Source organism: Ovis canadensis, chromosome Y (assembly GCF_042477335.2).
Source record: "Ovis canadensis isolate MfBH-ARS-UI-01 breed Bighorn chromosome Y, ARS-UI_OviCan_v2, whole genome shotgun sequence".
Lineage (NCBI taxonomy): Eukaryota > Metazoa > Chordata > Mammalia > Artiodactyla > Bovidae > Ovis > Ovis canadensis.
In genome coordinates this window covers 11,809,095-11,953,273 of record NC_091271.1, presented here as the reverse complement: position 1 = coordinate 11,953,273, position 144,179 = coordinate 11,809,095, and the positions used below count along the sequence as shown (strand labels likewise).

At 42.9% G+C, this 144,179-nt stretch overlaps 5 pseudogenes; 4 read left to right on the top strand and 1 right to left on the bottom strand.

Annotated features, from left to right (window-relative positions):
- Positions 1–34,250: 34,250 nt before the first annotated feature.
- On the top strand, positions 34,251–36,472 carry LOC138431304 (testis-specific Y-encoded protein 1-like; annotated as a pseudogene).
- A 6,074-nt stretch (positions 36,473–42,546) lies between these two features.
- LOC138929838 (heat shock transcription factor, Y-linked-like) lies at positions 42,547–48,256 on the bottom strand (annotated as a pseudogene).
- A 14,116-nt stretch (positions 48,257–62,372) lies between these two features.
- On the top strand, positions 62,373–95,002 carry LOC138431303 (eukaryotic translation initiation factor 1A, X-chromosomal-like; annotated as a pseudogene).
- Positions 95,003–109,675: 14,673 nt separating this feature from the next.
- Positions 109,676–111,899, top strand: LOC138431301 (testis-specific Y-encoded protein 1-like; annotated as a pseudogene).
- A 2,174-nt stretch (positions 111,900–114,073) lies between these two features.
- LOC138431300 (testis-specific Y-encoded protein 1-like) lies at positions 114,074–117,354 on the top strand (annotated as a pseudogene).
- The last annotated feature ends 26,825 nt before the right edge of the window (positions 117,355–144,179 follow it).

The window sequence follows — 144,179 nt, the reverse complement described above, 5'->3', positions numbered from 1 at the left end:
ATACCAGGCCTTTCTGTCCATCACCAACTCTCAGAGTTCACTCAGACATATGTCCATTGAGTCAGTGATGCCATCCAGCCATCTCATCCTCTGTCGTCCCCTTCTTCTCCTGTTCCCAATCCCTCCCAGCATCAGGGTTTTTTCCAATAAGTCAACTCTTCGCATGAGGTGGCAAAGTACTACAGTTTCAGCTGTAGCACCATTCTTTCCAAAGAATTGCCTGGGCTGATTTCCTTCAGAATGAACTGGTTGGATCTCCCTGCAGTCCAATGGACTCTCAAGAGTCTTCTCCAACACCACAGTTCAAAAGCATCAATCCTTCAGGGATCTGCCTTCTTCACAGTCCAACTCTTACATCCATACATGACCACAGGAAAAACAACAGCTTTGACTAGACGGACCTTAGTCGTCTCTGCTTTTGAAAATACTCTCTAGGTTGATCATAACTTTTCTTCCAAAGAGTAAGTGTCTTTTAATTTCATGGCTGCAATCACCATCTGCAGTGATTTTGCAGCCCAAGAAAATAAAGTCTGACACTGTTTCCACCGTTATTCACTGTTTAATATGGACACCTTAAGCAGCCTGGGCAACACCTGGAGCTTGTGAGAAACTCAGACTCTCAGGCCCCACCCACAGCTGTTGGATGAGAATGTGTTTTTGCACAAGACACATCAGCAATTCCTTAGATTCACTGATGGTTAAGAAGCACAGCCCAGGAGATTTGAAAGTGTGGCCCAAATGGAGATGTTTGCATCCAGATCTCTGAGCTTTGCTTATACCCTAACTTCCTTCAATACGAAGGACATCCAGAAGCCCCAAAAGAGGGTGTGGAGCTCTTAGAATCTCTGAAGGGTGGTGGGGAGGATGAAGCTCCCAGCTCAATCTACAACATCTGATTGGTTTATTGAATTGCCAATAACCTGCTCCTCCCAAGGCAGGTGCTCAGTGTATCACATGAAGAAATAAGTGAATTCCCTACTCTCAACCCTTAGGGTCTCCTGAAGGAGTAGATTCTTTAGTATTTTAAGCATATTTATTGTTGCTTGGGCTCCCATTGTGCCTCATCTGGTAAAGAATCTGCCTGCAATGTGGGAGACCTGGGTTTGACCCCTGGATTGGGATGATCCCCTGAAGATGGGAAAGGCTACCCACACCAGTATTCTAGCCTGGAGGATTCCATGGACTGCATATAGTCCACAAGGTCACAAACGGTTGGATACAACTGAGCACCTCTCACATTCACTATTGCGATTTAGTTGCTAAGTTGTGTCTGAGTCTTTTGTGACCCCTTAAACTGTAGCCTGTGAGGCTCCTCTGTCCATGGGATTTCTCAGGCAAGAATACTGGAGTGGTTGCCATTTCTTCCTCCAGGAGAGCTTTCCCACCCAGAGGCTGAACCCAGGTCCCCTGCATTAACAGGTGGATTCTTTACTGCTGTGCCACCAGAGATCAATCTTTCCCAAAGTATTGGATGACTTTACACCCTGGGATTCACTTCACTTCAGAATAAAGTGAAGGAGACTTTGAATTTTCAGGTTCGCAGGCCCTCTCCTAGGGCAATTTGTTTCTTGGGTGTGATATGCAGCCCTGGAATCTCTATGTTTAATAATGCCCCAAGTGATTCTGAGATTTGAGCAATCTTTAGAAGCATATGAAAGTTGAAAGTGTTAGTCATCCAGTTGTGTTTGACTCTTTGCAAACCCATGGATAGTACCTCACCAGGCTCCTCTGTTCATGGAATTCTCCAGGCAAGCATAATTGGAGTGGATAGCCATTTCCTTCTCCAGGAGATCTTCCTGACACAGGGATTAAACCCCGGTCTCCTGTACTTAGGCAGATTTTTTACACTCTGAGCCATCAGGGGAGCCTAGAAGCATAAATAGGTAGTCAAAATGTTCCTTCCTTTTCCCTAAGTTTTGAAAACATTTTAAAATTGACATCCAAAATGTTTTCGTTGTAAGTGCAAACACTGCAAAGGATGTACCTTTTGGCATACAATGAAAATAAACCCTTTAAGTAAATCAAACTAGGAATTCCCTGGCACACCAGTAGTTAGTGCTCAATGCTTTCAGCCTGGTGACCTGGGTTCAGTCCCTAGTCAGGAAACTAAGCTCCTGCAGGAAGTCTCATGGTGTGTCCATAAATAAATAAAACTGTTAATATCATGCTTTCAAACATATCCAGAAGAATGTAAAGAGCATAGACTTTTAAAAAATATTCAGTTTTATTCACTTATTTGGTGCTTTGGGTTTTAGTCATGGCATGCAGGATCCTTTGTCCACTCTACTGCCCTCTGGCATGTGGGGTCTTACCCACCATGTATTAAACCCACATTCCCTGCATTGGAAGGCAGATTCTCAACCACTGGACCGCCAGGAAGTCCTTAGCCTTGGGCTCTGATACTCGCCAACATTGGAGAAGGACATGGCAACCCACTCCAGCAATTTTCCCTGGAGAATTCAATGGGTAGAGGAGCCTGGCTGGCTACAGTCCATGGGGTCACAAAAAGTTAGACACAGCTGAGCAACTAGGCACAGCACTGACCATCAAGCTTCTTAAAAGAGCATGAAATGAGCTCTTTTCTAATGGTCAGTTTTTATTTTATTTTTCCATTTTATTGAGATGTAATAGACATATATTCTGTAAATTTAAGATGAACACATTTTGATTTGATAAGAACGATATTTTTTATGTTATATCTGGTTACAGCACTTTAGATCACATTCATTTCTGAACATCATTTTTATTCTAATTTAGTGACTCTGTTACCTTATAATGAATGGAAATACACATATTTCTTTTCTGAAACCCTCTCTGAAACCCACGAATCTGTGTGCACAGGTCTGTAAAGGCAGTGGGAGGGAAAGCTTGAGATATAATCTAGGTGCTGCAAAGGAGGACAGAGAACAGGGGGAGTAAGGGAGGAAGGGAGAAGGAGGAGGGTGAGGGTGTGACCTGACACCCCTGACATGGTTTTAAGAAAGTGTGAGTCCCTGCCTAGGAAAAGCTCCTGGGGTTCAGCATGAAGATCCACAGTGAGAACCCTGGGAATCCAGCGGGTGCTGAGTCTTCAAGTGCAAATCACTTGGGAGTAAGCTTGCTTCCTGCACTCCTCACCCTGCCTCCCCCACACCCACTTACCCCCTTGCCCTTGAACGAGGACAGGGGTTCGCTCTTTGCAACTGGAGAATTTCCTGGCATTGGAAGAGAGCCCTTGAGTGTTCAGATTCCTGACATTAGCCCATGCCCTGTTGGAATAGCTGTGTGGACCATCTTCCCCTGCCCGCAAGCTATTGAACCCCAAATAACTAATGATGCAGATAAACTGGAGAAAAGGTGCTGGCCTCTGGATGTCAGAGAGGGAAGTGGGGACTCTCACCACACTGAGACCTGGAAAATAGACCCTGGGAGGGGCCCTGAAGCCCCACCCACATTCTTTCCTCTCTCTAACATTTTGCTAGAAATGTTTCTAGTTGAAAGATCCTATGGGAAAAACTGTTTCAGAAACATGATGGGAGCCTAGTTTGCGACAATCCATAGGGTTGCAAAGAGTCAAGCATGACTGAAGCAACTGAACACACACACATACATATGTATATAAATATATATATTTTATAGTGGTATGAAAAATAATGTTGTGGTACTTCCCTGGTAATCCAGTATTTAAGACTCCTCACTTCCAGGCCAGGGGCATGGCTTCAATCCCTTGCCAGGGACCTGTGATCTCACATGCCCCTGGATGTGGCCAAAAATAAAAGGAATAATGTTGTGTCTTACAGCTGATGTCGTTTTAGGTTTAAAGAAAATTTCTATTTTTCATAAGCAGAATCCAGCCTACTAAATTCATGTCACAAGTCACTAATGTGATGCTAGCTGCATTATATAGGCAAATGGTTTAGACAGGGATTGACAAATTGGCTTGATTCCTGTTTTGTTTTGTTTTGTTCTGTTTGTTTGTTTTTCAACCAGAAAGCTAAGATTCATGTTTATGTTTTAGGTTTTTTTTTTTTTTAACTTTAAAAATACATTTAATATTTTTACATTTTTATTTTTTTAATTTGAGGGGAAACAAAGGAAAGTTTTGTGACATGTGAAAATTATATGATAACTAAATTTCAGTGTCACAAAGTTTTATTGGAACACAGCCATCATCATTTGCCACTGCCTGAGGCTATTTCACCCTGCTAATGGGAGAGACTTCATGGCCCTTAATGCCTGGTTACTCTCTACAGAGAAAGTTCTTCTTTACAGAGAAATTTTGCAGACTCATGGCTGCAGAGAACAAAAGGAAGCATTCCAAATCCCATTACTCACCAGCTCCTGAAGTCCAGTTGACTCAGTGCAGCTAAACACTTCCTACTCTGAGACCAAGTGGAGGGTGAAGCTGGAGTGTCTTTATCTCCACGTCCCAGAAAGATTTCTCTGGGAATACCAGCAGCACTTCCTGTGTCCAATCTCTGTGGAACTCCTACCTGTCTCTCCAAAAGCCTTTTCCCAGTGAGGCTGCATCAGGAGATTCCAAGCCTTTTAAAGCCCATTCTAGTCCAATCCATAGTACCCAAACTAGGCTCCAAACATGTTTCTGAAACAGTTTTTCCCATAGGATCTTTCAAGTAGAAACATTTCTAGCAAAATGTTAGAGAGAGGAAAGAATGTGGGTGGGGCTTCAGGGCCCCTCCCAGGGTCTATTTTCCAGGTCTCAGTGTGGTGAGAGTCCCCACTTCCCTCTCTGACATCCAGAGACCAGCACCTTTTCTCCAGTTTATCTGCATCATTAGTTATTTGGGGTTCAATAGCTGGATGCTGACAATCACCAGGCTCCCCTGTCCATACGATTCTTCAGACAGGAATACTGCAGTGGGTTGCCATGCCCTCCTCCAGGGGGTCTTCCTGACCCAGAGATGGAACCTGCATCTCTTAGGTCTTCTGCATTGGCAGGAGGGACCTTTACCTCTAGGGACATCATTTACACACAACCAAACAAACTATGATATGCTACTGATGAAATGTGGTCTGGTATCAGAAATGGTCAAAAGTAAGCCTTAGAATGTCCCTTAATGTCAATGAAACGTGTTAATGGCATGGAAGTTGTCAATAAATGTATTATATGGAGTGAAGTTTGGTTACAAACCTTTTATTTCAATGAGCACCACCACCCCTGTCTGCATCCAGCTACATACTGGCTGACTTTCTCTCTTGCATGATAGTTTTAATTCATTCAGATTTGGAAGTCATTAAATGTTTGGAGAAATTGCTTCTCAGCCTTTTGGCTAAGATCAAGTGTAAGTACCTGGGGAGGCAGGAATGAGTGGGTCGAGCCTGTGGTACAGATAAATGGTTGTTTAATAACAGTTACTGTTTATTTATGCAGCAGACATGTAGCACTGCCAGACACTACATGTTGTTCTAGAAACCAAAATACAGTAACCCAATAGCTCTGGAGGTGAATATGGCATGTGAGTTGGGGGAGGCTGTGATTTCTGACATCATGGTTGGGAAAGCCTGGCAGAGAAACTGTGGACTGAGGGAGCTCAGGAGTTGGATGGTGGTACTTGAGACAGCGTCCAAGGCAGGAGGAACAGTAGAAGTCACGAGAAGTCCCCGTCCTATCTCCTTGTTACCCTTGGGAGATTGGGTGTGGGAACCCTGCATCTGCAGATACCAAAATCCAGGTGTGTGCAAGTCCATTATACAAAATGGTGCAGTCTTTGCATGTAACTTAAGGGGATGCTCCCACATGCTTTAAATCATCTCCACATTCCCTATAATACCTAACACAATGTTCAGTTCAGTTCAGTCACTCAGTCATGTGCAACTCTGCGACCCCATGAATCGCAGCACGCCAGGCCTCCCTGTCCATCACCATCTCCCAGAGTTCACTCAGACTCATATCCATCGAGTCTGTGATGCCATCCAGCCATCCCATCCTCGGTCGTCCCCTTCTCCTACTGCCCCCAATCCCTCCCAGTATCAGAGTCTTTTCCAGTGAGTCAACTCTTCACATGAGGTGGCCAAAGTACTGGAGTTTCAGGATCAGCATCATTCCCTCCAAAGAAATCCCAGGGTTGTTCTCCTTCAGAATGGACTGGTTGGATCTCCTTGCAGTCCAAGGGACTCTCAAGAGTCTTCTCCAACACCACAGCTCAAAAGCATCAATTCTTCGGTGCTCAACCTTCTTCACAGTCCAACTCTCACATCTATATGTGACCACTGAGAAAACCATAGCTTTGACTAGATGGACCTTAGTTGGCAAAGTAATGTCCCTGGTTTTGAATATGCTGTCTAGGTTGGTCATAACTTTTCTTCCAAGGAGTAGGCATCTTTTAATTTCATGGCTGCAGTCACCATCTGCTGTGATTTTGGAGCCCAAAAAAGTAAAGTCTGACACTGTTTCCACTGTTTCGCCATCTATTTCCCATGAAGTGATGGGACCGGATGCCATGATCTTCGTTTTCTGAATGTTGAGCTTTAAGCCAACTTTTTCACTCTCCTCTTTCACTTTCATCAAGAGGATTTTTAGGTCCTCTTCACTTTCTGCCATAAGGGTGGTGTCGTCTGCATATCTGAGGTTATTGACATTTCTCCTGGCAATCTTGATTCCCACCAGTGTTTCTTCCAGCCCAGCATTTTTCATGATGTACTCTGCATATAAGTTAAATAAGCAGGGTGACAATATACAGCTTTGACACACACCTTTTCCTGTTTGGAACCAGTCTGTTGTTCCTTGTTCAGTTCTAACTGTTGCCGCCTGACCTGCATACAGATTTCTCAAGAGTAAGGTTAGGTGGTCTGGTATTCCCAACTCTTTCAGAATTTTCCACAGTTTATTGTGATCCACACAGTCTAGGCTTTGGCATAGTCAATAAAGCAGAAATAATTGTTTTTTTCTGGAACTCTCTTTCTTTTTCCATGATCCAGTGGTGCTGTGTAAATAGTTTCACAGTGTAAATGTTCTCTCTGTCTCTGTCTCTGTCTGTCTGTCTGTCTGTCTGTTTGTCTGTCTGTCTGACTGTCTGTATGTCTGTCTGTCTCTCTCTCTCTCCCTATCTATCTATCTATCTATCTATCTATCTATCTATCTATCTATCTATCTATACTGGAATGGGTTGCCATTTCCTTCTCGAATGCTGCTGCTGCTGCTGCTTCACTTCAGTCATGTCTGACTCTGTGCAACCCCATAGACGGCCTCCTACCAGGCTCCTCTGTCCCTGGGATTCTCCAGGCAAGAACACTGGAGTTGGTTGCCATTTCGTTCTCCAATGAATGAAAGTGAAAACTGAAAGTGAAGTCACGCAGTCATGTCTGACTCTTAGTGACCTCATGGACTGCAGTCTACCAGACTCCCCTGTCCATGGGATTCTCCAGGCAAGAGTTCTGGAGTGGTGTACCATTGCCTTCTCCGTCCTTCTCCAATGAGGCAGGTTCAAGTTTTGCTATTAGAACTGGCTGGAATTAAAAAAAAAAAAAAAAAAAGATTTTTGATCCATCTATAGAGTATGGTGCCTTCTGGACTCAGAGAGTGGAGGGAGTGAGAGGCACCCCCAAGGGACAGCTGAGGGCTCTTTGAACATTTTCTGTTGGTCAGCATTTCTGAGTGAGATTGTAGATCTATAAGCAAAATGGTGCCTACCAGCTCTCCTGCAGAGTTTAACGAAGCACTGGGGCCACCATGGGGAGACAAGGCAAAAGTGGTGGCTGGAGAAGGAAGTTTAAAACAGTCATGTCACTTAACTGAGTTTGAGATGTTTCCTTATGTCTAAGGGTGTTAATAGTTATCTCAAAGTTTCAGCCAATGATTAAATCAGGTACTAATTTTGTCTTTTGAAAGAAATATAATCATCACCACTTATTGGCATAGAATAAGTTTCAAGACCCCCAGGGGACATCTGTAACCTCACATAGTATCAAACCCTATGCACATAATGGTTCTTCTATACAAACATGCCTGTGATGCAGTTTATTTTATAAAAGCACAGTAAGAGATTGGCAACTGCCTAATAATAACAGGAAAGTGAAAGTGAAGTTGCTCAGTCGTGTCCAACTCTTTATGGCCTCATGGGCTGCAGCTTACTATGCTCCTCTGTCCATGGGGTTTCCCAGGCAAGAATTCTGGTGTAGGTTGCCATTTCCTTCTTCAGGGGATCTTCCTGACTCAGGGATCAAACTCGAGTCTCCCAAATTTTAGGCAGACACTTTACCATCTTAGCCACCAGGGAAGGTGTAATAATAACATAGAACAATTATAACAATATACTTTTATAAAAGTTTTGTGAATGTAGTCTCTATGTAATAATTATTACTGTAATAATTGAGTGATTTTTTTTTCCTCCCTAACTAAGCACTTATTACGCTCTGTGGCCATAACTTTTGCAGATTGAGGTTTGACAGCAATACTAACCCAGATTTATTTTCTCTTCTTCAGGTTTACCACAGATATTAGCAACCTCAGCATACAATTTTTTTTCTCTCTCTCTCTCTCTCTTTTTTTTTTATCAAATTGAGAACTTCAATCTTTTCACTTAATGGTAGCACTTAATGGATTTTCTCTGGCATATCCTCTATGCCAGAGTGATTTGAACTTCAAAGCCAGTCATTTCTAACATTTTGAACAGAGTGACCAGAGACTCATCTACAAGAAGAAAGAAGGGCCATGTGAGTCCAGATCCCTCCTGCACATTGCAACCTGCAAATCTCAGGACCTTAGCAACAAATTCAGCTGCCATTTCACCAGCTTCTCTGTATGTGGAGGAAAAGGCAGTTCTATTATTTCTGGGCCTTCACCTAAACCTGATTATAAAACGAGCTCTCTGGAAGCAGTCCTTCACAGTACAGAATTGCTCTCTCCGTGGCTTCACTGTCTCTCTGGAGCTGTTCTCTCATTAGGAGGCAAGGATGAAAGCCCTCTTAATTCAAAGTGATGTCCCACTTCAGATGTGAAATTTAACAGTGGGAATTCCAAAAGACCCAAACTCGGTGATGGAATCCCAGGGGGACCTCCCTGCATCATGGTCCCTCTAGGTATCTGTCCTACAAAAAACACGATTATGACCTTGGAAGATCCCCAACCTCATCGAGCCATGTTCATGGTGAGGCATCATTTTCACAGAATCATGCCAATGACCAGGCATGCTTCAGTCTTATGAATCCAGAAAGAACATGTAGTTTGTAAGTGCTGGAGAAAATGGACTTTTGGACTCTTGCAAGTCAGAGCAAGACTGTTGACCCCATGATAGGAAATCTGACCATGTTATTTGATGGCTTTTACTATGGCAGCATACAAGAGATGGCAGCCAGAACAGAAGACTCACACAGCCTTTAAATGCCTCAGCTGCTTGAGAGTCTAAAAAATGTCAAGTGTATGACCCACGTTGACAAGGTCAATCCTCAGCAGAATCCAGGGATATCCTTAGGATGGATGATGTCAGCAAATGGAGAAAGATAAAGAAAGAGATAAGGAAAGAATTACATGTGGTGACCAAGCTTCAGTGGGCAAGGCCTATTTAATTCGTTTTCCTCGGGGTTTTTATACCCTGAGTTATACATGCAGCAAGGTGAAAAATGCAGTCAACTCAATATTCCATCAGTAATAACTTTTACGGTTATCAGGTTCCTTCCTGCAAGAGTCTTATTTTTTGTACATTATCTTCTGGCCTGGAGGCCTGTTGATATTTTATGACCTCTTTTTGATAAAGATTGGTCAGGCAGAACAATAATTGTCCCTTAAAGTGTTTCTTCTTAAATTCCTAGTCTGCGTTACCCTTAAAGTACAGAGTTACATTTTTATGGAGCAAAGAGTCAGTGGGTTACAACAAAGAAAGAACTTTTTAACTCAAAGTCTAATGTTGCTAATGCTAAAGCTACTGCTTGGTATTTCTATATCTTAACTATATGCACTCCCAGCAACACAGTGGATAAGGGATGTGAGAACTTGGCAGCAAGTATTGGGTCAACAATGTTGCAAGAGTCTGGATAAACCTGCCAAGTAAGCTAGAATGCTAACAGGGGGTTTGAAACACTCTTTTCATGCCCAGGAGATTTATCAACTAGAGCCCTAAGTTAACTCTTCCCAGAGAAAAGTGGTCGGGGACAGCCCCCTGTTAGTGCTAAAAGAGTCGGTGAAAGACATAAAGTAGTAAGACAGACAGATTCTGGTTTTGGGGTAGATGCTCAAGCAGGTCCACGGGGTCTATCTAGTCCTGAGGCCTTGCTTATCAGGACTCTTCCACATGACCTTGTCATGGATGGGATGGCCCACGGAGTCCCATGACTTTTGCATGATCTTGTCATGGGTGGGATCTCCCATGCTGGCTCCCAGCACCACATGAGGAACCATCTGGAGCTTGAGAGGCAGAAGGCTGACAGATGGGAAATCCACATTACCTGTGAGCACTGCCACCACCAGTTACCCAGCCCCTTCCAGCTGCAGTGTCACATGGAAAGTGTCCATGCTTCCTGGGAGCCCTCCACGGTCTGTAGTATCTGTGAATTGTCCTTCAAAACAGATCAAGTTCTCTTACAGCACATGAAGGACAGTCACAAACTTGGCAAAATGCCCTATGTGTGCCGTGTTTGCAATGACAAATTGTCAACCTTTGGCAATGCAGAGGTGTATTTTAGAACATGGTATGGAAACATGAACAATTTGTTTTGTCTGTTTTGCCTCAAAATTTTCTAGCTGGTGAGATCTTTTGTAAATCACGCTTGGAGGCACTGGAACAGGAGGGTCTTTCCATGTTCCAAGTGCTGGCTACAGTATTTGAACCTGAAGGACAAGACAGAGCACCAAACCAAGAATCATCAGTCATTCAAAAAGCCAGAGCAATTGCAAGGGTTGCCTCCTGAAACAGAGGTCATGCTCCAAAGTTCAGACTCAGTCTATGACTGAGAGAGACACCCTCCATCATTGTGAGGAACACTGACTCCCAAGCACCACCCAGAAAAATTGCAAAGAAAATTGTCTATGAACACAAATATTCCAGATGTATTGCAGCAAGGGATCTGGCTAAAAAAAAAGTTATGTTCTACCCTCCTCCAGAAATTAAAAAAAGCCCTATTGAGGTTCAGCCAGCTGTACATGAAGACCCTGCCTGGCTTTTGTTGTTCAGTTGCTCAGTCGTGTCTGACTCCCTGTGACCCTATGAACTTCAGTATGCCAGGCTTCCCCGTCCATCACCATCTCCTGAAGCTTGCTCAAGCTCATTCCATTGAGTTGCAGATGCCATCCAACCATCCCATCCTCTGTCATGCCTTCTGCTCCTGCCTTCAATATTTCCCAGGATCAGGTTTTTTGTTTGTCTGTTTGTTTGTTGTTTGTTTGTTTGTTTCCCAATTAGTTGACTCTTCCCTTCAGGAGGCCAAAGTATTGGAGGTTCAGCGTCTGTTCTTCCACTGAATATTAAGGGTTGATTTACCTTAGGATTGACTGGTTGGATCTCCTTGCAGCCCAAGGGACTCTCAAGAGTCTTCTCCATTCTCCAGTACCACAGCTCGAAAAGATCAGTTCTTCAGCACTCAGCCTTCTTTATGCTGGAGCTCTTCCATCTGCATCTGACTACTGGAAAAACATAGCTTTGACTTTATGGGCATTTGTTGGCAAAGCAATGTCTCTGTCTTTTAATACACTGTCTAGGTTTGTCACAACTTTTCTTCCAAGAGTGAACATCTTTTAATTTCATGGCATCAGTAACCATCCACAGTTATTTTGGAGCCCAAGAAAATAAAATCTAGTTTTACTGTAAATGAGATTGTACTTGTTTCATCTCGCTACTATCAAGTAGCTTTGAAATCTCCATGTTCCTTCCTGGCCACTCTCTGCTCCTCAAAGGAACCACTTCTCTGACCTCTAGCACCAGGGATTCATTTTTCTTTGTTTCAAATTTTAAATAAATAGGATCACACAATAGACTTTCTGTTCCCCTGGTCTTCGTTTAAATAAGTGAGATGCTTTCGTATCCTTATTTTATGTAGCTGTGGAACATTTATTTTCCTTGCTGGGTAGGATTCCCTTGGATGAATGGGCATAGACTTATATGTGATTTTACTGTGCCTTAAATTTGAGGTTCTTACTTTGGCTTTTTGAATAAGCTGCCTATGAACCTGTGTGTGTCTTTCATAATAATTTCTCCAGGATAGCTATATCTGTATGTCCAAACATGAGATTTTCTGATAATGCACGTGGTAGTGGTTTAGTTGCTAAGTGGTATTTAACTCTTACAAACCCATAGACTCTAGCCCACCAGGTTCCACTGTTCATAGGATTTCCCAGGCAAGAATATGATAATGGGTTAGCATTTCCTTCTCCAGAGGATTCTCCTGATCCAGGATTCAAACCTGGGTCTCCTTCATTGCAGGCAGATGTTACTGACTGAGCCATTCTAATATGCAGGAACAGTCAAATGCTTTTTTCAAACTGATTGAAGCAAAGTGTATTTCCACTAACGGTATGGGCATTTCCATTTCTACCAAACACTTGGCACTGTCAGTCTGTTTCATCTATAACTGAGCAGGACCCTGCAGGGTTTTCCCAGCGACAGACCACTCCCTGCTCACCTCCCACCAATGTACCCTGTCTCTTATTTGTAGAAAAAACTGTAGGTCCCAAACCTTCCATGAGTTTCAAAGAACAAATTTAATTAGCAGTGAAAAACTGCAGAAACAAGAAAAACATCGAGTAAGACGAACAATAATTTATTGTTGGGTAGTCATGTTCACTTTTTGTGATCCCATGGACTGCTGAACACCAGGCTTCTCTGTCCTTCACCATCTCCTGGATCATGCTCAAGCTCAACTCCATTGAGTCCTGATGCCATCCAACCATCTCATTCTCTGTCATCCCCTCCTCCTTCTTTCAAACTTTTCCGGCATTAAGATATATTCTAATGAGTCAGCTCTCCCCATAAAGTGGTCAAAGTATCAGAGCTTCACTTTCAGTATCATTCCTTACAGTGACTATTCAGTGATGATTTCCTGTAGGACTGACTGGCTTGATCTCGCTGCCAGTCCAACAGACACTCAAGAATCTTCACCAACACCACAGCTCAAAAGCATCAATTATTTGGTGCTCAGCCATCTTTATGCTCCAACTATCACATCCACACATGACTAGTGGGAGAACAATAGCCTGGACTACATGGACCTTTGTTGGCAAAGTAATGTCTCTGCTTTTTCATATGCTTTCTAGATTTGTCACAGCTTTTCTTCCAAGGAGCAAGCATCTTTTAATTTTGTGGCTGCAGTCACCATCTGCAGTGATTTTTGAGCTCAAGAAAATAAATTCTGTCACTGTTTCCATTGTTTCTTCATCTATCTTCCACGAAGTGATGAGACCTTTGACTGTGTGAACCACAACAAACTCTGGAAAATTCTTAAAGAGATGGGAATACCAGACCATCTGACCTGCCTCCTGAGAAATCTGTATGCAGGTCAAGAAGCAACAGTTAGAACTGGACACAGAACAAGGGACTGGTTGCAAATAGGGAAAGGAGTACATCAGATTATGTACTGATTACAACAGATTATACACTGAGTACAAAAGATTATATACTGCTGCCCTGCTTATTTAACTTAAATGCAGAGTACATCATGAAAAACACTGGGCTGGATGAAGCACAATCTGGAATCAAGATTGATGGAGAAACAGCAACAACCTCAGATATGCAGATGATGCCACCCTAACGGCAGAAAATGAAGAGCCTCTTGATGGTGGCAAAAGAGGAGAGTGAAAGACTGGCTTAAAACTCAAGCTTCAAAAAATGAAGATCACAACATCTGGTCCCATCACTTTATGACAAAGAAATGTTGAACAATTGAAAATAACGGCAGATTTTATTTTCTTGGACTCCAAAATCACTGTGGATGGTGAATGTAGCCACAAAATTAAAGGAAGCTAGCTCCTTGGAAGAAAAGCTGTGGCAAACATAGACAGCATTAAAAAAAAAAAAAAAAAAAAGCTAAGGCATCACTCTGCTGACCAAAATTCTTATATAAAAGCTATGGTGGTTCAGACAGTCAGGAATTCACTTGCAATGTGGGAGACCTGGGTTCGATCATGGGAAGGACATCCCTGTAGTCCAGTGGAAATACTCGGTGCACCCAGATTAGGGCGTCCAAGTTCATTCCCTGGTTGGGCTATTAGATCCCACATACTGCAACTAAAAATGCCACATGTGACAATTAAAATTCCTGCTCTCACATGCTGCAATGAAGATTGAAGGGTCCTTGTGCTGGAACTAAAAACAAGCACAGCAAGTAAATGAATAAATATTTGAAAGAAAGAAAGAAAAAGATATGAGAATTCCCTGTTGGTTCAGTGGTTAGGACTTGATACTTTCACTGTCAATGGCCAGGGTTCAACACCTGGTTGTGGAACTAAGATCCCACAGGTTCTGTGGCATGACCAAACAAAAACTCAGAAAGATAACTGAGGAGAACAGAACTCCCAAAGTTCGAAAACAAAGCACTATCACTGCAAACAGGCTGAGGATAGAGTAAGGATTGCCAGGAACCCAAAGTGCAAAAGTGGCACATCTGTAATTCACAAGCCTCTTTAATGTTGTGGTTTAGGCTTCTCCTTCTCCTGCTTCTGAACCTAAATAACTTATTGCTCCTAAGAGAAATTGTAATGGGAAAAACATTATTTGAACTGAATGATAGTGAAAATAGCAAATTTTTGAGACAGAGCTAAAGCAGTTTCATTTGTTAATATGCATTACATTTGAAAAGAAGAAAGGTTGGAAAAACAATGACCTAAGTCAGTGCTATTCACAGACATTTCCACAGCAATAGAAAACTTGTTAATGATTGTTACATGTATTTCCTCATAAGGGCGATCAGCTTTTCACATATATAAATGCTTATGTTTCTTTTCTGTGAGATGTTCCGTTTATATCCTTTACCTGAATTTTCAGATGGAGTGTTCATCTGGCAGGGTTTTTTTTGTTTTTTGTTTTGTTGTTGTTGTTGTTGTTGTTGTTGTTGTTGTTTTTGCCTTGCTGTGAGGATTAAGGGATCTTAGATCTTCAACCAGGGATTGACTCTCTGCCCCCTGCAGTGGAAGCACAAATCTCTAACAACTCACTAAGGAATTCTCAATAAAATATATTTTCTACATCCTTGTCTAATATGCCACTTTGCAAATGTTAAAATGTAGCCAGTGTGACTGACGTATTAAATCTTTGTGTGTGTTCAGAGGCTTCAGTCTGTCCAACTCTTTGCGACCCCATCAGTGTAGCGCACCAGGCTCCTCTGAACCCACATCTTTTACATCTCCTGTATTGGCAGGCAGGTACTTTACCACTAGCACCAATTGGGAAACCTATTAAATCTTCACTTTAATTAATTTAAAATTAAAAGATATGACTAGAAGAACCAGATCTTCCTTACAAAGGAGTTTCAATTAACTTGTATACTCAGTAATTTGTGTATCTCTTAGATATGTTCCTCAAGATGAGATTCCATGCCCCTCCCTAAATGTAGGCTGCTTTTAGTGGCTTGTTTCCAAGAACAGAATATGTCAGTAGGAAGGAGACAACTTTATAGCAGAGGAACTAGTGGTAAGTCATATTGATAGTATGAATCCTTGATGGGAAGTGATGAGAAAGATATTTTGCCTTGGAGGCATAGTTCTAAAATTATATAAACCCCAGGGAAATCAGGGGAAACATACCAAACCCATATAGAGAGTCATTCTGCAAAATACCTGTCCCTGAAGGACTCCTGAAAACTGTCAAAAGTCATGAAAAACAAGGAAAGTTTAAGAAACTGCTATAGACAAGAGTAAGCTAAGGGAGGTATCTGTAGCTTTTTTACTATATATTCTCATGCAGTTCAGTATCCTATATGGGAATATGAAACTAGGAAAGAACATTTGTGGAAAAACTGGTAAAATTTGAGAAAACCCTGTAACTTAGTTAAGGGTACCCTACTGAAAGATGCTGGAATAATTATGAAGCATAAATGAAGTCATTTCACATATATACATTTTAGACATTGCAAGTATTTTCTCTACATAACACCCACTTCATTTTGCCTTCACTGAGATGGAAATCTGAAGTACAATATACTTAACTGAATGGAAATCTTCAAATACAAAGGATCAATAATATTTAGACTGTGTCATCTGACTATAATGCAATAATGAGAAATTGACCAAGAAACATCTTTTAAAATGCCATTCACTTGGAAAATGGAAATAATTATAATAACACATAACATATATCTCTATGGAATTTTCATACAAGAATCCTGGAGCAGATTGCCATTATTTTCTCCAGGGGATCCTCCTGACTGGGATCGAACCCCGGCCTCTTGTGTCTCCTGCATTGGCTGGAAAGTGATTTACCAGTTGAGTGACCAGGGAAGCCCATACAATATATAGTCTTGTCTTTAGAAGAGAATATTAGGATATACTTGGACGTGAATGATAATGAACAGTCTATTCGCAAAAATTGTGGGACACAGTTAAAGTTGTACAGAGAAACAATGGAAAGAGTAACAGACTTTATTTTCTTGGGGTCTAAAATGATTGTGGATCATGAATGCAGCCATGCGCTTAAAAGGAATGTGGCCCTTGGAAGAAAAGCTATGACAAACCTAGACAGCATATTAAAAAGCAGAGACATTTCTTTGCTGACAAAGTCCACCTAGTCACAGCTATGGTTTTTCCCACAGTCATGTATGGATGTGACAGCTGGGCCATAAAGAAGGTGGAGTGCCGAAGAATTGATGCTTTTGAACTGTGGTGTTGGAGAACACTCTCGAGAGTCCCTTGGACAGCAAGATCCAACCAGTCAATCCTAAGGGAAATCAACTCTGAATATTCACTGCAAGGACTGATGCTGGATCTGACGATCCAATAGTTTGGCCACCTGATGTGAAAAGCCAACTCATTGGAAAAGACCTTGATGCTGGGAAAGACAGAGGGCAGGAGAAGAAGTGGGCAGTGAAGGAGGAGATGTTTGGATGGTATCACCAACTCAATGGACATAAGTTTGAGCAAACACCAGGAGACACTGAAGGACACGGAAGCTTGGTGTGCTGCATGCAGACCAAGGCATTGCAAAGAGTCCAACATGACTGAGGGACTGAACAACAACAACAAATTAAGGTAAATTTATAGCATCAGATATGAGAGAAATGAGAGCTACAAATAGTTATCTCAAAAAGTTGTAAAGATGAGCAACAGAACTAACTTATAGTGATATGAAGGAATGAAATTAGTAAAAAATGAAAACTGAATATAATGGAGAAGAAAATATTGTAACAAAACCAAAACTTTATTCTCCCATATGACTACTAGGAGACTTCCAACAGAACAGGGCATTTAAAAAAGACTCTGTAATGGACCAAAAAAGAAATATTTTAGGCTTTGTTAATATGATCATTGGTGATTAATTGTTTTCAGCCATAGATAATAACCAAAGAAATTGGCAAGTCCCTGTTCCAAATTTAAGGACTTTGAAAATTGAATTTCACACAATTTTCACGTCAGAAAATAAAATTCTTTTCGGTTTTCCTAAGCCATTAAAAGTGTAAAGTTCTAAAATTTAAAAAAAAAAAAAAAAGGAAGAAGAAGAAAAATAAAGCTCATTCTCAGCTCACAACAGACGGTGCAATAACAGAGGCAGTCTGCCCTGCAGTGATTGAAATGTAATTCCAAGAGGAGGGGTTTCAAGATCCACTGTATGGTCAAGTTCCTTAAGCAAAGAACTTGCTTAAGGGAGGTCACCGCTGAGGGCTGTGAGTGCTGGACACCATCACTGGACTCCCCTGGTAGACTCGGAGGGCTTTCTCAGCCCTGTGCCCTGGCGACTGTGCCATCTGTTTTTTCTTTCTTCGCGTTTGGTGAGCTGAGGAATCTCGACCCTTGAGATTCAGATTCAGCCTGACCAAGCCCACAGAGGGTGTTTTTATGGGGTGTGGGGATGGGGGTGGGGGTTCCATCGCGCTTGCATGCGCCCAGTTCGCCTAGGCCAATCAGATTGCAGGCGCCGACACCTGGCAGCCCATCATCGGAGGCAGCCCAACACCTATAGAGGGAGCTGAGGCGGCTCCCCAGTCCTGAGGAGGACTCATCCCCTCAGGCTCGCCTCCTCAGGCTTAATCCGGGAACTGCCTAGGGCAGGTGAGCTGCAGGCAGTTCTGTCTCCTCCGTCAACGGGGACCGATAAGGACTGGAGTGTGGTTTAGCCAAAGGGGTGCCTGACGTCTAATGGGAGGTTTTCTCAGGTCCCCAATCTCAGGAGGCCTTGCTCGGCAGGGCTGCCGGTGAGGGCCCGAGGGCCCTCAGGAGGGAGCGTGCGGCAGGACCCACAGGCCTCAGGCTCCATTCGCCTTATCCCCTCTCTAGTCTGGGCGGGCTCTGCTCTCCAGCAGCTTTCCTGCCTGGGAGGGGTGGGACAAGCCAGCTTGCGGAAAGGGCCTCTTAGGCCCCTGGCCCCCGACACCACCCCTAGCTCTCCTGTGGAACCTAATGTATTTAAACACACACACACACACACACACACACACACACACACACACACACAAATCTTCACGGCCCAACCTGGTTCTGCACCCAGGCACAGTCACGTGGGCGCAGCAAAAGAAAAAGAAAAAAAAAAATCGATCTAGTGGCCTCTTCACTGCCCTGGTACTTTGGTCGTTTTCCTGTTTCCTCTGCCTCTCCTCGGACTCCAGGGCTGCCCCGTCCCTGGGGGCCCCGAGATTCAGGCCTTCAGTTCAGGAAGTTGGCAGTAGAGGTATTTGTTCTTTTGTTACTGAGAGAAGGGAGGTGGGAGGAAGAAGCTCAGGGAAAAGGAGTTCAATCACTTGCTCTGGTTGAGTGTGAGACGCCTGGTCCGCATCCATAGGGTAGGACCAGGTATGGCCTAGGGGGATAGAATGTTACCGGAACAGGTGGCTCACCCTGACCTTTCCCTCTGCTCGTCCCCAGGATGTGACCGTTTGCTGCCTGGGAGGTCTCAAGTGCTCAGGTTTTCAGTGGGCCCCTGAGGTAAGGTGACAGACATCTTTACAATAAGGGACAAAGGTGTGGCTTTCTTACTTTCCGTTTTTCTCCGTTCATTCGTGGGCCGACACGTTGCTGTTGAGAGAGAGTATTCCTGATTGGGGATTACCTGACCCTAATTGTGGGTGCTGACTTCAGGGCCATCATGGTTTCAGGTTTGCAGCTTTCTGAGTGGCAACCTTAAAAACAGGCAGGGTGGCTTGCTTTCTCCTGCCTTCTTGAAAGAAAAACAGTAAGAACATCATGGGTCTTAAGCTGTGTAGAGCTGACTCCTACCACTTGGTGAGGCTAAAATGGGGCAATGAACATATCCTAAGGTTTTAGCTATGAAAACAAAGCAATGCAGGTGTGGGGGTTTCCTGGTGGCCTGGTGATGAGGATTCTGGGCTTTCTCTGCAGTGGTCTGGATTCAATCTCTGGTCAGGGAACTGGGACCACACAAGCGAAGCAGCATGGCCAAATTAATAAATGAATCAAGTGGTTCATTCAGAGAAAATGTGCTATGATTTAACATGTTTACGTGGGATTACTTGCTCATTTCTGTACCCTTAAGGGCTTTATTTCATTAAGTAAGTAAACTCCACTAGATGCAGGTGAGGCACCATCTGAGTTCATTTCATGCGTGTAAACAAGATCATGGGAAGCTCTATGCCCGGCAACTTGTGCCTACAGCTGTGTTGTGTACTTATCTTGCTGGTACAGCTTTGAACTTCACAGAATGTTTAGTTTTGGTCACAACATGTGGCTTCATAGGATATTAGTTCCCAAACCAGGGATTGAACACAGGATCCTGGCAGTGAGAGGGCTGAGTCCTAACCAAACCACTGGACTGCTAGGCAACTCCTGTTTTTCAGTGCTTTGGTTTGTTTTGTGTGTGTGCGGTATTTTTTTTTTTTTAATTTTTGCTATATTTATAGGAGAACTCTTCTGTGTGTAAGTATGATGTGAATGGTGTTATAACTTGAAATGTTTGTGTTGTACATATGATCTCAAAATGGAATAGTTTGAAAGAACTTAACACTTGTTATCTCTTGGTCTAGGATCTCTCCTGAAGTAGTAGTCAAGCTTTTGTCTGGCTTGGCAACCTTTGAAGACTTAGCTTGTTGAAATAAGCTCTCTCACTTGGCTGTACTCATGAAGCATCAGTTCTTCCTTATGTGGGCCTCTCCAAGTGTTTCTCTTGTGGAGGCTGCTGTCTTTTCTCAGAATGAGTGATTCAGGAAAGCACTTGCACCCATGATAAAGTGCAGAGTCTTTTTTCAGATGTTACGCATCTTCACTTCTGTATTTGCTTAGTCTAACAGGTCAACCCTGTGATAGACTGAGAGAGAACTACACAAAGGTGGGAATATCAGAATATTCGATTCACTTGAAGGCTGGTTACCATACCCATTAATCCACCATGCCAGCTTTTTTTTTCATATGGTCTCAATTCTGTTACTGTGAGCAAATTATTTGGCTTGGGTACTCTTCTTGTGTGCTGCTACTGCTGCTAAGCCGCTTCAGTTGTGTCCGACTCTGCAATCTCATGGACAGAAGCCCACCAGGCTCCCCCTTTTCTGGGATTCTCCAGGTAAGAACACTGGAGTGGGTTGCCATTTCCTTCACCAATGCATGAGAGTGAAAAATGAAATTGAAGTCACTCAGTCATGTCCGACTCTTCGAAACCCCATGGACTGTGGCCTACCAGGCTCCTCCGTCTGTGGGATAGATGTTTTTTTCTGGAACTCTCTTGCTTTTTCCATGATCCAACAGATATCGGCAATTTGATCTCTGGTTCCTCTTCCTTTTCTAAAACCAGCTTGAACATCAGGAAGTTCACGGTTTACATATTGCTGAAGCCTGGCTTGGCGAATTTTGAGCGTTACTTTACAAGTGTGTCAGATGAGTGCAATTGTGTGGTAGTTTGAGCATTCTTTGCCATTTCTTTTCTTTGGAATTGGAATGAAAACTGACCTTTTCCAGTCCTCTGGCCATTGCTGAGTTTTCCAAATTTGCTGGCATATTGACTGGAGCACTTTCACAGCATCATCTTTCAGGATTTGAAATAGCTCTACTGAAATTCCATCACCTCCACTAGCTTTGTTGGCAGTGATGCTTTCTAAGGCCCACTTGATTTCACATTCCAGGATGTCTGGCTCTACGTGAGTGATCACACCATCGTGATTTTCCTTGTCGTGAAGATCCTTTTTGTACAGTTCTTCTGTGTATTCTTACCATCTCTTCTTAATATCGTCTGCTTCTGTTAGGTCCATACAATTTCTGTCCTTTATTGAGCCCATCTTTGCATGAAATATTCCCTTAGTATTTCTAATTTTCTTGAAGAGATCTCTAGTCTTTTCCATTCTGTTTGTTTCCTCTATTTCTTTGCATTGATTACTGAAGAAGGCTTTCTTATCTCTTCTTGCTATTCTTTAGAACTCTGCATTCAGATGCTTATATCTTTCCATTTCTCCTTGACTATTGACTTCTCTTCTTTTGACAGCTATTTGGAAGCCTTCCTCAGACAGGCATTTTGCTTTTTTGCATTTCTTTTCCATGGGAATGGTCTTGATCCTTGTCTCTTGTACAGTGCCATGAACCTCATTCCATAGTTCATCGGGCACTCTATCTATCAGATCTAGGTCCTTAAATCTATTTCTCACTTCCACTGTATAATCATAAGGGATTTGATTGAGGTCATACCTGAATGGTGTAGCAGTTTTCCCTGCTTTGTTAAGTTTCAATATGAATTTGGTAGTAAGGAGTTCATGATCTGAGCCACAGTTAGCTCCCGGTCTTGTTTTTGTTGACTGTATAGAGCTTCTCCATCTTTGGCTGCAAAGAATCTAATCAATCTGATTTCTGTGTTGATCATCTGGTGATCATGTGTAGAGTCTTCTCTTGTGTTGTTGGAAGAGGATGTTTGCTATGACCAGTGCATTTTCTTGGCAAAATTCTATTAGTCTTTGCCTTGCTTCATTCTGCATTCCAAGGCCAATTTGCCTGTTACTCCAGGTGTTTCTTGACTTCCTACTTTTGCATTCCACTCCCCTATAATAAAAAGGACACCATTTTTGGTTGTTAGTTCTACAAGGTCTTGTAGGTCTTCATAAAACCATTCAGCTTTAGCTTCTTCAGCATTACTGGTTGGGGCCTAGACTTGGATTATTGTGATATTGAATGGCTTGCCTTAGAGACAAACAGAGATCATTCTGTCGTGTTTGAGATTGCATCCAAGTACTTCACTTCGGACTTTTGTTGACCATGCTACTCCATTTCTATTCCATTTGCTACTCCATTTCTTCTGAGGGATTCCTGCCCGCAGTAGTAGATATAATGGTCATCTGAGTTAAATTCACCCATTTCAGTCCATTTTAGTTCACTGATTCCTAGAATGTTGACTTTCACTCTTGCCATCTCCTGCTTGACCACTTCCAATTTGCCTGGATTCATGGACCTGACATTCCAGGTTCCTATGCAATATTTCTCTTTACAGCATTGGACCTTGCTTCTATCACCAGTCACATCCATTGCTGGGTATTATTTTTGCTTTGGCTCCATCCCTTCATTCTTTCTAGAGTTATTTCTCCACTGACATCCAGTAGCATATTGGGTACCTACTGACTTGGGGAGTACCTCTTTCAGTATCCTACCATTTTACCTTTTCATACTGTTCATGGGGTTCTCAAGGCAAGAATACTGAAGTGGTTTGCCATTCCCTTCTCTAGAGAACCACATTCTGTCCGACCTCTCCACCATGATCCGCCCGTCTTGGGTTGCACCGCGGGCATGGCTTGGTTTCATTGAGTTTGAAAAGGCTGTGGTCCTAGTGTGATTAAAATGACTAGTTTTCTGTGAGTATGGTTTTAGTGTCTCTGGCCTCTGATGACTTCTTGCAACACCTACCATCTTACTTGGGTTTCTCTTACCCTGGACATGAGGTATCTCTTCATGGCTGTTCCTGCAAAGCACAGACACTGCTCCTTACCTTGGATGAGGGGTAACTCCTCCCACTACCCTTCCTGACTTTCAACGTGGGGTGGCTCCACTACCCTCATTCAAATCAGGCATTGTTACATAGGATCAGAAGATAGGCTGGGCCATTGTACTCCCAACACTGAAACTGCAGAAACCAATATTTTCATTTTTTCAAATAATTTTAATGGTTAGACATTAAATTTACATATTGGGTTAGTTTTTGCCTTACATCAACAAAAGTAGGTCACCAGTACACATGTGTTCCTGCATCCAGAGCCTTCCTCCCACCTCACTCCCCAGACTATTTCTCTTTGTTGTCCCAGAGCACTGGCTTTGGGTGCCCTGCCTCATGCACTGAACTTGCACCAGTCATCTGTCTATGTAGGGTAATGTACATGTTTCAGTGCTATTCACTCAAATCATCCCACCATTGCCCTCTCCACAGTCTGTTCTTTCCATCTCTGTCTCTTTTGCTGCCCTGCATATTGGATCATCATGACCATCTCTCCAAATTTCATACATATGCATTCCTACACAGGATCTGTATTTCTCTTTCTGACTTTACTTCATTCTGTAGAAGAGGCTCCTGTTTCACCCACCTCTCTAGAACTGACTCAAATGCACTCCTGTTCACAGCTGAGTAATAGTCCACCATGTATATATACCACCACTTTCTTACCCATTCACCTGCAGTGGATATCTAGACTGCTTCCATGCCCTATAGTAAATAGTCATGTGCTGGGAGCCAGCACGGGAGATCCCACCCATGACAAGGTCATGTGGAAATGAACTATTAAGCAAGGCTTCAGGACTCGAGGGTCTCCCTAGACCTGCTCGAGCATCTACCCCAAAACCAGAATCTGTCTGTCTTACTATTTTGTGCCTTTCACCCACTCTCCTGACATACAGGGGGCTATCCACAACCACCTTTCTCTGGAGTAAATCAGCTTAGGGTTCTAGCTAATAAGTCTCCTGGACATGAGACGAATATTTCAAATCAAAACCCCACTGTTAGCATTCTAGCTTGCTTGACAAGTTTATCCAGACTCTTGCAGCTACACATATGATTGTTCACAGCCTCCCAACTATGAGAAGCATAGGAAGCCTAAAACATAGAGCCTTTCAAAGAATTAAAAGTTATTAGAGTAGTGCTAGCGTAGGATTTCATTATTGGGCCAAAGCTTGTTGCTGAGTTCCCATGTCTCTTATCCATTGGACACCTGAGAGTGCATTAATTAACATAGTTGTAATGTAAGAAGAACAAGTGTAGCCTTGAAATTAATCACATCAGACCTTTGAGCTAATTCGTTCTTTCTTTCTTGTAACTCACTGCACCTTTCCTCCGTGAGAAATGTAACTTGTTTAATTCTTTCTGAGGCTGACATAGATTAGAAATATAAAGAAAACACATTTCAAGGGAAAATAAGTTTTCTGGTTGAAGAGCCTTTATCTAAAGAGGATCATAAAATGTTCACAGGCCTCCAAGGCCAGATGATAATGTACACAATATTGTTTATCAGAAAGGTATGCAGTAAAAAAATGTTTTTTGATAAAGACAAAACAGATGTAATGTTTAGGCTGACTCTGTATGACTTTGCATCTGACTTTGCATCTTTCATTTCCATCTATGTACTACTTAAGTTATAAAAGTCCCTTTTGAAAGTAAAATAATGGGCCTTGCTCACCGAAGAAGTTTGGTCACCCTGTGTTTTTATTTTATTTTTTTCTCTTTCTTTCTTTCTTTGTCCCTCTCTTTCCCTCTCTTTTTCAGGCTGATTCCTTGGAACACAGAAGCTCCCTCTTGCCTGGCCAAGAATAATAGCCTCTTTCTGTCCTCTATTTTCTTATCTACAACATTCTTTCCTTATCTCTCTCTAAATCATTCACTGTTTCTCCTGAGAGTTTTCCTGGATCCTGCATGTGCTAGACCCCAGCAATCGTAGGATGAATAGTGGCGTACATGTGTCTCTTTCAGTTTTGCTTTCCTTGGGGTGTATGCTTGGGTGATTGCTGGTCATAAGACAGTTCCATTTCCAGGTTTTTGAGAAATCATATGGTTTAATGTGGCTGTACCAGTTTTCATTCCTACCAACAGTTACCTTTTCACTCCTTCTCCAGTGTTTCTTGTTTGAGACTTTGGGTGATGGTCCTTGGGACCAGTGTGAGATGACATCTCATTGTGGTATTGACTGTCATCTCTCTGATAATGAGTGATGTTGAGCATGTGTCCTGTGTTCATTAGCCATCTGTATAAGTTCTCTAGAGAAATGTCTATTCGGTTCTTTTGCCCACTTTTTGGTTGGGTTGTTTATTTTTCTGGTATTGAGTTGCATGAGCTGCTTGTATCTGTGGGAGATTAACTCTGGGACAGTTGTTTGTTTTGTTGTAATTTGCTCCAGTTCTGAAGGCTGTCTTTTCACCTTGCTTATAGTTTCCTTCACTGTGCAGAAGCTTAGAAATTTAAATTGGTCACTTTTGTTTCCTTCTGTGTTTATTTCCATTACTCTGGGAGGTGGGTCACTGAGGAGATCTTGCTGTGATTTCTATCAGAGAGTGTTCTGCCTATGTTTTTCTCTAAGAACATTATAGTTTCTGGTCTCCCACTTAGGTCTTTAATCCATTTTGCATTTGTTTGTGTGTGTGCCAGTAGCAAACACTTCATTCTTTTAATGTGGTTGACCTGTTTCCCCAGACCTGCTTGTTCAAGAGGTTGTCTTTGCTCCGTTGCATATTGATGCCTCCTCTGTCAAAGACAAGAAGGCCATGGGTGTGTGGCTTCATCTCTGGACTCCCTATTTTGTTCCATGGATCTGTATATCTGTCTTTGGCCCAGGACCTTATAATCTTGATGATTAGCTTTGTAGTATAGTATGAAGTCAGGAGGTCTGATTCCTCCATTTCCATTGTTTCTCAAGAGTGATTTCCTCATTGGAGGTCTTTTGTGTTTCCACACAAATTGTGAAATTATTTGTTCTAGTTCAGTGAAAAACACCGTAGGTGTTTTGATAGGGATTCTACAGTTAAATCTGAGAATATCAATGTGAATGAATGTACTGATAGATTGCGTTGAGTTGCACACTCATGGTCACTATATTGAGTCTTCTGATCCAAGAACATGGTACACTTCTTCATCTATTTGTGTGATCTTTGATTCTTTCACCGTGGATTTACAGTTTTCTGTACCAGGTCCTTGCTTTCTTTAAGTGAATATATTCCTAAATATTTGATTCTCTTCCCTGGATGGTGAATGAGATAATTTCCATAAGTTCTCTTTCTTGCTTTTCATTGCTAGTGTATCAGAATGAAAGGGATTCCTGAGTATTAATTTTGTATCCTGCAGCTATACTCAATTCATTGATTAGCTCAAGTAATTTTCTGCTGGCATCCTTATTGTTCGCTGTGTAGAAGGTCATGTAATCTTCTAACAGTATTTTTTTTCTTCCAATCTGTATTCCTTTTATTTATTTTTTCCCTGATTGCTATGTCTAGAACTAACTTAAAAACTAACCCCAATGTGTTTTTCACCTCAGGAAAGCCTATTGATGAAATTACGAAGCACTGAGAAATCTCAATTTTACCAGATTCCCGCAATAAAATCGTGAAAATCTTCAGGAGTTAGAGGTAATTTATTAGGTAGCAGGGAAGCAGAATCTGTTAAGTATTCAGAAATCTATATCATCATCCAATTAGTCTGGACTACTTGTAGTCTTTCCTTTGTTTCAGAAGCTTCTAGAGCCCTAAGAGTAATGCAGGGCTTTCTAACTGAAACCAAGAAACTCAACAAGAGCTTTCCAAACTCTTAACAGTGCACATTAGAAAAATTGTGATACTGTACTCTTAAAAGTTGTGAGCTTTATAGCCAAATTAAAGAATGGCAAAGGCACCTTCAAGATGATTGTGTTGAAGATCCTGCTAAAACAGGTGAGGCCACAGGGCGAGGGAACAGGGGAGGCATGGGAGACCCCTGAATGAAGTGTGGTCTGAGGCAGAGGCAGGCTCCAAAGACACAGCTGAGAAGAATTCCTTAGGGCCACAGCTGTAAGTGTCACAGCCATGACTTTGGGTGTCTCCCTCAGGCCTGCATCTGAGGAGGATCAGCACCTGAGGCCTCTAGGTCAAGAATGACGAGAGACAGTACACCAGAGCAGCCACCAGAGACAGTTATTGTTGTAAATGTGGATGATCCCAGGAAACAGCTGAGAGAGCGGGAGTCCAAGACGCATGCCCGTCAGTCAGAGCCCTTGTAGTTGCCCTCACTAGTGCAATGCAAAGGCACGAGGTGGTCCACAAGCAAAGAGCAGATGGAAGAGGCTGCTATTCTCATCTGCTCTGAGTGCCAGACAAATTCAGACACATGCCTGCCATCTGTTGTGAAGACAGAGACCTAGGGCTTTCTTGCTGAAGACATATATACACACACACACACATGCACACATACACATGCACACCACCCCCTTCCTTGAAGACACAATGTGCCAGAGGGACTGCAAATGCTGACATGATAAGCAGTGACATTACTCTACCCAGCACACACAAGTCAGGAGGAAGATAGTAGCGGTCAGAAACAACCCCTGCTTGGGGGATGCAGACCACCTCAGATGCAGAACACCACAAGGAACCCAGAGCCATGAGTGTGTCTGATGGTATGGCAGGGCCTGAGGACATGAGTGGTGACTGGGCAAGTGGAAGTACCAAGCTTCCTTGGAAATTCCTATTCCAGTGTGCTTCTTCCACTCAAGACTAGGGCTATTGATGATGGCTCCTTGACCTCAAGCAGATTATGAACCACGCTCAAGTTTCTGTCATGATCAGCGACCAAGATAAAGACTTTCTTAACTACAAGATCGACTTGAAGGTCAATGAGGGAGAATGAGGGCACGTGGGTATGGGACTTGGTGGGGAGTTGGGGGGATCATGTAATCTATGTTCATGTGATGGAAAATGTGCAGAGGTTTTGTGGAAACTGTTAATGCCTGCCTGGGAGGCAAGCTGAGGGACCTAGAAGCTTGCACCTTTACCCTCATCCCTGTCCTAGAAGGTGCAGGTGCGGAGCCATCCAAGGTCCAGCTGCAAGGTGATCTTTTCCTTTGGGGACAACTCCTACTTCTGGAACATGGTGATCATTAAGGAGTATTACCTTAACACCACTGGTAAGACATGGCTTCATGGAGGTGTAGGTGTGTAAGTGGATGGATGATCCACCTGCGGAATCCACCCCTGTGTTCCCTGTCTTTCTGCAGGGTATAGGGCACGTTACTCCACTCCACTCCACTGGTTCTAGGACTTTGAATGAGGAGCACCCAGCTGCAGGCTGGACATCAGGAGCCTTAAATTTCTCAACTGGTTGTCAGGCCACAACTGCCCAGAATTGAACAGGATTGCTGAGGTGGAGTTGCTTTGTGAGTGCATGCAGTTGATGACTGATGTTGGAGTTATTGGATGCACACGAGTGTTTGGGCCTGTTCAGCCCTGGGCTGACCTTGCTTATGTTGCCAGCAGATCATTGGTGAAGACATGTGGGACAATCCTGTAACATATTACCCGAGGAAGGAAGGTTCTGCCGTGAGCATTAACTGACAGAGACGCATGTGGGGAGGGTGTGTGGAGGTGGGCCCTGAAGGGACAGCCGTGTCGTGGCCAGGACACTGTCCTTTCCCAAATGGGGATGCTCAGGCTCATGCAAGCTGGCTGCAGAGCCAGACTTTGCATCCTGCATGTAGCACATGACCTGCTGAGACTGGGGACTTTGGAACTCGGTGTTTCCGAGTGAAGCAAGTCTTCCTCAGTGCGATAGTCCTAGGTGATACTACTAGAAACCGGATGAATTAAATATAGTTGTCAGAATCTTCTTTCCATGTGTCAAGCCATTCCCCAGCCTCCTGTTATTCAATGAGTTTAAGAATGCCTGTGCCTTACACTCCCGCCCCTTACCCTGGGAAAGCTTATCATTGAAAGGGCGTCCTGTCCAGTGTCCCAGTGCACCTGTGTGCTGACCTTGGTATCTTCTGTGAATTTACACATCCAACAATTGGCGTCTCTCCACAACCACACATGCTGCGCTGGAAGCTGCTTCAGGCTGCCTTTTGAAAATATGGAAATGCTCAGGGAGGAGGTGGACAGGGAGCTCCAAGGGCAGGACATGGTGCCTACTGACGCCATCTCCAACAGTGCTGGACACGGTGTCTTCAGCTCCTGAAACACCTGTGTTCCCTGTATACGTTTGTGTCTCTGTATCAAGCCTGTAATTGTATACACATGTATGCTTGTGTCACCTTTGTTTATGTGTGTATGTATGTATGTGTGTGTATCTGGTCCAGGGAAAAGGCAGAGAGGAAGGCAACAAGAGAGGAGATGCCAAGCACCCAGAAGAAGGAGACACAAGGAATCACAAGTCTGAGGGTGGCTGCTCACTGTATCTCTGCAGTGACCCTGTCCAGGATGGGAGTGAGGAAAGGATGGCCAGTAATAACACAGGACCTTGGTTCCAGAAATCTGCAATTAGACGAAATACAGAAACACGCTCACCATTTCTACCATGTTGTAGTATGTGTTCGGACCAGGAAGAGCGGGTGCATGGTCTCTGGATTCACCCAGGGCAAATCAGGTGGTGTGGGGATTTAAACCCACCACCTGTGGAGCGCACAGTCTGTGCGGACATGAGCCGGCATGAGGAAATGGTGGATGCGGATACAGAGGACCTGGGATGGTTGAGGAGGCTAAGGTCTTGCTGAGAAGGAAGAGACCTGAAGGAGAAAGAGACACAGATTGCCTGCTGCACTGGAGACTTGTCCCACACACATAAAAAGGAGACCTGGGTAAGTCCTGGACCAGTGCTGCCCAGGATCAGCCCATCAGCCAGCACACTCTAACCATGAGGGTGGCACACACTGATACGATGCCACAGAAAATGCAAGACATGCTAAGGTAGGTTGTCCGTTCAAAACCACAGGCATCCTAAGAGAGACAAGGTGTGAGCGTGGCATGCCTCCAGGTGCTTCCAGTCTCCCTGGTAGTGCAGAAAGGCGAAGAAAGTGCAGGTGTTGGTGTACACATGTGCTCCTTTGCTGGGGTGTGCCTATGAGGGAGGGAACAGTGAGGAAGCAAGGATGGTGGGCTCATTGCATGTCCCAAGGGACCTCAGGAGAGTGGGAGACAGGGAAGCCCCTGGTGGCATTTTGGGGCCTGCTGGTTTTCAGGGTTTAGGGAAAGTCCTGCCAAAGATACCCCATGGCTCACGCTGAAAGCCCTGATGTAAATACCGTCTTTTATCTGGGCCTTGCCCATGGCTTTTGGGGCCTGAGAGGCAAAGGTGTGTGTCTGCACCTGAGAGAGGATTCTAGCAGTCTTGCTGGAGCAGGCTGTCTGATGTTTTCATAGGGGATTTGCACCATTTGAAACTCAGAGGGAAGCTGCGTCCTGGATGACCATCTTCGATATCCCTGTGCCCAACCGAGGACATGGGCTCTGTAGGTAAGCAGGGATGCCTGACTGCAAGGAGTCCTACCTGGGCCTAATGAGACCAACTGAAAGAGAGTATTCGCATTTAGCAAATCAGTGAGTGTGGGTGGAATCAAGCCCTTTTGTTGTTTTTGAGATAGAAAAGCTGCTATCTGCCCAACGGAGGCCTGAGCTATGGACCCAGTAAGGGCAGGTTTCCCAGTCATCATCTGTTTGGGGATTCCATGGGTCAGGGTAGTCATAAACAGAAGGGACTACATGCGGAAATGCCGCCTTATCTTTATGGCCTCAGGTTGCGCACCTTTTATCAGAAGTGGCCCTCTATCTATGTGCACCATCCTCACTACATTGTTATGTAGTTATTTATTTTTAAAGCTTTATAACTTTTTATTGAAATATGCATATAGAAAAATACATAAATCATGAGTGTACAGTTCAATGGATACTCAGAAACTAAACACATCCATGTAATTAGCATCCAAGTCAAGAAACAGAACATCACTGGCAACCCTGAAAACTCTCTTGTGTCTCTCCCAATCACTGCACTCCAAAGATAACTAGGATATCTGACTTTCAACACATAGATTAGTTTTATCTCTTTTGGACCTTTACATGAATGGAATCATACAGTATGCATCTCTGTGTCTAGCTTACAGTAATTAACATTATACTTAATGAGATGTATCTATGTTTTCCATGCAGCAATAGCTTGTTCGTTCTTGGCCTACAGTTCAAAATCTTTCTTAAATCTAAATCTTGGCAAATTCATCTTTAAGAAGTAGATTGGAGATGCCCAGCTGGAGTTTTTATCATGTTCGATTTTCAGTTGACTTTCCATGTTTCAGTGAAGACAGTTTCTGCCTCTTTTTTTGGAGCACTATTTCACAACTCCTGACATGTAGAAAATGTTCCTGAGAGTCTGAATTTTCCTTCCCAAGAATCCTTTTTATATTTTCTAAATACTCTCCCTGGGACCATGATATTTTTACAATGATAGAAGACTATTATTGTTCCCTCTGAGTCATCTTTTTGGCAGTAGTGCCTTTCTTCTTGCTTTTGTAGAACAACATCTAAATGTCTTTCTACCTTCTGCCATCATGTTGAAGTTTAGGGTCCAAACCCATCAGCAAAATTCCAAGGACCATGTCCAGCCAATGGACACACACTGGGTTGTAAACAATCTTCATCTAAGGAAAGAATTTGTTTGTTTGTTTGTTTGTTTTTACTTTTTATATTTTTTATTTATTTTACTTTACAATATTGTATTGGTTTTGCCAAACATAAACACGAATCCTCACAGCACTGGATCACACACAAGCCCATCACAGTCCCTGGGGGCCCTTGGAGGCTCAGGCATCTCTTTGGCCTTTTCCTGCTAAAGAGAGATAGCACTTCGAAGCACAGGTAGACAGGTGCACATAGAAAGCTACACAGATAGAAAGAACAAGGGGCCTCACTCAGAATGTTGTGGGCCCTAAGGGGTGGTAGGCTAGCCAAAGGGACACGAATTTGACCAGGAATGACCTAGATAGGTGCACACCAAGAAAACAGTTCTCCAAGTCAGCTGAGCCCAGATGTCCTTGTTTTCTGGTCCCCTGAAGGATTGCACAGACAATGGATCAGAATAGCCTGACTGGTACTGTGAAGCTGTCCAAGGTGATGGGAGAATGCAGAACGCAGGTGCCTGTCACTCAGCTGTCCAGGGTGAGCGTTTCCAACCTGCCCAATTCTCTGCAGATCGGTCCCTGTCACGAGCAAATGCCAAAATTTTGTAGCCTTAGAGGCTAAATCACAGAGTTAGAAGTGCAACCTGACAAGATCGATGAGCATGTGAAAGAAAATAACCAGGACAAAGAAACTCAGGTGGTTACCGAAACTCATGTTCCTGGAGAAGAAAGCTTGTACTTCTGCATATGTGCAAGTTTCCTGTCAGGGATATTATTGTGTACACACCCACGTGTGTGCATATGTGCGCACAAAATTGCCTGGCAGTACGCTTGTGAATATGAAGTGTCGGAACTGACCTAGCCAGGTGATGGAAGTTGGATAGTGAAAACATGAAAGCCATAGGGAAATGTACATACTCAGGCCATCAGAAGCACTGGAGCCTCGGTACCAATGCCTGTTATCTCACTGAGTGAGCAGTTTCTAAGTGGAATCACAGTGGTGCACCCAGGAAGACTGGCAGAAAGGAGAGGCAGGAAGAAATTGACTGGGGGCCACCAGTGAGAGTGCAGAGGATCCAAGACACAGAACAGGCTGCAATCCCAGACACAGAAGCCACAGTAGGTGACCCCACAGCCCCTTGGACATGCAGCTACAAAGGCCTTTCCATCCTTCTCGAACACTGGGCATTCTTTCCCTGACCTTACCATGAGCATGAGCAACACTTGCCATTTATGTGAGGTTTCAGAAATGGACCAGCACAGCAGCATAGGCAATTGCTACCTGCATAGTCTTCGAGTCTGAAACATCACTCTTTGTACTCTTTGCACAAAGCATATATAGGGGGTCAGGACTACAGGATGAATGGCTTAGATTGCTCCTGTTGCTGCTCCGAGCCCCACAGGATTGGGTAACTGGGCAGGCTGGTACTTGTTCTCAGATGGAGAACAGAACCACTTGAAAGGGCCTCGATAGGGTAAAAGGGCAGACATACATGTCTCCCACTCCAGTGAGTCATGGAACTTAACAGGGAGTTGTCCTTAGTGACTCACTGGCAGGAATTTGAACAGGTTCAGGGAGCTTCCTCATGCCAGCAGAGCATGCCCATTTCTCCCTCTGTGAAAAGTGTGGCCAAGCCACCTCAGGCCTGTGCAGGTTCATTTCTGTCCAGTGAGAGAGGGAGGGTTACCCGACCCCTTCTGCAGTTCAGCAGTGACTGCCTACTGTTGGCTTTCAAGATTAAGAAAGCACTCTCCAATCCTGTGGACAAAAAGAGTCCAATCTCCCGTTGGTCCAACTCACTCAGGAGGAGAAGGGGCTTGCCTTCACTCTAAGGATAAGCTTCTCCTATGAGCGTTGGTGTTCATACAGTGGGAAACGGCAACGGCACCACTTAAAGAGATGGAGACACACAGACACCAGCCCTGGTACACACAAGGAAGGATTGCTCCAAACAGTGCTATGCCAAAGCAGAGACAAAGAGACAAAGTGAGAGCTCTGTACCCTAAAGTCCTGGTGTCCCTGAACAACGGAGATCAACGTGGCAAACGGTGGGGTTTTTCCCTACTCCCCTAGCATCCAGCCAGCAACAGTCTGTCAGTCCCATGGAGAAAAGTATCCAGCCACTTGTCACCCCTGTGTATCCTTTGGATACTCAGGGAGAGCTCCCAGTTATTGAAGGTCCTGTGGGACACAGGAGTGTGCTGTTTGGATTGTGGATCAGGAATCAGTGGTTGGAATCTCCAGATCCAGATCAATGACAGCACCTGAGGTAGCGGCAGATGCAAAACCTGCTAGCTCTCTGGGTCAGAGTCTGGCCACATAGTGGAGCTGGATCCCAGGAACCATGGAAGAGGCCATCTGGTCTAGGGGTGTGTCCCTTGTGTCCTGTCCACCACCCTCTCGGCCATTGATCTAGATTTGGGTCAGCTGCCTGTGCGTGGCTCACAGCCTAGGGCCCCGCCTGTATGGCTGATGTCCCAGGGCCCATTCACCCTGTCCTGGGTTGCCACCATCCGTTTCTGTAGTTCAGGCCACCCCAACACACACATGAGCCATAGCCTCTGAACCATGCTCCACACTCACAACAAAAACCCTAGTGGGCACCACAGGATTACTGCACCCTGGGCCGCCATTGCTCATCACTTGCTGTGATGCTATTATGTCCTGTCCCTTAGCATCTTACCCAGGCTGGGGTAATGGCCAGAGCCAAGAGGAGCATGAGAGGCAGTCAGAGGAATGCAGGAGCATCCTGGGTCCTCAGACCTTCTTAGTTGTGAGCCTGGGTGTTCAAGGGCATGGGGCCCCATGGCTTGTCCTGGTGATGCTGTGCATGGCAGGGACGTTGCAGCCACCAGTGGTCACACCAGGTGAAGATGCCACCCTCTTCAAAGTGGAGGCAGGAAAGGATGGTGAGGCCCAGGTGGACAGAGTCGTGGCGGGGATCAGACGGGGTTTCCAGCTGCTTGCAGAGGACATCATTGAGGATGTGGAGGTTGTGCCGGATGAGTAACAGCAACAGGGGTCCTTCCTGGAGCTGGAGGAGAAGATGGTGGAGGAGCAGTGCCAGGAAAGGCATGGAGGCCCCAGTGAGCTTCCAGCACTAGATGTGATGCAGGCACTGGTGACCCGCAAGGGGAACTGAGCTCAGAACCTGAGAAAAACTGCAGGGCCTAACTTTGGTTCATGTGGAAGAACCATGAGAGGAGGAAGCAGACTTGGCTCAGAATAGTGCCATCATCCAGGGCATCCCTTGCTTCTGGGACAACGTGGTATCCTTTCTGCTACTCCTTGTGGTCTGCTGCTCAGGAGAAGGGGGAGGTGCAGAGGCAGGAGCAGGAGGAGGGGTGGAGGCAAGGGGGCAGGATGGTGGACCCTGAAGGAAGTGTGGAACTGGGCAATTGGCAGGCTCCAAAGGCACAGCTGAGTAGAGTCCGGGCAGGGCTGCACCTGTAAGTGTCGCAGCCATGACTTTGCATGTCTACTTCAGGCCTGCATCTGAGGAGGAATAGCCTCTAAGTCAGAAATGACCAGAGACAGTACACCAGAGAAGCCTTAGCTGACAGTTATTGTTGTAAAGGTGAATGATTCCGAAAATAACTGAGATCCGGGAGTCACACACACACACAGACACACATACACAAACCCACACAACATATGTACACATACACCAGCCAACACCAATCCCTTTGCTTTCAGACACAGTTTGTTACAACGACTGTAAGTCCTACCATGTAAGCAGTGACATGCCACTACCCAGCATACACAGGTCTGGGAAATAATAACTATTAGAAACAGCCCCTGCTTGGGGAATGAAGATGACCTCAGATGCAGAACACCACCAGGAACACAGAGCTGTGAGCTTGTCTGATGGTATGGCAGTGCCTGAGCTCATCAGTAGTGGCTGGGTAAGCAGACGTGCCCAGCATCTTTGAAGATGCCTGTTCCCGTGTCCTTCTTCCACCCCAGACTAGGACTGATGTTCCTGGCTCTTCATGGCCCAGCATGTGGCATAAATGGCTCCTTGACCTCAAGCAGATTATGAACCACCCTCAAGTTTCTGTCATGATCAGCGACCAAGATAAAAGACTTTCTCAGCTACATGATTGACTTGAATGTCAGTGAGGGAGACTGAGAACAGGTGGGTATGGGACTTGGTGGGGTGTGCGAGGATCATGTTATCCATGTTCCTACACAGTGAGAGTTTGGAGAGGCTTCGGGGAAGCTGTTAATGCCTGCCTGGGAGGCAAGCTGAGGACCCTAGAAGCTTGCACCTTTTCCCTCCTCCCTATCCTAGCAGGTACAGGTGCGAGCCATCCATGGTCATGCAGCAAGCTGATCTTTTCCTTTCAGGACCACCCCTATTTCTTGAAAAGAGTGATCATTAAGGAGTATTACCTTGACATCACTGGTAAAACGTGAGTCCGGGAATGATGACTGTGGGTGTGCAGGAATGTGGATGATCCACCTATGGGATCCACACCCATCTCCCCTCTCTTCCTGCAGCGTATAGGGTACATCATTCCACTGCAGTCCGTTGGTTCTGGAACTTTGAACAGGGAGCACCAGCTGCAGGCTGGACACCAGGAGCCTTCACTTTCTCAACTGGTTGTCAGGCCACAACTGCCCAGAATCAAACAGGATTGCTGAGGTGGCATTGTTTCGGTCCTGCATACAGTTGATGATTGTTGTTGGAGTTCTTGGCTGCTTATGTGAGGGTTCGGATGCTGGTCAGCCCAGAGCTGAGCGTGCTCAGCAGCAAAGTGTTGCCAGCAGATTATCAGCAAAGATGAGTGGGATAATCCCCTGAAGGACTACCCCAGGAGTGAAGATTCTTCCATGACAGAAACACGTGTGGTGAAGGGGTCTGGAGGTGGGCCATGAAGGGAGAACCTTGTACAAGCCGGGACATTCTCCTTTCCCAAATGGGGATGTTCAGTCTCATGCAAGCTGGCTGCGGAGTGTGAATTTGGGCCATGCGTGTAGCAAGTGGCCTGCTGAGACTGGGGCTTGGTGATTCAGTGTGTCCGTGAGTGAAGCAAGTCCCCTCAAATCAGTTGTGGTTGCATAGTGAGAGTCCTAGGTGTTACTATTGGGGCAAGGTGAATTAAGTTTCTTTGTCAGAATCATCCTTCCATGGGTCCTGCCATCCCCTGGCCTCCTGTTCCTCACTGAGTTTGAGATTGCCTGGGCCTTACACTCCCGCCCCTTACCCTGGGAAGGCCTATCATTGCAAGGGTGTCCTCTCTGGGGTCCCAGGGCACCTGTGTGCTGACTTTGGGATCTTCTGTGAATTTCCACATCCACCACTCGGTGGCTCAGCACCACCACACATACTGCATTGGAAGAGGCTTCAGGCTACCTTGGGAAAATATGGAAGAGCTCGGGGAGGAGGTGGACAGGAAGCCACAAGGACAGGACATGGTGCCTACTGACTCCATTTCCGACATTGCAGCGACCAACCACCCTTAGGCTGGGGATGCCTCGTGCTTCCTCTTATGGTTGCCCAGCACCCGCTCTCCTGTTGCCTTCATATCTACATCTTCCTTGGGCCAGACATATGCACACACACACACACACACACACACACCCGACACAAACACATATGTGTATACAAACACACACTCAGCATGGGGACACAAACACAAACAGGAACACAGGCTCCTGAAACACCTTTGTTTCCTGTTTGGGTTTGTGTCCCCATGCTGAGCATGTGTGTATATACACATATATGCTTGTGTCGGACGTGTTTGTGTGTGTGTGTGTGTGTGTGCGGCCTAGGGCAGATGCAGAGATGAAGACCAAATACAAAAACACGCTCACCATTTCTACCTTGCTATTGTGTTTGTTTGGATGGGGAAGAGGGGTTACATGCTCTGAGGGTTCACCTAGGACAAATCAGATGGGGTAGTTCTTTGAAACCACTGGCTGTAGAGCCTTCAGTCTGTGGGCACATGGGCTGTTCTGTGGAAATGTGGACGTGGCTATAGAAGGACTGTGGTGGTGAGGAGGCTAAGGTCCTGCAGAGAAGGGCAGACCCAAAGGAGAATGAGGCACAGATTGTCTGCTGCACTGGAGTCTTGTTCCACACATGTGAGGAGAACCAGGAACATCCTGGGCCTGTGCTGCCCAGGATCAGCCCTTCAGCCAGCACACTCTTTCCATGAGGGTGGCACACACTCACATTATGTGACGCACAACACAAGATGAGCTAAGATAGGCTGTCCGTGAAAAACCACAGGCATCCTTGGAGAGACAGGGTGTGAATGTGGCATGCTTCCAGGTACTTCCAGCCTCCCTGGCAGTGCAGGAAGGCAAAGAAAGTGCAGGGGTGTGTGTCTATATGTGGCGCTTGCCAGGATGTGTCTATGAGAGAGGGAACAGGGAGGAAGCAAGAATGGTGGGCTTATTGTATGTCCCAAGGGACCTCTGGAGAGTGGGAGACAGGGAAGCCCCTGGGGTCAATTTGAAGCCTGCTGGTTTTCAGGGTCAGGGTCTAGGCAATAGCAGTCCTGCCCAAGATAACCAACCCATGGCTTGTGCTGAAAGTCCTGACGTGAATTCATTCTTTCTTCTAGGGTCATGCCCCTGGCTGTGGGTCTAGATGGGCAAAGGATCATGGCTGCACCTGAGGGAGGATTCTGGCAGTCTTGCTGGAGCAGATTCTCTGATTTTGTCATAGGGGATCTGCCCCAGGTGACACTCAGATGGACCCTGCCTTCCCAGTGACTGTCTTAGATGTCTTTGGGCCCAACCAAGGACAGGCTTCATTGGCACTTCAGCTGTGTGGGCAAGCAGGTATAGCTGATTGTATGAAGACCTACCTGGCCCCAATGACAGCAACTGAAAAGGAGTCTTGGCATTTAGTAAATCAGTGAGGCATGGGTGGTTCAAACACTCTTTGTGCTGTCACAGAGTTAGAAGTGCAACCTGACATGATTGTGAATAAGTGGAAAAAAAAAAAAGCCAGGACAAAGAAAGTCAGGTGCTTACCAAAAGTCATGTTCCTGGAGAAGAAAGCTTGTGCTTCTGCATATGTGCAAGTTTTCTCTCAGGGACGTTAGTGTGTTCACACATGTGCATGCAGATGTGCCTGACAGTACGTTTATGAGTATGAGCTGTCAGAACTGACCTAACCAGGTGATGGAAGTTGAATAGCAAACACACAAAAGCCATAGGAAAAGGTACGTAAACTCTAGCTAGCAGAAGCACTAAAGCCAGGGTACTTACTGATCCCCGTTATCTCACTGAGTGAGCAAGTTTTGAGTGGAATCACAGTGGTACAGCAAGGATGCCTGGCAGAAAAGAGAGGCCGGAAGAAAGTGCCTGGTGGTGACCAGTGAGAGTGCAGAAGATCTGAGACACAGAACAGGCTGCAATCTCAGACACAGAAGCCATGGTGGGTGACCCCACAGCCCCTTGAACACCCGGATACAAGGGCCTTTCCACACTTCCCAAGTGCCAGGCATACTTTCCCTGACCTTACCATGAGTATGACCAACCCTTGCCTTTTTTGTGTGGTTTCAGTGATGGACCAGAACTGCAGCATAAGCACCAGCTACCTGCAGTCTTCCAGTTAGAGTCATCACTCTTTGTACTCTTTGCAGAACACATATATTGGGTATCAGGACTATAGGACGGATGGCTTATCTTGATCCTCTTGCTGCTCCCAGCCCCACAGGCTTGGGTGACTGGGCAGGCTTGAATGTGTTCTCACGTGGAGAACAGAACCACTTTGAAAGTGCCTTGATAGGGTAAATTGGCAGCCGTGCATGTTTCTGGCACCAGTGTGTCATGGAACTTAATAGGGAGCTGTCCTTACCATCTCCGTGGCAGGTATTCAAATAATGTTCAGGGAGTTCCCTCGGGCCCCAGGGCATGCCCCATTTCTCCATCTGTGCAAAGTGTGGCCAAGCTACCTGAGGACTTTGCAGCATTCATGTCTGTCCAGCGAGGGAGGGAGGGTTGCACCACACCTTCTGCCATTCATCAGTGACTGCCCACTGTTGACTTTCAAGTTTGAAAAAGCACTCTCCGAATGTATGGACTAACAAAGTCTGATCTCCCATGGGTGCAACTCACTAAGGAGGAGCAGGGCTTGCCTTCTCATATAAACTTCTCTAATGAGCATCGGTTTCCAGAGAGTGGCAGACAGCAAGAGCACCACTTAGAGAGAAGGAGACAAAGAGACACCAGCCCTTGGTACACACCTAGAAGGATTGCCCAAAACAGTGCTATGCCAGAAGCAGAGATGAAGAGACACAGAGCCAGCTCTGTACCCTAAGGCTCTGGTGTCCCTGAACAGTGGAGATCAACTGTAGCCAACAGTGGGGTTTTTCCCTTCTCCCCTAGCATCCGGACAACAACAGGTTCTCTGTCCCATGGAGAAAAGTATCCAGCCACGTGGAGCCCCTGTTTATCCTTTGGATACTCAGGGAGATTTCTCAGTTATTAGAGGTCCAGAGGGACACAGGAGTGTGCTGTTCAGACTGTGAAGCAGGAACCCATCGTTGGAATTTCCAGAGTCTGGTCAATGACAGTGCCTGGGGTATCAGCAGATGCAAAACCCATTACCTCCCTGGAGCAGTATATGCCATGTGGTTGTGCTGCAGTCCAGGAACGGTGGTAGATGCCCTATGTTTGAGGGGCGTGTCCATAAGGGGGCCGCCCACCACGTTCTCGGCCATTGGACTAGATTTGGTCCAGCAGCCTTTGCGTGGCTCACAGCCTAGGGATCCGCCTATTTGGCTGATTTTCCCAGGGCCCGTTCACTCTGTCCAGTGCTATCTGCCACCTCTTTCTTCAGTCTCAGGCCACCGGACACACACCAGCCCCCGCTTCCCTACCATCCCCCTCACTCCCCGCCCTCAAAGAGCTAGTGGGTCCCACAGGATTACCAAAGTCTGAGCCGCATTTGCACACCACTTGTTGTGCTATTATGTCCCATCCCTTCACATCTTCCCCAGCCTGGGGTGACGACCAGGGCCAAGAGAAGTGTGAAAGTCAGTCAGAGGGATGCAGGAGCATCCTGGGACCCCAGACCTTCCTAGTTGTGAGCCCCGATTTCAGGGCACTGGGGTTGGTAGCCTGCCATCCTGAGGCTTTTTGAGGCTGGGACCTTGCAGCCACAAGTTTCCATGCCAGGAAAAGGAGCCACGCTATGCAGGATGGAGGCGGTGGATGACGGTGAGCCCCTGGTGGATGGAGACATGGTGGGGATTGGGTGGTTGTTCCAGCTGCTTGCGGAAGACGTCATGGAGGAGGTGGAGGTTGTGGCAGATGAGGAGCAGCAGTAGGGGTTCTCCCAGGAGCTGAGAAGATGGTGGAGGAGCAGGGCCAGAAAAGGCCCGGGAGCACTACTGAGCTTCCAGGGCAAGATGCGCTGCAGGCACTGGCTCCCCTGCTGGTGGAACTGAGCTCTGAGCATAAGAAGAACTGCAGGGCCTACTTCCAGTTCATGTGCAAGAACCATCAGAGGAGGAAGCCTGACTTGGCTTGGAGGATCGCCATCACCTAGGGCATCCCTTGCTTCTGGGCCATACCTGTATCCTTTATGCTGCTCTTTGAAGTCTGCTGCTCAGGTAGAGGAGGAGGCACAGGAACCATTTCCCTCCTCGCTATCCTGACAGGTGCTGTTGCGGGGCTATCCATGGTCCCACTGCAAGTTGATATTTTCCTTTCAGGACCCCCCTACTTCTTGAACACAGTGACCACTAAGTAGATTTACCTTGACATCACTTGTAAAACGTGGTTCCTGGGGTGATGAGTGTGGGTGTGCAAGGTTGTGGATTGTCCACCTGTGGGATCCACACCCATCTCCCCTGTCTCTCTGTAGGGTATAGGGCACATTGTTCCACTCCTGTCCACTGGTTCTAGAAATTTGAACGGGGACCATCCAGCCGCAGCATGGACACCAGGAGCCTTAACTTTCTCAGCTGGTTGTCAGGTCACAACTGCTCAGAATCAAACAGGATTGCTGAGGTGTGGTTGCTTTGGGCCTGAACACAGTTAGCAATTCACTTTGGGATTCTTGTCTGCTGGCTCACCTTGCTTGTATTGCCAGCAGATTGTCAGAGAAGATGTGAGGGATGATCCCCTGAATTAGTACCCTGAGCAGGAAGATTCTTCCATGAGAGTAACTGACAGAAACATAGGTGGAGATGAGGTCTGAAGGTGGGCCCTGAAGGGACAGTCGTGTGATACTACAGGGACACTGTCGTTTCCCAAATGGGGATGCTCAGACTCATGCAAGCTGGCTGTGGAGCCTGAATTTGGGTCGTGCATGTAACAGGTGACCTCCTGAGACTGTCTATTTGGGGACCTGGTGTGTCTGTGACTGAAGCAAGTCTCCATCAAATCAGCTGTGGTGACAGCACCAGAATCCAGGTGATACTACTAGAGGCAGTGTGTATTAAGTATCTTTGTCAGAATTATCCTTTGTGGGTCCGTCCATACCCTGGCCTCCTGCTGCTCACTGAGTTTGAGATTTCCTGGGAACTTCACTCGCCTCCCCTTACCCTGGGAAGGCCTATCATTTAAAAGGTGTCCTCTCCAGGGTCCCAGTGCACCTCTGTGCAGACATGGGATCTTCTGTGAATTTCCGCATTCACCACTCAGTGTCTCACACCCACCAAACATGCTGCACTGGAAGCGGCTTCAGGCTGCCTTGGGAAAATATGGAAGTGTTTGTAGAGAAGGTGAACAGGGAGCCCCAAGGGCAGGACACGGTGCCTACTGTCGCCATCTCCAACATTGCTGGCCTCGGTCGTCTTCACCTCCTGAAACACCTATGTTCATTGTTTGCATTTGTGTTGCAGTGCTGAGCATGCGTGTGTGGAAGCTTATTTATGTTGGCTGTGTGTGTGTGTGTGTGTGTGTGTGTGTGTGTGCGTCTGGCCCAGGGCAGAGGCAGAGATGAAGGCGGCAGGAGAGGAGGTGCTGAGCAAACAGAAGAGGAGTCATGAGGCGACCAGGCGGAAGGTGGTTTGTTGCTGTATCTCTGCATTGACCCTGCCCAGGATGGGAACGAGGAAAGGGTGGCCAGTGATAACTCCAGACTGTGGCTCCAGATATCTGCAATTGGACCAGATACAAAACATGCTCATTAGTTCTACCATGTTGTTGTGTGTGTTTGGATCAGGAAGAGGGTTTCATGGTCTAAAGATTCACACAGGGCAAATCACGTGGGGTGGGGCTTTGAAACCACTGCCTCAGTGTGTGGGGCCATGGGCTGGCCTGTGGAAATTATGGACGTGGCTATGGTAAGACCTGGGATGGTGAGGCTAAGGTCCTTCCAAGATGGGCAGAGAGCTGAAGGAGATAGAGTCACAGATTGCCTGCTGCACTGGAGATTGTTCCACACACATGTGAAAAGGAGAACTGGGAAGGTCCTGGGCCAGTGCTGCCCTGGATCAGCTCAGCAGCCAGCACACGCCCTCCCTGAGGGTGGCACACACTGGCACGATATGACACAGAACATGAGATGTGCTAAAGTATGCTGTATCTGCCAAACCACAGGCATCCTAGGAGAGACATGGTCTGTAAGTGCCTCCAGGCACTTCCAGCCTGCCTCCCTGGCAGTGCCCAAAGGTGAGGAAAGTGCAAGTGGGTTTCCCTGTGTGACCCTATGCCAGGATATGCCTGTGAGGGAGGGAACAGAGAAAAGACAAGGGCGGTGGGTAAACTGCATGTCCTAAGGGACCTCAGGGGAGTGGAGACAGAGAAGCCCCTAGGGCAGTTCAGGGCCTGCTGGTTTTCAGGTTCCAGACTCTAGGCAGTAGCGGTCCTGCCAAAGATACCCCATGTTCCATGCTGAAAGTTCTGACTTGAATTCCTCCTTTTCTTTGGGGTCTTGCCCCTCGCTTTGGGGGCCTGAGGGGCAAAGGTGCACGTCTGCACCTGAAGGAGGATTCTGGTAGTCTTGCTCGAGCAGAATCTCTGATTGTGTTGTAGGGGATCTGCACCCAGGTGACACTCAGAGGGATGCTGCCTTCCAGGTGACCATCTTGGATGTCCCTGGGCCCAACCGGGCATTGGCTTCCTTGGCAAGGGTGCTATGTTGGGAAGCAGGGATGCATGACTGTAGGGAGTCCTACCTGGGCCTAATGAGAGCAACTGAAAGAGAGCCTTGGCATTTAGCAAATCACTGAGGCATGGGTGGTTCAAGCCCTCTTGGTCCATTTGAGATAGTAATGCTGCTTTCTGTCCAACGGAGGCATTAGCTCTGGGCCCAGAACCTGCAGGTTTCCCAGGGCATCATCTGTTGGGGGACTCCATGTGCATGGGTAGTGTTAAACAGAAAGGAAGACGTGTAGGGATGCCACCTTATGTTTATGGTCTCCAGTTCCATTCTTTGTATCGGAAGAGACCCTGTATCCATGTGCACCTTCTTCACAACCTTGGATCAGACCCAGGCCTGTCACAGTCTCTGGGGGCTTTTGGAGGCTCACACGTTTCTGGCCTTTTCCTGCTACATGGAGGTAGGACATGGGGGCACAGGTAGATGGTGCGCACAGAAAGCTACACAGATAGGAACAACAGGGGGCCTCATTCAGAATGCTGTGGTCTGTAAGGGGTGGTAGACTAGAAAGAGGGGCACAACGTTGACACTGATTGACCTAGATAGGTGCACACAGAGAAGGCAGTTCTTCAAGTCAGCTGAGCTCAGAGGTCCTTGTTTTCTGGTCCCCTGAAGGAATGCACAGGCAATGGGTCAGGCCAACGTGACTGGTACTGTGAAGCTGTCCAAGGTGATGGGAGAATGCAGAAGGCAGGCACGTGTTATACAGCTGTTCATGGCAAGAACTTCCAACCCTGCCCACTGCTCTGCAGACCAGTCCCTCTCAATAGCAAATGCCAAGGTTTTGTAACCGCTGAAGATAAGGCACAGAGTTAGAAGTGTAACATGACATGATTGATGAGCAAGTGAAAAAACAAGGACAAACAAATGGTGCTTACCAAAATTCATGTTCCTGAAAAAGAAAGCTTGTACTTTTGCATATGGACAAGTTTCCTCTCAGGGACATTACTGTGTACACGCGCATGTTAGCACATGTCCGTGTAGAAATTTGAGTGCTTACCAAAATTCATGTTCCTGAAAAAGAAAGCTTATACTTCTGCATAGGGACAGGTTTCATCTCAGCGATGTTACTGTGTTCACCCGTACATTTGTGCACATGTGCACTTAGAAATTTGAGTGCTTACTAAAATTCATGTTCCTGGAAAAGAAACCTTTTACTCCTGCATATAGACAAGTTTCCTCTCAGGGATATTAGTGTGTACACGCGTATGTTTGTGCACATGTGCGCATAGAAATTTGAGTGTTTATCAAAATTCATGTTTCTGAAAAAGAAAGCTTGTACTTCTGCGAATGGACAAGTTTCCTCTCAGCGATGTTACTGTGTACACATGTATGTTTGTGCACATTTTCACGTAGAAATCCCTGCCAGTTCACTTGTGAGTATGAGCTATTGCAACTGACCTAGCCAGGTGATAGAAGTTGGACAGCGAAAACATGAAGTTCTTAGGAAAACGTACATAGTCTCTGGCCAGTAGAAGCACTGAAGCCAGGGAATCGCTCCCTGTTATCTCACTGAGCAAACACGTTCTAAGTGGAATCACATTCGCACCTAGAATGCCTGGCAGAAAGGAGAGGCAGGAGGAAAGAGCCTGGGGAGTGTGAAGAGGAAAGTCCACTGCACCTGCAGTTTATGAAAAGTAGAAAATGTACCTAATGAGCTGAGAGGACAAACTGTGCTTAATTAGTTGAGTTATCTAAGAGGATTTCCATCCAAACAGCCAAAAGTGCTTCCTGGTTTCTTCTTGCTGCCTGTAGTAAAACATGAAGGGATGTTTAAAAAAAAAATGTTTAAGATTAAGATTATTAAAACAGGAGACAAAATTTGCTGATTTGGGAATTTTCCAGTCTTTTAAGATGACAGAAGATTTTAAAACTAATGACTCTCAAGCAAGATCATATCCAGGACATTGAGATTAGGTGGTCTAAATATAACATTTTACACCACCTATAGGCCAATTCTTCTTCATATTATTTTTTTTAATAAACAAAGGTGTTCTAAAGATGAGTGTGACTGTAAAATTCTTTCTTAAGCCTCAGAAAGCTGGAAGGGGAAGACTCATGGCATAATTTAGTCAGGCCAATACCCTCCAAAGAGTTTAGGGGTGTCACTCAGAGATCCTTTCAGTCACACAATAAGACTTCTACCAAGGTTCAGGGTGTTATCTCTCAGCTATCTCAGCAGAAAACCAAGACAGAGTAAGCCTTATTATGAAGACATGTGTGATTGTGGCTTTGGAGTGGGGTGCTTTGTCATGAACACCAGTAAGATTATCAGGAAACACACGAAGGTTTTAAGATAACATATTTAAGTTCAGCTCGGACTGAAAGGACCAGCAATAGTACAAAATAAGAGCTATGGACTTCTACCTTCTACAAGCAGGGAGCAGGCTAGGGAGACTGTTTCATGTAACCATATACTAGCCACCTTTCATGCAATGGCATCATGTCAGGGGGCAGAATTAAAAAAAATTAGAGACTGAAGCCTAGGAAGTTTCCAGGCCTTAAATACTAATCAAAGGACTGCCCACAAGAACCCATGGGATTTCAGAACTGCTACTATTGACTCTCATCTCCCCTCCCCTTTCGGGAACAGGAGTGTCTATGAAGGTTATCTATGCCTGACCCACCACTGTATGTTGGCTGTGAAAGTGAGCAGATTAACTTATCTCTTTTGTTCACACAACCTCGGGTCTAGAGGAACTACACTTGCATAACTTGAAGTGATGTGTTGGAGACTTGACAGGCTCTTGGACTGCAAGGAGATCAAACCAGTCAATCCTAAGGTAAATCTCCCCTGCATATTCATTGGAAAGGCTGTTGCTGAAGCTGAAGCTCCAGTACTTGGGCTACCTGACGGGAATAACTGTCTCATTGGAAAAGACCATTATGTGGAAAAAAATGAAAGTAGGAGAAGGGGACAGCAGAGGATGGGATTGTTGGTTAGCCTCATTAACTCAAAGGACTTGAGTTTGAGCAAGCTCCTGGAGTTGATGGACAGGGAAGCCTGCAGTGCTGCAGTCCATTGGGTTACAAAGAATACCACACAACTGAGCAACAGAACACTTGAGATATTGTACAAGTGGACCCTGATCCATATCCTGTCTCTTTCTGGTAAACATGACTCAGGTCTTAGAGCCTGTCAGTTGGTCCCTAACAGTGACCTCCCATAAGCAAGTTCTTTGCTTAAGGAACTTGACCATACAGTGGATCTTGAAGGCTCTCCTCTTGGAATTACATTTCAATCAATGCAGGGCAGCCTGGCCCTGTTTTTGCACTGTCTATTGTGAGCTGAGAATGAGCTTTACTTTTTCTTCTTCTTCTTCTTCTTCTTCTTCTTCTTCTTCTTCTTCTTCTTCTTCTTCTTCTTCTTCTTTTTTTTTTAAATTTTAGAGCTTTACACTTTTAATGGCTGAGGAAAACCGAAAATAATTTTATTCTCTGACGTGAAAATTGTGTGAAATTCAATTTTCAGAGTCCTTAAGGTTGGAACAGGGACTTGCCAGTTTCTTTGGTTATTATCTATGGCTGAAAACTTAAATAATCGCCAATGATCATATTCGCAAAGCCTAACATATTTCTTTTTTGGCCCTTTACAGAGTGTTTTTTAAATGCCCTGTTCTGCTGGAAGTCTCCTAGTAGTCATACGGGAGAATAAAGTTTTGGTTGTGTTACAATATTTTCTTCTCTATTGTATTCATTTTTCATTCTTTACTAATTTCATTCCTTCATATCGCTATAAGTTTCCTTTAATGGAAGATTAAATAACATCTGTAAAATACCTCTGTTTGTAGTTTTAACAGGTAACATGTTAGAACATATATGCTCAACTAAAAATATGTTGTATATATATAGTAAACGCCACTTTAAGTAGCTTCAGAACTTGTATCTTGTTTCAAGTTGCTAGGAATGTTTGTTAAACATCCAATATTCTAACCTCCAGCTGTTCTCAACTTCAAAAAAATAAAAGCTTTTCAATAATTTGTTATCTCAAGTTTAAACTCCCTTTTAGCTACATATATGAACATGCTTTCTAAGTCACATGATTTAATCTGACATATTGCCAAAAAGTGAAAATTTTGGAATACCTTACTCAAAAGAGAGGTGTTGTTTTCTTCTTCCAGAAAGATAGTGAAGCCGACCTTTGAACAGTTTGTCGGTTTTTATTAAATCCATAAAGATTAAGCTGTCGAATTAAACTTTTCATACTCTTGGTTCCAAATATTCTGAAAGGCTCCTTTCTTTCCAAGACTTCTTTCTTAAAGAGTTCTTCATTGATCTCTCTACATGTGCCTGTCTCATCCCACCAAATAGATTCAAACTGATCACTTTCAACTATATTCCAAAGTTTTTGTGGAAATGTGAGTGAAAGAAAATCATTCACATCATCTGCTTCAGAGACAGAATATGTGTAGTGTGGTCTTTTGATCACCAGATCCTGAGACAAAGCCTGAAAAGCATATTCTTCAATCATAGATCTCAAAACTGAGTCCCCAGTTGTGTAATCATACCAATAAGAAAATGGAGGTTTCTGAACCAGTGGATTCATCTTTAGGAGGTCCATCTTGAATTTCTGAAGAAATATGTGCCATCTCAGGGAAATCTTTCTTCAGATAATTTTCTCATTTGTCTGGTTTTACACAATGCAAATTCAAATGATGTTTGGCTGGCCTACGGAGAGAAACTCTCTGGACCATCACAGAGGTCCTCCAAGTCAAAAAGCTATGACATCACAAAATCACTGGTCTCCTAGCAATCGAAGGTTAGTTGTGACATGATAAAGTCACTGGTCTCCTAGCAATTGAAGGGTAATGTTCAACCAGTGTTTCCTTCAGCATCAACTTAAAATACAGACTGCTGACAGAAATAGTAACCAAACCCATGAAGCATGCAAAATCTCATTACTAAAGTTTTTTTTTGTTGTTGTTGTTGTTTGTTTGTGTTTTGGTTCCTGTGTTTGGGATGCCCTTTCTCTTTCTGGGAGTTTGTGGTTCCTCTTTATTGTGAAGGTTCCTCCCTGTGGGTGGGGTTGGAAGAGTGACTTGTCAAATTTCCTGGTTAGAAGAAGCTTGTGTCAGTGTTCCGGTGGGTGGAGCTGCATCTCGTCTCTCTGGAGTGCAATGAAGTGTCCAGTAGTGAGGTTTGAGATGTCTATGGGTTTGCTGTTTAGGCAACCTGTATATTGAAGCTCCAGACTCTGTTCCTGTGTTGCTGGAGAATTTGCATGGTGTGTCTTCCTCTGGAACTTATTGGCTCTTGGTGTTGCTTGGTTTCAATGTAGGTATGGGGGTTTTTGAATGATTTCTTTTTTTAAATAAATTTATTTAATTGTAGGTTAATTACTTTACATTATTGTATTGATTTTGCCATACATTAACATATGTCCGCCACAGGTGTACACATGTTCCCTTTCCTGAACCCCTTCCCTTCTGCCAACCTGTACCATCCCTCTGGGTCGTCCCAGTGCACCAGCCCCAAGCATCCAGTATCATGCATTGAACCTGGGCTGACGACTCATTTCATATGTGATGTTATACATGTTTCAATGCCATTCTCCCAAATCATCCCACCCTCTCACTCTCCCACAGAGTGCAAAAGACTGTTCTATACATCTGTGTCTCTTTTGCTGTCTCGCATACAGGGTTATTGAAAACTCACATCAATAAATCTACTTTATTTCTGAAATAAAAGTGATTTATCATCCTTCTATACACACATTCTTAATATTCAGTACTGTTACCCTAGCAGACTTGGTCTACTTGCTTCTGTGCAAAAAAATTTATGAACTGCCTCTGGATTTCAGTGGGGGGTGGAGGTGGGGGTGGGAAGTGCTTATTGTAGGACCAAGCAACGTGTCTTAGCAGCTGGTACTTCAAAGACACGAATCCCCAAATACTTTCAGGGGAAATATTTTAATGGATGAGTGAGGGTGGAACATGGGGTCTTTGATCAATATTGGGACATTCGACTAATGACCTACTACTGGGGATATTGGGAGTCCACATCATTGACCGTCTAGTTCCAACTATGTACTTAAATTTCAGCCTGTTTTGGGCTTTAGCATCTCTAAAATTGTTCACAGGATATTGCTCAGAATGTTATCGACGGTCCTTGCTGCTGCTGCTGCTAATTCGCTTCAGTCATGTCCGACTCTGTGCAACCCCAAAGAAGGCATCCCACCAGGCTCCCCCATTTCTGGGATTCTCCAGGCAGAACACTGGAGTGGGTTGCCATTTCCTTCTCCACGGTGGCCCTTGAGGAGGTACTAAAGACCCTTGAATTTGATAAATGGCTAAATCATTATTATTCTCTATCACTTGATTGTTTTCCTTAGTTTCTGTCTTTTCTAGCTTCTCTGATTAAAATTACTTTTGAACATGAGGAGTTCTACAATCTCCTACCTCTCTTTCTCAATTTCCATGCTTTTCAATCTTAAGAAGGGACTGCTTAGTACAACAAAGGAAAAAAAGTCTTAGACTTAGAGCTCGATCATAAATATGACAGAAAATCTCAGTGCAGGTTCAGTTTCTTTTTCAGGGTTCTCAGATCTTGGAGTGATTGAGTCAGCAACAACTTTGGCTCTTTCCTGTTGAGATGGAGCATGGAGTTGGAAATAATTCTAAAATCTAAGCTTGCTATCAATAGTTTATGATATGAGAACATATCTATTTTATATTGTATATATATATATTTCTATATCAGTATTTTGTCGTGAAACGGGACAAACATTTGAAAATTAGTATATATTTATGAAAAGGAGAGAGGTGAGTGATATAAAATAATCCTCATATTTTACATGCAGCCAAGAAAACATATTTTGAAGTATTTCAACTTACATAATATTCAATAATCGAGTAGATTTTGAATCATTCTACATTTGTTTTTTTTTCCCATTTCTATTACACCTAACATAAATTAAAACCCATTGCACACTTTTTCATACACATATTCATGCATAGACAGGTGTATATATGTATATATGTCAAAATATAATTTTAGGCAACTTTATTTAGGTGACCAAACTCATTGCTAGCTCCCAAGATCTTAATAAACTGTTTGGGAAGCCCTACATTACTTAATATCTTTAAGGATGAAACATTCATATCTTGTTGCTGAAAAGCTCTCCTTTCATCTAGCTAATTTTCCACTATTCTCTCTGTAATAAGAGTTAGGGCTCATACGTATGAGGGCACCTTGAACCCAGAAAATTGCAACTCAAATTTACTTAGTGATATTGTTCAAAAAATGCTGTTGTTTTCCTCACGTTGGGCACAATTTTAGATTATTTATAACATAAATTTGCTTATTTTAAGAGTAGTCTAATTGCTTTACAATATTGTATTGGTTTTGCCACACATTAACATGGATCCACCACAGGTGTACACATGTTCCCTATCCTGAAAACCCCTGCTACCTCCCTCCTCAAACCATTCCTCATGGTTATCCCAGTGCACCAGCCCCGAGGATCCTGTATCACACATCGAACTGGTCTGGTGATTCGTTTGACAAATAATATTATACATGTTTCAATGCCATTATCCCAAATCATCCCACCCTCGCCCTCTCTCACAGAGTCCAAAAGACTGTTCTATACATCTGTGTCTGTTTTGCTGTCTCATGTACAGGTTTATCATGACCATCTTTCTAAATTCCACATATATGCGCTAGTTTACTCTATTGGTATTTTTCTTTCTGGCTAACTTCACTCTGTATAATAGGCTTCAGTGTCATCCACCTCACTGGAACTGATTGAAATGTATTCTTTTTAGTGACTGAGTTATATTCCATTGTGTATATATACCGCAGCTTTCTTATCCATTAGTCTGCTGATGGACATCTAGGTTGCATCAAAGCCCTCGCTATTAGAAATAGTGCTGTGATGAACATTGTGGTGTACACGTGTCTGTTTCAATTCTGGTTTCCTTGGTGTGTATGGCCAGCAGTGGGATTGCTGGGTTGTATGACAGTTCTATTTACAGTTTGTTTGTTTGTTTGTTTGTTTTCATCACTTTAGTTTTTTATTTTTTAAATTTTAAAATCTTTCTTTTTTTTTCTTTTTTTTTATTTTTAGTTTTTTATTTTTTACATTTTAAAATCTTTAATTCTTACATGCATTCCCAAACATGAACCCCCCTCCCACCTCCCTCCCCATAACATCTTTCTGGGTCATCCCCATGCACCAGCCCCAAGCATGCTGCATCCTGCGTCAGACATAGACTGGCGATTCAATTCACATGATAGTATACATGTTAGAATGTCATTCTCCCAAATCATCCCACCCTCTCCCTCTCCCTCTGAGTCCAAAACTCCGTTATACACATCTGTGTCTCTTTCCCTGTCTTTCATACAGGGTCGTCATTGCCATCTTCCTAAATTCCATATATATGTGTTAGTATACTGTATTGGTGTTTTTCTTTCTGGCTTACTTCACTCTGTATAATCGGCTTCAGTTTCATCCATCTCCTCAGAACTGATTCAAATGAATTCTTTTTAACAGCTGAGTAATACTCCATTGTGTATATGTACCACAGCTTTCTTATCCATTCATCTGCTGATGGACATCTAGGTTGTTTCCATGTCCTGGCTATTATAAACAGTGCTGCGATGAACATTGGGGTACATGTATCTCTTTCAATTCTGGTTTCCTCGGTGTGTATGCCCAGAAGTGGGATTGCTGGGTCATAAGGGAGTTCTATTTGCAATTTTTTAAGGAATCTCCACACTGTTCTCCTTAGTGGCTGTACTAGTTTGCATTCCCACCAACAGTGTAGGAGGGTTCCCTTTTCTCCACACCCTCTCCAGCATTTATTGCTTGCAGATTTTTGGATGGCAGCCATTCTGACTGGTGTGAAGTGGTACCTCATTGTGGTTTTGATTTGCATTTCTCTAATAATGAGTGATGTTGAGCATCTTTTCATGTGTTTGTTAACCATCTGTATGTCTTCTTTGGAGAAATGTCTATTTAGTTCTTTGGCCCATTTTTTGATTGGGTCGTTTATTTTTCTGGAGTTGAGCTGCATAAGTTGCTTGTATATTTTTGAGATTAGTTGTTTGTCAGTTGCTTCATTTGCTATTATTTTCTCCCATTCAGAAGGCTGTCTTTTCAACTTGCTTATATTTTCCTTCGTTGTGCAGAAGCTTTTAATTTTAATTAGATCCCATTTGTTTATTTTTGCTTTTATTTCCAGCATTCTGGGAGGTGGATCATAGAGGATCCTGCTGTGATTTATGTCTGAGAGTGTTTTGCCTATGTTCTCCTCTAGGAGTTTTATAGTTTCTGATCTTACATTTAGATCTTTAATCCATTTTGAGTTTATTTTTGTGTGCGGTGTTAGAAAGTGATCTAGTTTCATTCTTTTACAAGTGGTTGACCAGTTTTCCCAGCACCACTTGTTAAAGAGATTGTCTTTACTCCATTGTATATTCTTGCCTCCTTTGTCAAAGATAAGGTGTCCATATGTGTGTGGATTTATCTCTGGGCTTTCTATTTTGTTCCATTGATCTATATGTCTGTCTTTGTGCCAGTACCATACTGTCTTGATGACTGTGGCTTTGTAGTAAGTTGATTCCTCCAGTTCCATTCTTCTTTCTCAAGATTGCTTTGGCTATTCGAGGTATTTTGTATTTCCATACAAATCTTGAAATTATTTGTTCTAGTTCTGTGAAAAATGTGGCTGGTAGCTTGATAGGGATTGCATTGAATTTGTAAATTGCTTTGGGTAGTATACTCATTTTCACTTCCAATCCATGAACATGGTATATTTCTCCATCTATTAGTGTCCTCTTTGATTTCTTTCATCAGTGTTTTATAGTTTTCTATATATAGGTCTTTAGTTTCTTTAGGTAGATATATTCCTAAGTATTTTATTCTTTTCGTTGCAATGGTGAATGGAATTGTTTCCTTAATTTCTTTTTCTACTTTCTCATTATTCGTGTATAGGAATGCAAGGGATTTCTGTGTGTTGATTTTATATCCTGCAACTTTACTATATTCATTGATGAGCTCTAGTAATTTTCTGGTGGAGTCTTTAGGGTTTTCCATGTAGAGGATCATGTCATCTGCAAACAGTGAGAGTTTTACTTCTTCTTTTCCAATTTGGATTCCTTTTATTTCTTTTTCTGCTCTGATTGCTGTGGCCAGAACTTCCAGAACTATGTTGAATAGTAGCGGTGAAAGTGGACACCCTTGTCTTGTTCCTGACTTTAGGGGAAATGCTTTCAATTTTTCACCATTGAGGATAATGTTTGCTGTGGGTTTGTCGTAGATAGCTTTTATTATGTTGAGGTATGTTCCTTCTATTCTTGCTTTCTGGAGAGTTTTTATCATAAATGGATGTTGAATTTTGTCAAAGGCCTTCTCTGCATCTATTGAGATAATCATATGGTTTTTATTTTTCAATTTGTTAATGTGGTGAATTACATTGATTGATTTGCGGATATTGAAGAATCCTTGCATCCCTGGGATAAAGCCCACTTGGTCATGGTGTATGATCTTTTTAATGTGTTGTTGGATTCTGATTGCTAGAATTTTGCTGAGGATTTTTGCATCTATGTTCATCAGAGATATTGGCCTGTAGTTTTCTTTTTTTGTGACATCTTTGTCAGGTTTTGGTATTAGGGTGATGGTGGCCTCATAGAATGAGTTTGGAAGTTTACCTTCCTCTGCAATTTTCTGGAAGAGTTTGAGGAGGATAGGTGTTAGCTCTTCTCGAAATTTTTGGTAGAAATCAGCTGTGAAGCCATCTGGACCTGGGCTTTTGTTTGCTGGAAGATTTCTGATTACAGTATCAATTTCCGTGCTTGTGATGGGTCTGTTAAGATTTTCTATTTCTTCCTGGTTCAGTTTTGGAAAATTGTACTTTTTTAAGAATTTGTCCATTTCTTCCACATTGTCCATTTTATTGGCATACAACTGCTGATAGTAGTCTCTTATGATCCTTTGTATTTCTGTGTTGTCTGTTGTGATCTCTCCGTTTTCATTTCTAATTTTATTGATTTGACTTTTCTCTCTTTGCTTCTTGATGAGTCTGGCTACTGGTTTGTCAATTTTATTCATCCTTTCAAAGAACCAGCTTTTGGCTTTGTTGATTTTTGCTATGATCTCTTTTGTTTCTTTTGCATTTATTTCTGCCCTAAATTTTAAGATTTCTTTCCTTCTACTAACTCTGGGGTTCTCAAACTCTTCCTTTTCTAGTTGCTTTAGTTGTAGAGTTAGGCTATTTATTTGACTTTTTTCTTGTTTCTTGAGGTATGCCTGTATTGCTATGAACTTTCCTCTTAGCACTGCTTTTACAGTGTCCCACAGGTTTTGGGTTGTTGTGTTTTCATTTTCATTAGTTTCTATACATATTTTGATTTCTTTTTTGATTTCTTCTGTGATTTGTTGGTTATTCAGAAGTGTGTTGTTCAACCTCCATATGTTGGAATTTTTAATAGTTTTTCTCCTGTAATTGAGATCTAATCTTAATGCATTATGGTCAGAAAAGATGCTTGGAATGATTTCGATTTTTTTGAATTTATCAAGTTTAGATTTATGGCCCAGGATGTGATCTATCCTGGAGAAGGTTCCATGAGCACTTGAAAAAAAGGTGAAATTCATTGTTTTGGGGTGAAATGTCCTATAGATATCAATTAGGTCTAACTGATCTAATGTATCATTTAAAGTTTGAGTTTCTTTGTTAATTTTCTGTTTAGTTGATCTGTCCATAGGTGTGAGTGGGGTATTAAAGTCTCCCACTATTATTGTGTTATTGTTGATTTCCCCTTTCATACTTGTTAGCATTTGTCTTACATATTGTGGTGCTCCTATATTGGGTGCATATATATTTATAATTGTTATATCTTCTTCTTGGATTGATCCTTTGATCATTATGTAGTGGCCTTCTTTGTCTCATTTCACAGCCTTTGTTTTAAAGTCTATTTTATCGGATATGAGTATTGCCACTCCTGCTTTCTTTTGGTCTCTATTCGCGTGGTATATCTTTTTCCAGCCCTTCACTTTCAGTCTGTATGTGTCCCTTGTTTTGAGGTGGGTCTCTCAAAAAGATGGTGAAGGAATAGGACGGGAAGATCATGTTCTCTCTCACAAATTCCTCAAAAGAACATTTCAACGCCGAGCAAACTCCACAAAACAACTTCTGTAGGCTGGCAGAGGACATCAGGCAACCAGAAAAGCAGACCATTGTCTTCAAAAACAGGTAGGAAAAAATATAAAAGACGAAAAAGGAGACAAAGGAGGTGGGGAGGGAGCTCCGTCCCGGGAAGGGAAGCCCGTCCCGGGAAGGGAATTTTAAGAAGAGAGGTTTCCAAACACCAGGAAACACTCTCCCTGCCGAGTCTGTGGCGAGCCTTGGAAACACAGAGGGCAACATAACAGGAAGGAAAAATAGATAAATAATTAAAACCAAGAGATTACAAGCCCACCAGTAACTCCCCCAGCGGAAAAGCAGCACAGACGCCTGCATCTGCCATTGGGAAGTGGGGGCAGGGCAGGGACGCGCGGGAGGCGCAGGCTGCAGTGCTTTGCAAGAATCGGGCAGGAACGCCCCATGCGCAACCAGAACGATCTAACTTGGGCTAGCAAACCAGACTGTGGGATAGCTAACATGCGAAAAGCTCGAACATAAGACACCGCCAGGACCGAGCACAGAACAAAGGACGGAGCAGAAAAAGCCGGCTGCAGACCATTCCCCGCCGGGGACAGGCAGCCAGAGCCGTAAGGACTGGAAAGGGGCAATTGCAGACCTGGAGAGACTTTACTTACCTAACTGCAAGCAGGCTCCTTTGCTAAGACTTCTGGGGGTGCTGGACAGTCACAGTCTGCCTCACGGTGTGCGCCAGCGGTCCACCCAGAGAGCTGAGCGGCAGTGGCGGAAAAGGTGACAAGCCGCGGCAACTCCTGAGCTACTCAGACCTGGGAAGGGCACAAAGCGCAGTCCCAGCCGCATTTGTGCCTCTGAGGGCTGCCTGAGGGCCGAACCTGAGCGGCTTGGACCGGGGAAGTGCACGCAGCCTAGGGCCGGCCCCAGACGGTTCCCGGCTGAGCATCGTAGAGCCAGAGCGGTTTGTGTGCCGCGAGAAAGGACAGGTCAAGCGGGGCAGAGATACTGTGTGCACACGACAGTGCTATTTGTTTGCAGCATCCCCCCTCCCCACAGCGCGACTGAACTAGTGAGCCTAAAAACCAGCAAACAGAAGAAGTTAAACAGAGGGAACCACCTTGGAAGTGAGCCCACACGGCCCATAACATCAGAGAAGAGCCAGATATATTTTTAATTTTTAATATTTTTAAAATCATTCTTTTTTTTTTTTTGCTTTTTGCTTTTTTTTTTCATTTTTTTCCGAGCTTTTTTTTTAATTGTTAAGTCTTCTATTTCTCCTCTAATTTTTATTTCTATAACCTAGTATTACTATTTAAAAAAAAAAAAGACTTTTTTTTTTTTTTTTAAGGCAAACACCATATATACTCTTTGGACGGTTGTTGGTGTTTGTTTTTTTTTTTTTTTTTTGTTTGTTTTTTAATAATTCTTTTTTTTCTTTCTTCCTTTTTCCTTCTGCTTTTCTTTAATATTGTATCTTTGAAAATCCAACCTCTACTCCAGATTTTTAATCTTTGCTCTTAGGTTTTTGTTGTCAATTTTGTACATTTAAAAACCCAAACTTCACTACCCAAGTTTACCTGAGAGCGAGATTACTGGCTTGACCACTCTCTCCTCCTCTGGCCTCTCCTTTTTCTCCACTAGGTGGCCTCTGTCTCTTTTCTCCCCCATCTCTTCTCTATCCAACTCTGTGAATCTCTGTGTGTTCCAGACGGTAGAGAACACCTAAGGAACTGGTTACTGGCAGGATTTGTCTCTCTCCTACTCATTCCTCTCTCTTATCCTCCTGGTCACCTCTGTCTACTTCCTCCCTCTCCTCTTCCCCGTATAACTCTGTAAATACCTCTGAGCGGTCCAGACTATAGAGCGCACGTAAGGAAATGACTACTGGCTAGCTTGCTCTCTCCTCTCTTGATCTCACAGCATCTCATTCCAGTTACCTCTAACTACCCCCTCCATCTTCTCTTCTCCTTGTAACTCAGTGAACCTCTCTGAGTGTCCCTCAATGTGGAGAAACTTTTCATCTTTAATCTAGATGTTTTATCATCGGTGCTGTATAGATGGAGAAGTCTAGAGGCTACTGTAAAAATAAAACTGAAAACCAGAAGCAGGAAGCTTAAACGCAAAGCCTGAAAACATTAGAGAACTCTTGAATTCAGGGAACATTAAGCAATAGGAGCTCATCAAATGCCTTCATACCTACACCGAAACCAAGCTCCACCCAAGGGCCAACAAGTTCCAAAACAAGACATACCACTCAAATTCTCCAGCAACACAGGAACACTCCCCTGAGCCTCAATATACAGGCAGCTCAAAATTATCCCAAAACCTTTGATGTCTCATAACCCATTACGGGTCACTCCACTGCACTCCAGAGAGAAGAAACCCAGCTCCACCCACCAAAACTCCAACACAAGCCTCCCTAACCAGGAAACCTTGACAAGCCACTGATAGAACCCCACCCAAAGTGAGGAAGCTCCATAATAAAGAGAACTCCACAAATTATCAGAATATAAAAAAGCCACCCCAAACGCAGCAATATAACCAAGATGAAGAGACAGAGGAATACTCAGCAGGTAAAGGAACAGGAGAGTTGCCCACCAAACCAAACAAAAGAGGAAGAAGTAGGGAATCTACCAGAGAAGGAATTCCGAATATTGATAGTGAAAATGATCCAAAATCTTGAAATCAAAATGGAAACACAGATAAATAGCCTAGAGACAAGGATTGAGAAGATGCAAGAAAGGTTTAACAAGGACCTAGAAGAAATAAAAAAGAGTCAAAATATAATGAATAACACAATAAATGAGATCAGAAACACTCTGGAGGCAACAAATAGTAGAATAACGGAGGCAGAAGAGAGGATTAGTGAAATAGAAGATAGAATGGTAGAAATAAATGAATCAGAGAGGAAACAAGAAAAACGAATTAAAAGAAACGAGGACACTCTCAGAGACCTGCAGGACAATATGAAATGCTCCAACATTCGAATTATAGGAGTCCCAGAAGAAGAAGACAGAAAGAAAGATCATGAGAAAATCCTTGAGGAGATAATAGTTGAAAACTTCCCTAAAATGGGGAAGGAAATAATCACCCAAGTCCAAGAAACACAGAGAGTCCCAAATAGGATAAACCCAAGGCGAAACACCCCAAGACACATATTAATCAAATTAACAAAGATCAAACACAAAGAACAAATATTAAAAGCAGCAAGAGAAAAACAACAAATAACACACAAGGGGATTCCCATCAGGATAACAGCTGATCTTTCAATAGAAACTCTTCAGGCCAGGAGGGAATGGCAAGACATACTTAAAGTGATGAAAGACAATAACCTACAGCCCAGATTACTGTACCCAGCAAGGATCTCATTCAAATACGAAGGAGAAATCAAAAGCTTTACAGACAAGCAAAAGCTGGGAGAATTCAGCACCACCAAACCAGCTATCCAACAAATTCTAAAGGATATCCTCTAGACAGGAAACACGAAAAGGATGTATAAACCTGAACCCAAAACAATAAAGTAAATGGCAACGGGATCATACTTATCAATAATTACCTTAAACGTAAATGGGTTGAACGCCCCAACCAAAAGACAAAGATGTTTGTTTGCTTTTTTAAGGAATCTCCACAGTGTTCTCCATAGTGGCTGTACCAGTTTGCAATTCCACTAACAGTGTCAGAGCGTTCCCTTTTCTCCACACCCTCCCCAGCATTTATTGTTTGTAGACTTTTGGATAGCAGTCATTCTGACTGGCGTGAAATGGTACCTCATTATCGCTTTGATTAGCATTTTTCTGATAGTGAGTGATGTTGAGAATCTTTTCATGTGTTTGTTAGCCATGTGTATGTCGTCTTTGGAGAAATGTTTGTTTACTCCTTTCGCCTATTTTATCATGGGGTCGCTTATTTTCCTGGAATTGAGGTTCAGGAGTTGTTTGTATATTTTGAGATAAATTCTTTGTCCGTTGCTTCAGTTCAATTCAGTTCAGTTCAGTTCAGTTCAGTCATGTGTGACTTTGTGAAACCCCATAAACTGCAGCACACCAGGACTCCCTATCCATCACCAACTCCTGGAGCTCATGCAAACTCATGTCCATCGAGTTAGTGATGCCATCCAGCCATCTCATCCTCTGTCGTCCCCTTCTCCTGCCTCCAATCCCTCCAAGCTTCAGAGTTTTCCAGTGAGTCAACTCTTCATATGATGTGGCCAAAGTACTGGAGTTTCAGCTTTAACATCATTTCTTCCAAAGAACACCCAGGAATGATCTTTAGAATGGACTGGCTGGACCTCCTTGCAGTCCAAGGGACTCTCAAGAGTCTTTTCCAACACTACAGTTCAAAATCATCAATTCTGCAGTGTTCAGCTTTCTTCACAGTCCAACTCTCATATCCTAGCAAGACTATTGGAAAAACCGTAGTCTTGACTAGATGGAACTTTGTTGGCAAAATAATGTCTCTGCTTTTCAATATGCTATCTAGGATGGTCTTAACTTTCCTGTCATAGGGTAAGTGTCTTTTAATTTAATGACTGCAGTCACCATCTGCAGTGATTTTGGAGCCCCCCAAAATAAAATCTGACACTGTTTCCCCATCTATTTCCCATGAAGTCATGCGACCAGATGCCATGATCTTAGTTTACTGAATTTTGACCTTTCAGCCAACATTTTCACTCTTCTCTTTCAGTTTCATCAAGAAGCTTTTTAGTTCCTCTTCACTTTCTGCCATAAGGGTGGTGTCATCTGCATATCTGAGGTGATTGATATTTCTCCTGGCAGTCTTTGTTCCAGCTTGTACTTCTTCCAGCCCAGTATTTCTTGTGATATACTCTGCATATAAATTAAACAGGCAGAGTGACAATATATAGTCTTGACGGACTCGTTTTCCTATTTGGAACCAGTCTGTAGTTCCATGTCCTGTTCGAACTGTTGCTTCCTGACCTGCATATAGGTTTCTCAAGAGACAGGTCACGTAGTCTGGTATCCCCATCTCTTTCAGAATTTTCCACAGTTTATTGTGATCCACACAGTCAACGACTTTGGCCTAGTCAATAAGGCAGAAATAGATGTTATTCTGGAACTCTCTTGCTTTGTCAATAATCCAGCTAATGTTTGCATTTTGATCTCTGGTTCCTCAGCCTTTTGTAAAACCAGCTCGAACATCTGGAAGTTCATGGCTCATATATTACTGAAGCCTGGCTTGGAGAATTTGGAGCAGTACTTTACTAGTGTGTGAGATGGATGCAATTGTGTGGTGATTTGAGCATTCTTTGGCTCTGCCTTTCCTTGGGATTGGAATGAGAACTGACCTTTTCCAGTTCTTTAGCCACTGCTGAGTTTTCCAAATTTGCTGGTATGTTGAGTGAAGCACTTTCACAGCATGACTAAAAGGGGGCAAAATCCCTAAACAGACATTTCTTTAAAGAAGACATACAGATGGCTAACAAACACATGGAATATGTTTAAAATCATTCATTATTAGAGAAACAAAAATTAAAATTTAATGTGTCGTCATATCACACTGTTCAGAGTGGCCATCACCAGAAATTATACAAGCACGAAATCCTGGGGAGGTTGTGGAGAAAAGTTAACCCTAATACACTGCTAGTGGTAACACAAACTGGTACAACCTGTATGCAGAACAGTTTGGTGATTCCTTGAGAAACTTGGACTACAACTGTCATATGACTGAACAACCCCCCTTCTTGGCATTTATCCAGAGGGGATTACAATCAAAAGAGACACATGTGCCCTGATGTTTATTACAATTCTCTTTACAAAATCTATGACATGGACGTAATCTAGATGCACATCAGCAGATGAAAATATAAGGAAGTTGTGCTATATATTCAAATAGAATATTACTTAGCTACAGAAAAACATATATTTGTTTCACTTTTAATGAGGCAGTTCAACCTGAAGCCTATTATACAGAGTAAAAAAAGAAAGTTAGAAAGAGAGAGGCAAATATTGTTTATTAATGCATATAAATGGGATTTAGGAAGACAGTAACAATGATTCTGCATGAAAGCTAGTAAAAAAGATCCACATATAAAGAACAGACACTGAGACTCAATGGGAGAGTTCAAGGATGGGATGATTTGAGAAAATAGCATTGAAACAGGTACATTACCATATATAAAAGAGATGACCAGTGCAAGTTCAATGCATGAAAGATGCATCCAACTCTTCTGCTGTGGAAGAACCCAGAAGCATGGGGTAACAAGGGAGGTTTGATTTGTGCTCAGGATAGGGGGACATATGTATCCATGTTGCTGATTCATGTTGATGTATATGTCAAAAACCATCATAGTAATACACAGTAATTCTATTCCAATTAAAATAAATCTTTTTTTAAAGAAATATGAAGAAATAAAAAAGAATGCATTCAGAAATAGCAGGGACATGCTCCAGAATACAACCTCAACAGTTGTTTCATATCTATTCAAGAAAGTGGGCTTAGGAGGGGCAGAACATGTGTGCTGGTGTAAAAGCTGAAAGTCGAAGAAGATAAGCTTGAGATTGCAACTATGCAGCTGCAGCATGACCTCAGTATCACAGTCTAAATAGTGAAAGATGCATGCGGCAGAATGCAAGCTTAGTAGATCGGCATGACTACTGTGGAGCGTAGGCTCAGTAGGAGTTAAATGCATGCACTTGAGCATCCTTTCAGGAGTGACGGTACGTATGTTTCAGAGTGAAGATAAATAGCTGCAGCAAAAGTGCTCTAAAATGGTGGACAAATACTTGTAAGAAGGAAGGTTCAGAGTGGAAGTTCAGTATTTGCTATAGACTTAGACTTAAGTTGAAGACAGTAGGGAAGACCACTAGATGATTCAGGTCTGACCTAAATCAGATCCCTTATGATGGTACAGTGGACATGAGAAAATATTTAAGGCATTAGGTATAATAGAGTGTTTGAAGAACTACATATGGAGGTTCATGAAATTGTACAGGAGGCAGTGATGAAGACCATCCCCAAGAAAATGAATGTGAAAAGGCAAAATGGTTGTCTGAGGAGGCCTTACAAATAATTGAGGCAAAGGAGAAAAGGGAAGATATACCCATATGAATACAGTGTACCAAAGAATAGCAAAGAGCGATAAGAAAGCCTTTTGGTGATGAGTGCAAAAAATAGAGGAAAACAACAGAATGGGAAAGACTATAGATCTCTTCAAGAAAATTAGAGATACCAAGGGAACATTTCATGCAAAGGTGGACACAATAAACGACAGAAATTTTATGGACTGAACAGAAGCAGAAGATATTAAGAAGAGGTAGCAAAAATCTATACAGGAAAGATTGAAGAACTATACAGAAAAGATCTCCATGATCCAGATAATCATGATGATGTAATCACTCACCTAGAGCCAAACATCCTGGAATGTGAATTCAAGTGGGCTGCAAGAAGCAAAGCTAGTGGAGATACAGAACTCCAGTTGAGTAATTTCAAATCCTAACAGATAGTGCTATGAAAGTCCTGAAAGCAATATACAAGCAAATTTGGAAAACTCAGCAGTGGCTACAAGCCTGGAAAAGATCAGCTGTTCCAGTATATGCATTTTAGAGCTTGTTCTCTGTAGTGGTGAAATGTGTTCCACACAGAGTTAGACAACACTGAAGCAATCCTGTGCAAATAGTTGCAAGATTTTTTTTTTAACCTGTAGCAGCTTTTTTCCAATGAGAGTTAACTGTGAAGGTGGAGCAGTTTCTTGGCTTTGAGGGACCCAGGTGGTGTCAAATGGGCAGGGTGTAGGGACACAGAGTGACTACACCACAGGAGTTATGGCCCTATCAGAGTCTTTTTTTTTTTTTTTTTTAGGTCTTGTATCTGGTGATAAGAAGGCCTCTTTGGCCAGTCTTCTCCCTAGTTCCACCTATTCAGCCATTCAGAAGGCTTCCTTGTGTGGGATCCTTCTCTGTTGTTCAATGTGTCAGCACATAGAGAGAATTTCCTGGCTGGGGCCCTCCTGTGTAAATCAGTGCATCTGACACTTAAAGGAGCATCCTGAATGGGATTCTACTCTAGTATGGTGCATCAGGCACTTAAAGGAGGACCCTGGGTAGTGTCCTGCTCTGCATTTCAGTGTGTTCAGCATTTGATGGGTCAGGCTCACTATTGTAGTAACTGCTGATGCTAGCATGTGGGGAGAGAGAGGCTATGGTGATTGCTCCATCCCCTACATGTGACTCGGTGTTATTGCCTTGCTTTCATGGCTGCCTGGCTTTCCTCCACAGGCATACCCTACCACAGTGTCCTCCTTCACATCCCCTCTCTCCATTTCTCCCCAGTAAACAGCAGCCCTCCCCATGAATTGCCAGAAAATCACTTAACTGCAGCTCCCAGCCACTGTGCCTTTCAGGGGACAGATGTCCTTGTACGGGGTATGTACGGCTGCAGCAAGGACCCTCTGATTCTCATTGCATCTACCTTTCCACAGATTAGCTGTTTCACTCTCAGCTTTAAATGTGTATTCTACGATTCAGACGATTGACCCAATATGGGATTGGACCTCAGCTTCAGTTCCTTCACCCACTCAGGGCAGATCCAATCCTACTAACACTCCTGTTTTTTTTTTTTCCCCCAGTTCTTTCATCCTACTGAGTTTTGCGTGGTTCTATATATTCTTTTCCTCTTGTCAGGTACTCCTGTCTGCTTTCCAGTAATGTTCTGATTAGTCTTCTGTGTCTGAAGGTGTATGCCTGATGTATCCATGGAGAGATGTGCTCCACATTCACTTATAGCTCCACCATCTTGTTCTCTCATCTCACGAGAGTTTTAGAGCACAGAATCCACAGTGGTAGTAGGTGTGCTATAAAATGTGAGTTCAGATATACTCTTGAGGGCAAGCTCAGTGATTTTAGCACAGCTGATCTAAAGCATGGATTTACTGTTGGCCAGACATAGGCTTCAAATGTTAAGAAAATTATTTATGGTGTGCCAATTCTAGAGCACAAGGTCAGTGTTTGTGTACCATTTCCTGTAGAATGCAAGTTCAGTTGTGGAAAGAGGTATGCTCCGCAATGCAACTGAGCAGTTTTAGACATCTTGTGGTAGAGTACATGCTCAATAGTGGCAGGAACTGTGCTCTAGTGTGCATTCAGCAGTGGCTGGACCCATGTTGCCAGTGCCAATGGGATGGCTTCAGACAGCCTGCTCTAAAGTGCAAGCACACTAGTGGCAGAACGTGTGCTCCGGATTTCAAGCTAAGCTGTTTCAGTACTTCCAGGCTAGAGCTGAGACGCAGTAGTGATGCATGCAGGCTTCAAAGTGCCATCCTACCATTTGTGTCACACCCGCTCTAGAGCACAGTCTAGGTAGTGGTGGGGAGAATCCTCAAAAGCACCATCTCAGGAGATGAAGCACGTGTTCTCTAAAGCCAAGATTCAGTATTTGAAGTATGCCTGCTCTAGAACATGGGTCTGTATTAACAGGGGTATGCCTAAAGTGTGTTTCACTGTTGAGAGGCATGTTGAAGAGCTAAGTTCAGCAGATGCAGCATGCCTGCTCTACATGTGCTTCAGAGTGTTGTCTCAGGAGTTGCAGTGCCCTTGCTCAAGAGTGCAGACTGCAGAGGGACATGTTCTCTTGAAAGCTGGGTTTTTATTTTTGGTTGCATATCCAGAGATCAAATTCAGAAAATGTGACATACCTGCTCTGCCACACAAGCTCAGTAGTGGGAAGACAAGCCCTCAACAGTGCAAGCTCAAGGGTTGTGGCATGTGTGTATTGTGACACATGATCAATTGAGGCAGGACATATAAAGTATATACCAGGTCTGTAGTGGCGGCACATCATCCATAGATATACAGGTACACTACTCACAGCTTGCACAGTCTAGAGTGCTGAGTGACTAGCAGCAAAATGGCTGGTATAAAATGTCACTGGGGTAACTGTTGCACACACCTTCTCGAGCAATACCTCAAGGAAGTTGACTTTATTCTTCAGAATTCAAGGTCACTAGTGGTCACACAGTTGATCTAGAATGATGGTTCACTCGTGGGTAGGATATGTGTTTTAGAAAGCAGCCTCCTGGAGTAGGTCCTCCAGAGTGCAACCTCAGTAGTTGGGACACCTGCTCTAGAGTGCAGGAAGAAGATTGGGGAAAATATGCAACAGAGGGCAAGCCAAGTGATTGGCAATTTTCAGCTGCAGAGTGTAGGCTCAGAGGTTTAAGCACACAGGCCATCGAGCAAGATTACTAGTAGTGGAACTCATGCTCTATAATGCAGGCTCAGCAGTGATAAAGGAGTGTACCAGGGTGCAAAATCAGTAGCTGAAACATGAATATTTGGGGGCCTGGGCTTACAAGTGGCAAGACACAGGCTTCTGAGTCTGAAATTAGTAATGGCCACACATATGCTCTAGACCACATGCTCACTAGCTGTACCATGCCTGCTTAGTGTAAGGACTCAGAAGTGACAAGTGTGCTGTAGTGCTAGGGTTTATACTGCTGGGATGCATGATTCAGTGAGCAGTTGTGTAGTTCAGGCATTCTTACTCTACAGCACAGTCTCAGTAGTGTCAGAACACTGGCTCCTGAAGGCACACACAGTCATAATGGGAGATATGTTCTGAGTAAACCTCAGCAGTGCAAAACCCATGATGAAATGTGCTCACCCTGTACTCATGAGATCTGTACCCCCAGCTGCATGTCCCGGATGGCTGCACTTGAGCTCATGCTCAGCAGAGGCGTACCATGTCCTCCAGTGTTTAAACTCACTCTGTCTACAGGAGTGCTGGCTCAGCTGTGTCCAGAAGTAAACTTCAGAGTGCAAGTCCAGTAATTGTTTAGGCACACGTGAACTACAGTTCAGGTTGAGTAGTGGCCTGACTTACCTATAAAGGAACAAGCTAATGATTGTGATATTTATGCTTCAGAGTGAAAGTTCAGCCGGTGATGAACTCTTGTTCTGGAAGGCAATTTCAGTAGTGCAGGGATGCAGAATCCAGAGTGTAATACACCAAAAGTGTATGTGTACTTACAACAGGCATGTTTTAAGGACAGTCTCAGTAGTGGCAGGCCATATCCCAAAGAACCTGGGTTCAGGAGTGATGGGATGTATGCTCTACTGTGCAGTCTCAGTGACAGCAATGCACTTGTTCTAAAGCTTGTTGATAGTCTCAATGGTGGCAGAAAGGGTGATCCAGTTTGGAAACTAAGCAGTTCTGGCGGGCGTCCTCTAGATGGCGGCCTCAGTATCATTCCAGAGGGCAAGCTCAGTGTTTGTAGCATGTGTGGTTTGACATAAAAGAAGGAAATGGCAACCCACCCCAATATTCTTGCCTGGAGAATCCCGTGGACAGAGGGGCGTCGTGGGCTACTGTCCATAGGTTCGCACGGAGTCGGATAAGACTAAAGCGAATTAGCATGTATGCATGCATTGGAGAAGGAAGTGGCAACGCACTCCTGTATTCTTGCCCCGGGAATCCCAGGGATAGGAGAGCCTGGTGGGCTGCTATCTCTGCTGTCACACAGAGTCGGACACGACTGAAGTGACTTAGCAGCAGCAGCAGCAGCAGTGGTTTCAAATCAGGGGTCAGTAACTGTGAAAAGCTTCTTCCATTTTCAGTCGTTACCGTATGCCAGGTCCAGAGTGCAGACTCACTTGGTTGTGATACTTCTGCTCTAGAGTTGTAATGTATGTTCCAGAGTACAAGCTAATTACTGCACCTGTCCTAATTCAATTCTTAGTAAAAGCAGAATGCAAACTCGTGATTTCAACCTCAGTAGTTGCTGCACGCATAATCAGAAGTAGTGGTGCATACACTTATTTGATCTCTTGTTCCTCTGACTTTTCCAAAACCAGCTTGAGCATCTGAAAGTTTATGGTTCATGTATTGCTGAAGCAAGGCTTGGATTTTTTTTTTTTTTGCATTACTCTACTAGCGTGTGAGATGAGTGCAATTGTGCAGTAGTTTGAGCACTCTTTGGCATTGCCTTTGTTTGGGATTGGAATGAAAACTGACCTTTCCCAGTCCTGAGCCACTGCTTAGTTTTTTAAATTTGCTGACATATTGAGTGAGGCACTTCCATAGCATAATCTTTTAGGATTTGAAATAGCTCAACTGGAATTCTATCACTTCCACTAACTTTGTTCATAGTGGTGCTTCTTAAGGCCCACTTGACTTCACATTCCAAGATATCTGGATGTAGGTGAGTGATCACATCATCATGATTATTTGGGTTGTGAAGATCTTTGATGTACAGTTCTTCTGTGTATTCTTTGCCACCTCGTCTTCATGTCTATTGCTTCTGTTAGGTCCATACCATTTATGTCCTTTATTGTGCCCATCTTTGCATGAAATGCCCCATTGGTATCTCAGATTTTCTTGAAGAAATCTCTAGTCTTCCCCATTCTATTGCTTTGCCTTATTTCTTGGTACTGATCACTGAGGAAGGCTTTCTTATCTCTCCTTGGAACTCTCTGTTCAAATAGGTATATCTTCACTTCTCTCCTTTGCCTTCATTTCTCTTCATTTCACAACTAATTGTAAGGCCTCCTCAGGCAGCCATTTTGCCTTTGTGCATTTCTTTTTTCTAGGGAATGGTCTTGATCCCTGTCTCCTGTACAATATCATGAACCTCCCTCCATAGTTCATCAGGCATTCTTTCAGATCTAGTACCTTAAATTTATTTCTCACTTACACTGTATAATCATGAGGGATTTGATATAGGTCATTCCTGAATGGTTTAGCAGTTTTTTCCTACTTTCTTCATTTTAAGTCTGAATTTGGCAATGCCAATTTCATGATCTGAGCCACAGTCAGCCTCTGGTCTTGTTTTATGCTGTTTAGGAAGAGTAAGCAACTTTTAATTTCATGGTTGTAGTCACTATCTTCAGTGATTTTGGAGCCTCCCCCCTCACCCCCCCCAAAAAAAAAAAAAACGGTCTGCCAGCATTTCCACTGTTTTTCCATCTATTTGCCATGAAGTGATGGGACAGGATGCCATCTCAGTTTTCCTAACGTAGAGCTTTAAGCCTACTTCTTCACTTTCCTCTTTTACTTTCATCAAGAGACTCTTAAGTTCCTCTTTACTTTCTGCCGTAAGGGTAGTATCATCTACATATCTGGTTTTTTACATTTCTACTGGCAGTCTTGATTCCAGTCTGCATTTCTTCCAGCCAAACATTTCTCTGCATAGAAGTTAAATAAGCAGGGTGACAATAAATACCCTTGAGGTACTCCTTTTCCTATTTGGAACCAGTCCGTTATTCAATGCCCAGTTCTAACTGTTGCTTCTTGAACTCCATACAGGCTTCTCAAGAGGCAGATCCGGTGGTGTGGTATTACCATCTCTTTTAGAATTTTCCACAGTTTATTTTGATCCGTACAGTTAAAGGCTTTGACATACTCAGTAAAGCAGAACTAGATGTGTTTCTGTAACTTTCTTGCTTTTTTTGAAGATCCAGCAGATGTTGGGAATTTAATCTTTGGTTCCTCTGTATTTTCTAAAACAAGATTGAATATCTGGAAGTTCATGGTTCACATATTGCTGAAGCTTGGCTTGGAGAAATTTGAGAATTTCTTTGTTAGCATGTGAGATGAGTGCAATTGCATGGTAGTTTGAGCATTCGTTGGCCCTTTTTTGAGATTGGAATGAAAACTGACCATTTCCAACTGAGCCACAGCTGAGATTTTCAAATTTCTTGTCATATTGAGTACATCACTTTCACAGCATCATCTTCGAGTATTTGAAATAGCTCATCTGGAATCAAAGACATAATAGAGCCCCCTAATTCCCTAATGGACACTGCATTGACTCTCAGAACAAATGAGATCAACAGCCATCTTCTATAACAACAGCAACAAAAAGTTATCTCAACTAGAAAACTTTCACAAGCCGCTGGTCCCACCACATTCACTTGGAGGAGACCACCCAATTAATAGCAATGATTGCCCTCCAGTTTGCAGAAAATAGACCTCGAAGACAGTCATCGAAACAACATGAAAAGGCAGAGACATATGCAGCAGATGAAGGAACACAATAAAAACCAACAAACCAATGAAAGAGGAGGAGGTAGGAAGTCTACAGGAAAAACAGTTCAACATAATAATAGTCAATGTCTTGGAAACAAATGGATCTACAGATAAATAGACTTCAGACATGGATTGAGAAGATGAAAAGGGTGTTTTAAATGGACCTAGAAGAAATAATGAGTAGTCGATCAATAATGAAGAATGAAATAACTGAGATAGAAATTACTCTGGACAACAGGAACAGTAGTGTAACTGAGGCAGAAGAAAGACTAAGTGAGCTGGAAGATTGGATATGGGAAATAAATGAAGCAGAATAGAAAAAAAAAAGAGAGAGAGAGAAATGAAGACAATCTCAGAGACCTATGGGACAATGTTAAATGCCCCAATATTTAAATCATAGGTTTCTCAGAGAAAGAAGACAAAAGGAAAGGGCATGAGAAAATATTTGAGGAGGAAATAGTTACAATCTTCCCTGAAATGGGAAAAAGAATAGACACCTAAGATGAAAAATCCCCATGTGTCCCATAGGGATAAAACCAAGACAAAACATGTCAAAACACACATTAATCAAAATAAAGGCAAACAAAAAATAAATATGCACAATGAACAAATATTCAAGGTCACAAAGGAATCACAACAAATAACATAGAAGGGAATCCCCATAAGGATAACAGCTGATCTTACAATAGAAACTCTTCAGCTTAGAAGGGAATGGCAGGATGTACTTAAAATGCTGAAAGGCAAAAACCTAAAGCCAAAATCATTCTATCCAACAAGGATAGTATTCTCATTCAAAAGAGAAAACAAGAGCTTTACAGACAAACAAAAGCAGTTAGTGTTTAGAACCACCAAACCAGCACTTCAGGAAATGCTGAAGGATCTTCTCTAGATACGAAACAGAAAAGCTTATAAAAGCCACAAAATATATAGTAAATGGTAAGAAGATCATACTTATCAACAACTGCCTTAAACAGAAATGTGCTAAATGCTCCAATGAAAAGGCAAAGACTGGGTGAATGCATACAAGAATATACTGTCTGCAAGAAAACCGCCTCATAACTAGGGACACATACAGCCTGAAATGGCCAGGAAAAAGCTATTTTGTGAAAATGGAGAGCAAAAGTGGGAGGAGCAATATTCATATCAGATAAATGGACTTTAACTAAAGACCATTATAAGAGACAAAGGAGGTTGCATTACATAACAGTCAAGGTATCAATCCAAGAAGAAGCTATATGCACCCAATGTAGGAGCACCTCAATACAAGAGGCAAATGCCAACAGCTATTAGAGCAGAAATAGACACTAACCATCAGTATTGGGTGATTTTAATACTTCACTCATAACATGAACAGATCATCCAGACAGAAAATAAAATAAGGAAAATTCAAGTTTTAGAAGATACATTAGACCAGTTTGAGCTAATTGATATCTACAGGTCATCCCACCACAAAAGAACAGATTTCACCTTTTTCTCCTTCTTTCTCCTTTTTCTCAAGTGCAAATGAAACGTTATCTTAGGACAGATCACATCCAAGGTTAGATCATATCTAACCTTAATAAACTTCAAGAAATTGTAATATTTTCAAGCATATTTTCTGATAACAATGTTGTTAAATCAGATATCAACCACAGGAAAACAACAACAACAACAACAACAACAACTAGAGGAAACACAAATAATTTGGAGGCTAAACCCCCCAAAATTCAAATTTGAATTCAACAAAATTCAGACTTTTTATGGAAAAAAAAAAAACAAAAACAAAAACAAAAAAACCTCTGCCAAAGTAGTCATAGGTGGAACATACCTCAACATAATGAAAGCCAAATATGACAAAACCATTGTAAACATTATTGTCAATAATGAAAAGCTGAAAAAATTTCCTTTAAAATCAGCATTAAGACAATGTGCCCACACTCATCACTATTCATTCTGGGAATTCTAGACACAGTTTTCAAAGAAGAAAAGATATAAAAAGAATCCTCATTTGAAAAGAAGAGGTATAACTGTCTATTTGCACATGATATAACCCTTTACAAAGAAAACCCAAGAGATGCCACCAGAAAATTACTGGAGTTAATCAATGAATACAGTAAATGTGCAGGGTATAAAATTAATGCACAGAAACCCTTATAGTCCTACACATTCACGATGAAAAATCAGAAAGAGAAATTCAGGAAAAATAATGTTCACCATTGCAATGAAAGGAATAAAATAACTAGAAATAAGTTTGCATAAAGAGACAAAGGACGTCCCTGATGGCTCAATTGGTAAAGAAGGTGCCTGCAATGCAGGAGACTCCTGTTTGATTCCTGGGTCAGGAAGACCCCCTGAAGAAGGGATAGGCTACCCACTATAGTGTACTTGGATTTCCCTTGTGGCCCCAGCTGGTGACAAATCCTCCTGCAATGTGTGAGACCTGCGTTTGAAGACTGGGTTGGGAAGATCCTCTGGAGAAGGGAAAGCTACCCATTCCAGTATTCTGGCATGGAGAATCTCAAATTCCATACACTGTATATTCCATGGGATTGCAAAGAGTTAGACGTGACTGAGCAACTTTCACTTTCCCAGAAGGATAAAAGAAAGCACTGAGGAAAGAAATCAAAACACATATAGATGGAGAAAGATATCATGTTCTTGGATTGGACTAACTGATAGAGTTAAAATGAATAAACCAGCCAAAACAATCAATAGATTCAATACAATACCTCTCAAACTACCAACAGTATTTTTCATAAACTAGAACAAATTATTTTATGATTTGCATGGAAACACATAAGACCTCGAAGAGCCAAAGCAGTTTTGAGAAAGAAGAATGAAACTAGAGGAGTCAAATTTTCTAACTTCAGACTACACTACAAAGGTATCAAGAGAGTATGAAACTTGCACAAACATAGAAATATAGACCAATGGAAAAAAATATGAAGTCCAATGATAGATTCCTGCACCCATTATCTTTGACAATGCAGGCAAAAATGCGCAACAGAAAAAGACATTTTCTTCAAAAAAGTGTTATGGGAAAAGTGGACAGCTCTGTGTAGAAGCTAGAACGCTATCTAACATCATGTTCGAAAATAAGCTCAAAATGGATTATAGGTGGAAAAGTAAGACCAGAAAATATACCCCCCTCAGAGTAAAATATAGGTACAACCACCACAAAATAAGTCACAACAAGATCCTCTATGGCCCATTGCCTAAAGGAAGTCAAAATAAGTTTTAAAAAAGTAACCTAATTAAACTCTATAGCTTTTTTACAATGAAGAAAACTATAATTATAGTGAATATGTAGCTTCAGAATTGGGAGAAAATAATAGCAACTCTGAGTGAACTCCGGGAGTTGGTGATGGACAGGGAGGCCTGGCGTGCTGCAATTCATGGCGTCGCAAAGAGTCGGACACGACTGAGCAACTGAACTGAACTGAACTGAATAGCAACTGAAAAACTAACAAAAAATTCGTCTCCAAAATATGCAAGCTGCTCATGCATCTCAATACTCAGCTACAAATACTACTCAGTAAAACAAACCACTAATCAAAACATAGGTAAAAGCCCTCTGCAAAGAAGATATACAGATTACTAAGAGACACAGAAACGTTGCTCAGCATCACTCATTATAAGATAAATGCAAATCAAAACCACATTGAGGTATCATTTCACACTGGTCAGATTGGCCATCATTAAAATGTCTACAATATAATTGCTGGAGAGGGTGTGGAGAAAAGGGAATCTTTTTACACTGTTGATGGGACTGAAAACTGGTACAACCATTATGGAGACTCCTTAGAAAGTTGGAAAGAGAAATACCATGTGACCCAGCGATCCCACTCTTAGGCATGAACTTCAAGGAAACGAGAATTTTAAGAAACACAGTACTCCAATGTTTATTGAAGCACTGTTTGCAATACCTAGGATGTGAAAGTGACCAGGATGTCCATCAGCAGATGAATGGTTAAGGAAGTTTTGCTACATATACATATGAAATATTACTCAGTTATAACAAGTCATGCACTTGAGTCAGTTCTAATGAGTGGGAAGAGCACGAAACCTATTACGCAGAATGAAGGAACTAAGGAAGAGAAAGACAAAACTGTATATTAACTCACATATGTGGAATTTAGAAAGATGGGCTATACACAGGCAAGGAGAAGAGACAAGGATCTCAAGAACAGACGTTTGACTCAGTGGGAGAAGGTGAAGGTGGGATGATTTGAGAAAAGTGCATTTAAATGGGCACAGTACCATATGTAAAAAATAGAAGACCAGTGTGAGGTTTTACAACATGGGTGATATGGGATACCCATGTCACAACTTCTGAACTTGCAATCTAATGCATGCATCAGCCACCAATGCGCCCTCATTCTAGTGCACATCATGCACATTCTGAGCTTGCAGCCTCCAGCTCTCATTTTACCCCTTCTGACATCATGATCCAGGGTAGGCTGTGGTAACTGCTGAATTTGCGCTTTAGGGGAGGCATCACGAACTTATTAAGCCTGCATTCTAGTGCAAACATGCTGCGTCTTGAATCTGAACTCTGAAGCAGGCATCTTATCACTGATAATACTGTTTATCATCAGCTAGTGTTTCACTCTCATGACATGTTTCCATTGCTTCTTCATCTCTGGTCATCACTCTGTGTCGCTTACCACCATCCAGTGTTTCTCTCAGTTCTGTAACCTGTTTCGAGTGCTTGTTCAACTCACTCCAGGACTAACATATCTAGTATTCAGTGCTGTGACAGGTTCAGTATTTCTTCATCCTCCCCTAGTTAAAAACAACAGTAGTTTACCACCTTTAGTGTTTCATTTTGTGACATGCGTCTATCCACTCCAGGTCTAATACACTCAGTAGATTATCATCATCCAATGTTTTAACTGTGGAACATCCCACAAGTCTTCTTCATGCACCTCATGTCAAACGTACCCAGTAGCTTATCACTATCCCATGTTTCAGTGCAGAGAGATGATTCAAGCGTTTCTTCTTTTTCTCCAGGTAAAGCACACTCAGCAGTTTGTCACCAGTGTTTCACCTGTGATGTGATTCTTCTTAATTTATTTAGTTGGCTGTGTTGGGTCTTAGTTGTGTCACATAAGATAGTCCTTGAGACAAGCCAACTCTAACCATGGCATGAAGTCTCGGGACTGTGAGAATGTCAGTATTTGCAGCTATGCAGGTTTAGTTACTCTGTAGCATATGGGATGTTAGTTTCCCAATCAGGGATTGAACCTTCATCCCCTACACTACAAGGTGGATGCTTAACCGCTGGACCACCAGGAGAGGCCCTGTGACATGCTCTAAGTGCCTGCTTTTACACCTCATATCAAAAAGACACATTGTTTGATGGGAACATATCAGCATCCAGGGTTGCAAAGATTGGACTTGCTTCAGGAACTTCTTCATCCACACTGGTCAAATACAAGCAGGTGTTTATCACAATGTAGTGCCATTCCATGTGCTTCTTCATTGATTACTGGCTGAACGTATCCAGTAGATTATCATCGTCTACTGCTTCAGTGCAGTGACACCTCGAGTTATTCTTCATGCACCCTGGGTCAAACACATCCTGTTGTGTATCTCCATCCAGTGTTGCACTGCTGTGACATGCTTTCAGTGTTTCTCCATCCACCCCAGGTCAAACATACCAAGTAGCTTATTATCCACACTTCAGAGAGGAGGTTCAGCCACATCTTTCTCCACCCCAGGTAAAATAGCCTCACCAGCTTATCACTTCCTGGTTTTCACTGCTCTCACAAGTTCAAGTGCATCTTACACACCAGTAGTTTATCACCATCCAGCACTTCCAATCTGTGACACAAACTGCTGTATCATCCAGCCTGGAAAAATACATCCAGTACTTTACTAAAGTCAGTGTTTCAGTGCTATGATGTGATTCAAGTGCCTATTCATCCACTTTCTGGAAAAACACACTCTGTAGTTTATTACCATGCAGTGCTCAGTGCCTTGACAGAGGACATGCTCCGAATGCTTCTTTGTCCACCTGGTGTCAAATACTCAATAGTTTATCAACATCGATATGTCAGTAATGTGAATCCCTGCAAGTGCTTCTTTGTCAATCCTGGCCCATCACTCCTTGGAGCTTACCACCCTTCAGTGTTTCAGTGCTGTAATATGCTTCATGTGCTTCATCTTCTCCTGTAAAGCATACTCATTACTGTATCATCATCCAATATTCAGTGCAGTGATATGCTTCAAGTGCTTAATAGTCCACATCAGTCAAACATTCCCAGCATTTTATCATTAGCCAAGGTTTCAGGTCCGAAACTTATGGCATATAATAGGTGTTTGTTTGACCTGCAGAGATGACACTCAACAGGTGTTTTACCACCATTCATTCTATCAGTGCTGTGACATACTCCAGTGCTTCCTTATCTACTCTGGGCTAACACACACATCCGTTCTTTCAGTGATGATTAACACACAAGTGCTTCCTCAACTGTTCTCTTTCAAATACATAGAATAGTTTATCAACATCCAGTGTTTAAGTGGTGTGACACACTTCAGATGCTTCTTTATTTACCTGATTGATGTTTTTCAGTCACACAGTCATGTCCTGCTCTTTGAAACCCTATGAACTACAGCACACCAGGATTCCCTGTACATTATCTCCTGGAATTTGCTCAAATTCATGTCCATTGAGACAGTTATATCTACAGTCAACTAATTCATTGTCACACCCATCCCCACCTGCTTACAATCTTACCCAGCATTAGGGTCTTTTTAATGATTTGGCTCTTTTCATCAGGTGGAAGTATTGCAATTTCAGCATCAGTCCTTCCAATGAGTAGTCAGTGTTGATTTCCTTTAGGACTGACTGGTTTGATCTCTTTGCAGTTCAAGGACTCAAGAGTCCTCTCCAGCACTACAGTTCTAAAACATTGATTATTTGGCATTCAACCTTCTTTATAGTGCAGATCCCACATCCATGCACAACTATTGGAAAAACCATACCTTGATGTTTGCCAGCAAAGGGATGTCTCTGGTTTCATATGCTGTCTAGGTTTGTCATAGCTTTTCCTGCAAGAAACAAGTGTCTTTTAAATTCATGTTTGTAGTCACCATGCACAGTGATTTTGGAACTCATGAAAATAAAAATCTTTCACAGTTTCCATTGTGTCCTGATTTATTGCTATCAAGAGATGGGACTGGATGACATGATCTTAATTTATTGAATGTTGAGGTTTAAGTCAACTTGTTAAATCTCCACTTTCATCTCATCTCAAAGAGCTCTAATCCCTCGTCTGCTTTCTGTCATGTGCATGCCTGAGTTTATTTATATTTCTCCCAGCAACTTCGATTCCAGTTTGCGCTTCATCCAGTCTGACATTTTGCATGATATACTATGCGTGTAAGTTAAATAAGTGGGGTGACAACAAGACAGCCTTGACATACTCCTTTGCCAATTCTGAACAACTCCATTGTTCCTGTCTGATTCTGTTACTTTGTGACCTACATACAGGTTTCTCAGGAGCCAGGTAAAGTGGTCTAGTATACCCATCTCTTTAAGAATTTTCCTCAGTTTCTGTGACCCCCACAGTGAAAGGCTTTAGCATAGTGAATGAAGCAGAAGTAGATCATTTTCTGGAACTCCCTGCTTTTTCTATGATCCAGTGAATGTTGGCAATTTGATCTTGGTTCCTCTGCCTTTCGTAATCCAATTTGTACATTTGAAAGTTCTCAGTTCACATATGGTTGAAACCTAGATGGAGGCATTTTGAGCATTACCTTGCCAGCATATGAAATGAGAACGACTGTGCAGTAGTTTGAGCATGGCTTAACAATGCCCCTTTTTGGGATCAGAGTGAATCTGACCTTTTCCTGTCCTGTGGTCATTGATGAGTTTTCCAAATTTCCTGGCACATTGAGTGCAGCATTTTAACAGCATTGTCTTTTACAATTTGAAATAGCTGAGCTTCAGTTCTATCATCTCAACTAGCATTGTTTGTGGTAATTCTTCCTAAGATCCACTTGACTTCACACCCCAGGTTGTCTGCTCTATGTGAGTGATCACACCACTATGGCTATATAGGTGACTGAGTGGAGAAGGCAATGGCACCTCACTCCAATATTCTTGCCTGGAAAGTCCCATGGACAGAGGAGCCTGGTAGTGTGCTGTCCATGAGGTCACAAAGAGCTGGGCACGAAAGAAGCGACTTAGCAGCAGCAGGAGCAGGTGATTAAGACCTTTCTTTGGTATGGCTATTCTCTTATACACTTGCCAACACTTCATCACATCTTCTGCTTCTGCTAGATTCATACCACTTCTGTCCTTGATTGTGCCCATGTTTGCATAAAATATTCCCTTGGTGTCTCTAAGGTTCTTGGCCATATTTCTAGTCTTTCCTATTCTATTTTCCCTCTATTTTCTCTTGGCATTAAATACACACAATATTATATCCCCATCCAGTGTTTAAGTTTAGATATGCTTCAAGTGTTTTTTAATCCACTCCAGAAGAAATTAATGTGATACCTATCACCATCCACTTTTTTCTCTTTTGTGACATGGCTTGACCCTCCTCCATTCTCTCCAGTTTAAACACACCCTGTAAATTATCATCATTCGTTGATGCTGTGCTAGTACAGGCTTGAAATGTCCCTTTGTCTCATTTAATCAAACGCTCCCTGTCGTTTACCATTATGCAGTGTTCCAGTACTGTAGCTTGCCTCATGTAATTTTTATCTTCTCCAAATAAGATATGTTAATATCATCACAATTACTGTTTCAGTTCTGTTATGAGTTTCAAGTCCTTCTTTAGTCTATTCTAGATAAAACACATTCAGAAGTTTACCATGGTCCCATGTTTTACTCTGCGTCATGCTTCCAGTTTCTCTTCATTCAACATGTATCAAACACACCCCATAGTTTATCACCATCCAGTGTTTCAATGCTGTTTCCTGCTCAACTGCTTCTTCATTCTCTGCAGAAAATACACAAGCAATAATTTATCTCAATCCAGTGTGTTAATTCTGGTATATGTTTCAAAAGATCCTTTTTCCACCCAAGGTTGAGTACACTCTTACTTTATCACCATCCATTGATTCAGTGATACTACATACTTTCATTGATTTTTCAACTACCACATGTCATTATACACAATGATTTATCATGATACAGTTTCAGTGTTGTGACATGCTCCTCCTTGTGCTTCCTTCCCTATACAAGATCAAACATAGACCATTTGAAGTGTGAACTTATACTGTTTCAGTCATGAAACCCACTTCAAGTGGTTCTTCACTTACTCCACAACAAATACACCATATACGTTACTGACATTCATTGTTTCAATGCTGTAGCACATAATAATGGCTGCTTCACTAACTCCAAGTCAAACACATTCAGTGTTTTACCACTATCTTGGGTTTCAGATCTGTGACATGCTTCAATAGCTCCTGAAACTACTCAAGGTCAAACGCACTCAGTAGACTTGTTGTTGCTCGCTGTTATTTGTTTTTCAGTCACTCAGTCATCTCCAACTCTTCCTAATCCCATGGACTGCAGTATATCACGCCTTCTTGCCCTTGACCATCTCCCGGAACTTGTTCAAACTCAGATCCACTGGATCTGTGATGCCATCCAAGCATCTGGTCCTCCATCGTCCCCTACTTCTGCTCCAACCTTTTGCAGCATCAGAGTCTTTGCCAATGAGTTGACTCTTCACATTAGATAGCCATAATATTTGAACTTCTGCCTCAGCATCAGCCCCTCCAGTGTATTTTCAGGATTGATTTCCTTTAGGGTTGACTGGATTGATTTCCTTGCAGCCCAAGGGACTCACAGGAGTGGTCTCCAAGATTGTGGTTCAAAAGTATCAATTTCTTAATGTTCAGCCTCCTTTATGTTCTAACTTACATTGTCACATGACTAGTTAACAAAATACAAATACAGCTCTGACTATATGGACACTTCTTGGCAAAGGAATGTCTCTGCTCTTTAACATGCAGTCTAGGTTTGTCACTGCTTTTCTTCCAAGAAACAAGCGTCATTTAATTTCATAGCTGCAGTCATCACCTGCCATGGTTTTGGAGTCCAAGAAAACAGAAGTCTGCCACTGTTGCCATTGTTTTCCCATCTATATGCCATGAAATAATAGGACCAGATGCCATGATCTTAGTTTTTTGAATGTTGAGTCTTAAACCAGCTTTTTCACTCTCCTCTTTCACCTGCATCAAGAGGCTCTTAAGTTATTCTTTGCTTTATGCTATATCAATGATATCATCTGCATATCTGAAGTTATTGATATTTCAATTTTTCTCTTAATTTCAGCTTGTGTTTCCTCCAGCCCAGCATTTTCCAAGATGTGTTCTGCATATAAGTTAAATAAACAGGGTGGCAAATATAGTAGGCTTCCCCCCCCCCCGCCCCCCAATTTCAAACCGTCTCTTCTTCTGTATCTGGTTCTCACTGGTTGTTTCTTGACCTGGATACAGGTCTCTCAGAAGGCAGGTAGGTAGTCTGGTATTTCCATGTCTTTAAGAATTTTCTGCAGTTTGTTGTGATCCACACAGTGGATTTTAATCATAGTCAATAAAGCAGAAATATATTTTTTTAAAAGAATATTCTTGCTTTTTCCATGATCCAATGGATGTTGCCAATTTGACCTCTGGTTTCTGTCTTTTCTAAATCAAATTTGAACATTTGCAACTTCTAGGTTAATGTGCTGTTAAAGTCTTGCTTGGAGAATCGTGGGCATGCCTTTGTTCAATTCACTTCAGTTGCTCAGTTGTTTCTGTTTGTGAAACCATGGACTACAGCAAATCAGGCCTCCCTGTCCATCACCAACTCCCGCAGTTTACTGATATTCATGTCCTTTGAGTCGGTGATGCCATCTAACAATCTCATTTTCTGTCCTCCCCTTCTCCTGCTTTAAATCTTCCCAAGCATCAGGGTCTTTTCAAATGAGTCAGCTCTTCAAATCAGTTTGCCAAAATATTGGAGTTTCAGCTTTAACATCAATCCTTCCAATGAATATTCATGATTGATCTCCTTTAGGATGGACTGGTTGGATCTCCTTGCAGTCCAAGGGGCTTTCAAGTTGAATCTCCTCCAACACCACAGTTCAAAAGCATCAATTCTTTGGTGCACAGCTTTCTTTATAATTCAACTGTCACATCCATACATGCCTACTGGAAAAATCATAGTCTTAGCTAGGCGGAGCTTTGTTGGCACATTAACATCTCTGCTTTTTAATATGCTGTCTCAGTTCAGGTCAGTTCAGCCGTGTCCAACTCTTTGCAAACCCATGAATCGCCACAAGCCAAGCCTCCCTGTCCATCACCAACTCCCTTAGTTCACTCAGACTCACATCCATCGAGTCAGTGATGCCATCCAGCCATCCAGCCACCTCAGTTGTTCATAAATTGTCTTCCAAGGAGTTAGTGTGTGAAATAAAGGAGTTGTGTGACACTTCGAACATTCCTTTGCATTGCCATCCTTTGGATCTCACATGGAAAACTGACCTTTTCCAGTCCTGCAGCCACTTCTGAGTTTTCCAAGTTTTCTGGCATACTGAGTGCAGCATTTCAACACTGTCATCTTTTAGAATTTGAAATAGCTCAGCTGGTGTTCCATCACCTCCACTATCTTTCTTGGTAGTGATGCTAACAGGCACTTGATTGCACACTCCAAGATGTGTGGCTGTAGGTGAGTGATCACACCATCATGGTTATCTGGGTCACTGGGATCTTTTTGGATAGTTCTTCTATGTATTCTTCCATGTATTCCATATAACTCCAATAATTTGGCCACCTCATGCAAAGATTTGACTCATTGGCAAAGACCCTGATACTGGAAAGCATTAAGGGCAGGAGGAGAAGGGGACAACAGAGGATGAGATGGTTGGGTGGCATCACCAACTCAATGGACATGAGACTGGGTAAACTTCGGGAGTTGGCGATGGATAGGGAGGATTGATGTGCTGCCATCCATGGGGTCGCAAAGAATCAGACACGACTGAGTGACTGAACTGAATTGCACTGAAGTACTCTTTTCTAGCACTGTTGCTTGTGCTTAGTCATATCTGACTGTCTTTTGAAATCATGGATTGTGCCCCACCTGGCTCCTGTGTCCATGTGATTCTCCAGGAAGAAGACTGGACATGCTGTCCTCTCCTTCTCCATGGGAACATCCTGGCCCAGAAGTAAAATGTGTCTCTCCTTTGTATATTGTGTTTGCAGGTGGATTCTTCATGGATGCTTTTGAACTGTGGTGTTGGAGAAGACTCTTGAGAGACCCTTGGACTGCAAGGAGATCCAACCAGTCCATTCTGAAGGAGATCAGCCCTGGGATTTCTTTGGAAAGAATGATGCTAAAGCTGAAGCTCCAGTACTTTGGTCACCTCATGAGAAGAGTTGACACATTGGAAAAGACTTTGATGCTGGGAGGTATTTGGGACAGGAAAAGAAAGGGACGACAGAGGATGAGATGGCTGGATGGCATCACTGACTCAATGAACGCGAGTCTGAGTGAACTCCGGGAGTTGGTGATGGACAGGGAATCCTGGCGTGCTGCGATTCATGGGGTCGCAAAGAGTCCGACATGACTGAGCAACTGAAATGTAATGAACTGAGACACGGGGGAAAACTGTTTTTTTGTTACAGCCACTAGCCATATGTGGAGGTTGAAATTAATGGAAATTAACATATTGTTCAATTCACATGTATACTTTTCTGTTAATTGAAAATTCTATTGTCTGTCGTTGAGCTGGTATATAACCTCCATTCACATTTGTACATTTGTTTATGTAATTTACAGCACTTCTTAACAAAGCCATGTAGTTATTCCTGCATAGTGAAAGACATGAAACGCACACAACACAGAAAAACACACACATAAGCACACTGACACACAAGCACAAATAATTTATTAATTTCTTGGAACATGATGTGAGGCTAAAGATAATCCGGTCCTTGACCTTCATATTTTTTTCCTTACGTTAGAAGTTTGTTTTCATGGCCTATTTTTAAATTATCGTCTTCTATTTTTTTTTTGTTGTTGTTATTTTCTTCTGTGTAGCACTCCTGAGTACTAAGCTGGGTTCATGGGCTGTTTTCCAAGGAATTCTCCAGCATGTGAATCCTATTACATGTCAGGATAATTACGAGATTGGACGAGGAGCTCTTGGTGGAGTTGTTACTCAGTTGCTAAGTCATGTGTATGACTCTGTCATAGTCAGAGGACCCCATGAACTTCAGTACACTAGGATACCCTGCCCTTCACTATCTCCCTGAGTTTGCTCAGACTCTTATACCTTGAATCCTGTGATACTACCCAAACATCTCATCTTCTGTTGTCCTCTTCTCTTGCCCTCCTGCTTTCACTGCATCAAGGTCTTCTCCTTTCAGTCAACTCTTTGCATCAGGAGGCCAAAGTATTGGAGCTTCAGCAGCAGATCTTGCAGTGAATGTTCAGGGCTGATCTTTAGGATTGACTTCTCTGATCTCCTTGCCATCGAGTGGACTCTCAAGAGTCTTCCCCAGCACTTCAGGTGAAAAGCTTCAACTCTTCAGTGTCCAGCCTTCTTTATGTTCCCAACTATTACATCCATATGTGACTATTGAAAGAACTAGATATTTGACTACAGAGACCTTTGACAGCAAAGCAGTAGCTCTGCTTTTAACGTGTTGTTATAGAGTTGCCACGGGGATGATCTTGATCCCTGTCTCCTGTACAATGTCACGGTCCTCATTCCATAGTTCATCGGGCACTCTATTATCAGATCTAGGCCCTTAATTCTACTTCTCACTTCCACTGTAAGATCATAAGGGATTTGATTGAGGTCATACCTGAATGGTCTAGCGGATTTCCCTATTTTCTTCAATTTAAGTCTGAATTTGGTAATAAGGAGTTCATGATCTGAGCCACAGTCAGCTTCTGCTCTTGTTTTTGTTGACTGTATCGAGCTTCTACATCTTTCGCTGCAAAGAATACAATCAATCTGATTTTGGTGTTGACCATCTGATGATATCCATGTGTAGAGTCTTCTCTTGTATTGTTGGAAGAGGGTGTTTGCTATGACCACTGCATTTTCTTGGCAAAACTCTATGAGTCTTTGCCCTGCTTCATTCAGCATTCCAAGGCCAAATTTGCCTATTAATCCAGGTGTTTCTTGACTTCCTTCTTTTGCATTCCAGTCCCTTATAATGAAAAGGACATATTTTTTGGCTGTTAGTTCTAAAACGTCTGGTAGGTTTTCATGATCAAGACCATTCCCATGGAAAAGAAATGCAAAAAAAGCAAAATGGCTGTTTGGGGAGGCCTTAAAATAGCTGTGAAAAGAAGAGAGGTGAAAAGCAAAGGAGAAAAGGAAAGATATAAGCATCTGAATGCAAAGCTCCAAGGAATAGCAAGAAGAGATAAGAAAGTCTTCTTCAGCAATCAGTGCAAAGAAATAGAGGAAAAGAACAGAATGGGAAAGACTAGAGATCTCTTCAAGAAAATTAGAGATACCAAAGGAATATTTCAGGCAAAGATGGGTTCGATAAAGGACATAAATGGTATGGACTTAACAGAACCAGAAGATATTAAGAAGAGGTGGCAAGAATACACGAAAGAACTGTACAAAAAAGATCTTCACTACCCAGATAATCATGATGATGTGATCACTAATCTAGAGGCAGACAATTTGGAATGTGAAGTCAAGTGGACCTTAGAAAGCATCACCTGAACAAAACTAGTGGAGGTGATGGAATTCCCATTGAGCTGTTTCAAGTCCTGAAAGATGACAATGTGAAAGTGCTGCATTCAGTATGCCAGCAAATTTGGAAAACTCAGCAGTGGCCACAGGACTGGAAAAGGTCAATTTTCATTCCAATTCCAAAGAAAGGCAATGCAAAAGAATGATCAAACTACCGCATAATTGCATTCATCTCACATGCTAGTAAAGTAATGCTCAAAATTCTCCAAGCCAGGCTTCATCAATACATGAACTATTAACTCTCTGATGTTCAACCTGGTTTTAGTAAAGACAGAGAAACCAGAGAAAAAATTGCCAACATCTGCTGGATCATGGAAAAAGCAAGAGAGTTCCTGAAAAACATCTATTTCTCCTTTACGGACTATGCCAAAGCCTTTCACTGTGTGGAACACAATAAATTGTGGAAAATTTTGAGAGAGATGAGAATACCAGACCACCTAACCTGTCTCTTGAGAAACCTGTATGCAGGTCAGTAAGCAACAGTTAGAACTGGACATGGAACAACAGACTGGTTCCAAATAAAAAAAGCAGTGTGTCAAGGCAGGATATTGTCACCCTGCTGATTTAACTTCTATGCAGAGTACATCATGAGAAACGCTGGCCTGGAAGAAACACAAGCTGGAATCAAGATTGCTGGGAGAAATATCAATAACCTCAGATATGCAGATGACACAACCCTTATGGCAGAAAGTGAAGAGGAGCTAAAAAGCCTCTTGATGAAAGTGAAAGAAGAAAGTGAAAAAGTTGGCTTAAAGTTCAACATTCAGAAAACGAAGATCATGGCATCTGGTCCCATCACTTCATGGGAAATAGACGGGGAAACAGTAGAAACAGTGTCAGACTTTATCTTTTGGGGCTCCAAAATCACTCCGGATGGTGATTGCAGCCATGAAATTAAAAGACACTTACTCCTTGGAAGAAAAGTTATGACCAACCTTGATAGTATATTCAAAAGCAGAGACATTACTTTGCCAACAAAGGTCTGTCTAGTCAAGGCTATGGTTTTTCCTGTGGTCATGTATGGACGTGAGAGTTGGACTATGAAGAAGTCTGAGGGCTGAAGAGTTGATGCTTTTGAACTGTGATGTTGGAGAAGACTCTTGAGAGTCCCTTGGACTGCAAGCAGATCCAACCAGTCCCTTCTGAAGGATATCAGCCCTGGGATTTCTTTGGAAGGAATAATGCTAAAGCTGAACCTCCAGTACTTTGGCCACCTCATGCGAAGAGTTCACTCATTGGAAAAGACTCTGATGCTGGGAAGGATTGGGGGCAGTGGAGAAGGGGACGACCAAGGATGAGATGTCTGGATGGCATCATGGACTCTTTGGACGTGAGTCTGAGTGAACTCCGGGAGATGGTGATGGACAGGGAGGCCTGGTGTGCTGCGATTCATGGGGTCGCAAAGAGTCGGATATGACTGAGTGACTTAACTGAACTGAACTGATAGAGTTGCCATAGTTTTTCTCCCAAGGAGCAGTTCAGTTCAGTCACTCAGTTGTGTTTGACTCTGCGACCCAATGGACTGCAGAATGCCAGGCCTCCCTGTCCATCACCAACTCATAGCATTTACCCAAATGCACGCTCTTTGATTCAGTGATGACATCTGTCCATCTCATCCTCTATTGTCTCCATCTCCTCCTGCCCTAAATCTTTCCCAATATCAGGGTCTTTTCAAATGAGTCAGCTCTTTGCATCATCAGATGGCCAAGTATTGGAGTTTCAGCTTCAACATATGTCTTTCCATTGAACACCCAGGACTGATCTCCTTTAGGGTGAACTGGTTGGAAGCCTTGAAGTTCAAGTGGCTCTCAAAACCATTCTCCCACACTAAGTAAGAAAGCATCAATTCTTTGGCACTCAGCTTTGGTTACAGTCCAACTCTCACATCCAAAAACAACTACTGGAAAAATCATACACTTGACTAGAAGGAACATTGTTGGCAAAGTAATGTCTCTGCTCTTAATAGGCTGTCTAGGTAAGTCATAACTTTCCTTCCAAGGAGTAAGTGTCTTATAGTTTCATTGCTGCAATCACCATCATCAGTGATTTTGGAGCCCCCCTTAAAAAAAATGTCAGCCAGAGCATCCCCATCTATTTCCTATGAAGTGATGGGACCAGATGCCATGATCTTAGTTTTCTGAATATTGAGCTTTAAGCCAACACTTTCACTCTCCTCTTTCCCTTTCATCAAGAGGATCTTTAGTTCTTCTTCACTTTCTGCAATAAGGGTGATGTCATCTGCATATCTGAGGTTATTGACATTTCTCCAAGCAATCTTGATTCCGTCTTGGGCTTCATCCAGCCAAGCGTTTCTCATCATGTACTCTGCATAGAAGTTAAATAAGCAGTGTGACAATTGATAGCTTTGTGGTACTCCTTTTCCAAACCAATCTGCTGTTCCATTTCCAGTTCTAACTGTTGCTTCCTGACCTGCATACATATTTCTCAAGAGGTAGGTCAAGTGGTCTGGTAATACCATGTCTTTCAGAATTTTCCTCAGTTAATTGTGATCCACACAGTCAAAGGCTTTGGCATAGTCAGTAAAGCAGAAGTAGATGATTTTCTGGAACTTGCTTGCTTTTTCGGTGGTCCTGTAGATGTTGGAATCTTGATCTCTGGTTTCTCTGCCTTTTTGAAAACCAGCTTGAACATCAGGAAGTGCGTGGCTGAAGTATCACTGAAGCCTGGTTTGGAGAATTTTGAGCATTACCTTTCTAGTGTGTGAGATGAGTGCAATTGTGTGGTAGTTTGAGCATTCTTTGGCATTGCCTTTCTTTGGAATTGGAATGAAAACTGACCTTTACCAGTCTCCTGGCCGTTGCGGAGTTTTCCAAATTTGCTGGCTTATTGAGTGCAGCAATTTCATAGCATCATCTTTTAAGTTTTGAAATAGCTTAACGGGATTTCCATCACCTCCACTACCTTTGTCCATAGTGGTGCTTTCTAAGGCCCACTTGACTTCCCATTCCAGGATGTCTGGGTCTAGGTGAGTGAACATTCTATCATGACTATCTGGGTTATGAAGGTCTTTTTTGTATAGTTCTTCTATGTATTCTTGCCACCTCTTTTTAATATCTTCTGCTGCTCTTATGTCCATAACGTTTCTATCCTTTATTGTGTACATCTTTGCATGAAATGTTCCCTCAATATCTCTAATTTTCTTGAAGAGATCTCTAGTCTTTTCCATTCTTTTGTTTGCCTCTATTTCTTTCCACTGATCCCTGAGGATGGCTTTCTTGTCTCTCCTCACTATTCTTTGTATCTCTGCATTCAAATGGGTATATCTTTCCTTTTCTCCTTTGCTATTCAATTACCTTCTTTTCACAGTTTTGTAATGCCTCCTTAGAGAACCATTTTCCTTTTTTGCCATGTTTTTCCCTTTGAGTATGGTCTTTATTCCTGTCTCCTGTACAATGTCACAAACCTCCGTCCATAGTTCATCAGGTATTGTCTATCAGATCTAGTCCCTTAAATCTATTTCTCACTTCCACTGTATTATTATCAGGGATTTGATTTAGGTACACCTTACACCTTAATGGTAAGGAACAGACACATTTTAATCATGGCTGCAGTGGCTATCACGTTGATGTTAGGCCTTAATACAAAATTTAATAATGTACCAGTTTTATATGAATTACCTGTTTCATTCTCTTTATTCTGATGCTCACATTTATCATTTAAGTCAAGAAGACATTGTCCCATACTGGCTAATGCTTATGTCAGTGCTTTCAAGTGATAGTAGTATTAGGTGGTCTCTTGACTATTCTTGAATATAATTATTTTTAAACACTTGATGCTTTATCTTGAAATACAAGTTTAAGCACTTTAGAACAAGCATCAATGTGTTCTCAAGCAAAAGTTTGTTAATGATCAAGCTACTATTTATAATCAGTAGAACTCATGAAAGAAAGGCGAGTCAAGATTTGATGAATACTCAGCGTGAACGTTGCTAAGTCAGCATTTAGGGTACTGTTTGAAATGAGCCACTTTGATGACCAAAGGTAGAGTGTGTAGTCATAATGACCAAAACTGAATTGTTTTTCTCATATTAGTAGATAACTTAAATATTCCCAGTAGCAGATAGCTTTTCATGGAAATAGCATTTGTGATTTTGGATTGACAGCTTTACTTGTGTTGATGTTTTCCTGCTCTAAAAATGAGGGGATATATACATAAGTGTAGCTGAAGAGACTATAGACATTGTTTGAGAGATTAAGAGTCTTCTTATTTTCATGGAGAAAATTAATATATGTCACCTTGAGACAGCTCTCATTTGTTATAACGCTTGACATTTTTTTTTAAAATTATGGTTTGGTCTAAAGGTAGCTCTAAAACTGAAGTTACTAAACTAATAACAAATGTTACATTTTAGGAAATATTGAACAGTATCTTACAGTTGTTTGTTTGTTTGTTTTGGTTTGTGTTTTGCCACTTCTGAAGAATAGGCTCAGGTAACCAAAATGTTGGGAAATGCACTATTGGAAGCAATGTGTTTTGATTTTGTGACAAGGATATGTCATATCCGAGGAAGCTTAAAACAGAAGGTCAGTGTGGATATATATTTTAATTTAATACAATACTTACATTTAAAAAATTTATCTGTGCTTCCAGGTGACTGACTTTTGTGAATTCTTGATGATTTCAAAGATAATAATTTATGTGGCAATATAAAAGTATAAAATTAGAAAATCCTTGATAACTTTCATAATAGGATTTATGTTTAGAAAGAATGATTTGTAAGACCTAGGCTGGACTTATGCCAGATATGTTTACACTTGAGGAACCAGGCAAATTCTGTGTATGAAACAAATGGCCTAGACTCAACAAAAATATTAAGCTGTGAAAGAAAGAAAGAAATACAGAAAAAAAAAAAAAAAAAACCTAAAAATTATTTTCAAGACAAAATGAGTCTAATTACTAATTAAATATAGTGTATGAACCTGCATAAGACTTTTATTTGTGGAAACAGCTGTAGGTAGTGTTAGGAGCATTTGAAATTGGAATATGATAGGTCATCTTATTTAGTAATTTTGGCATATTTATTGATCATGTTGTTTAAAAGTTCTTTCAACTCTAATTTTTTGGATTGGAAAACAGTCTTGTTGTCTTGAATCATTATTTTCAAGTTAATGATTTTCGGCATGAATTGATGTATATTTGTAACAAGATGACTATATTTGTGTAGATGGGTTATTTTTATTTGTTTAAAATAACTAAAAATTCCCAGAGTGATTTGTGAATAAAAGTAATTTATGTGACAAAGAACTATGCTTTTGTAATTTTAAAAGACTTTAGTTGAATTAAGTATTGTATATTTTAATATACTAAATCAGAAAGTTTGACCCAAACTGAACTGCCTAAATGTAATTTTTGCTTAATATACTGTAACTATAACAAGACTTTGTCACATAGGCATGAGCACACACACATCATACACACATTGCTGCACATGCATACAACACATACACATATCTGTAGTTTTCTCCTAATCCTTAGCAGATACTTTTCACACACTGTGTGAATTGTATTTTTTGTATCACTTTGCTGCTGCTAAGTCACTTCAGTCCTGTCTGACTCTGTGCGACCCCATAGACAGCAGCTCACCAGACTCCCCAGTCCCTGGGATTCTCCAGGCAATAACATTGGAGTTGGTTGCCATTTGTATCATGCTAAGTATGGCTTAACATCAAACACTTTTGTTTGTTTGCATTTTAACTACAATATACTGTGAGCTTTATTTTATAGATTTGGATAAACACTTCAGATATTATATTGGTTGGTCTTCGAGATTATCAGGTAAAAATTGCACTTAAATTTATAATGTTCTTGAATTTAGAAATCATTAATACCAGTATTTCATTGATGCGATAAAACGCATTTGACCTGTTCTAGCCAGTTATGATTCTCATCCTTCCGGCATCAAAATTTGTTAATATCTGCTCATGTTTAAGATGATAGGATTCTGGCTGACTGATGGTATATGTGTTCTCTGGGAAGAATGATTGTTTCTTTTCTGATTTTAAATATAATATGCAATACATATCCCCGTATAATTTTGGATAAATACTACAGCTCATCATTCTGTCCTCATCTAAAGTCCAAGTGTATTCAAGGTTCTGTGCTAGGTTTTCAGGGTTTGTGCTGCAGGCTGACTTCAGTTTTCTGTAGTAAAACGAGGAGATATCTTTGTATTTTATGATATATATTTCACAGAGGTAGATTATTCATTTTCCTTTCAATATTTTTTTTTCTTAATTTTTGACAACACTGCAGCTTTCGGGATCTTAGATACCCAGTCAGGGACTGAACCCAGAATACTGCTGTGAAAGCCCTGGGTCCTAATCATTGGACCACCAGAGGATTCCCTCCAGGTTTGCTTTCTAAATCTTTTTGAAAAATGACCTTTGCTGAAAAAAGAACAGTAGCATATGACAGTGATTTTCATTAGCATTCTCACTCATCAAAAGAAAAGAAATTCGTAAGTTTATATTAGGTTCTCAGTTATGATTTTTCAATTTAAAGGTCTCAGATCTAAGTATGAGAAACCACTGCTGTAGGTGATGCACTTAAATGACACAAAACCTCTATCTCCAAAAAAGGATTTGGGGGCTTATAGGAGAAAGGTAAGGCATAGACTAGGTCTTTTAGATTGTAAGTTATAAATCTGAGATGAATACTTAGAGAACTACTTGGTAGTTGGCCATTATGACCTCAATATTTGGAATATGACTTGTGAAACAGAAATCCTTTTGATTTCTGTATCAAACCCATTGCTTGTGCTTAATTAAATTTTGCATGAAATGATTGCTGTTTCTCTCTATTCTATTACCAGGTCATGTGTTCTGTAAATACCTAAGACTTTCTGATTTGTAAATTTAAAGTCTTCTGTTTCCTTGTTTAGTTTTTGGTGTGATTGTTCTATTAGTGATTTACAGAGACAGTTTGAAGTCAGGCATTCCACTTTTCGTCTCCACTAGGTTTCTTTTAAAGAATCTGTATGACCTGATTCTCTAGTGAAATATTCTTGAAAATAAAAAAAAAAATAATATGCACATTGTTCCTTGTATTATTTTTGTCTATGCTACTTGATGTAAAGTCTCTGTTAGGTCCATCTTCTAGGCTTTCTGAGCCATGCTTTTTATTAATTGCTCATTTCCTTATATGTGACCAGACACTTTCTCCTATTTCTTTGTGTGTCTCAAGATTTGTAGTTGTTGAGAACTAGAAAATGCAGATATAACATGGTGAGATGGGACATCAGATTTCTTCTCCCAGAGCTTTTTCTTGTCATCATTTGTTGGATAGTTTCTGAAACAGACTCTGTATGGTATGTACATTTTCCTTGTGTGTGGCCATTGAATGCTTGTTTATAACCTAGCAAATAGCCCATGTTTGAAGTTTCATTAAAAACCCATGGGCCTCTCAACCTCTGCTTTTAGGCTCTGTGCATGTTGGGGCATACTTTTAATATTCAGCCAAGCAACTGATAGTTCTTCTCTTCATCTGAGGCTTGTGCAGAAAATCCAGGTCACTCAAAGCTGAGAGATTAGGAGCATACCTGAAATTTTATGAGTTTGCATTCAGTCCTGATTCCACGTATAAATGAGGTCCCGCAGTGTTTGCTTTCTCTGTGTGACTTGTTTCTCTTCACACACTACTCTCCAGGTTCATCCATGTGGTTGCAAATGGAAGGATTTATCTACCTTGGTTGTTAATCCCTATTGGTTATATCATTTGCAAATATTTTTACCGATCTAATGCACTGTTTTTTTCTATTGTTGTTGACAATTTCCTTTTCCATGCAAAAGCGATTTAGTGTGATATAGTTTCACTTACTAGGTTTTACTAGTTTGCAAAGAGCAAGAGCGGCATTCGGTAGTTTTGCACTGTGTTCTCTTGCAGTAGTTTTAAGATTTCAGCTCTGTGTTTAAGTCTCTGATCTATTTCAGGGTAATTTTAGGTGGAATCTGGTGTAAGAAATGAGGTCTACTTTTATGTTAAGTATTGTTTTTCCAGTCCTGTCTATTGGAGAGGATGTCTTTTCTACAATGTGATCTTGGTTCCCTTCATAGGTATTAGTTGACCGATTGTGAAAAATTTTATTTCTGAGTGCTCAGTTTTGTTCTGGGATCTGCATTACGGGGTGGAATGCAGTCCCATATTGTTTAGACAGTTGTGTTTCAAAAGCAGGAAGTGTGTCCTCCGGCTTTATTCTTTCTCAAGATTGCTTTGGCAGTTTGGATTGTTTGAGGTTCCAATAAACTTTGTCTGTGGGGGGTGGTGGGGGGGAAGCTACTTGAATTGTTATAGGAATTACATGGAATCTGTACATTACTTTGGGTAATATGAATGCATTAATATTATAACAGGTTTAAGTATGTTGATTTTATATCCTGATACTTTACTGATTTTCTTTCTTTTGTATGTTTTGTGATACACTTTTTGTATTTGATGACTAAAAACATATAATCTGTCCATAAAAGTGTATATTCTCACGTCCATTTACTTTAGTTTAACTACATATAATACTGCAAATGGATCAAATAATAATTAATTCCCAGTTTAATTCTCTGTTTGATGGGCAATGTAACCACATTTATATTAATACCTTAAGGGATTAAAATGCTAACTTTAAAGTGATACCCACATATAGCTCTTCTGATTATAATCTGTTGTGGATAATTACAAACCTTTGCTACTCAAATCATAATCTAAGGTAATAGCAGCATCGCTACTCCATGGAATTGTATGAGCAGATTTTTAGCCTATCTCATCACTACTGAGTTCACACTCAGTGTTTTAACAGAATCCTCATGTGTTTTTGGTGCACATTATAGCTTGAGAAGTGTTGGTTTGTATTACATTGCAGTTTTATAACTGTCATATTTTCAGTTGCCTTTCTTTAGGCCTTTTCTAGCTTAATTGTAAGTATTCAGAAAGTTTTCCTCTGTGAGTGACTCAGCTTCCTTAAAATGGAGAAAAGTGAACTCCCTAAAGGGCAGTAATTCTCATGCATATTTGCATCATAAACTCACAAAGACTTCACTTCAGGCCTGTCAGGTTTAAGGAATATAAAAAGCACTACAGATAATTCAAATCAGTAAGATACTCTAAGAACTGTGGGTTATAGAAAGATTCTCTTGGGTAATAATACCACTTTCAGTTTGAACTACAGTGTTAGAGTGTGAACAAGGACCACATTGCCACCCCACGTGTTTCCTTTTCTTTGCTTGATTCAGTGCATTGTATACATAACTTTCCTAGTTATTTGGAAATAACTTTATTTGGTTATGCACGCAAACTTCATCACAATGATTGTGCCTGTGTGTGTTTGCAGATGACAGAAGGAAGCTGAGAGAATAGTGAGATTTTTCTTAACGGTGTTTAATTTGAAAGTAATTTATGAGACAACTGATGATTCTTTGCATAACCAGTTTTGATCCTTCCTGTTTTTCTCCAAGGATAACAAAGCTGATGTAATTTTAAAGTACAATGCAGATGAAGCTAGAAGTCTGAAGGCTTATAGACAGCTTCTGGAATATGGAAGTTAATATCAAAGTTATTACACTTCCCTGTCTTCTCATAGCATTTACTAGTTAGTATTTAGGTGAAACAGTCGTTTCAGAATTCTCTCTTTTCTGTATTTTTGCATACATGCTTAAATTCGTCTTAAATTAAATTTAAATGTATTAAATACTTCAGAATATTAACAATTTAGTAATGGATTCTCTTCCTAATATATGTTCTTTTGGTGGAGAATTAAAAAACTCAGAAATCTTAGACATAAACAATAATTGTTAAAGGAATGTCTCTTTTACACTCTTAAAAACAATTCTTAAGAGATTATATCTGTTTTCAGCTAATCGAGGACACCATTTATGGTACTGGTATTGATTTTTTTTTTGAAAAGAGTATTCAGGTATTTTTTAGTATTTAGAGTACTGCCGTGGAGATTTGGGGGCAGTGTTTTTAAATCCCTTTTATTTCTTCGAGCCAAAAGTATTCTATTCTTCCTCTAGTAAACTTGGAACAATTAAAATAAGTTTCTAGTAACAAAAAGAGGAAGTGTACTAAACTCACATTTTGAATATGATAAATTTGTTTTTATTCTATTACAGTGCATTTTATTATAAATTTATGAATTTTTTAGTAAGAGTGAAGATTCTGACGAGATACAGGCTGTTTAAGAAATACTAAGATAATTGGGAATCAGATAAATACTTGGCAGTGAATTTCTTTTAGCAGTTTCATTGTGAGTTTGTTCTCTGTGATGTTTCTAGTTAGGAAGACTTTTCTTGGAATAAAACTGTTGAACCAAGGATTGATTACAAGCAGTTTTTTTGTAAGGTTCAGGGTTTTAGTATTAATCCAGTGTTATTTCTTTAAATAGACAATTAATCTAATAACATCTTGGTTTTATGTCTCTAAGAGTATGTTCTTACTGTTTTTAGCTGAACTTAATGAAACAGATACCTTTGATCCTGAAGATGATGATGAAATCCAGTTTAAGGACCTTGCAGGTGAAAATGAAGATACTGAGGTTTAAGTCCAGGCTGAAGCATGTGTGTGTGTGCGTTTGCTGTTTTATATAAGAAAGTAGTCAGAAATTTCACCATCTTTGGTCTCAGAAGGTTGGACGTTGAATTGAAGATATATTGAAAATTATGTATCTGTGAATTTGAATATCTATTAATATTTAGAAGCCAGCTTGGCAATGTTTCCAAATTTTCTAAAACTTTGTAATTCTTCAGATCCTTTTTTTTTTTTAAATTAATTAGGTCTGACACTAGGTACTCCATAATGACACTTTATTAAGCAAGGGGGTCTACAGTGATGGTGGTAAGAAGTTTAGCAGGCAGTTTTAAAATGTGTCATCTCCCAAGGCTGATACATTAAAAGAAGAAAAGCAAATTGAAGCCAGCAGGCTGAAACAGTGGGATTTCAGTGTACTCCAAAGCATTCTTAAAATGAAGGCCTGTTTTTTTGCTCATGGATTTAGAATGCACATTAATTGCCTGGTATCACTCTAGGACAAACTTTTGGCTTTTAGTTTGTGGGAAATGGTTGTTTATCATGGTAAGGAAACAGTGATGATAGGAGTTTTAAATGCCTCAGTTTTATGCTATGGATGAATTTAACATTTTATTGGTTTGTATCTCTGGACTTATTAGACAAACATATCAAGTAATTGGGATGACAGTACGGCTTATACTCTTGTAGGCCCTGTTAGACTTCTTATTCTTTTGGTACTTCTGTAGTAAAAATGTACGGTAGAAACCAAAAGTGTAAAAGAATCAGTGAGAGTTTGATTGAATAATAAGGCAGAAGTTTAAAATTTCAGGAAAGATTTTAGGAAGTCTGAATTGGATCACTGACCTCCAACACGGTTTTCAAGATCTTTCAGTCATCAGCATTCTTATTAGGAACATTTTCAGACACTCAAAGAAAGTGAATTTTAATTTGAAGAGAGCAATCACATATTCACCAAGATTATACAGTTTACAATTTTCTACTCAGTGTGTTACCTCTATCCTGTTCATACCAGTCCATATTATACATTGACGGATTTCCAAATCATTTAGGAAATAAAACCAAGGCACTATCCTGGTGGTCTAGTGTTTTAATTTTTTCACTGCAGGGTTTATGAGCTCAATTCCTGGTTGGAAAAGAATGATTTGTGTCCTGCTGTGGCATGGTCACAAATAACAATGAAAACCCAAATTGTTTCAGATTACTCACTCCATGAATTAGAACAGCTGAATATGTATCTTTAACGGTGATATTTTTACCAGAATTTTTTTACCATATTTTTTATAGATTTTTAAACATATGATAATACTTTACTAAAGTGAAAGTGAAGTCACTCAGTCATGTCCAACTCTGCGATCCCGTGGACTGTAACCTCCCAGGCTCCTCTGTCTGTAGGATTCTCCAGGCAGGAATACTGTAATGGGTTGCCTACCTTCTTCATGGGATCTTCCTAACTCAGGAATGAAACATGGGTCTGCATTGCAGGCAGGCATTTTACCCTCTGAGCCACCAGGGGAGCCCAATACTCTACTGATATTGCAATGCATTTAAATCACATGAGAAATAAGAAATGAAAAAAGAAGATTAGAAAAATGTTGAAATATCGTTAAATGTTTTTAAATTTTTTCTGTCCCAGTTTTGCTATAATTTCTCAGAGGCTTTAAAAATATAACATATATTTTTATTTTATGTATTTATGATGTTTTTGTCATCATCCTTTATGTATTTGGAGTTATAAATTATGCAAATGTTAAAATTAACATCTTAAAGACATCAGTTAAATCTTGACTTTAAAAAAAAAAGCCAGTTTTATTTGAAAAGTGGACCCCAGGTTTTATGAAACAGTTGCAAATGAGAAAGTATAAAAGGATTATATACAAAGAAAGAATCCAGTAATGAAATGGGTATTAAGTAGATGTCTATTTAGTGATGACTTTGTAGTTTATAAGTCGTTTATAATGCTGACAACAGATTTCATAGAAGTGCTGTCCTCTTTCTAACATTTACTTTAGTCTTGCCAGAGATTTCTTGTGGCTAAAATAATACTGTGGAGGTACAACTGACAGTTATTTTGTTTGGTAAGAATGTGAAATTCACCAGTTGCATAGTATGTTATTTGAGACCTGAAGGTTGTCAGCACTGAGGTGGAGTTGAAGGCAAGAAATCTAACCAAAGGGAACACATGAATACCAAGTACCACAGATGTAAGCCTGTCCTTAGAAGGAAAAGAGAATAGCTTTCTGGAGCTGTGACTAAGCACCTCAGTTGGGGAAAAGACTAAAGACAATGGTAATGAAAAGAGTCTGTGTTAGTTTGGAAATTTTGTTTATGATTATATGTTCTACATCAGAATTCCAGTTCTTGCCAGAGTCATTTATCCTGGTGATTTACTAGAGTGCCACTCCTGTGATCAGATTGAGTGAGAAGTATTTGATTGCCTACCACCCTTCTCTCTTTAGGAGGAAGTAAGATGCTAAACTCCAATTAAAATGAATGCTGCTGCTTCTAAGTCACTTCAGTCGTGTCTGACTCTGTGCGACTCCATAGAGGGCAGCCGACCAGGCTCCTCTGTGCCTGAGATTCTCCAGGCAAGTATAAAAGGATACATTTGAATCAGTTCTGATGTGATGGATGAAACTGGAGCGGATTATACAGAGTGAAGTAAGCCAAAAAGAAAAACACCAATATAGTATACTAACACATATATATGGAATTGAGAAAGATGGCAATGATGACCCTGTATGCAAGGCAGCAAAAAAGACAGATGTGTATAGCAGACTTTTGGACTCAGAGGGAGAGGGAGAGGGTGGGATAATTTGGGAGAATGGCATTGAAACATGTATACTATCATGTAAGAATCGAATCACCAGTCTATGTCTGATGCAGGATACAGCATGCTTGGGGCTGGTGCACGGGGATGACCCAGAGGGATGTTGTGGGAAGGGAGGTGGGAGGGGGGTTCATATTTGGGATCGCATGTACACCCGTGGTGGATTCATGTCAATGCATGGCAAAACCAATACAGTATTGTAAAGTAAAATAAAGTAAAAATAAAAATGAAAAAAATAATAAAAAAAAAAAGAATAATGGAATGGGTTGCCATTTCCTTCTCCAGTGCCTGCATGCATGCTAAGTTGCTTCACTCGTGTCTGACTTTGCAGCTCTATGGACAGCAGCTTTCCAGGCTTCTCTGATCACAGGATTCTCCAGGCAAGAATACTGAAGTGGGTCACCATTTTCTTCTCCCATTAAAATGAATAAGTTAATTTAAAACATTAAAACAAGAATAGCTTGTATAGCTGGTGATGTTCTCATGGCGATCACAGTGATTCAGCAAAAACAGGAACTGAGAAAACAATCAGGGTTGTGTCCACGTTAGTTCAAAAGGATTGATTTTCTAAGTAGTGTAACGAAGATCCATTATGTATTATTACATGAATTAATTTTTCTGTAGATCTGATGTTCTTTTCACTTTCAGATCTGAATTGATCAGATGTCTGAGGATTGTGCTACAGTTTGAATTGTGGTCATCACCTGTTAAGAAGAGTAACGCTTCAGTATGAATGTAATTTAAAGCACACTGTGCCTTAAATATCCACTCCAGTGTTCTTGCCTGGAGAATCCCAGGGACGCGGGAGCCTGGTGATCTGCCATCTATGAGGTTGCCCAGAGTCGGACACGACTGAAGCGACTTAGCAGCAGCAGCAGTGCCTTAAACAAACAATAGTGTGTTTTCATTGTTTTAAAGTATCATATTTCTTTTTAAAACTTATGGAGCTGAATTATTTTGAGGAAAATGTTAACACTTTGTTCTTTCAATATAATGGAACTTAGGGGTAAAGACCACGATATCTGCTTAAAACACTGGGAAGAAAGAAAGAAGATAAAAGATTCCTCCCGTGTTTTGCCTAGAGTTAACAGGTGTTTTGAATAAATTGTCTCATCATCATAAGCCATAGTATGAACTCATCTGTTTGCAGAGTCTTTATATATTCCAATTATTCGTATATTTTCTTGAGATTTTTGATAGAATTTAAGGAAACCAGAAATATGCATTTGAATTTAATAAAAGGGGCTATTTTCTTAAAAACGTTGCCCAAGTGTAGTTTTATACCATTTGCTAACATATATTTTTTTCATCATTTTGTGTTGCCACTGTCATAAGAAGGGCATTTCCAAAGTAAAGCTATCAGAAGACAGGTCATAATTTTCAATTCATGTGATTAGAAGTTGCAGGAATTCTATACTAAGTAATCCTCACTTTTCTTAATATTGAAAGTTTTGATCTGTTTGTTGAGAGTGATTTTGCTTAGCATTTTAAATATTTCTCAAGTACAACAGCCATTAAGGTAATAAAACTAGCTGATCCTTTACAGAAAAAATAGATTTATGTCATTTTATTCTCAAAAGTCATATGTTTTGTAAGCAAATGGTACTGAATTTGATGAATCATATAGTTATGTTGTGTAAGTGAAAATCTAATTTCATAACTAAATTCTGTAAACTAAGACTTTTGTAAATTTATCCCTTAGCTGAGATAAGAGAAAGGAAGGAACATCCACTGGAAAAATCAAGAAAGTGTTGCATGCAGAGTATTTTGGCCTTACTTTTTGTCACTGGTGTATTTATTTTATTTATTTTATTTTATTTTATTTATTTATTTAAATTTAAAAATCTTTAATTCTTACATGCGTTCCCAAACATGAACCCCCCTCCCACCTCCCTCCCCATAACATCTCTCTGGGTCATCCCCATGCACCAGCCCCAAGCATGCTGTATCCTGCGTCAGACATAGACTGGCAATTCGATTCTTACATGAGAGTATACCATGTTAGAATGCCATTCTCCCAAATCATCCCACCCTCTCCCTCTCCCTCTGAGTCCAAAAGTCCATTATACACATCTGTTTTTAACTCTTGGGAAAGGAATGTCTCCACATATGAAGAAGACCTCAGAGGGTTTGCCATAGCAGAGGGAGCAAAAACTCAGCAGTTTGCAAAGCAGAGGAGGATATACACCAGAACCATAACCCTACCAGCACACTGATGCTAGACTTCCCACGACTAGAAGTGAAACTTTCTGTTGTTGAAAAGCCAGTTTGTAGTATTTTGACATAAGAAATTGAATGAAGGGAAACATTGGTGACAGCACATTTTATTCTCACTCTTTAGTAACTGTGAGGCACAGTGTTTCATCTTGAGATGCTTATGTGCAATTTTACATGGAAGAATTATCTTGATACATGTCATGTAGGAATTGTATAGATACATTTTTGTCAAGCCTAGAAACTTTATTCAAAACTGAATGCTCCACATTAATTGGTGCTTAAAAGTGAGTGATCTCTTTTGCTTCCTTTCCCATCACTTGAAACATTCTGTAAGATACCCTGGAGGGAAGCACAAAGTAATGGAAACTTAACTCTTCTGTTTTGCAGGATTTTAGACTATGAGAACACATTTCTCGGCATCAAAATTTGACACTGCTCTCATTCAAATCAGACATTGTTACATAGATTCAGAAGCCAGGCTGGACCATGGACCCCCAACACTGAAGTTTCAGAAAGCAAACTTTTCATTTTTTCAAATTATTTTAATGGGAAAACATTCAATTTACAATATTGGGTTAGTCTTTGTTTTACATCAACAAGAGTAGGTCACCAGTACACACGTGTTCCTGCATCCAGAACCTTCCTCCCACATCACTCCCCAGACTATTGCCCTTTGTTGTCCCAGAGCACTGGCTTTGGTGCCCTGCATCATGCACTAAACTTGCACCAGTCATCTGTCTATTTAGGGTAATGTACATGTTTCAGTGCTATTCGCTCAAATCATCCCACCATTGCCCTCTCCACAGTCTGTTCTTTCCATCTCTGTCTCTTTTGCTGCCCTGCATGTTGGGTCATCATGACCATCTCTCCAAATTTCATACATATGCATTCCTACGCAGGATCTGTATTTCTCTTTCTGGCTTTACTTCATTTTGTAGAAGAGGCTCCTATTTCACCCACCTCTCTAGAATTGACTCAAATGTATTCATGTCCACAGCTGAGTAATACTTCACCATGTATGTATACCACCAATTTCTTATCCATTCATCTGCAGTGGATATCTAGATTGTTTCCATGTCCTAGCTATTGTAAATAGTCAGGGGATGAATATTGGTATACACTTGTCTCTTTCAGTTCTGCTTTCCTTGGGGTGTATGTTGGGGTGATTGCTGGGTCATACGACAGTGCTATTTCCAGGTTTTTAAGAAATCATACGGTTTGTTGTGGCTATACCAGTTTTCACTCCTACACAACAGTGTAAGTTGGTTACTTTTCATACCCTCTCCAGTGTTTCTTGTTTGAGACTTTGGTGATGGTAGTTGTGACCAGTGTGAGACAACACCTCATTGTGGTATTGACTATCATCTCTCTGATAATGAGTGATGTTGAGCATCTGTCCTGTGTTCATTAGCCATCTGTATATGTTCTCTGCAGAAATGTCTATTTAGTTATTTTCCCCACTTTTTGATCCAGTTGTTTATTTTTCTGGTATTGAGTTGCATGAGCTGCTTGTATATGTGGGAGATTAACTCTTGGGCAGTTTTTTGATTTGTTGTAATTTGCTTCAGTTCTGAAGGCTGTCTTTTCACCTTGCTTACAGTTTCCTTCACTGTGCAGAAGCTTAGAAATTTAAATCAGCCTCTTTTGTTTCCTTCTGTGTTTATTTCCATTACTCTGGGAGGTGGGTTATAGAGGAGAACATCTTGCTGTGATTTCTGTCAGAGAGTGTTCTGCCTATGTTTTTCTCTAAGAACATTATAGTTTCCGGTCTCCCACTTAGGTCTTTAATCCATTTTGCATTTGTTTGTGTGTGCCATTAGAAAACATTTCATTCTTTAAAGTGGTCGACCTGTTTTTCCAGAACTGCTTGTTAAAGAGGTTGTCTTTGCTCTATTGCATATTCATGCCTCCTCTGTCAAAGACAAGGTGGCCATGGGTGTGTGGCTTTGTCTCTGGACTCCCGATTTTGTTCCGTGGATCTGTATATCTGTTTTTGGCCCAGTACCTTATAATCTTGATGATTAGCTTTGTAGTATAGTCTGAAGTCAGGAAGTCTGATTCCTCCATTTCCATTGTTTCTCCAGAGTGATTTCCTCATTGGAGGTCTTTTGTGTTTCCACACATATTGTGAAACTACTTGTTCTAGTGCAGTGAAAAACACCGCTGGTGTTTTGATAGGGATTCCACAGTTTAATATGAGAATATTAATGTGACTGAATGTACTGATAGATTTCCTTGAGTTGCATACTCATGGTCACTATATTGATTCTTCTGATCCAAGAACATGGTATTCTTCTTCATCTATTTGTGCCAATTTGGTTTGTTTCACCATGCTTTTATTATTTTCTGTACCAGGTTCTTGCTTTCTTTAGGGGTGTATATCCCTAAATATTTGATTATCTTCCTTGGATGGTGAATGAGATACTTTCCTTAAGTTCTCTTTCTCATTTTTCATTGCTAGTGTATCAGAATGAAAGGGATTCCTGAGTATTAATTTTTTTATTCTGCAGCTATAATTGATTAGCTCAAATAATTTTCTGCTGACATCCTTATTGTTTGCTGTGTGAAGGATCATGTAATCTAACAGAAAAAAAAATTTTTTTTTCCAATCTGTATTCCTTTTATTTCCTTTTTCCCTGATTGCTGTGTCTAGGACTAATTTAAAAGCTAACTCCAATGTGTTTTTCACCTCAGAAAAGCTTACTGATGAAATTACGAAGCACTGAGAAATCTCAATTCTACCAGATTCCCACAATAAAATCATGAAGATCTTCAGGAGTTAGGGGTAACAGGGTAACTTTTTGGGTGGCTGGGAAGCAGAATCTGTTTAAGTGTTTAGAAAACTATATTATAATTAAGTTAGACTGGAATACATGTAGTCTTTCCTTCAGTTTCAGAAGATTCTGGAGCCCTAAGAGTAATGCAAGGCTTTCAAATTGAAACAAAAAACTTACCAAGAGCTCATCAAACTCTAACTCTGCACATTAGAAAAATTGTGTTACAGCGCTGTTAAAATTTGTGAGCTTTATAGCCAAATTGGAGAATGGCAAAGACACCTTCAAGATGATTGTTCTGAAGATCCTGCTAAGACAGGTGAGGACACAGGGCAGGGAACAGGGGAGGCATGGAAGACCCCTGAATGAAGTGTGGTCTGAGGCAGAGGCAGGCTCCAAAGGCACAGCTGAGAAGAGTCTGTTAGGGCCACAGCTGTAAATGTCACAGCCATGACTTTGGGTGTCTCCCTCAGGCCTTCATCTGAGGAGGATCAGCACCCGAGGACTCTAGGTCAGAAATGACAGGAGACAGTACACCAGAGTAGCCACCAGCGACAGTCATTGTTGTAAATGTGGATGATCCTTGGAAATAGCTGAGAGAGCGGGAGTCCAAGACCCATGCCCGTCAGTCAGAGCTCCTGTAGTTGCTCTCACTAGTGCAATGGCAAAGGCATGAGGTGGTCCACAAGCAAAGAGGAACTGGAAGTGGCTGCTATTCTCATCTGCTCTGAGTGCCAAACGAATTCAGACACATTCCTGCCATCTGTTGTGAAGACAGGGTGCAAGTCAGAGACCCAGGGCTTTCTTGCTGAAGACACACACACACATAGACACACACACATAGACACACACATACACATGCACACCACCCCCTTGCCTGAAGACACAGTGTGCAACAGGGACTGCAAATCCTGACATGAAAGCAATGACATTACACTACCCAGCACACACAAGTCAGGAGGAGGATAGTAGCGGTAGAAACAACCCCTGCTTGGGGGATGCAGACCACCTCAGATGCAGAAAACCACAAGGAACCCAGAGCCATGAGTGTGTCTGATGGTATGGTGGGGCCTGAGGACAGGAGTGGTGGCTGGGCAAGTGGAAGTACCCAGCATCCTTGGAAACTCCTATTCCAGTGTGCTCCTTCCATTCAAGACTAGGGCTGTTGCTATTTGATCTTCTGGCCCAGCATGTTGCCTGATGGCTCCTTGACCTCAAGGAGATTATGAACCACACTCAAGTTTCTGTCATGATCAGCGACCAAGATAAAGACTTTCTTAGCTACAAGATCGACTTGAAGGTTAGTGAGGGAGACTGAGGATTGGTGGGTATGGGACTTGGTGGGATCATGATATCTATGCTCATGTGATGTGAAAATGTGCAGAGGCCTTGTGAAAGCTGTTAATGCCTGCCTGGGAACTTGCATCTAGAAGCTTGCACTTTTACCCTCATCCCTGTCCTGGAAGGTGCAGGTGTGGAGCGATCCAAGGTCCAGCTGCAAGCTAATTTTTTCCTTTGGGGACAACTCCTACTCCTGGAACATGGCGATCATTAAGGAGTATTACCTTGACATCACTGGTAAAGCATGGCTCCAGGGAAGTGTAGGTGTGGGAGGGGATGGATATCCACCTGCAGAATCTTCCCCTATGTTCCCTGTCTTTCTGCAGGATATAGGGCACGTTATTCCACTCCACTCCACTGGTTCTTGGACTTTTAATGAGGAGCACGCAGCTGCAGGCTGGACATCAGGAGCCTTAAATTTCTCAACTGGTTGTCAGGCCACAACTGCCCAGAATCGAACAGGATTGTTGAGGTGGAGTTGCTTTGGGCCTGCATACAGTTGATGATTGATGTTGGAGTTCTTGGATGCTCACGAGAGTGTTTGGGCCTGGTTAGCCCTGGGCCAACCTTGCTTGCGTTGCCAGCAGACCATTGGTGAAGACTTGTTAGACAATCCTGTGATGTATTACCCTAGGAAGGAAGGTTCTGCCATGAGCGTTAACTGACAGAGACACATGTGGGGAGGGTGTCTGGAGGTGGGCCCTGAAGGGAGACACATGTGGGGTGGGTGTCGGAGGTTGGCCCTGAAAGGACAGCCATGTAGTGGCCAAGACACTGTCCTTTCCCAGATGGGGATGCTCAGGCTCATGCAAGCTGGCTGCAGAGCCAGATTTTGTGTCCTGCATGTAGCACATGACCTACTGAGACTGGGGACTTTGGAACTCAGTGTGTCCGTGAGTGAAGCAAGTCTCCTTCAATTTAGCTATGGTTGCAGTGTGAGAGTCCTAGGTGACACTACTAGAAACAGGATGAATTAAGTATCTTTGTCAGAATCATCCTTCCATGGGTCCTGCTATTCACCAGCCTTCTGTTGCTCAATGAGTTTAAGATGGCCTGTGCATTACACTCCCACCCCTTACCCTGGGAAAGCCTATCATTGAAAGAGTGTCCTATCCAGTGTCCCAGTGCACCTGTGTACTGACTTTGGGAACTTCTGTGAATTCACACATCCACCAATCAGCATCTCATCATGACCACACATGCTGCGCTGGAAGCTGCTTCAGGTTGCAGTCAGATAATACAGAAATGCAGGGAGCATAATGCAGGGAGCTCAAAGAGCAGGATATGGTGCCTCCTGACACCATCTCCAACACTGCTGGACACGGTGCTTTCAGCTCCTGAAACACCTGTGTTCCCTGTTTATGTTTGTGTCTCTGTGTCAAGCCTGTAAGTGTATACACATGTGTGCTTGTGTTGCCTGTGTTTATGTGTGTATGTGTGTGTCTGTGTCTGGTCCGGGGAAAAAGCAGAGATGAAGGCAACAAGAGAGGAGATGCCAAGTCTGAGGGTGGTTGGTCACCATATCTCTGCAGTGACCCTGTCCCAGATGGGAATAAGGGAAGGATGGCCAGTAATAACACAGGACCTTGGCTCCAAAAATCTGCAATGAGACAAAATGCAAAAACACGCTCACTATTTCTACCATGTTGTAGTAAGTGTTTGGACCAGGAAGAGTGGGTGCATGGTGTGTGGATTCACCCAGGGCAAATCAGGAGGGGTGGGGCTTTAAAACCACCTCCTGTGGAGTCCACAGTCTGTGCAGACATGAGCTGGCCTGTGGATACAGAGGACCTGGGATAGTTGAGGAGACTAAGGTCTTGCTGAGAAGGACAGAGTCCGAAGAAGAAAGCGACACAGATTGCCTGCTGCACTGGAGACTCGTTCCACACACATGAGAAGGAGACCCGGGAAGGTCCTGGGCCAGTGCTGCCCAGGATCAGCCCATCAGCCAGCATGCTCTCTCCATAAGGGTGGCACACACTGCCACGATGCGACCCAAAACACGAGGCATGTAAAGTAGTCTGTCCATTCAAAACCATAGGCATCCTAAGAAAGACAAGGTATGAGTGTGGCATGCCTCCAGGCACTTCCAGTCTCCATGGCAGTGCAGCAAGGGGAAGAAAGTGCAGGTGTTGGTGGACATGTCTGTTCCTTTGCCAGTGTGTGCCTATGAGGAAGGGAATATGGAGGAAGCAAGGATGGTGGGCTTATTGCATGTCCCAAGGGACCTCAGGAGAGTGGGAGACAGGGAAGACCCTGGGGGCAGTTCGGGGCCTGCTGGTTTTCAGGGTCTAGGGAAAGTCCTGCCAAAGATACCCCATGGCTCATGCTGATAGCCCTGACATGAATTCCTTCTTTCCTCTGAGTTTGCCCCTGGCTTTGGGGGCCTGAGGAGCAAAGGTATGTGTCTCCACCCGGGGGAAGATTCTGGCTGTCTCTCTGGAGCAGGATCTCAGATTTGTCATAGGGATTTGCACCAGGTGACACTCAGAGGGAAGCTGTGTCCCAGGTGATCGTCTTCAATATCCTTGTGCCCAACCGAGGACTGGTTTCCTTGGCACATGGGCTGTGTAGGTAAGAAGGGTTGTCTGACTGTAGGGAGTCCTACCTGGGCCTAATGAGACCAACTGAAAGAGAGAATTTGCATTTAGCAAATCAGTGAGCGTGGGTGGAATCAAGCCCTCTTGTTGTTTTTGAGATAGAAAAGCTGCTTTCTGCCCAAGGGAGGCATGAGCTGTGGGCCCAGAAAGGGCAGTTTTTCCAGGTCATCATCTGTTTGGGGATTCCATGGGTCAGGGTAGTAATAAACAGAAGGGACTACGTGTGGAAATGCCGCCTTATATTTATGGCCTCAGGTTTCATGCCTTATAACAGAAGAGACCCTCTATCTATGTGCACCTTCCTGACAATATTGTTATTTTTAAAAATATTTATTATTTTCATTTTTATATTATTTATTTATTTATTTTACTTTACAATATTGTATTGGTCTTGCCACACATAAGCATGAATCCTCACAAACATTGGATCACACCCAGGACTGTCACAATCTCTGGGGGCCTTGGAGGCTCAGGCATCTCTTTGGCCTTTTCCTGCTAAAGGGAGATAGTACTTGGGAGCACAGTTAGACAGGTGCACATAGAAAGCTACACAGATAGAAAGAACAGGGGGCTTCACTCAGAATGTTGTGGGCCCTAAGGGGTGGTAGGCTAGCCAAAGGGACATAGACATTGACCAGCAATGACCTAGATAGTTACACACCGAGAAAACTGCTCTCCAGTTCAGCTGAGCCCAGACGTCCTTGTTTTCTGGTCCCCTGAAGGATTGCGCAGACAATGGATCAGAATAGCCTGACTGGTACTGTGAAGCTGTCCAAGGTGATGGGAGAATGCAGAACGCAGGTGCAGGTCACTCCGCTGTCCAGGGCGAGCATTTCCAACCTGTCCGATTCTCTGCAGATCGGTCCCTGTCAGGAGCAAATGCCAAAATTTTGTAACCTTGGAGGCTAAGTCACAGAGTTGGAAGTGCAACATGACATGATCAATGAGCAAGTGCAAGAAAACAACCAGAACAAAGAAACTCGGGTGGTTACCAAAACTCATGTTCCTGGAGAAGAAAGCTTCTGTATATGTGCAAGTTTCCTGTCAGGGATGTTAGTGTGTACACACGCATGTGTGTGCATATGTGCACACAAAATTGCCTGACAGTACGCTTGAGAATATGAGTTGTCGGAATTGACCTAGCCACGTGATGGAAGTTGGATAGTGAAAACATGAAAGCCATAGGGAAAGTCACATACTCGGGCCATTAGAAGCACTGGAGCCAGGGTATCAATGCATGTTATCTCACTGAGTGAGCAATTTCTAAGTGGGATAACAGTCATGCACCCAGGACGCCTGGCAGAAAGGAGAGTCAGGAAGAAAGTGCCTGGGGGCCAGCAGTGAGAGTGCAGAGAATCCAAGACAGAACAGGCTGCAATCCCAGAAACAGAAGCTGTGGTGGGTGACCACACAGCCCCTTGGACATGCAGGTACAAAGGCCTTACCATCCTTCTCGAATGCTGGACATTCTTTCCCTGACCTTGCCATGAGCATGAGCACCCCTTGCCATTTTTGTGAGGTTTCAGAAATGGACCAGCATGGCAGCATAGGCACTTGCTACCTGCATAGTCTTCCAGTCTGAAACATCACTGTTTGTCCTCTTTGCACAAAGCATATATAGGGGGTCAGGACTATAGGATGTATTGCTTATATTGATCCCCTTGCTGCTCCCGGCCCCACAGGATTGGGTAACTGGGCAGGCTGGTACATGTTCTCACATGGAGAACAGAACCAGTTTCAAAGGGCCTCGATAGGATAAATGGGCAGATGTGAATGTCTCCTGTGCCAGTGAGTCATGGAACTTAACGTGGAGTTGTCCTTAGTGACTCACTGGCAGGTGTTTGAACAAGGTTCAGGGAGCTTCCTCATGCCAGCAGAGCACACCCCATTTCTCCCTCTGTGAAAAGTGTGGTCAAGCCACCTCAGGCCTGTGCAGGTTCATGTCTGTCCAGTGAGGGAGGGAGGGTTACCCAACCCCTTCTGTGGTTCAGCAGTGGCTGCCCACTGTTGGATTTCAAGTTTGAGAAAGCACTCTCCAAACCTGTGGACTAAAAACGTCTGATCTCCCATTGGTGCAACTCACTGAGGAGGAGAACAGCTTGCCTTCACTCCAAGGATAAGCTTCTGCTATGAGCGTTGGTGTCCATACAGTGGCAAAGGGCAACAGCACCACTTAAAGAGGTGGAGACACACAGACACCAGCCCTGGTACACACAAGGAAGGATTGCTCCAAACAGTGCTATGCCAAAGCAGAGACAAAGAGACAAAGAGAGAGCTCTGTACCCTAAGGTCCTGGTGTCCCTGAACAACGGAGATCAACATGGCAAATGGCGGGGTTTTTTTCCTACTCCCCTAGCATCTGGCAAGCAATAGTCTCTCTCTCCCATGGAGAAATGTATCCAGCCACTTGGCACCCCTGTGAATCCTTTGGATATTCAGAGGGTGCCCCCAGTTATTGAAGATCCTGTGGGACACAGGAGTGTGCCTTTCAGATTGTGGACCAGGAACCTGTGGTTGGAATTTCCAGATCTAGATCAATCACAGTGCCTGAGGTAGTGGCAGATGAAAAACTCACTAGCTCCCTGGAGCAGAATCTGGCCATGTGGTGGAGCTGGAGCCCAGAAAACATCCTTCTAGATGCCCTCCATTCTTGGGGCATGTCCATAGCATGCCATCCACTACCTTCTTGGCCAATGGTATAGATTTGGTTCAGCTGCCTCTGCATGGTTCACAACCTAGGGCCCCAGTTGTTTGGCTGATGTCTCAGGACCTGTTCACCCCTTCCTCTAGTCTCAGGCCACCTCACACACACACCAGCCATAGTCTCCCAACCATGCCCCACACTTCCCACATCAAAAACACTAGTGGGTCCCAGAGGATTACTGCACCCTGGACTGCCATTGCACACCACCTGCTGTGGTGCTATCATGTCCTGTCCGTTCACATATGACCCAGCCTGGGGTCATGGCCAGAGCCAAGAGGAACGTGAGAGGCAGTCAGAGGAATGTGGGAGCATCCTGGGACCCCAGACCTTCTTAGTTGTGAGCCCGGGTGCTCAGGGGGATGGGGCCTCAATGGTCTGTCCTGGTGATGCTGTGCATGGCTGGGACATTGCAGCCATCAGTGGTCACACCAGGCGAAGAAGCCACCCTCTTCATGGTGGCCTCAGGAAAGGACCGCGAGGCCCAGGTGGATGTAGTCGTGGCAGGGACCAGATGGATGTTCCAGCTGCTTCCAGAGGACATCATTGAGGATGTGGAGGTTGTGGCGGATGAGGAGCAGCAACAGGGGTCCTCCCAGGAGCTGGAGGAGAAGACAGTGGAGGAGCAGAGCCAGGAAAGGCCTGGAGGCCCGAGTGAGCTTCTGGCACTAGATGTGCTGCAGGCACTGGCACCCCGCAAGTGGAACTGAGCTCTGAGTGTGAGAAAAACCTCAGGGCCAAAGTTTGGTTCATGTGTAAGAGCCATCGGAGGAGGAAGCGTGACTTGGCTAAGAAGAGTGCCATCATCCACGGCATCCCTGGCTTCTGGGCCAAAGTGGTATCCTTTCTGCTACTCCTTGGGTTCTGCTGCTCAGGAGGAGGGGGAGGTGCAGAGGCAGGAGCAGGAGGAGGGGGGGAGGCAAGGGGGCAGGATGGGTGCTTGTGTGGATCCTGAAGGAAATGTGGTACTGTGCAATTGGCAGGCTCCAAAAGTACAGCTGAGTAGAGTCCGGGCAGGACCACACCTGTAAGGGTCGCAGCCATGACTTTGTGTGTCTACCTCAGGTCTCCATCTGAGGAGGAACAGCCTCTAAGTCAGAAATGACCAGAGACAGTACACCAGAGCAGCCTTAGCTGACAGTTATTGTTGTAAAGGTGAATGATTCCGAAAATAACTTAGATATGGGAGTCTCACATGCACATACACAAACCCACACAACATATGTACACGTACGCTAGCCAACACCAACCCCTTTGCTTTCAGACACGGATTGTCACAATGACTGTAAGTCCTACCATGTAAGCAGTGACATGCCAATACCCAGCATACACAGGTCTGGGAAATAACAGCTATCAGAAACAGCCCCTGCTTGGGGAATGCAGACCACCTCAGATGCAGAACACCATCAGGAACACAGAGCCATGAGCTTGTCTGATGGTATGGTAGGGCCTGAGCACATCAGTAGTGGCTGGGTAAGCGGAAGTGTCCAGCATCCTTGAAGATGCCTATTCCCGTGTCCTTCTTCCATCCCAGACTAGGGCTGATGCTCCCGGCTCTTCTTGGCCCAGCATGTGGCATAAATGGCACCTTGACCTCAAGCAGATTATGAACCACCCTCAAGTTTCTTGGTCATGATCACTGACCAAGATAAAGACTTTCTCAGCTACATGATCGACTTGAATGTCAGTGAAGGAGAGTGAGGACAAGTGGATATGGGACTTGGCGGGGTGTGTGAGGATCATGTTATCCATGTTCCTACACTGTGAGAGTTTGGAGAGGCTTCGTGGAAGCTGTTAATACCTGCCTGGGAGGAAAGCTGAGGACCCTAGAAGCTTGCACCTTTTCCCTCCTCCCTATCCTAGCAGGTACAGGTGCGAGCCATCCACGGTCATGCAGCAAGCTGATCTTTTCCTTTCGGAACCATCCCAAATTCTTGAACACAGTGATCATTAAGGAGAATTACCTTGACATCACTGGTAAAACGTGAGTCCAGGGGTGAAAATTGGGGGTGTGCAGGGGTGTGGATGATCCACCTATGGGATCCACACCCATCTCCCCTATCTTTCTGCAGGGTATAGGGTACATCGTTCCACTCCAGTCCCTTGGTTCTGGGACTTTGAACAGGGAACACCAGCTGCAGGCTGAGGACCAGGAGTCTTAACTTTCTCAACTTGTTGTCAGGCCACAACTGCCCAGAACCAAACAGGATTGCTGAGCTGGTATTGCTTTGGTCCTGCATACGGTTGATGATTGTTGTTGGAGTTCTTGGCTGCTCATGTGAGGATTTGGGTCCTGGTCAGCCCAGGGCTGACCTTTCTCAGCAGCAAGATGTTGCCAGCACATCATCAGCGAAGACAAGTGGGATGATCTCCTGAAGGATTACCCCAGGGGGGAAGAGTCTTCCATGACAGAAACACATGTTGTGAAGGGGTCTGGAGGTGAACCATGAAGGGACAGCTGTGTACTAGCTGGGGCACTGTCCTTTCCCAAATGGGGATGCTCAGTCTCATGCAAGCTGGCTCAGGAGCCTGAATTTGGGTCATGCATGTAGCTGTTGTCCTGCTGAGACTGGGGGATTGGGGATTCAGTGTGTCCGTGAGTGAAACAAGTCCCCTCAAATCAGTTGTGGTTGCATAGTGAGAGTCCTAGGTGTTACTACTAGAGGCAAGGTGAATTAAGTTTCTTTGTCAGAATCATCCTTCCATGGGTCCTGCCATCCCCTGGCCTCTTGTTGCTCACTGAGTTTGAGATTTCCTGGACCTTACACTCCTGCCCCTTACCCTGGGAAGGCCTATCATTGCAAGGGTGTCCTCTCTTGGGTCCCAGTGCACCTGTGTGCTGACTTTGGGATCTTCTGTGAATTTCCACATCCACCACCCGGTGGCTCAGAGCCACCACACATGCTGCATTGGAAGAGGCTTCAGGCTACCTTGGGAAAATATGGAAGAGCTCGGGGAGGAGGTGGACAGGAAGCCACAGGACAGGACATGGTGCCTACTGACTCCATCTCCGACATTGCAGCAACCAACCACCCTTAGACTGGGGACGCCTCGTGCTTCCTCTTATGGTTGCTCAGCACCTTCCTGTCACCCTCATATCTACAACTGCCCTAGGCCCAAAACAAACACACACACACACACACACACACACACACAACATGTTTGAAACAAGCACATGTGTGTATAAACACACATGCTCAGCATGGGTACACAAACAGTAACAGGGAACACAGGCTCCTGAAACATCTGTGTTTCCTGTTTGGGTTTGTGTCAACATGCTGAGCATGTGTGTGTATACACACATGTGCTTGTTTCAAATGTGTGTGTGTGTGTGTGTGTGTGTGTGTGTGTGTGTGTGGTGCCTATGGCAGTGGCAGAGATGAAGGTGACAGGAGAGGAGGTGCTGAGTAACCATAAGAGGAGGCAGGAGGTGTCCACATTGTAAGGGTGGTGGTTTGCCATATCTCTGCAGTGACCCTGTCAAAGATGTGAATGAGGAAAGGACAGCCAGTGGTAACTCTGGACCATGGCTCCAGAGATCTGCAATTATATCAAATATAAAAACACACTCACCATTTCTACCTTTTTATCATGTATGTTTGGACAGGGAAGAGGGGATGCATGGTCTGAGGATTCACCCAGCAAAAATAAGATGGGGTGAGTCTTTGAAACCACTGGCTGTGGAGCCCTGTCTGTGGGCACATGGGCTGTTCTGTGGAAATGTGGACATGGCTATGGCAGGACGGGGATGGTGAAGAGGCTAAGGTCCAGCAGAGAAGGGCAGAAACTCAAAGGAGAAGAGGCACAGATTGTCTGCTGCACTGGAGTCTTGTTCCACAGACGTGAGGAGAACCAGGAATGTCCTGGGCCAGTTCTGCCCAGGATCAGCCCATCATCCAGCACACTCTTTCCATGAGGATGGCACACACTCACATTATGTGACGCAAAACACAAGATGAGCTAAGGTAGGCTGTCTGTGAAAAACCACAGGCATCCTTGGAGAGACAGGGTGTGAATGTGGCAGGCCTCCAGGCACTTCCAGCCTCCCAGGCAGGTAGGCAAAGAAAGCACAGGGGTGGGTGTCTGTATGTGGCCCTCTGCCAGGATGTGCCTGTGAGGGAGGGAACAGGTAGGAAGCAAGAATGGTGGGCTTATTGCATGTCTGAAGGGACCTCTGGAGAGTGGGAGACAGGGAAGCCCCTGGGGTCAATTTGGAGCCTGCTGGTTTTCAGGGTCAGGGTCTAGGCAATAGCAGTCCTGCCAAAGATAACCAACCCATGGCTCATGCTGAAAGTCCTGACATGAATTCCTTCTTTCCTCTGGGGTCATGCCCCAGGCTATGGGTCTAGACGGGCAAAGGTGCAAATGCACCTGAGGGAGGATTCTGGCAGTCTTCCTGGACCAGATTCTCTGATTTTGACATAGAGGATCTGCACCAGGTGACCCTCAGATGGACCCTGCCTTCCCACTGACTCTCTTAGATGTCTTTGGGCCCAACCAAGGACAGGCTTCATTGGCACTTCAGCTGTGTGGGCAAGCAGGTATAGCTGATTGTATGAAGACCTACCTGGCCCTAATGAGAGCAACTGAAAGGGAATCTTGGTATTTAGTAAATCAATGAGGCATGGGTGGTTCAAGCACTCTTGTTGCTGTCACAGAGTTAGAAGTGCAACCTGACATGATTGATGAGCAAGTGAAAGAAAATTGCCAGGACAATGAAAGTCAGGTGCTTACCAAAATTCATGTTCCTGGGGAAGAAAGCTTGTACTTCTGCATATGTGCAAGTTAGCTCTCAGGGACATTAGTGTGTTCACGCATGTGCATGCAGATGCACCTGCCAGTACATTTATGAGTATGAGCTGTCAGAACTGACCTAACCAGGTGATGGAAGTTGAATAGTAAAAACACAAAAGCCATAGGGAAAGGTACGTTGACTCTAGCTAGCAGAAGCATTGAAGCCAGGGTACTTACTGATCCCCGTTATCTCACTGAGTGAGCAAGTTTTGAGTGGAATCACAGTGGTACAGGAAGGATGCCTGGCAGAAAGGAGAGGCAGGAATAAAGTGACTGGGGGCGACCAGTGAGAGTGCAGAAGATCTGAGACACAGAACAGGCTGCAATCCCAAACACAGTAGCCATGGCAGGTGACCCCACAACTCCTTGAACACCCAGATACAAGGGCCTTTCCATCCTTCCCAAGTGCCAGGCATATTTTCCCTGACCTTATCATGAGCATGACCAACCCTTGCCTTTTTTGGGTGGTTTCAGTGATGGACCAAACTGCAGCATAAGCACCTGATAAATGCAGTCTTCCAGTTTGAATCATCACTCTTTGTACTCTTTGCAAAACACATATATTGGGTATCAGGACTATAGGACGGATGGCTTAGATTGATCCTCTTGTGGCTCCCAGCCCCACAGGTTTGGGTGACCAGGCAGGCTTGAATGTGTTCTCACGTGGAGAACAGAACCACTTTGAAAGGACCTCGATAGGGTAAATTGGCAGCCGTGCAATTTCTGGCACCAGTGGGTCATGGAACTTAATGGGGAGCTGTCCTTACCATCTCCCTGGCAGGTATTCAAATAATGTTCAGGGAGTTCCCTAAGGTGCCAGGCCATGCCCCATTTCTCCAACTGTGCAAAGTATGGCCAAGCCACCTGAGGCCTTTGCAGCATTCACATCTGCCCAGTAGGGAGGGAGGGTAGCACTGCACCTTCTGCAGTTCAGCGTGACCGTCCACTGTTGACTTTCAAGTTTGAAAAACCACTCTCTGAATGTGTGGACTAACAAAGTCTGAACTCCCGTGGGTGCAACTCACTAAGGAGGAGCAGGGCTTGCCTTCTCATATAAACTTCTCATATGAGAGCTGGTGTCCAGAGAGTGGCAGACAGCAAGAGCACCACTTAGAGAGATTGAGACAAACAGACACCAGCCCTTGGTACACACATGGAAGGATTGCCCAAAACAGTGCTATGCCAGAAGCAGAGATGAAGAGACACAGAGCCAGCTCTGTACCCTAAGGCTCTGGTGTCCCTGAACAGTGGAGATCAACTGTAGCCAACAGTGGGGTTTTTCCCTTCTCCCCTAGCATCCGGACAACAACAGGTTCTCTGTCCCAGTGAGAAAAGTATACAGCCATGTGGAGCCCCTGCCTATCCTTTGGATACTCAGGGAGAGTTGTCAGTTATTGAGGGTCCTGAGGGACATAGGAGTGTGCTGTTTGGACTGCGGAGCAGGAACCCATCGTTGGAATTTCCAGAGCCCGGTCAATGACAGCACCTGGGGTCTCAGTAGATGCAAACCCATTACCTCCCTGGAGCGGTATATGCCATGTGGGTGTGCTGCAGCCAAGGAACCGTGGAAGATGCCCTACGTTTGAGGGGTGTGTTCATAAGGGTGCGCCCACCACACTCTCGTTCATTGGACTAGATTTAGGCCAGCGGCCTGTGTGTGGCTCACAGCCTAGGGACCCGCCTATTCGGCTGATTTCCCCAGGACCTGTTCACCCATTCTTATGCTATCTGCCACACCTTTCTTAAGCCTCAGGCCACTGGACACACACCAGCCCCTGCTTTCCTACCATCCCCCTCACTCCCTGCCACCAAAGAGCTAGTGGGTCCCACAGGATTATTGAAGAATGACCCCCATTTGCACACCACTTGTTGTGCTATTATATCCTGTCCCTTCGCCTCTGCCCCAGCCTGGGGTCACGATCAGGGCCAAGAGGAGAGCGAAATGCAGTCAGAGGAATGCAGGAGCATCCCGGGATACCGGACCTTCCTAGTTGTGAGCCCTGGTTTCAGGGCGCTGGGGTTGGTGGCCTGCCATCCTCAGGCTTTTTGAGGCTGGGACTTTGCAGCCACAAGTTGTCATGCCAGGCAAAGGAGCCACACTATGCAGGTTGGAGGGAGTGGATGATGGTGAGCCCCTGGTGGATGGAGATGTGGTGGGGATTGGGTGGTTGTTCCAGCTGCTTGCGGAAGACGTCATGGAGGAGGTGGAGGTTGTGGCAGATGAGGAGCAGCAAAAGGGGTTCTCCCAGGAACTGAGAAGACGGTGGAGGAACAGGGCCAGGAAAGGCCCGGGAGCACTACTGAGCTTCCAGGGCAAGATGCGCTGCAGGCACTGGCTGCCCTGCAGGTGGATCTGAGCTCTGAGCATAAGAAAAACTGCAGGGCCTACTTCCAGTTCATGTGCAAGAACCATCAGAGAAGGAAGCCTGATGTGGCTTGGAGGAGCACCATCGTCTGGGGCATCTCTTGCTTCTGGGCCATAGCTGTACCCTTTCTGCTGCTCTTTGAAGTCTGTTGCTCAGGAAGAGGAGGAGGCACACAAACCTTTTCCCTCTTCTCTATCCTGACAGGTGCTGTTGCGGAACCATCGATGGTCCCACTGCAAGCTGATATTTTCCTTTCAGGACCCTCTACTTCTTGAACACAGTGACCACTAAGTAGAATTACCTTGACACCACTTGTAAAACTTGGTTCCTGGGGTGATGAGTGTGGGTGTGTAAGGTTGTAGATTGTCCATCTGTGGGATCCACACCCATCTCCAGTGTCTCCCTGTAGGGTACAGGGCACGTTGTTCCACTCCTGTCCACTGGTTCTGGGACTTTGAACGGGGAGCATCAAGCCGCAGTGTGGACACCAGGAGCTTTAACTTTCTCAGCTGGTTGTCAGGTAACAACTGTTCAGAATCGAACAGGATTGCTGAGGTGTGGGTGCCTTGGCCCTGAACACAGTTAGCAATTCATTTTGGGATTATTGGCTGCTGGCTCACCTTGCTTGTATTGCCAGCAGATTTTCAGCCAAGATGTGTGGGACAATCCCCGGAAGTAGTACCCTTGGCAGGAATCTTCTTCCATGAGAGTAACTGACAGAAACATATGTGGAGATGGGATCTGAAGGTAGGCCCTGAAGGGACACTTGTGTGATACTACAGGGACACTGTCCTTTCCCAAATGGGGATGCTCAGTCTCATGCAAGCTGGCTGTGGAGCCTGAATTTGGGCTGTGCATGTAGTAGGTGACCTCCTGAGACTGTTTATTTGGGGACTTGGTGTGTCCATGAGTGAAGCAAGTCCACATCAAATCAGCTGCTGTTGCAGCACCAGACTCCAGGTGATACTACTAGATGCAGCGTGTATTAATCATCTTTGTCAGAATCATCCTTTGTGGGTCCGTCCATCCCCTGGCCTCCTGCTGCTCACTGAGTTTGAGATTTCCTGGGCACTTCACTCCCGCCCCTTACCCTGGGAAGGCCTATCATTGAAAAGGTGTCCTCTCCAGGGTCCCAGTGCACCTGTGTGCTGACTTTGGGATCTTCTGTGAATTTCCACATTCACCACTCAGTGTCTCACAACCACCAAACATGCTGTGCTGAAAGCGGCTTCAGGCTGCCTTGAGAAAATATGGAAGAGTTCGTGGAGAAGGTGAACAGGGAGCCCCAAAGGCAGGACATGGTGCCTACTGTCGCCATCTCCGACACTGCTGGCCTCGGTTGTATTCACCTCCTGAAACACCTATGTTTGTTGTTTGCATTTGTGTTCCTGTGCTGAGCATGTGTGTGTATACACACATGTGCTTATTTATGCTGGCTCTGTGTGTGTGTGTGTGTGTGTGTGTGCGTGTCCAGCCAAGGGCAGAGGCAGAGATGAAGGCGGCAGGAGAGGAGGTGCTGAGCAACCATAAGAGGAGACATGAGGCGACCAGGCGGAAGGTGGTTTGTCGCTGTATCTCTGCACTGGCCCTGCCCAGGATGGGAATGAGGAAAGGATGGCCAGTGATAACTCCAGACTTTGGCTCTAGATATCTGCAATTAGACCAGATACAAAACATGCTCATCAGTTCTACCATGTTGTTGTGTGTGTTTGGACCAGGAAGAGGGGGTTCATGGTCTAAGGATTCACACAGAGCAAATCACGTGGGGTGGGGCTTTGAAACCACTGCCTGTGGAGCCCTCAGTGTGTGGGGCTGCGGGCTGGCCTGTGGAAATGGTGGATGTGACTATGGCAAGACCCGGGATAGTGAGGGTAATGTCCTGCCAAGATGGGCAGAGACCTGAAGGAGAAAGAGTCATAGATTGCCTGCTGCACTGGAGACTTGTTCCACACACATGTGAAAAGGAGAACTGGGAAGGTCCTGGGCCAGTGCTGCCCCGGATCAGCCCAGCAGCCAGCACACGCCCTCCCTGAGGGTGGCACACACTGGCACGATATGACACAAAACATGAGATGTGCTAAAGTATGCTGTATCTGCCAAACCACAGGCATCCTAGGAGAGACATGGTCTGTAAGCATGGCATGCCTCCAGGCACTTCCAGCCTTCCTCCCTGGCAGTGCCCAAAGGCGAGGAATGCGCAAGTGGGTTTCCCTGTGTGACCCTATGCCAGGATATGCCTGTGAGGAAGGGAACAGAGAAAAGACAAGGGTGGTGGGTAAACTGCATGTCCTAAAGGACCTCAGGGGAGTGGAGACAGAGAAGCCCCAGGGGCAGTTCAGGGTCTGCTGGATTTCAGGGTCCAGACTCTAGGCAGTAGCGGTCCTGCCAAAGATACCCCATGGTCTGTGCTGAAAGTTCTGACATGAATTCCTCCTTTTCTTTGGGGTCTTGCCCCTCGCTTTGGGGGCCTGAAGGGCAAAGGTGCACGTCTGCACCTGAAGGTGGATTCCAGTAGTCTTGCTCGAGCAGAATATCTGATTGCATTGTAGGGGATCTGCACCCAGGTGACACTCAGAGGGATGCTGCCTTCCAGGTGACCGTCTTGGATGTCCCTGGGCCCACCCGGGCACTGGCTTCTTTGACACGGGTGCTGTGTAGGGAAGCAGGGATGCGTGACTGTAGGGAGTCCTACCTGGGCCTAATGAGAGCAACTGAAAGAGAGCCTTGGCATTTAGCAAATCACTGAGGCATGGGTGGTTCAAGCCCTCTTGGTCCATTTGAGATAGTAACGCTGCTTTCTGTCCAAGGGAGGCATTAGCTCTGGGCCCAGAACCTGCAGGTTTCCCAGGGCATCATTTGTTTGGGGATGCCACGTGCATGGGTAGTATTAAACAGAAAGGAAGACGTGTAGGGATGCCACCTTACTTTTATGGCCTCCGGTTCCATTCTGTGCTTTGGAAGAGACCTTGTATCTACGTGCACCTTCTTCACAACCTTGGATCAGACCCAGGCCCATCACAGTCTCTGGGGGCTTTTGGAGGCTCAGGCATTTCTGGCCTTTTCCTGCTACATGGAGATAGCACATGGGGGCACAGGTAGATGGTGCACACAGAAAGCTACACAGATAGGAAGAACAGGGTCCTCACTCAGAATGTTATGGGCTGTAACGGGTGGTAGGCTAGCAAGAGAGGCACAACACTGACAAGGAATGACCTAGGTAGGTGGACACCGAGAAAGCAGTTCTTCAAGTCAGCTGAGCTCAGAGGTCTTTGTTTTCTGGTCCCCTGAAGGAATGCACAGGCAATGGATCAGGCCAATGTGACTGGTACTGTTGAGATGTCCAAGGTGATGGGAGAATGAAGAAGGCAGGCACATGTTATACAGCTGTTCATGGCAAGTGCTTCCAACCCTGCCTGCTGCTCTGCAGGCCAGTCCCTGTCAATAGCAAATGCCAAGATTTTGCAACCTGTGAGGATAAGTCACAGAGTTAGAAGTGTAACGTGACATGATCCATGACCAAGTGAAAAAAAAAAAAAAAAAACCAGGACAAAGAAATTTGAGTGGTTACCAAAATTCATCTTCCTGGAAAAGAAAGCTTGTACTTCTACATATGGACAAGGTTCTTCTCAGGGATGTTACTATGTACACGTGCATGGTTGTGCACATGTGAGTGTAGAAATCCCTGCTAGTACGCTTGTCAGTATGAGCTATTGCAACTGACCTAGCCAGGTGATGGAAGTTGGATAGTGAAAACATGAAGTTCTTAGGGAAAGGTACATAGTCTCTGGCCAGCAGAAGCACTGAAGCCAGGGAATCACTCCCCGTTATCTCACTGAGCGAACACATTCTAAGTGGAATCACAGTGGTGCACCTAGGATGCCTGGCAGAAAAGAGAGGCAGGAGGAAAGAGTCTGGGGAGTGTGAAGAGGAAAGTCCACTACACCTGCAGTTTATGAAAAGTAGAAAATGTACCTAATGAGCTGGGAGGACAAACTGTACTTGATTAATTGAGCTATCTAGGTAATAGGATTTCCATCCAAACTGCCAAAAGTACTTCCTGGTTTCTTCTTGCTGCCTATAGTAAAATATAAAGGGAAATTTTAAAAAAATGTTTAAGTTAAAGATTATTAAAAAAGGAGACAGAACTTGCTGATTTTGGAATTTTCCAGCCTTTTACGATGACAGAAGATGTTAAAATTAATGACTCTCAAGCAAGATCATATCCAGGGCATTGAGATTAGGTGGTCTAAATATAGCATTTTACACCACCTATAGGCCAGTTCTTCTTCATATTTTTTTTTTTTAAACAAAGGTGTTCTAAAAATGAGTGTGACTGTAAAATTCTTTCTTAAGCCTCAGAAAGCTTGAAGGGGATGCTTCATGGCATTATTTAGTCAGGCCAATATCCTCCAAGGAGTTTAGGGGTATCACTCAGGGATCATTTCAGTCACACAATAAGACTGCTACCAAGGTTCAGGGTGTCATCCCTCAGCTATCTCAGCAGAAAATCAAGACAGAGTAGGCCTTATTATGAAGACATGATTGTGGCTTTGGAGTGTGGTGCTTTGCCATGAACCCCACTATGATTATCAGGAGACACACCAAGTTTTTAAGATAACATATTTAAGTTCAGCTCAGACTGAAAGGACCAGCAATAGTACAAAATAAGAGCTATGGACTTCTACCTTCCACAAGCAGGAAGCAGGCTAGGGAGACTGTTTCATGTAACCATATACTAGCCATCTTTCATGCAATGGCATCATGTCAGAGGGCAGAATTAAAAAATCAGAGACTGAAGCCTAGGAAGCTTCCAGGCCTTAAATGCTAATCAAAGGACTGCCCACAAGAACCCATGGGATTTCAGAACTGCTACTATTGACTCCCATGTTCCCTCCCCTTTCTAGAACAGGAGTGTCTATGAAGGTTATCTATGCCTGACCCACCATTGTATGTTGGCTGTGAAAGTGAGCAGATTAACTCATCTCTTTTGTTCTCAGATCTCAGGTCTAGAGGAACTACACTTGTATAATTTGAACTGATGCATTGGAGAAGACTTGAGAGGCTCTTGGACTGCAAGGAAATCAAACCAGTCAATCCTAAAGTAAATCTCTCCTGCATATTCATTGGAGGGACTGATGCTGAAGCTGAAGCTCCAATACTTTGGCTACCTGATGTGAATAACTGACTCATTGGAAAAGACCATGATGCAGAAAAAAATGAAGGTAAGAGAAGGGGACAGCAGAGGATGGGATTGTTGGATAGCATCATCGACTTAATGGACTTTAGTTTGAGCAAGCTCCTGAAGTTGATCAACAGGGAAGCCTGCAGTGCTGCAGTCCATGGGGGAGCAAAGAATAAGATACAATTTAGCAACAGAACACTTGAGATATTTTACAAGTGGACCCTGATCCATATCTGGACCTGACATAGATGACAAGGTCCTGAACTTCAAGTTAATGGATAAATTATTTGAAAGCATTGGCAGGAAAATGCATTTTGGACATACAAGCATGTAAACAATATGTGGCCATGTGTGTACCACGTGGTTTTAAATTATGTCCATAATTCCTTCCTTCTCCCCTTCACATGTGTGCTGGACTTAGTGGCTCACTTCTCATGTTAGAATATTGTAGAAATGAACAATAAAGCATCTGAGACTAGGTCATAAAACACACTGCAGCCGCCTTGCTTATCTTCTTTGATCACTCACTCTAAAAGCCAGCTTAGTCATATCTTGAGAACACTCAGGTCAGCCCATTAGAGAGGCCTATGTGAAAGAACCGAGGCTTTCTCCCAACAGCCAGCAAGCAAACTGATTTCAACAGCTATGCGAGTAAGCCATCTTGGAAGGAAATCCACCAGCGCATGTCAAGGCTTCAGATGATGGCAATCTCATGAAACACTGAGCCAGAACACTCGGCTGAATTACTCCTGGATTCCCAACTTTCAGCAGCAGTATGAAATAACATTGTTTTAAGCTGCTAGTTTGGGGTAATTGGTTATGCAGCAGTAGTTCATTAATGCCCTGCCAACTTTGGGCAAAGTCTTTATTCAGGGGTGCCTGTCCATCTAGCCCAATCTAATCCAGAATCTGCTACTTCAGTTTAGAAAACATACCCGACCCTTGATTTGACCACCCTCAGTATCAGAACAAATATCATTTCACTCACCTGAATATCTTATCAGCCTTGCCTAGCCTCAGCAATGATCCTCTCAGTTGAGCCAGAATCCACCCTCACCCTTATGGTCCTCTTAATACGTTTCCATCCACTGACACCCATTCTGTTATTGTTGTCCATTGCTTTTCAGTCTCCCAGTATCTCTTTGCAATCCCATGGACCCACCGTGTTCCTTGGCTATAAATCCCAGCTGCATCCCTGCTGGAGTCAGACATAAGCTCAATTTCTCTTCCATATTATAATACCCCACTGTAGTACTCTTACCTTGAATAAAGTTTTTCTTACCACACTTAGGAAGTGTTATGAATAATTTTTTAACATTTCCAAGTTCTGTTAGTAAGGATCATTCTCAAAGGAATATAGTTTTATACCTTTACTCTTTATACTATATTCATTTGGGGGAACAAATTTCTAGAATTAAAACATTTTATGTTTACCATACAAACAGAAAATATATTTTAAAATATATTTACATATCTTAAAAAATGCAGTAATCTGAAAAGGATGTGTATATAGACATGTCAGTGTATATACACACATATCCTCAGAGCTCCAAGGAAAACTTAATTCTCAGTAAATTATAAATGAAAACATTCTGCCTGAAAATAGTGAAATCTTTGGAATTAACTTGCCAAAAACCAGAGAGAATGAAATTTTAATTAAAAAACATGTATACATAAAAATATTTGGGATTCAGACAAAATTGCTAAATAAAGATAGATCAATCCCTAAACCATCTATGGAAAAGAAAGAAAAGAATAGAAAAGAAAAGAAAAGAAATTCTCAGTATCATGTAATAAAATGTAATGGAAAAGAACCTACAAAAGAATAGATATGTATCTGCATAACTAAATCACTGTGATATACATCTGAAATTTAACACTGTAAATCAAATATATTTACAGAAAAAAATCTGTAAAGAAAGCTTTTAAAATACAATGTTATAAAGAAAAAAAACTAAAGCATGTAGAAGGTATATATGAATTGAAACAAAAATAGAATACGACAAAAATAAAACTTGTTGGGATAATAAAACAAGAGCTGCTTCTTGGAAAAAGAAATCAGAAACATTGATACAACTGCGGCTAATCTAATAAGGGAACAAGGAGGTTAATTCCAATACTAGAAGTGAGAAATGAAATGGGATTCTGAGAGGATAATATTCAACTCTGAGTGGAATTACTTTTGTTTCAGGAAAGGTCCAGTCAAGCAAAAACCTGGGGAAAGAAAGGGAAGAAAAGAAAGAGGAAGAGATACAAGGGAAAAGAGGAAGAAAAGGAAAGGAAGGGAGAAGGAAAGAAAAGTAAATATCTCAACAAATGTTGTAAACTATCCAATAAAACAATTCTCTTCAAGATCTAAACACAGAAATGGAAATTTATTAAGCCAGATACTCATTGCTTTTGATGGTACTCAGAACAAGAAAACCCATTTATACATCACTGTTTAGAAGTCCTGGCCAACACAATATGATTATTGAAAAAAATAAAAATATGCCATGTTATTTATAAAAAGACAGACAGCAGAAATACTTTTTTAAAAAATTATTTCTACAAATACTAATTTTACTTACAATGTTTTGGCATCATTAATAAAATAATAAATTTTACCTGAAAGAATGGCAAAATAGACAAGGAAATTCACAAAGGGCAATTACAAAATAGTAATCTTGACAGATATTCAATATATTTGTAAACAAAACAAAGTGTCATTGTGTGAACAAAATATAGAGGTATCAATAGAAAAACAGAGGAAGCTCCTGAAAGAACTCAACTCACTATTAACTATCTTCTATTTGCAGGCACAGAAACTGACTCAAGTTAATTCTAAGAAGCACAGCCCTGATGTTATTATCTCTTCCTTTTTTTGGGGGGGGTGAAAATTTAGGAAATTTAGGCTGGAGAGGGAAGAAGAGGATAGAGACTTCAAGTGCCTTTAAGGAGGAGGAGGAAAGAGAGGGGGTTGGAGATTTGATTGTGTTAATTTAACTGCATTGGTGAAGCTCAAACAAGGGAGGTAGCAAGCCATGCAGGCCTACGGGAAGAGCATTTCCAGAAGAACAGCACTTGCAGTCTTGGGATCGGGAAGAAATGGAATTTGATGGGGGAAACCAAGGCCAGTGTTGTCAAAAAGAGTACATTAGTGGGGAAAATAGTAGAGTAGAAGGACCGAGAATGGAAGAGAGGAGCAGTCAGGGACCATATTGTGGGAACCTTTTAATTTGGCAATAAATACAACTTGTACTCCTTAGAAGCATACTTCACAACAACTAACAGCAACAGTGTTGATAATACTAAGCAACAATAAAAGCATGTAACTAAAACATTTCATATTTTTACTATAGAAATCGAAGAAAGGAGATACGAATGCAATAGTCTGCATATTTATTGATACAGAGAGTTTTCATCTGAGACCAGAACACACACACACACTCTTGATACAACTAAAAGTGGTTTCAGCTGACACTTAGCAAAGCGCTTTGGCCCAAGTAAACTAACTGGAAAGGCCTAGTAAAATATTCAAAGTGCAAATAAGTCAACCAAGCTTTGAGTAAATAAATACAATTTATTTGAATTTGAATTTACACTCAGGAAATTACCTAAAATGGAGATAATAGATTCACTACAGCTTAATCATCTGCAGTCCTTCCTCTTCAGTTCTGAGAGGGATGCTAACCCCTTGGTGATTATCATTTTCCAGCATTTTGTGAAAGCTTTGAGGATTTAAATAAATCGAGGAGTGGGGAGAGTGGGGAGAGACAAAGAGGAGGAGAAAGGAAGAGGAAACTGAGAGATTTCCCCTGGCAGAGGTCTACAGATAGGATCCCAGCTTCTTTGAGTGGTGCACAGAGATTGCTAGGTATCTGTGCCAGAAGTGGAGAAGGGGTGACACTCAACTCCAGGAGGAGACTCAACTCCAGGAACCTACAGAGGCAGCCAAGTGTGCTGAGGTTCAGGAACCAATACTTAGAGGGTACCCCACAGGTCTGTGAAAGAGCCCTTGGAGACCATAAGAAAAAAGGTTTCCACAAGCAAAATCACAGATTAGATGGTTGGATAGATTAGAGGAAGGATAACTCTATGACCTGAAAATTACTGACATAAATGAGACAATTCTTACAAATCAGACTGTGTCAAGTTAAGACTGAAACTCAGCATTAGTTTGATGCAATGGGAAATTACACACACATAGAATTAGCTGTTAACTGGACTACATTTGTGTCCAAGGCAAGATAAAACACAAAACTGAAATCTTCACATGTTCAACTAGGGTAAGACACATGTAACTGGAAAAGGTAAGGAAAAGTTCTAAAAGAGTTTAATCATCTTGGACTATTTTTATCCACTACATTTACTATTCTTGGACAACTCCATTGTAGCTTAAGGGTAAGAGAACTCAATTTAGCCCAGTTCAAAAACTGAACACATTCCCTGTGTTTGATCCTTTTCAGGTAAAACTATGGATCCACTACAAATCAAAGTGGATGCCAAGTCTCTTTTTTCTTTGGGAATTTTAACTTGCTTTACTACTGTGTCTGACACAGATATGGCTACCTCATTGTGACTTTAGGCCTGCCAAATTGGAAAGGGGATGGAATGAATCAAATTCCCCTTTAGATCACTCAACAGGAGGTCCACAGGCACCACGTCTCATTCTATTAACTATCTCTGCTTCTCCAACTGCAGTCAATGATACACAGGGCCTGCTTGATGCTTGCAAGGGTCTCTCACCAAACACAGGCATTTTAACGGTTGGCTTCCTTGAGATGTCCCTGGACTACGTAAAAACTGTCTGAGACAGGGTTCCTTCTACCTTGGCTCTATGCCTGGAGTGAATGTATGCATCTTCGTCAACTGGGACAAGAAGCCACAGCTCTTCACTGATTAAATCCCGTGTCTGGTGCAAACTCACATCACAGCTTCTCCATCAACTTCTCCACTGCACGCTTTCAGAGCCAGGTTATGTTAGATCAGCACAAGAGGCACTTCAGAGAGTTCAGCAGCACAGGGGTCCATACCATAACAAAGACATTCAAATCTGGCTATATAGTTGATACTGAGATCTTCAAGGCAGGAAAACAGTTGAAAATCACATTTCTAAAACACTCTACAGATTATATGTATAGTAGAGCTTTCAAACTTACAAGTAACATGAAATACCAAAATAGGTTCTTACTTCTCCTTTCTCCACTTGTCTCATTCTCTCTCTCACACACACACATGCACACATTCTTTTTACATGTTAAGATAATTATATGAAAAGCAGATAATAGATTTTCAAATAACATCTCAATATGCAGATCAAACAAAACAGACTGGGAAAGACTAGAGGTTTCTTCAAGAAAATTAGAGATACCAAGGGAACATTTCATGCAAAGATGAACACAATGAAACAGAAATCTTATGGACCGAACAGGAGAGGAAATATTAAGAAGAGGTAGCAGGAATCTATACAGGAAAGACTAAAGAACTATACAGAAAAGATCTTCATGATCCCAATAATCATGATGATGTAATCACTCACCTAGAGCCACACATCCTGGAATGTGAAGTCAAGTGGGCCCTAGGAAGCATCAATAGAAACAAAGCTGTTGGAGATACAGAACTCCAGTTGAGGGATTTCAAATCCTAATAGATAGTGCTGTTAAAGTGCTGAACTCAATACGCCAGCAAAGTTGGAAAACTCAGCAGTGGAAACAAGACTGGAAAAGATCAGCTGTTCCAGTATGTGTATTTTAGAGCTTGTTCTCTGTAGCCGTGAAATGTGTCCCACAAAGAGTTAGACAGGGCTGAAGCAATTCTTTGCAAATAGTTGCAAGTTTTTGTTTTTTTTTTTTTTAAACCTGTGGCACCTTTTGTCCATTGACAATTAACTGTGAAGGTGGAGTAGCTGCTTGGCTTTGAGGGACCCAGGTGGTGTCAAGTGTGCAGTTTGCAGGGACACAGACTGACTACGCCACAGGAGTTATGGCCCTATCAGAGTCTCTTTTTTTTTTTTTTTAAGTTTCTTGTATCTGGCGATCAGAAGGCGGCCTCGTTGGCCAGTCTTTCTCCCTAGGTCCACCTATTCAGGTATTTAGAAGGCTTCCTTGCCTGGGATCCTTCTCTGTTGTTCACTGTGTCAGCACATAGAGAGACCTCACTGGCTGGGGTCCTACTCTGTAGATCAGTGCATCTGACACTTAAAGGAGCATCCTGAATGGGGTTCTATTCTAGTATGGTGCATCAGGCACTTAAAGGAGCACTCTGGGTGGTGTCCTGCTCTGAATTTCAGTGTGTTCAGCATTTGATGGGTCAGCCTCATTATTTTCGTAACTGCTGATGCTAGCATGTGGGGAGAGAGAGGCTATGGTGATTGCTTCACCCCCTACATGTGACTCAGGGATATTGCCTTGGTTCCATGATGGTCTGACTTTCCTCCACAGGCATACCCTACCACAGTCTCCTCCCTCAAACCCCCTCTCCCCATCTCTCCCCAGTAAACAGCAGCCCTCACCCAGGAATTACCCCAGAATCCCTAAACTCCAGCTCCCAGGCACTGTGTCTTTCAGGGGACACATGTCCTTGTCTGGGGTATGTACGGCTGCAGCAAGTACTCTCTGATGCTCATTGCATCTAGGTTTCCACAGATCAGCTGTTTCACTCTCTGCTTTAAATGTTTATTCTATGATTCAGACAATTGACCCAGTGTAGGACAGGACCTCTGCTTCAGTTCCTTCACCCTTCTTTCCTCCTACTGAGTTTTGCGTGGTTCTATATATTCTTTTCCACTTGTCCGGTACTCCTGTCTACTTTCCAGTAATGTTCTGATTACTGTGTCTGAAGGTGTATGCCTGATGTATCCATGCAGAGATGTACTCCACATCCACCTACAGCTCCACCATCTTGTTCTCTCATCTCACGAGAGTTTTAGAGCACAGAATCCACAGTGGTAGTAGGTGTGCTATAAAATGTGAGTTCAGATATACTCTTGAGGGAAAGCTCAGTGATTTTAGCACAGCTGATCTAAAGCATGGATTTAGTGTTGGCCAGACACATGCTTCAAATGTTAAGAAAATTATTTATGGTGTGCCAATTCTAGAGCATAAGATCAGTGTTTGTGTAACATTTCCTGTAGAATGCAAGTTCAGTTGTGGAAAGAGGTATGCTCCGCAATGCAACTGAGCAGTTTTAGACATCTTGTGGTAGAGTACATGCTCAATAATGGTAGGAACTGTGCTCCAGTGTGCATTCAGTAGTGGCTGGATGCATGTTGCCAGTGCCAATGGAATAGCTTCAGACAGCCTGCTGTAAAGTGCAAGCACACTAGTGGCAGAATGTGTGCTCCAGATTGCAAGCTAAGCAGTTTCAGTACTTCCAGCCTAGAGCTGAGATGCAGTAGTGATGCATGCAGGCTCCAAAGTGCCATCCTACAATTTGTGTCACACCCGCTCTAGAGCACAGTCTAAGTAGTGGTGGGGAGGATCCTCAAAAGCACAATCTCAGGAGATGAAGCACGTGTTCTCTAAAGCCAAGATTCAGTATTTGAAGTATGCCTGCTCTAGAACATGGGTCTGTATTAACAGGGGTATGCCTAAAGCGTGTTTCACTGTTGAGAGGCATGCTGAAGAGCTAAGTTCAGCAGATGCAGCATGCCTGCTCTACATGTGCTTCAGAGTGTTGTCTCAGGAGTTGCAGTGCCCTTGCTCAAGAGTGCAGACTGCAGAGGGACATGTTCTCTTGAAAGCTGGGTTTTTATTTTTGGTTGCATATCCAGAGATCCAATTCAGAAAATGTGATATACCTGCTCTGCCACACAAGCTCAGTAGTGGGAAGACAAGCCCTCAACAGTGCAAGCTCAAGGGTTGTGGCATATGTGTATTGTGATGCATGATCAATTGAGGCAGGACATATAAAGTATATACCAGGTCTGCAGTGGCGGCACATCATCCATAGGTATACAGGTACACTACTCACAGCTTGCACAGTCTAGAGTGCTGGGTGACTAGCAGCCAAATGGCTGGTATAAAATGTCACGGGAGTAACTGTTGCACACACCTTCTCGAGCAATACCTCAAGGAAGTTGACTTTATTCTTCAGAATTCAAGGTCACTAGTGGTCACAGTTGATCTAGAATGATGGTTCACTCGTGGGTAGGATATGTGTTTTAGAAAGCAGCCTCCTGGAGTAGGTCCTCCAGAGTGCAACCTCAGTAGTTGGGACACCTGCTCTAGAGTGCAGGAAGAAGATTGGGGAAAATATGCAACAGAGGGCAAGCCAAGTGATTGGCAATTTTCAGCTGCAGAGTGTAGGCTCAGAGGTTTAAGCACACAGGCCATCGAGCAAGATTACTAGTAGTGGAACTCATGCTCTATAATGCAGGCTCAGCAGTGATAAAGGAGTGTACCAGGGTGCAAAATCAGTAGATGAAACATGAATATTTGGGGGCCTGGGCTTACAAGTGGCAAGACACATGTTTCAGAGTACAAAATTAGTAATGGCCACACACATGCTCTAGACTACATACTCACTAACTGTGCCATGTCTTCTTAGTGTAAGGACTCAGAAGTGACAAGTGTGCTGTGGTGCTAGGATTTATACTGCTGGGATGCATGATTCAGTGTACAGTTGTGTAGTTCAGGCATTCTTACTCTACAGCACAGTCTCAGTAGTGTCAGAACATTGGCTCTTGAAGCCACATGCAGTCATGATGGGATATATGCTTCTGAGTAAACCTCAGCAGTGCAAAACCCATGATGAAATGTGCTCACTCTGTATTCATGAGATCTGTACTCCCAGCTGCACATTCAGTTACTGTGGCATGTGTGCAACTAGAGCATGTTCTCAGCAGAGCCCAGATGCATGCACTTGAGCTAATGCTCAGTAGAGGTGTACCATGTCCTCCAGTGTTTAAACTCACTCTGTCTACAGGAGTGCTGGCTCAGTTGTGTCCACAAGTAAACTTCAGAGTGCAAGTTCAGTAATTGTTTAGGCACACCTGAACTACAGTGAAGGATGAGTAGTGGCCTGACTTACCTATCAAGCAACAAGCTAATGATTGTGATATTTATGCTTTAGAGTGAAAGTTCAGCCGGTGATGAACTTTTGTTTGGGACGGCAATTTCGGTAGTGTAGGGATGCAGAATGCAGAGTGTAATATACCAAAAGTGTATGTGTACTTACAACAGGAATGTTTTAGGGACAGTCTCAGTAGTGGCAGGCCATATACTCGAGAACTCGGGTTCAGGAGTGATGGGATGTATGCTCTACTGTGCAGTCTCAGTGACAGCAACGTACTAGTTCTAAATCTTGTTAATAATCTCAATAGTGGCAGAAAGGGTGGTCCAGATTGGAAACTAAGTAGTTCCAGCGAGCGTCCTCTAGATGGTGGTCTATGCGGTCACACAGAATCGGACACGACTGAAGTGACTTAGCAGCAGCAGCAGTGGAGGTCTGAAATCAGGGGTCAGTAGTTGTGAAAAGCTTCTTGCATTTTCAGTCGTTACCGCCTGCCAGAGCGCAGGTACCTGGTTGTGATACTTATGCTCTAGAGTTGCAATGTATGTTCCAGAATGTAAGCTAATTAGTTCACATGTTTTAATTCAATTCTAAGTAAAAGTAGAATGCAAACTTGAGATTTCAACCTCAGTAGTTTCTGCATGCAAAATCAGAAGTAGTGGTTCATACACTCATGAGTGCCAGATCATGGGTTGCAGCATAATTGCCACAGAGTGGGGCACAACAGTGGTAAGAAGCTTACTTCAGAGTGCAAAATAAGTAGCTGCTGGATGCATACTACAGAGGGTGAGCTCAGTAGCTTCACTGTGTGCATGCTTCACACTATGAGCTCAATAGTACTTGATGGTGTTATATTGACAGTATACATACTTTAGAGCACTTGCTTAGTAGTGGCAGAATGCATACCTTTGAATATAAACTCGGTAGACTGGTTCTCAGAGAAGGCAATGGCACCCCACTCCACCACTCTTGCCTGGAAAATCCCATGGATGGAGGAGCCCGGTGGGCTGCAATCCATGGGGTCACTATGAGTCGGACATGACTGAGTGACTTTGCTTTCACTTTTCACTTTCATGCATTAGAGAAGGATATGGCAACCCTCTCCAGTGTTCTTGCCTGGAGTATCCCAGGGACGGGAGCCTCATGGGCTGCCATCTATGGGGTCACACAGAGTCAGACACAACTGAAGCGATTTAGCAGCAGCAGTCTGGTCCTAAGATGGGAGTGACATAATGAGAAGGAGTTCAGTTTTTCCTCAGTAAATACCTCAAATGATTGTCAGGATATGGAGTAACTTTCATTAAACAAGTTCTATATGCTGGAGAGGACACCAGATACCAGAAAGGCCAATCGGTTTGCTCATAATGAAGTAGGAGAAGAGATAAACAAAAACAGCGAGGCAAACATTTAACGACAGAGACTGATTTTAGAACCAGACATGCAACAATGGACTGGTTCTGAATTGTAACCCTGCTTATTTAAATTAGATGCATAGTACATCATCTGAAATGCCAGACTGGATGAAGCACAAGCCTGAATCAAGACTGCTGGGAGAAATAGCAATAACCTCAGATACACAGATGACAAAACCCATATAGCAGAAAGTGAAGAGGGACTAAAGAGCCTCTTGATGAAAGTGAAACAGGAGAGCGAAAAAGCTGGCTTAAAACTCAACATTCAAAAATGAATATCATGGCATCTGGTCCCATGATTTCCTGGCAAGCAGATGGGGAAACAATGGAAATTGTGAGAGACTATTTTCTTGGCTCTAAAAACACTGTAAATGGTGGCTGCAGCATAAAATTAACAGACACTTGCTTCTTGGAAGAAAAACTATGACCAACCTAGACAGCATATTTAAAAACTGACACATTACTTTGCCAACAAAAGTCTTTCTAGTCCAGGCTATAATTTTTCCAGTAGTCATGTATGAATGTGAGAATTGGATTATACAGAGAGCTGAGCCCTGAAATCTTGATGATTTTGAAGTGTGGTGTTGGAGAAGACTCTTGAGAGTCCCGTGGACAGCAAGGGAATGAAATCATTCAGTAAGAAATTCAGTCCTGAATATTTATTGGAAGGACTGATGCTAAAGCTGAAGCTACAATATTTTGGCTATCTGATGCAAAGAACTGACTCTTGCAAATGATCCCAATGTTGGGAAAGATTGAAGGCAGGAGGAGAAGCTCTCTGGAACAGTGTACTCTGGATGACAGAGGATGAGATTGAGTCCATCACCAACTGAATGGAGGTGAGTTGGAGCAAGCTATGGAAGTTGGTGATGGACAGAGGAGCCTGATGTTCCACAGGCCTTAGAGTTACAAATAGTTTGACACGACTGAGCAACTGAACTGAACTTGTGTATGGGATAGAGAGTCAAATCCTAAGCAGATTGATAAGAAACCTGGGCTCCCCAAAGTGAAGAAACGTGTCTGGATTCTTGAGGAGGAGATAAGGTTCTGGAATTTTCAAGGAGGAGAAAAGGGCAAAGATGTTTGTTTGCTTGCTTGTTTGTTTTTCTCTATATTCCTTAGTCTTAGTCACATAAATTTTTTTTTCCCTTTAAACCTGGAACTGATGATTACTCTGCAACAACTCCCTTTAAACTCTGTAACTGGGATTATATAGCAACAATGTATCATGCTTGAGGACAGTTTCTCCTTCCTGAAAACCTTCTGACTAATCCTAGTATTTTAGGTGTATTATGGCAGTGGGTCTTCTAGGATCTTTCTATTGCTAAATTCTAATCCCGTTATCCTAAAATATAAATTGTGGGAGTAGGTTTGGTAAAATTTTCACAAACTTGAGACATTCTTTTGATTTATTATAATAATTAAGTTAAAATGTATGTAACTCCCTTGCTGACACTAGCAATGGGGGCATTCTCCAGCTGCCTTCTGATGTCCATGTCACAAGCTTTTCCTGTCCCTTTTCTTACGATAATAAAACTCTGCTATGCATGAGCTCTTGAGTGATCAAGCCTGGTCCCTGGTCCTAAAAATAAATCTTCAGAGATCATGAATCCAGCACTACTTATCTTAAGCTATTAGAGAAGGAGAAGTTTTCACACCACAGGAAACCCTCTCAGAGGTTCATTCAGGGGGTCACTTTGGAATCTCAGAGGGTAGTATAAACACCCACTCCCCACCCCCAAACAAAAATCATCTCAGAATTCAAGCAAAAAAGACAATTATTGGTGGAGAATTACTTCACAGTCTCGTGTCCACCCACCTTGAGTGGGGGCTATGTACAGAGGCATCCTCTGCATCTTTGTCTTTAGAATAAAGATGAGGTTCGAATGCTCTGAGGACACTCTGAGACGACTAATGTGATATAGCAGACTGAACCACAGAATGCCAGAGAGACAGAAATAAAAAAGAAAAACAAAAGTCTTCCCATGGGAAGGCTCTAAGACCACACTGCAACCCCTGACCTGCTCACACAACAGACTGTGCCCTAGTATTTACCAGAGGAGAGCAAGCCAGCTTCCATTATGGCCCTCCCAGGAGGCAAAGATTCAGAATGTTGACAACCAGAGGCAGAAGACCATAAGCTTTTAGGCCCAGGAGACTGCATCTCCTGCCAAGCTGTGAGTAGACTCTATCCGTGAGCAGCCTTTAACCATGGCTTCCTGGGATCTGGGACAGTTTATAGCTGCCAAGAGTGTCATAACCTGAGATCAGCTCCTTTGCGGAGATGCACAGCTCACCATGGACTGTATCCTTGTAGAGAATCTGAGATTCTGACCAGATTGAACCTGAGCAGTGCACAAAAAGATGGCCCACCAGGGACTATGACACCACAGTAATCCCGAGAGCCTGAGTGGCTCTCTGGAAAAGTGTACTCTGGAACATCCTGGAACGTGAGCATTTTGGACCTGGGTAGTGCATGAGACAAAGAGCCCACCTGGGACTATGCTCTGGCAGAACAACAGGCCAACTGGGCTTGGGAAGAGTCGGACATGCATGGCTCACCTGGGACTGGGCCTTCATAGAACACCCGGGAATCTGAGCAGCCTGGACCTGGGAAGTGCAGGAGACACATGGCCATCCTGGGACTGGATGCCTAGCACAGGATGGGCCCTGAATAGCTTGGGCCTGGGGAGTGCATGAGATACATGGCCCACCTGTGACTGTGCCCTAATGGAGCATCCAGGAGCTTGAGTGGTTGGATCTGAGAAGTGTACATCACCTTGGACTTTGGCAGACCCTGTGCTTTCCATTCACTACAAGGTCTCCCCACAAACCCCAGAGGTATTTGTTTGCAGTGTCCCTGCCTCTCTACAGCACAACAGAGAAAGTGACTCTGATAAGGGTCAACTGTCACCACTTCCTATCAGAGCTTAGATAAGACATTGAAGAGATTTGCAAGCAGAGGAGGCCAGGGTAAGTAAAGGTAAGACAGGAGAACCACTCCTGAAGGGGCAGGTGCAATAGATTAAAGTCAAGCAGTAAAACTGCATTTAAGGACAATTGCAGACTTTAAGGAAAAGTGCAAGGTAGAATAAGGGATTACCTGACACTGAAGTGACCCCACAATATTTTTTTCTAATTCTTGTGTTTGAATATGTTTTGGTTTATTTTATATTGTACATTTGGGAGTCCAAATTCTAGTCTAGGTTTTTAATTTTTGCTTTCTGATATTTGTTATTAGTTTGTATCATTAACAGTCTATTTTTTCACATGCATTTTCACTCAGGAATTTGATCACAGGCTTGATTGCTCTCGTTCCTTTTGACTTTCTTTTCTCCTCCTCATCATCTCTATCTAGCTCTTCCCTACTATTTTCTATATATAATTCTGTGAATTACTTTGTTCAGGATGTGGAGTTATTTCACCACTATCATGGGTTTTTGTCTTCTGTGCAATGGTGAAAGAGTAGTCTTGAGATTAACTGAGGCTTCATGAGTACAGCCAAGTAAGAGAGCTTTGATTCAAAAAGCCAAGTCTTCAGAGGTTGCCAAACCAGATAAAAGCTTGACTACAAACTCGGAGTGACCCTGAGGCTAAACTACCCAACTGGATTCCTGGCCAAGGGATAACAAGTGTAAGTTCTTTCAAACTATTCAGTTTTGAGATAATATATAAAAGACACATTTCAAGTTATTATATCATTCACATCACACTTACACACGGAAGAGTTCTCCTATAAATATAGAAACAAATTTAAAAAACACACACACAAAACAAACCAAAGCACCTAAAAACAGGAGTTGCCTGGCAGTCCAGTGGTTTGGTTAGGATTCAGCCCTCTCACTGCCAGGATCCTGTGTTTGATCACTGGTTGGGGAACTAATATTCTATGAAGCCACATGTTGTGACCAAAACAAAACATGCTGTGAAGTTCAAAGCTGTACCAACAATAGATAACTATACAACACAGCTGTAGGCACAAGTTGCTGAGCATAGAGCTACCTATAATCTTGTTTACTCGCATGAAATGAACTCAGATGGTCCCCCGCCCCCATCCAATGGAGTTTACTTACTTAATGAAATAAAGCCCTTAAGGGTACAGAAAAGAGCAAGTAATTCCACCTAAACATGTTTAATCAAGACACATTTTCTCTGAATGAACCACTTTATTCATTTATTCATTTGGCCATGCTGCTTGGCTTGTGTGGTCCCAGTTCCCTGACCAGAGATTGAATCCAGACCACTGCAGTGAAAGCTCAGAATCCTCATCATCAGGCCACCAGGGAACTCCCACACTTGCATTGCTTTGCTTTGGTAGCTAAAACCTTAGGCTATGTGTATTGCCCCAGTTTAACCTCACCAAGTGGTAGGAGTCAGCTCTACACAGCTTAAAACCCATGGTGCTCTTACTTTTTTTCTTTCAAGAAAGCAGGAGAAAGCAAGGCACCCTGCCTGTTTTTAAGGTTGCAACTCAGAGAGCTGCAAACCTGAAACCATGATTGCCCTGAAATCAGCACCCATAATCAGGGTCAGCCTATCCCCAATAAGGAATACTCTCTCTTAACAGCAACCTGTCAGCCCACGTATGAAAGGAGAAAAACGGAAGATAAGAAAGACACAACTTTGTCCCTTATTGTAAAGATGTCTGTCATCTTACCTCATGGGCACACTGAAAACCTGAGCGCTTGAGACCCCCCAGGCAGGAAATGGTCACATCCTGGGGCGAGCAGAGGCAAAGGTCAGGGTGAGTCACCTGTTCTGGGAACATTCTATCTCCCCAGGCTCTACCTTGTTCCACCCTAGGGATGCTGACCAGGTGTCTCACACTCAACCAGAGCAAGTGATTGAACTCTTCCCTTAGCTTCTTCCTCCCACCTCCCTTCTCTCAGTAACAAACAAAGAAACAAATATGTCATCTGCCAAATTCCCGAACCAAAGGCCTGAATCTCGGGGCCCCCAGGGACAGGGGCAGCCCTGGAGTCCGAGGCGAGGCAGAGGAAACAGGAAAATGACCACAGTGCGGCGGCGGCAGTGTAGAGGCCAGTAGATCGATTTTGTTTGTTTGTTTTTTGTTTGTTTTGCTGCGCCCGCCTGACTGTGCCTGGATGTAGAACCCGGTTGGGCCCAAGTCACAAACCCACCATGAAGAATTGTGTGTGTATCTTTAAATATATTAGGTTCCACAGGAGACCTGGGCGTGGGCAGGGGTCCAAGGGCCTAACAAGACCTTTCCCTGAGCTGCCTCGTCTCACCCTCCGGGCAGGAAAGCTGCTGGAGAGCAGCCTCTGCCCAGACTAGAGAGGGAAGAGGGGGAAAGGGGCCTGGGCCCTGTGGGTCCAGCCGCACGCTCCCTCCTGCGGGCCCGCAGGCCCTCACGGGCCGCCCCGCCTAGCAAGGCACAGTGCAAGTGGGGACCCGAGAAACCCTCCCCTTGGCCCTCAGGCACCGCTTTGGCCGCAACATGCCCCAGGCCTTATAGGTCTCCGTTGGTGGCGGTACCAAAACTGGCTGCTCACCTGGAATAGGCGGTTCCTGGATTAAGTCTGAAGAGGCGAGCCTGAGAGGACGACGCCTCCTCAGGCCTGGGGCGCCGCCTTACCTGTCCGTACAGGCGTGACGGCTGCCACCGATGATTGGCTGTCAGGTGTCAGCGCCTGCAATCTGATTGGCTGCGAGGCGGAGGGGCGCCTGGGCTGGTGGTGGAATCTCTTGAGACACCCACTGGGGGCGTGGTCAGGCTGAATCTGAATCTGAAGTGTCTTTGGTCTGTCAACATTACTCAGCTCACCGAAACGGAAAAAAGAAAAAAAGACAGATTGCACAGTCGCCAGAGCACATGGCTAAGAATGGCCTCCAAGTCTACCAGGGGAGTCCAGTGATGGTGTCGAGCACTCACAGCCCTCGGGGGTGACCTATCTAAAGCAAGATCTTTGCTTAAGTAACTTGACCATACACCTGGATCTTTGTCTCTCCTCTTGGAATTACATTTCGATGAATGCAGGACAGCCTTCCCCTGTTTTTGCACCGTCTATAGTGAGCTGAGAATGAGCTTTACTTCTTCTTCTTTTTATTTTATTTTATTTTAGAGCCTTACACTTTTAATGACTGAGGAAAACATAAAAGAATATTTTTTGCTGACATGAAAATTGTGTGAAATTCAATTTTGGAGTCCTTAAAGTTGGAACAGGGACTTGCCAGTTTCTTTGGTTATTATATATGGCTGAAAACTTGATTATTCACCAATGATCATATTTGCAAAGCCTAAAATATTTCTTTTTTGGCCCTTTACAGTCTTTTTTAAATGTTCTATTTTGCTGGAAGTCTCCTAGTAGTCATATGGGAGAATACACTTTTGGGTTTTTTTACAATATTTTCTTCTCTATTACATTCATTTTTCATTCTTTACTAATTTCATTCCTCATCAGTATAAGTTTGTTCTGTTGTTCATCTTTACAAATTTTTGAGATAATTATTTGTAACTCTCATTTATCTTATATCTAACACTATAAATTTACCTTAATTTTTTGTTGTTGTTCAGTCCCTCAGTCATGTTGGACTCTTTGCAACCCCATGGACTGCATGCAGCACACCAGGCTTCCCTGTCCTTCACTATCTCCTGGAGTTTGCTCAAACTCATGTCCATTGAGTTGGTGATACTATCCAACCATCTCATCCTTTGCTGCCCTCTTCTTCTCCTGCCCTCAGTCTTTTCCAGCATCAAGGTCTTTTCCAATGACTTGGCTTTTCACATCAGGTGGCCAAACAATTGGATTGTCAGCTTCAGCATCAGTTCTTCCAGTGAATATTCAGAGTCAATTTCCCTTAGGATTGACTGGTTGGATCTTGCTGTCCAAGGGACTCTCCAACACCACAGTTCAAAAGCATCAAATCTTAAGCACTCAGCCTTCTTTATGATCCAACTGTCACATCCATACATGACTGCAGGAAAAACCAAAGCTGTGACTAGATGGACTTTGTCAGGAAAGAAATGTCCCTGCTTTTTAATATGCTGTCTAGGTTTGTCATAGCTTTTCTTCCAAGGGCCACATATCTTTTAAGCTCATGGCTGCATTCACCATCCACAATCATTTTGGACCCCAAGAAAATAAAGTCTATTCCTGTTTCCATTGTTTCTCCAACAAATTTAACTGTATCCCACAATTTTTGCTGAATAGACTGTTCATTATCATTCACTTCCAAGTATATCCTAATATTGTCTTCTAAAGACAAGACTATGTATTGTATGGATTTCTCTGGTCACTCAACTGGTAAATCACTTTCCAGCCAATGCAGGAGACACAAGAGGCCTGGGTTCGATCCCAGGTCAGGAGGATCCCCTGGAGAAAATAATGGCAATCTGTTCCAGTAGTCTTACATGAAAACTACATGGAGATATATATTATTATTAATATAGTTATTGATATTTTCCAAGTGAATGGCATTTTAAAGGATGTTTCTTTGTCAATTTCTCATTATTGCCTTATAGTCAGATCACACAGTCTACATATTATTGATCCTTTGTATTTGAAGATTTCCATTCAGTTATGTATACCATACATTAGATTTCCATCTCAGTGAAGTCAAAATGAAGTGGCTGTTATATAGAGAAAATACTTGTAATGTCTAAAATGTGTATATGTGAAATGACCTCCTTAATGCTTCACAATTATTCCAGCATCTTTCAGGAGGGTACCTTTAAATAAATTCCAAGTTTTATTTAAATTTTACCAGTTTTCCTACAAATGTTCTTTCCCAGTTTCATATTCCCATATAAAACACTGAACTGCATGAGTATATACAGAAAAATCTACAGATACCTCCTTAGCTTACTCTGGTCTATACCAGTTTCTTAAACTTTCCTTGTTTTCATGACTTTTGAAAATTTTCAGGAGTCCTTCAGGGACAGGTATTTTGCAGAATGACTCTCTATATGGGTTTGGTATGTTTCCTGATTGCCCTGGGGTTTATATAATTTTAGAACTATACCTCCAAAGCAAAATATCTTTCTCATCACTTCCTATCAAGGATTCATACTATCAATATGACTTACCACTAGTTCCTCTGCTATAAAGTTGCCTCCTTCCTGCTGACATATTCTGTTCTTTGGAAGCATGTCACTAAACCCAGCCTACACTTAGGGAGGGGTATGGAATCTCATCTTGAGGACAATATCTAAGAGACACACAAATTACTGAGCATACAAGTTAATTGAAACTCATTTATAAGGAAGATCTGGTTCTTCTAGCCATATCTTTTAATTTTAAATTAATTAAATTAAAGTAAAGATTTAATAGGTTTTCCAGTTGGTGCTGTGGTAAAGAACCTTCATGCCAGTGCAGGAGACGTAAAAGGTGTGGGTTCAGCCCCTGGGTCTGGAAGATCCTCTGGAAAGGGAAATGGCAACCTTCTCCAGTATTATTGCCTGCAGAATCCCATGGACAGAGGAGCCTGGTGTGCTACACTAGTGGGGTCACAAAGAGTTGGACAGACTGAAGCGGCTGAAAACATGCAAATATTTAATACCTCAGTCACACTAGCTACATTTTCACATCTCCAAAGCAGCATATTAGACAAGGACATAGAAAACCTTGTCATTGATAATCCCTTACTGATCTAGTTGTTAGGGATTTGTGCTTCCAGTGCAGGGGGCAGAGATTCAATCCCTGATTGAAGATCTAAGATACCTTAATCCTCACAGCAAGGCCAAAAACAAACAAACAAACAAACAAAAAATTCCTACCACATGAACACTCCATCTTAAAGTTCAGATGAAGGATATAAACAAGTCGCCTCATGGAAGAGAAAAATGTGCATTCATATATGTGAAAAGCTGATCGTCCTTATTAAGGAATACATGTAACAATTAAAAACTTTCTATTGCTGCAGAAATGTCTGTAAATAGCACTGATTTAGGATATTGTTTTGTCTACCTTCCTTCTTTTCAAATGTGATGCACATTAACACATGAAACTGCTTTAGCTCTGTCTCAAAAATTTGCTATTTTCACTATCATTCAGTTCAAATAATGTTTTTCCAATAACAATTTCTCTTAGGAGCAAAAAGTTATTTAGGTCCAGAAGCAGGAGAAGGAGGAGACTAAACCACAACATTAAAGAGGCTTGTGAATTACAGAGGTGCCGCTTTTGCACTTTGGATTCCTGGCAATCCTTACTCTATCCTCAGCCTGTTTGCAGTGACATTGCTTCATTTTCAAGCTTTGGGAGTTTTGTACTCATCGGTTATCTTTCTGGGTTTTTGTTTGCCGTAGAACCTGTGGGATCTTAGTTCCACAATCAGGTGTTGAACCCATGCCATTGACAGTGAAAGCATCAAGTCCTAACTGCTGAACCAACAGGGAATTTTCATATCTTTTTCTTTCCTTCTTTCAAATATTTATTCATTTACTTGACTGCGCTTGTTTTTAGTTCCAGCACAAGGACCATTCAATCTTCACTGTAGCATGTGGGAGCAGGAATTTTAATTGTCACATGCAGTATTTTTAGTTGCAGTATGTGGAATCTAATACCCCGACCAGGGAATGAACTTGGACATCCTAATTTATGAGCACCGAGTATTTCCACTGGACTACAGGGATGTCCTTCCCATGATCGAACCCAAGTCTCCCACATTGCAAGTGAATTCCTTACTCTCTGAACTACCATAGCTTTGACTATAAGAATTTTGGTCAGCAGAGTGTTGTCTTAGCTTTTATTTATTTATTTATTTATTTATTTATTTATTTATTTATTTATTTATTATTATTATTATTTTAGTGCCGTCTATGTTTGCCATAGCTTTTCTTCCAAGGAGCTAGCTTCCTTTAATCTTGTGGCTACATTCACCATCCACAGTGAATTTGGAGTCCAAGAAAATAAAATCTGCTCTTATTTTCAATTTTTCACCATTTCTTTGCTATAAAGTGATGGGGCCAGATGTTGTAATCTCCGTTTTTTGAAAGCTAATTTTTAAGCCAGTCTTTTCAATCTCCTCTTTCATCATCATCAAGAGGCTCTTCATTTTCTGCCATTAGGGTGGCATCATCTGCATATCTGACATTGCTGCTATTTCTCCCAGCAATCTTGATTCCAGATTGTGCAGCCCAGTGTTTTTCATGATGTACTCTGCATTTAAGTTAATAAGCAGGGCAACAGTATATAATCCTGACGTACTTATTTCCCTATTTGGAACCAGTCACTTGTTCCATGTCCGGTTCTAACTGTCACTTCTTGACCTCCAGATTCTGGTGTTCCCATCTCTTTAAGAATTTTTCAGAGTTTGTTGTGGTTCACACAGTCAAAGGTCTCATCACTTCATGGAAAACAGATGAAGAAACAATGGAAACAGTGACAGATTTAATTTTCTTGAGCACCAAAATCACTACAGATGGTGACTGCAGCCATTAAATTAAAAGATGCTTGTTCCTTGGAAGAAAAGCTGTGACAAATCTAGAAAGCATATGAAAAAGCAGAGACATTACTTTGGCAACAAATGTCCATGTAGTCCAGGCTAATGTTCTTCCACTCGTCATGTATGGATGTGAGAGTTGGAGCATAAACATGGCTAGGATATAACTATCCTAGAGAAATTACAATGAAATACACAAACAGGTTCATAGGCAACTTGTTCAAAAAGGAAAAATAAGAGCCTTAAATTTCAGGCACAATAAAATGGATATATAAGACTATGCCCGTTCATCCGAGGCAATTCTACCCAGGAATCAAAAAAGAATGTTCCACAGCTGCATACAATAAGAATGCATCTCATTTATTTAAAGGAAAACCAAGACCAGGGGAACAGAAAGTCTATTGTGTGATTCTATTTATTTAAAATTTGAAACGAAGAAAAATGAATCCCTGGTGCTAGAGGTCCGAGAAGTGGTTACTTTGAGGGGCAGAGAGTGGCCAGTAAGGAACATGGAAATTTCAAAGCTACTTGATAGTAGAGAGATGAAACAAATACAATCTCAGTTACCATAAAGCCAGACTTTATTTTCTTGGGCTCCAAAATAACTGTAGATGGTTACTGATGCCGTGAAATTAAAAGATGCTCACTCCTTGGAAGAAAAGTTGGGACAAAGCTAGAGAATGTATTAAAAGAAAGAGACATTACTTTGCCAACAAATGTCCATAAAGTAAAAGCTATAGTTTTTCCAGTAGTCAGATACAGATGGAGGAGCTGCACCATAAAGAAGGCTGAGTGCTGAAGAATTGATCCTTTCAAACTGTGGTGCTGGAGAATGGAGAAGACTCTTGAGAGTTCCTTGGACTGCAAGGAGATCCAACCAGTCAATCCTAAGGGAAATCAACCCTGAAAATTCAATGGAAAAACTGATGCTGAAGCTCCAATATTTTGGCCTCCTGATGGGAAGGGTCAACTCACTGGGAAAAAAAAAAAAAAGAAAAGAAACAAAACCCTTGATCCTGGGAAATATTAAAGGCAGGAGCAGAAGGCATGACAGAGGATGAGATGGTTGGATGGCATCAGCAACCCAATGGAATGAGTTTCAGCAAGCTTCAGGGGATGGTGATGGACAGGGAAGCCTGGCATACTGAAGTTCATGGGGTCACAGGGAGTCAGACACGACTGAGCAACTGAACAACAAAAGCCAGGCAGGGTCTTTATATACAGCTGGCTGAAACTCAACAGGGCTTTATTGAATTTCTAGAGGTGGGTTGAACATAGTTTTTTAGCCAGATCCCTTGCTGCAACACGTCTGGAATATTTTGTGTTCATAGACAATTTTCTTTGCAATATTTCTGAGTGGTGTTTGGGAGTCAGTGTTCCTCACAATGATGGATGCTGTGTCTCTCAGTCCCAGCTGAACTGAACTTTGGATCATGACCTCTGTCTCAGGAGACAACCCTCGCAAGTGCACTGGCTTTTTGAATGACTGATGATTCTTGGTTTGGTGCTCTGTCTTTTCCTTCATGTTCAAACTTTGTAACCAGCACTTTGCACATGGAAAGACACTCCTGTTCCAGT